Source organism: Nelumbo lutea, chromosome 6, assembly GCF_056320005.1.
Source record: "Nelumbo lutea isolate HS-2025 chromosome 6, American lotus-T2T, whole genome shotgun sequence".
Lineage (NCBI taxonomy): Eukaryota > Viridiplantae > Streptophyta > Magnoliopsida > Proteales > Nelumbonaceae > Nelumbo > Nelumbo lutea.
The window spans coordinates 52,223,020-52,367,198 of NC_142689.1; the positions used below are offsets into that span (position 1 = coordinate 52,223,020).

Sequence of the window (144,179 nt, forward strand, 5' to 3'; positions counted from 1 at the left end):
AGTATAAGAATGGGAATTCACAGACAAAAAAATTTAGGAAAGGAGAAAAATGCGTAAAACCCTAGAGTAAAGAAAGACCCACCTGGGATAGGGCGAGCCCTTGATAGGTTTCTGGCCGTACTTGCGCCAAGCCCACATATCAGAAGATAGGCCCTCGGCGGGCACCTGGCAAACAACCCTCTTCTGCTGGTTCTTTCTGTGTAAACAAAAAAATGGAAACAAATTAAAGGCAAGACATTAGACAACTGGTACATCTTAAGACATGAGTATCTGCGAAATCTTCAATTCTATCTGGCAAAGAGATGGACTAACCTTCTCTTTGATCGAGGGGTCTGGGAATGAGCAGTGGTAGTACTAGAAACAGCAGCAGTAGGAGGCCCAGCAAGAGACACCTGAGGCTGCTTTTGTTGTTGTTGCTGCCGCTGCTGCAGTTGTGGTTGTATCTGCTGCTGCTGTTGTTGATCTTTCAATCCTCCAAGAGGAGCCGAAAACGAAGTGTGGGAGATGGTTTGTGGGGAGAGGGGTTCAAACTTGGGGAAAAAGGGCTTATACAAATCCTCTAGTTCCTCAAAAGCCATAGTTGGGGATTGAAAAGGGTCAGAGAAATAGTGGAGATGATCATCCTGCTGCAGACCCGAAGAAGGAGAAAAGCAGAAGAGAGGATCCTCCATGAAGGTAGCGGTGGTGGTGGGAGTGGTGCCGATGGCGCAGCCTCTCACCACCGCTTGCAGATCCCAGTCGACTTCCATGCCTGCGAAATATCCGGGCCGGTCAGCCTTGAAACGCGCGATTCCAGCGAGAAGCGATTGATTATTGCCGCCACTAGTAGCTATGTTTCTGTCCCTGATTCTGCCGTCGTTCTTGCTGCTGCTCCCGTTTAAGCATAACAAGATGCAAAGGGACAAAGGACGGCGCTGACTTTACAAGGTAAGAGGGAAGAGGGTGGGATATAAAGAAAGAGAGAGAGAAACTTGAGAGGTTAACTGAGTCGGAGCTTCGATATTATATATATATATATATATATATATACATATAAAGAAAGAGAGAGTAGAAGATATTAAGAAAAAGCGGTTTTTCAGAGGCTGAAACCGCTGTTGCTTTTTCATTGACTTGTAAAAATGTCAAAGGGGGGTGGGCCTGATTTTGGAACAAAAGGACAATCACTCTCAAAGGACCTTGATAAAAAGTCCACACGCTCTAATTTGTAATTTCGTCGCCACCGGATGCCCTCGTCGGTCGAGCCGATCTCAAACCGAGTCGAGTTAAGATAACTCGTGAATTATTGGGCAAAAAGTCCAAAAGAAAGAGAGAGAGAATAAAAAAATAATTTAAAATTAAAAGCTGTTGCATACATGCACCAGAGCCAGAGGCTTGGTTCGTCTCCATAGACGTGAAGAGCGTCGTTATCACAATACGTGCGCGTGTGAAAGGCCCTAGCATAGGGTGGGGAATGGGGATGGGGACCATCGGCATCGTACCATGACGAGGCACGACTCCCCTCTCCCTTCATTTTAAAAGGAGTAGAAGACAAGTTATTGGTGGTGGGAGGCTCTCTGGGGCTCACGGTACGACGAGAGATGGACGGTTGATAAATAGGATATTTCCTACGGCTAAAGCGTGTGATTTAAGATGCGTAGAGACACGTGTGCGGTCGACGAGGGGAAATCACAACACGTGTCCTGAATCTGGAGGTGGAATCGGGACAGGTAAAATGAAATTACCATAAGAACAGATCAAAAAGAGGGAAAGAAAAATAAAGAGCTTGCGAGGCGAGCAAGTTCGTGGGGGGGCCCACACTTCCTCCTCTGGTTGGTTGGTGGTTGTGTATCTCTACTCTAGATCGGCTGGCTTACTTTTTTGCATGATCGCGAATTCGCGATTTAATGCAAGCAACGCTTTTGGCGCTGTGATTCTCCGGTACGGTGTCGGAGGATCCTGAACCGTTGAAGACAAAGAGCTGGTCAAACGTCATGGCTTTATCGGGAAATTTTTTTATTTTTTACCTGATATCGACGGTTCTCCTGATTTATGGACGGCAAAGCATCTGTCATCTGTTGGTCCGCTCTTTGAATTTCAGCGGGCTACAGGCGTGGATGGCACGCGGCATTAAATCCCAACCGTGTGGGGTCGGGATGGGTCTCGTGCCTTTGCCTTCCAACCCTAAGTTCCGACCAACCCGGATTCTTTAGCAAAAATAATAATGGTGTTAATGGGGCCCCTTTACAACGTTGGATCCGAATCATCTTGTGAATTACGGCATGCAGATGAATCCCTGCTGCAAATTCCACCGCAGCGTATTCGCATTGCGAAGAATGTTAATGTTTTGCTTTTGCTTTTCCTTTTCCCTTCTACGCTCCAACGAGGCAGCGATTTCCAAAGCACGTTTAATCACCAACCACACCCATCTGATACTATTTAAAGTTGGTATTTGGAATAAGTCCGCAAATGGTGGACCCTATCACTCGCGATATGTTGTGTTACCACAAGTTGTTCCCACATCCTTATTCGAGTAATACCATCATCGATCGTGTATTTGATAGAAACATCTCCCACATCTTTACTCGAGTACTACCATCATCGAGTATTTGATGGAAACATCTCCCATGAATGATAAAAAAGATATTACCAATGCATAGTTGTAATATCTGGTGGATAGAGATATAGTAACAGTTCATGGGTAGCAGATCCGATCTTTGGCCCTATGGCCCTCTCAATTGTGATTAGGGATAGCAATTTTCTTCATAAAACCCGGGCTCCGCTCTGTCTCGAATGGAGTGGGTTTTCCTTGACTTTAAATAAGGATAGGGCAGGGATGGGAAAAATAAATTTTCCCCAAATTGGGTTTGGGATGGGGACGGGTTTTGTATATAATTCTCTGAATACGCCTCAAATCCAAAGGTAAATTAGTAAAATATCTCTAGGTTTAATATTGATATTTAAAATATTTCTAAGTTTTGATTTTGATTTTTTTTTTGAATTACCCCTAAAGTATTATAATTCAATTCTAAAATACCCCAAAATTCCTATATCTTATGTATAAATTGTACACAAAATAGATCATTTTTAAGTAATTGCCTTCCCGCCACCGGGGATGGGGCAGGTACGGGGCAAGGTATCGTGACTTCGGGGCAGGGATGGGTAGGGGGTGCCCCGCCCCATTGCCATTCCTAATTGTGATGTATATCTAATTTTAGAGGATTTTGGGTTGGTTGATCTTACCATGAAGATAGGGGTGGCCACGAGCCAAGCTCTTCACAAGGTACTCAAACTCGGCTCGGCTCGGTTTCAATCGAACTTGGATCCGAGCTCGAACCTAATAAAGCTTAAGCTTGACATGTGAGGCTCACAAGCCGATTCAAATAGCTACATACATATAATAATAATAATAATAATAATAATAATAATAATAATAATCATATAAAATTATAGAAAATAATAAAAATATTATATATATAATATTTTTATTTTTATATATAATATTAACTAATTATTGTAATTCTTAATTTTTTAAATGTCAAATAAAAAATATTTTTATATATAACTTTTATTTTTATTTTTATAAAAAAATTTCTCAAGTCGAGCTCGAGCTCGAGCCTTGTACTACCTTGGCGAGCCAAACTCGAATAGCTAGCTATTCGGCTCGGCTCAAATCCACCCCTACATGAAGATTATATTGGGCAAAAAATCTTCCTGACACAAAGCCAATGTTTTGGAATCAATGTCGTATCTTAGAAAAACGGCATCACATCACTACTATGTCTGAAATCTGTTTTCTTATTCAGACAACTCCCGATGTTTGGTTATGCATTTTTTTTCGAAAAATATTTTCTCAAACCACATTTCAGAAATTGAAAAAAAAATGTGTGGTTTGAGAAAACACCATTTTTGATGTTTTATAATTTTATTGTTGCTAGCAATAATATGCTGACATGGTATTGAAAAACGCTTATATGTGGCAGCAACAACAAAGGTACCAAATAGAAAAAAAAAAGGTATTTTTCAAAAATACCTCTCATGAAATGGCATTGGTTCCAAATCTTTAACAACACAACACCTTAACAATGCTAAAGATTCAATTGTGATGTGTGATGTATCATCTTTATCACTGGTTCAAAATTGTTTGCTTTATTGTGTAGTTCAAACAACATAGATGTTGCCTAAATATAAATATATGTAGTAAAATGTGTTGGCCTGGAATTCTGAAATTGATGTATGGGCTGGCAAAGAGGAGAGATCTACTCCCACCACTGCCAATACTAAAATGTCCCCATGTGGAAAGACAGCAACACTATTGATAAGAGTACATCTCTAATTCGAAACCGGTTCTCTATATAAGCTCAATTAGGTGTTAGTATTGGGCTGGTGGGTGGTGGCCCAAGTCATCTGATCTGACGACTTTTGATATAAACTCAGATAAGTGATTATGAGAAGAGGAAGACCCTTCTAAGGGGGAGTTCATATCCTCTGTAAGGCTGAGTGCAACAATGATGGGTTATGAGGGCCACAATGTCGCAAGCTTTCAGTTACCACTTTCCTAGTTACTTCCTATTCCTTCAGCTTCAAACCCATGAAGCCAAGAAACTCTTAATGCTTCTACTGTGCGTTCAGTTCATTCATCTCTGGTTGTTCTAAGAGAAAGGAGACCAATGGGCCATGGGATCCACCAGCATGACCGTTAGGTAACAAAAAAATCAAAGGTGAAAAACTTAAATCTCCCTTCAGTTTCTATAGATTAGAATAATTGTAATTGCTTGGGCTGATGATGATCATCCAACATTTTGACAGAGATTATATAAAATACAATTTGACTCCTATCTCCTGACACTACCCCCTAAGCATTCTCAATATTTGAGTTTCCTACCAACTCTTGGGTCTCCATCCAAATAATTAAACAAACTTTGGATCTCCATTGAAATTCCATCCCAAATACATCCTCTGTTACAGAGAATGCAATGAATCATTTATAATAGATAAAAATGGCGAGATTAATGTGTAGTAGTAGATCAAGCATTAGCGGCAAAGGGTGGCAGCATCGGTGGTGAAGGAATTCTTCAGAACTAGGGCTGTTCATAAGAAGGTCCAATCTGACTAAACCGACTAACTCGGACTGATCCAATCCGAGTCGGTTGGCTTTTTATCAGCACCGGTCATCAGCACCGAATCGAATCGAACCAATTAGTCTTCTAATTAGTTCTTTTTTGTACAGAAACAAAACCTAAACCGACTCAATTCAACTCAAACCGACCAAATCGGTTTTGTCTATCAGTGGGTCGGTTTCGGTTTCCACCTCAGGTAACCCGACCTCAGGTAACCCGATCAGGTCGAGTCGATTGAGAAAATCCCAGTAAACCGACTCAACCTGACCCGTGAACAGCCGTATTCGGAACTTCTTTTCTTCTTCACTAACATGGACAATTATATACTTGGAGATCGACTTGGAGGCAATCACCCTTTTCGCTTGTATTTTTAAGCTTCTGGATCTTTGGAGAAACTTTGGCGACATGAAGTTGTTCACAACCAAATATATGGGTTTTGCAATTTGGAATCCATTTGGCGAAAGCTTTGATCGGTCTCTTTTTTCTCTCCACCCTCTTTAAATTTCAAACAACAGATTTTTTTTTTTTTTTGAAACCCAAGAAAATATTAAAAATAAGGAAGAAATTATAAATCAATTATAAATTGAACCTGATATTTTTTTCTTTGTTTTCTTTTAATGGCTTAGAGGTAATTGCAGGAATTTTTTTTTGTTTATAATTGGATTAAAAACCCAACAAGTCAACATTTAGTCTAATAGGACAATATTGTCTTTTTCACTCTTCCGTTAAATATAACGGCGATAGGGGAGGTCTTAATCCATTTTAAAAATAGAGGGGAGGTCTTAGTATTTATTGTATAAATGAAGGAAGGTTTCAGATACTCGTATTAGAGACTATACACATTGTAGACATGTTGAGGGACGAAGCCATCCTTGAATCGAGAGTTTTATTGAAGGGTGGGCATTGACATACTGTGGGAGGCTCCGGTCGGAGATCCTTGGGTTGATCATTCATCCTTCACCAACTAATGGGTGGTGACTCAGTTGGTTTGCTGTCTCGTTCTACAGAAACAGGTATTTGAATCCCACTGCCACCAACTTTGGAGGGGGATTACAGGTGCGCTGCTGCGCTATTCAACAACCCTTAGGGAGGATATGGGTACATCATGGTTTTCAAAATCGGACTGGACCGGAAAAAACCGGGAACTGATCAGGTGATTGGTTCCGTTTTTTCCCAAAACTGGATTTTCTCAAAAAACCGTTGATTTTGGTCAACAAACTGCTGATCAGGGCGGTTAACTGTTCGAACGGTTTTGACTGTTTTGTATTTTTTTTATTTTTTTTTATTTTTTTATTTTTTTTGTCAAAATGGGCCGACCATTCGACCCGTTCAACCTAGTAACCGAACCCCTGACCAATTTGGTCTCGGGTTGGTTTTAAAAAGCATGGGGTACATTACCAAACATGAAAAAAAAAATCATTTGTTCCTTGTTAGTTAGACAGACTGAAATCCGAGATGTAATAATTTATATTCTCATTAGCTAGTTGGTCACTGGTTAGCCAAAATTTTGCACTGGATGCTTTTTCTCTTATGAATTACTTCTAGCCTATTTTCTCCTTTGTTAATTAGTTTTCCTCAAAGTCAACGGCTTTGACCGAAGAGCAGGTTTCAACATAACCAAACCCAAAATCAAGGCTAATGATGGTTCGAACAGTCCAACTGGTTGAGTCAATGTTGGATTAAAGACACTGGTATTAGTTTGGATCGGTTGGTTCAAAAGATTTAAGTGTTAAAAACTAAATTTAAAATTAAAAAATTACAATGATATTATTCAAAAATAAATTAAATATTTAAATTTACAATATAAAATATTTTATATTAAGAAATATGGGAACTTTTCAACTTTCTCATATTAAAATAATTTTATGTATGTATGTATGTATGTAAATATGGGAACTTTTCAAATGGCCAAACCAAAACTAACCCAACATGGTTGAATTTTAAAACATAAAAATATAAAACAATTATCTACACTTATATGTTTCTATTATTTAGCTTTCACTTAACAAAATTCGTGCATCACACGAGTTGTTGCTAGTATCTATACTATATTATATAGCGACATAGGCCACATTGACATCCCTCTCCTTCTCCTATTCCTCCTTCCCTCATTTCTCCTTAGTGCTCTCTCCTTTCTCCCTTGCCCTTTCCCAGCCCTTCCATGTAGCCACGTGGCAACCCTCTCATCTTCACTAGAGTTCCACTGCTCTCTCTCTCTCTCTCTCTCGCTCTCTCTCTCCCGCTCAAGTTCCCAATCTCTTAACCAATCCCTCCTAATATTTCCCTTAAACTATCTCTCCCACCTAAAATTCCTCCTAGAAGCATTGTTTTAAAAAACCAAACTAGATGGTCAAACCATTTGACCTGGAACCAATCATTTATCCAAGCCCTTTTTTCTAGATTGGACCACAGTTTGGAAAAAAAACCATTGAATTGGTCGAAAAACCGCTGACCCAAACAGTCGAACCACTAAATTGTTTTGACCCGGGCAATGGTTTGTGGTTTAATAAAATTTATTTAATTTTTTTCTGAGACTAGAGAGATTATAATTTGATGGATTAATAATTTTAGTAACTAAACAATATTTTAAAGATCCAAATAAAAAAACTATTTCATATCTCAATAACTAAATATTTTAAATAAAAAATATTAAATATAGCTAAAAGTAGATAAATTTTAATCATTATAATTTTTCATAACTTTGGTAAATTGGAAAATTTAATTAATAAAACTTTCTTGCTAAAAATGACTGATTTTGGTAATTTAATTTCAGATATTTTTGAAAATTAAAATGTAATAAATACAAATTTAATAATTAAAAATTATCAGTAACTTTTCATTGAAAAAATTTATTTCTTTATATTTTTGGTAATTTTGATATTATCAATAATGTTTTAGCAATAAGTAGTTATTAATATTTTCAATAATTCTAGTCAATTATTAATATATACTGATATTCTCATATAATAATTAAATCTTTTCAATGGAAAATTGATTTCAAAAAATATAAATTTATTTTTTATTTTTTCAGTAATTTTGATATTTACTATAATTTTTAAGAAATAGTTAGTGATTTTGGTAATTTAATTACTAAAAATTACTGATTTTAGTATTTTAATTTAGTGAAAATTAACTACATTTATAATTACTATAATTATTGAGATTATATTTATTGGTTTGGGAGATAATCCCCTAGGTAGGAATGCAATGGGTGGGTTCTGGGTAGGAATCATACTCCCTGTCCGGACCCCAAGTTTTAAATTAATCCCCGTTTCTAACTCTGACTCCCATCGGGAAAAAATTAGCATGCATCCCCAGTCCTCGACGAAGACAAGTTTTACATCGGGGACCTAAGTCCCTAAATTTTTTTAATTAAAAGTTTGTTTTCAAAAATGCATTTATTTAAAATAAAGGAAAAACTAAAATGCAAATAATATTTTAAATACAATTTGATATGTATATATATAATATAAATAATATTATATACTTAATATAATATATATACACATATAGTTAATATTAAGGTTCAAAATATCGATACACCCAATACGCCAGTAGGGGCGTATCGGGCGTTTTGATACTTGCTTTTTTACATTTTTTTATTTTTTTTTCCAAAACTGGTTTAGGGGAGCCAATCTAGGACCCCTCCCCATCCCTTGAATCGACCAGACCCCCGATACACCCACTATAGGGGCATATCGGAAGGGTCCCAAAACGATACGTATCGACTGATATGGGCCAATACGTAACGATACTTTGAACCTTGGTTAATATATATAATAAGGTTGGGGCAAGGTGTGGACTTCACTCGCCATCCTTGCTTGGTCAAGGAGGCTAGGTACTCAGTGAGGATGGGCGAAATTGCCATCCTTATCCCTGGATTATGTAGCCCCATAGAGAAATAAATTTTAAGCCCAATAAGCCCCAACATCTTTTTTTCCATGCATTGCACAGGCCCTTTAGCAGATATATAGATAAAGAAACCTACTTTTTAGACTCTTCAACACATGGATAAGCTCAGAAATAAGCCTATAGGTTGATAGGATGCAGAGATATGCATAATGTGTAATAGCAGTCCTCATCAATCAAATGTTTGTTCTCTCTCTCTCAATTCTTTCTTTTCACATATTCACACACACACACTGGTATATATATATATATATATATATATGTTTTGGCAGCATCTCTTAAGAGTAAAGCCTGAAAGGTTTTTCCTCCAAAATGACAAACAAGTGATGGTATGCAACATCTTAAGAGGATTGTGAGCTCGTCTCGTCCCGAAGGACTTGTACTTGATAGATGATACCGTTGCTATCATAGAAAACATTGCCATCTATAAGAAACGTTACCCCACCCCAACTTCCCCCTCTCCCATTTTATCCGAAAAATGTATAGATATCTTTATTTGAGAGAGAGAGAAAGAGAAAGAAAGAGAGAGAGAGAGAGGGAGAGAGAGAGAGTTGGTTCACCACTTCATTTCAAAGTGGGGGCTGAGGTGCCAGTGCCAGTGCCACACTAAGCACTATCACCATCAGGTCCATCACTACTACCACAATCAGGTGTCTCAATCACTTGCTACCTTTTTGCTTAGTCATTTATGGTTTACGATTCAGGAACCCAACCCATCTAACATTTCTATCTTCATTTGTGCCCTCCATCATTACGGTGCTTACCCGAAGCTTTTATAAGATAAAATGAAGAATGGAAAGCAAACTATAATCCATCCATCTATAGTAAGTTGACAACGTTGTTACATAAAACTTTCCACGTAGCAAAGCAATAAATGAAGGGATCAGATACCCCACCATTTTAATGAACCAATCATGGCTACGGATCTACAGAAGGGAGAAATGTCGACCTGATCAGACGGCAGACTATTGAGCGCTCAACAGTTTTTACTTTTTATCAACCGTCAAATGACAAAGCAATAGATGAGATAGTTAGGAAACAGGAAACCTTGACCCATAACTCTGAAATCCTACATTCTGGTTTTGCTTGGTGGTTGGCCCATAACTCTCCCTCTTTCTTGCTTTTATCGGCAATCATTCTCCTCCATGATGTTCTGACTTTGGCTTTACAACAACTGGGGAAGTGCTCCGCCGACGTGCCCACAGCAGAGCCACAAGGCGTGTCTAATCTATTACTACAGCTTCCTTGTATTTATTTATTCTAAGATAATGATAATAATAATATTATTATTATATAGAAACACAGAGCTAGAGAGAGACATACTTTTCTTCTTCTGACATTGATTGGGTGGCCTAACTTGTAAAGTCACATAACAGATCGATATCCACACCTCTTTGCTGCTCTTCTGAGAGAGACTTGGGAGAGTTGAATCCAGCGAAGACTTCTTCCGCCCCTCATTGAAGGTATAGACTATTCCCAGAGCTAGCATGTAATGAATGGCACATCAACTATTCCCAGAGCGAACCCATCTGGCAGAGCCTGTTTTAGCCATGCTGGAGTAGTAATCACCAACAATTGCTACGAAAAGGGGATCCCTATCTTCATTACAAGGTTCGGTGCTACCACTTCTCTGACCTGTCTGTTCCAACTCCCGTGTCAGATCTTCCATCATCTTCTTTAAACTGGCTCTGTTCATCTGGCCTCCCTCTCCAGTTGAGATTCCAACCATTGTAATCTTTGGAAGAAGTGGATTCAGAGGCTTTGGCTCTTGCTTCATGCATCCTTTACTTGAGCCCTCCTTTCTGTGATGAAAGAAAAACAATTTGATTGGAAACAAAATTATCCTTTCACAAAACTGAGGGAGACCAATGATTAGATGGTACCTCGTCTTGGGCTTGTTTTCCTTATTTGGGTTTTGCTCATTTCTTGACCATGGATTTGCAAACCAATCACTAAATGGAAACCAAAAATCTGTGTGTGTTCTCTGTCCTTGAACCGCTTGGTCTCTCTCCTTCAATTCGAGGCCATTCCTAGGTTGCCATTCATGTCTATCATTAACACATTCTCCTTTTGAATTGGAAATAGAGCAAGCAGACTCTGCAGCCCTCTGAACAGAAGCTGCACTCCTGCAACCATCCCTCTTCCAGATGAACATCACATAGCAAGAATAAAAAATGAAACAGATACAATCCACAATTAAAAATAATAATAACTATCATGCAGTGAAAAGAATAAACACAGGAAGGGGATTAAGGAATAGAAATGAAGAGAATTCCTTCAGTAGGCATTCATCCATGATCCACCACACCAGCCCATGGCTCTGATATAAATCCTAGTGTTTTGTAAATAGATGTAATTTCCAGTGCTAAAGAAGTAAGCTTTCAATGCAATAATGGCCTTCACCTCATTTCTGTAGTATTTACTGAGCATATCTATTCAAGAAAAAAAGAAATGTGTTACAGGAAACATCTCTTCAGTACCTATGATACCCAGATACCAATACAATGGTGCCCAGTCGTGCTAGACATTCCCACTTTTAGTGTAAATTCTGTATCCAACACCTCATCCAGCTGTGTCCTTGCTGTATCAGTTACCATGGTTCAATACTGGTAATAGTTCCTAAAAGACAAATTTCCAGAATATCCTATAATACAAAGCACCAAATGCATGGTTTTAAAAAACGACCTGGAAACAGAACCGTTCTGGCCACCGGTTTCCGGGTCGACGGTTCGACTGTCCAGTTCGAACAGACGGCCCATTCTGACACCAAAAATTAAAAATATATAAAAATATTAAAAATAAAAAAACGGCCAAAATTGTTGAATGGGTTGATGGGTTGACAGTTCGACCACCTCGGTCAACAGGTCGTTGACCGATTCAACGGTTTTTGGCCAAGGACCGGGTTTGGGGTAAAACGGAACTGGTTGCCTGGACAGTTCCAGGGCCGAACAGTCCGACCATCCGGGTCAACGGCAGTTCGAAAACCATGACCAAATGGGTTTTTTTCTAGCAACAAAATTGTTGTGATTTAGTCGAGTAGATCTCCAATGTCAAAGGTATAGTTCATGGTCCATTAACAATGCATGCTATAAAGAGTGGAGACAAAGGTAAAAGATATAATAACTAATAACCACTGCTATCCACTTAAAGATTATTCTAAGAGACCAAATCATTGCTATAGAAGTTACAACTGAGAAAACGGGAGATAAAGTGGATGGCATGGAAAAGGAAGTACAGTTGTTATGACACCATACACCAAAAGAGAATTTGAAGACTTAAGGTGATTCTGCTAGTGATGCAAATATGTGGTGGATAAACTAAAGTTTACATAATCACTCCCTGCTAAAACTCATTAACTTGTTTGAACTCTAATAAAAATTGATCTTGTCAACCAGATGACCTTGACATTTTACAACTGCCTGTTCAAACACATCCAAAAGAAATCTAATTATCAGCACCATGCAGAAACATATTTTTCATTTTTTCTTTTGCATAACTTGCACCATCAGATCTCTAAGAATTTACCATGGCTACAGGCTACCTGGCTTATGTCATTGGATGCACAAGTTTCATCTGTCTGCCTGTGCTAAAATATTTACATGTGCAAACGGGTGGGATCCACTGTCTTTGGAACAGAAGGAATAATTAACATACAACAATGCTGGAGGCAATTTTACAGTATTTCCAACCATCACAAAATTGCAAGAAGCCATGTATGATCAGGATCACCTGATCTATCAGGCAGGGACTGAATGGGGGTCCCATACCCTCAGCATGTGTACCAGCAAGATTTTGCCACGTGAGTTCTTAAATTTCCTCTTTAGGCCTCGCTCGTTTACAACTTTGTGACTTACCTAGGTAAGTGTACTTAGCCAGGTAAATGTTTACTGGGTAAATTCACTTACCCATATTCTATTGATTCGCAGGATTCCCAGATAAGTAACAGAATGACATTTTTACCCATAAAAAGCTAATATTAAAATGGGTAAAGTTGTCCCATTACGTTTTGTAAAATCCCCCCCCCCCAAACAGGTGGGAAAGTTACTTACCCACCTGGGAGATGGGTAAGTTTTATCCAGGGAAGTAGAGCTGATTTTACCATGGGGCCCATTTACTAAATGCAAAAAGAGCATTGTAAAGTTGGTCAATGGGAAAAAGATACCCATTGACCAACTTCCCCCCCCCCCCTCCTCCTAATTTACAGGTAAATGAAAAGGGCCTTAGAAGGAAATCTTCCTCTGGAAATGGGGCCATAGATAAATGAATCTATGAGTAACCCCCTAGCCAGTTCTGCAAATAATATGTAAAACCCCAATTATTATAAAGCTGAAACAAGCACTGACAATACCTTTCCTCAAAAGAATCAACCATATAAGGAAACTGTGGCTGAATCCCAGTAGCTTTCCGTAACCATCTATTCCCCAGGAGTACCTTGTCAACGGTATGAAGGAGCTGCATTTCAGCAGCTTTTGATATAACATTCAGAGGAATTCCAGGATGGCCCATCTCATCCAGTACTTCTTGAACCTATCAGAAAATGATTATGCACCTGTGACCAACATATCAACCTAGGTTTCCACATCCCATGACATGGAGTTCAAATGAAGCCATAGCATGGTAAAGCACTCATATTCAATATTTTCCAATGGATGAAGTTTGAAAATTCAGCTATGTGTATCTGTACCTCTGGAGGCTCCCATGGGCTCTCTGCATTCTCTTCAGCTATTTCTGAAGCCAGATTGTCATCAATCACATCCTGTCGTCGCTGAACATGCCGATTCTGAATCAATGTATGGAAATGCTGGTCAACAGATTCTTGAAGAATGTTGTCTAGGATGTTTTTATCAAAGAAATATGGTGTATACCTACAGAAGAAACAGTTAAGACACTAAGATTAAATGTTCTCAAATCATTTGCCCAATTTAAAGTGGACACCTTTTGACTAAGCACTTAACTTGAATAAATTATACAAATGTATGAATGAAAGAGAGAAGAAGCAAAAAATTAAAGATAGAAAAATTAGGGCAAGATATCAAAAAGCATATAAACACAGGCCACCATTTTTCTGTGTTTTGGTAGATAATACAGACTTGAAAAATCAACATTCCACCAAGAGGATGGGTTCTAGTCGGAAGATTATCGAAAATCATCAATCAAAACATGGCAGAAAACGGACTTTTGAACAACTGAGTGTGAAACTAGGGACTGCATTGCTTCATGACACAACACAGCTTTATCTTTAATTCATTTACATAACAAAACTGCAAGTCAGTAATATATCATAAATAGGTTATGTACAGAAAGCATAGAAGCAGAACAATAATAAAGAAATGACAAATAAACTAAGAAGATTCTAAATAGTAGATCTCTAAAACTTACAAGTATGAAAATTGAGAAAAAAATACATAGACTGCAGATGGCATACCACTTAATTCCATCATTTGTGGCTATTGCAATGTCTAAGTTTTGAGCAGTGAAAACAGGAACACCATGTACTTTCCTCCTTCCATTGCTCTGTGGAATTGTTTTAAGGAGCTTATTGGCTGCCTTAACCTGCATGCATAGCAAGTCATTACAAAGAAATGATAACTTGAAAGATAAAACAAAAGGTTTGAAGTCCTTCTACAGTGGCATCTAAGGGCAGATTCTCAAGATTACCACACCAGTCAGTCAGTAACAGGTTAACCTAACCTCAAGTATTCTAGGGCTTGAGTGGAGGACAATGATGAGATCGGTGGAGCTTGGGTAGATTGCACTATTTCTGATGACGGAGATTCTGCTTCAGATACTGAGTCACTCGTTGGCAGCGTGGGGGAAAATGGCAAGGAGAAAGGTGACAGGGAGGAGGTGTTTAGTACAGCATTGCTCTTCAGCGAGGAAGGAAATAATGATATTGCAACTTTTACTTTGGTTCCAACGAAAGAGGTGGAAGGTAATAACATTGTTTTGTGCAAGAAGGTTGATGGGAATGAAATCCGAAGCTTAAACAGAGAAAAATCAGAAGCAAACCAAAACGACCAGCAGGGTGTCTGTAAGGTAATTGTTGATGATTTTCAGAGTTCTGTCAGAGAGACTCCAGATGGGAATAAGCAACAGAACATTAGGAGTGATTAAAGAGTATTAACAGACGGGTGAATCTTTTTTATCAATGGAACTTTGATTATATTAAAAATATGTGAAAAGCATTAGAAGTTTGATTTAATGACCATAACATCGGCCCTAAAACCAACACTACGTTACAAAGATGCCCAAAACAATTGCTGCCTTTCTACCCCTTGTTTAGCAAGGAGGTCAGCTAGCCCATTTGCATTCCTTTTAATCCATTTGAATTCAGCATCCAGCTCTCTTGCAGTCCTTTCTACCTGAAAGCATTCTTGAGAGTCCATGGACTATGTCTGTTCCTTCTTGCCCAAGAGATGATTACTTTTGAATCCCCTTCCACCTCCACTTGTCTGAGGCCCAATTGCTTAGCTAATACCTTGTACTAAATCCAATAAATCAGCTTTTATTGAGTCATCACAGACCGATTGGCCTGGAGTAAAAGGCACAATTTACCCTCCAAATTTCTAATTGCCCCACCAATACCTGCCATACCTGGATTACCCAGAGAGCTTCCATCAAAATTCAGCTTAACTTAACTACCTTGCGGGGGTTTCCATTCCATTTTTATCCTATCTTTGTCTCTAGATGATTGTGCTATCTCCTTCCAAGCCCTTAGAATATCAGTCACTGAAACTTCGAAAACACTCCATGTTTTTAGTCCAAAATGCTACTTTCACTTTTATTGTCTCAATAACTTCCTTCACAGTTCTACTATTGCCATTAAAAATTCTGTCATTCCTTTCCTCCCAAACTACCCAAATAGTTGCAACCTTAGTAGAGAGACATCAACCTTCCTCTTTTCTTTGATTGCCTCAGGGAAGCTAGGCCTGAAAATGTCCACAACCTCTTGAAGAGGGATCCACCTTGTGATAGAACAAGAATTGGAAGAAATTGATATCTTTCAATTGAAAGAATAGTACATATATATATAGCCTTGTAGATACTAAAAATGGAAGAAAATCATACAGCCTTGCAGATTCTAAAAAGGAAGAAAATCATACAGCCTTGTAGATACTAAAATAGGAAGAAAATCAAAGAAAGAATAATTCCTATAATCAAGCTATTCCTAATTGAGCTAATACTACATATTTACAGCCTATAATTACAACCTATAATCTCGTAACACTCCCCCTCAAGATGGAGCATAGATGTCAATCATGCCCAGCTTGTTACAAATATAAGAAACCCGAGCTCCATTAAGAGCTTTTGTAAAGATATCTCCTAATTGTTCTCCAGTCTTCACATATGCTGTAGAGATCAAGTTTTGTTGAATTTTCTCACGAACGAAATGACAGTCTATCTCAATATGTTTAGTTCGTCCATGAAAAACTGGATTCGAAGCAATATGAATCGCAGCTTGATTATCGCACCATAGCTTTGCTGAAACTGAGACTTTAAGACCGACCTCAGTTAAGAGTTGAGAAACCCACATAACCTCACACGAAGCTTGTGCCATTGCTCTATACTCAGATTCTGCACTAGATCGCGACACCACATTTTGCTTCTTACTCTTCCACGAAACCAGATTACCACCAACAAAAAAAACATTCAATATTACTGTGACCATGATTCCGATACAGTATCTCCCGTCCAGGAGCTCCTTTCAAGTAACACAAGATTTGTTCTAAGGCTTCCCAATGATGCACTGTAGGAGAGGACATAAATTGACTTACAATACTAACTGAGTAAGCAATGTTAGGACGAGTCACTGTGAGATAGTTCAACTTTCCAACTAATCTTCTATATCGTTCAGGATCATCAAAAGCATCTCCATCCTTTGTGAATTGCTAGGAAGCATTAGAGTATTGCATGGTTTGACTCTCAGTTTCCTAGTTTCTATTAACAGGTCCAAAACATACTTCCTCTGAGATATAAAAATGCCTCTTTTACTCCTTGCCACCTCAATCCCCAAGAAGTATTTTAGGTGCCCCAAATCTTTAATATTGAACTGGCTCTACAAGAAGGATTTCAAGGATGAGATTCCCTTCGTGTCACTCCCAGTGATAACAATATCATCTACATATACAACAAGTAGAATAATGCCAAATGTGGACTGCTTATAGAAAGCAGTATGGTCAGATTTGCTCTTCCTCATCCCAAACCTCTCTACTGCCTGACTAAATTTTCCAAACCAAGCTCGAGGACTCTGTTTTAGTCTATACAGCGATTTTCAAAGACGACAAACTTTCCCAGACTCCCCCTGAGCAACAAACCCAGGTGGTTGCTCCATATAAACTTCCTCCTGAAGAACTCCATGTAGGAAAGCATTTTTAATACCAAGCTAGTAAAGTGGCCAATCATATGTAGCTACCAGAGAAATAAATAATCAAACTGAAGTCAATTTTGCCACAAGGGAGAAAGTATCAGAATAGTCCACTCCATATGTCTGTGCATAGCCTTTGGCCACCAGGCGAGCCACTGATCCATCAAAATTAAATTTGACTGCAAAGACCCACTTGCATCCAACCGCTTTCTTACCAACAGGTAAATCGACTAGATCCCAAGTACCATTCTCAGTCAAGGCATTCATTTCCTCAAGCATGGCATCACGCCACTTAGGATGGGTTAAGGCCTGGTGAACAGATTTGGGAATCCCTACAGAATCAAGAGAGGCAACAAACGAACAAGAAGTAGAGGACAAACGATCATAGGTAACATAAGAAGAAATTGGATAAGTACACTAGCGTTTACCTTTCCGAAGAGCAATAGGTAGATAAATATCACTGGGCATTGGATCCGATGATGAAGAAGAGACTGAAGCCGAACTTGTCACAAGAGGATTAGGTCGTCGAGAATAGACTTTAGTGATAGGTGGTTTTGGTTGAGAAGGTGGTGGTGGGGGTATTGGAACAACACTAGTGTCTGCACCGGTGACATGATACACTAGTAGATCATCATCCTCTTGTGGACACACAGGTGTAGATGGAGAGGTAAAGAAAGGAAGATGTTCATGGAATGTAACATCAGCTGACACAAGATACCTGTTCAAGAGAGGAGAAAAACACATACCCTGCAGACGAACATCACAAACAAAACAAGAACATTCAAAGATACGAGGTTCAACAGGAAACACAGATTTATTAGGAAACAGAATCTTATAAGGAATTTGATCATTTAGAACAGTGGAGGGCATGCGATTAATCAAAAAACACGTTGTAGAAACAGCATCAGCCCAAAACTGTTTAGGAACATGCGTTTGAAATAAAAGAGCCCTGGCAGTTTCAAGAAGATGTCTATTTTTCTCTCAGCCACTCCATTTTGAGATGGAGTATCAACACAAGATGATTGATGGAGAATTCCATTCTGAGCCATGTAAGTCTAAAAGGAATCAGAGAAATATTCTTTGGCATTATCACTTCGCAATGTTTGTATAGACACATCAAACTGGGCTTTTATTTCAGCACAAAAGGTTTCAAAATGTGAAAGCAACTCAGAACGAGATTTCATTAAATAAAGCCAAGTCATACGAGAAAAATCATCCACAAATGTAACAAAATATCGAAATCCAGTCTTTGACATAATGGGACAAGGTCCCCAAACATCTGAATGTACTAATTCAAAAGCATGACTAGCCCTTTTATTAACTCGAGAAATAAATGATAGACGATGTTTTGCAAACTGACAAGACTCACAATCTAAAGAAGATACATCATGAAACTGAGGACACAACTTCTTTAACAAAGGTAAAGATGGATGCCCCAACTGACAATGAGCTTCAAAAAAAGATAAAGTATTGAAACAGGCAATGGTCCGGGGTTCCTGGGTATCCAAAATGTACAGACCTCCTGATTCTCATCATTTACCAATAATCCTCTTCGTCATAAGAGTACGAGTGAGTTTGCTAACAGATACCAAATTAAAAGAAAATTTTGGTAAACTCAATACGGATGACAAAGAAAGTGTTGGTGTGGGAGATGGTTCCAGAACCAAGGACTGAAGAAATAGAACCATTTGCTAAGGTGACTGAAGAAAGAAAAGTGTGTGATTGGAAAGTGGAAAAGAGACTAGGAATACCTGTCATATGATCTGTTGCACCAGAATCAATGACCTACTGAGAGGAAGAAGAAAGAAGACATGTAATGGTTTTATCTGACTCAGCAAGGGTAGTGATGGACTAGAGGAGTTCTTTAATGCCTCTTGATACTGGGTAAATTTCGCATACTCATCTGCAGAAATTGTAATGGTCTGATCTGACGATGGATGAGGAGCATCATTCGTAGTTACAACATGAGCTTACTGAGACCCAAAAGACTTCTGGTTTTTCTTTAGCAATTTCTGGCAAGTCCTTTTAGTGTGACCTAGTTCATGACAATAGTAGCAAACTACTCCCCCTATGGCCTGAGTTCCAGCATTCAAACCACTATTACTGCCACCTCTACTACTATTCTGAGAACGAGACCGGCCAATTGATCCACTATTCTGACTGACAAGTGCACTAGGTTGTTGTACAGGTGAGGTACGGGAGCTAGTATATGTACGAAGGACCCTAGTAAAAACCTCTTTTAAAGAGGTAATCTCAGGATTAGACAGAATGACTTAGCACCATCAAATTGAGGATTAAGGCCAGCCAGAAAACTCATAATAGCCATTTGTTCACGTTGAGTCTGCTGAACTTTGATATCAGTACTGAAAGGTAACAAGGCGTTCAATTCCTCATAAGTGCATTTGAAATTCATGAAACAGGTTTGAAGAGACTGATCCTATTGTTCAACCCGATAGAATGTCTTGCAAACATAAAAAATACGGGAAATATTTTCTTTACCAGAGAACAGAAAATCCAAATATTCCATTGGTTCTCTTACAAACTCATAGTGAGAGACATGACCGACGTACTCATTCTCAATAGAATTATGGATTTGCAAATACAATTGAGCATCAACCCTTAGCCATTCAGTGCGAGTCTCATCAGTAGGAGGGTCCTTAGTCAGATGGTTGTCCTTAGAGATACTCCGTAAATACAAATGGACAGTCTTACACCAGTCTAAATAATTAGTTCCGTTTAGTTTTTGTTCAATGATTTTAGACAGAATGGAGATAACACTAGGCATAGCCAAGTTCTTTTGTTCAACCGCCATCATAAACACAAGAAAATAAACTTTTAACAACCAGCAAAGACAATAAAACACACTTAAACAGAACCGGCAGCAGATGCAACACCCAAACAGCAAGAAATCACAACTGGCATCACCAAAATATCAACTATATAAGAACAGAGAAGAAAGACTTTCCTGATGGGCAAACAAACACCACAGGAGTAACACTGAGGCTGAGGCGATCGTCAAACAAGAGACCGATGAAGGTGGGTAGGCCGATCTGGGGATTCCTCTTTCACTGGTAGGGGCGGTGAGATGCAGATGTCACTCGGAATGGGTGACCTAGAGATCACAACTGCTGCTCACTTGGGCAACGTACAAAATTCAAAGCTACTCACTTGGGCAGCAAAGGGTAGAAAACTATAAATTAATTTCAGACCGGAATTGGTGTCTCTAGCTCTGATACCATGTGATAGAACAAGAATTGGAAGAAATTGATATCTTTCAATTGAGAAAATAGTACATATATATACAACCTTGTAGATACTAAAAAAGGAAGAAAATCATACAGCCTTGCAAATACTAAAAAGGAAGAAAATCTCCAGCTCTGATACCATGTGATAGAACAAAATCTAACTTTACACATCAGCAACTTAAACACAAGCATAAAGACTAAAATATCCCTACATAGTCGACATTAGCACTCCCCCTCAAGCTGGTGAATATATATCATATAGTCTCAGCTTGTTGCATATGTAGTCCACTCTTCCCCGACTCAACCCTTTGGTTAAGAAATCTGCCCATTGGTTTCCTATGTTAACATATACAGTATCTATCACTCTACTCAATACCTTCTCTCTCACAAAGTGACAATCAACCTCTATATGCTTGGTTCTCTCATGAAACACCGGATTAGAAGAGATATGGATTGTAGCCTGATTGTCACAATAGAGCTTCATTAGAGTGTCAATAGTGTATCTCATCTCCTGTAGAAAGTTCCTCAGCCACACTAATTCACAAGTAGTATGTGCCATAGCTCTGTATTCTGCCTATGCACTGCTTCTTGCCACAACTATCTATTTCTTACTTTTCCATGTCATTAGATTACCTGCAAGAAAAGTACAATAGCCTGCAGTGGATCTCCTATCATATATAGAACCAGCCCAATCAACATCAGTATATCCCTCTATTTCAAATTTTCCTCCACTTCTATATATCAAGCCACGACCAGGAGCCCCCTTTAAATACCTCACAATCCTTAGAACCGCATCCCAATGTGGAACACGGGGTTTCTGCATGAACTGACTTACCACACTAACCGCAAATGAAATATCTGGCCAAGTAATGGTTAGGTAGTTTAGTTTACCTACTAGTCGCAGGTACTTTCCAGGGTCTTCAAACTCTTCACCCATATCACTACTCAACTTAGTATTTGCTTCCATAAGTGTTTCAGCTGGTTTAGCACCTAACTATCTTGTTTCTTCCAACAAATCAAGAGCATATTTCCTTTGACACAAGTTAATACCATGCTTAGACCTTGCTACTTCTATCCCCAAGAAATACTTTAGTTTACCAAGGTCCTTTGTCTGAAAGTGTTCTTGCAGAAAGATCTTAGACCTATCAATTCCCACTTTGTCATTCCCAATAATAACAATATCATCTACATATACCACCAATAGGATCTTTCCAGCCTAAGAGTCATGACTGAAGACTGAGTGGTCAACCTGGCACTGTTTCATACCAAACTTCTTTACAACCTTACTGAACTTGCCAAACCATGCACAAGGAGACTGTTTTAAGTCCATAAATGGCCTTCTTTAGTCGGCACACCTTACCATCCTCCCCCTGAGCAACAAACCCCGATGGTTGCTCCATATAGATCTCCTCAAGTAGATCACCATATAAGAAAGCATTCTTGATATCAAGCTGAAAGAGAGGCCAATCATATATAGCAGCTACGGATATCATAACACGAACTGAACCAATCTTAACAACTGGGGAGAAGGTCTCCGTATAGTTAATACCATATGTTTGGGAGTACCCTTTCGCAACCAATCTAGCTTGCAACCGCTCTACACTACCATCAGGTAAGTACTTAACAATGTATACCCACTTACAACTGACAACCTGCTTACCAGAAGTAAGTGTGGTGAGGTCCCATGTATGATTATGAGTTAAAGCTGAGAATTCTTCCATTGCACGGCGCCACCCTAGAGAGGCAAGAGCTTCCTGGACATCCGTAGGGACAACAACAGAAGATAACAAGGAGATAAACTGGCGATGGGAAGCAGAAAGGTGAGTGAGAGAAACATAATTAGAAATAGGATGAAGGGTACAACTACATTTACCTTTCCGCAAGGCAATGGGAAGATCAAGTTAAAACAGTAGGGTTGGGGCTAGTGTGGGAACAATAGCCAGATCTGTCGACGATGATGGAGCTGGAGGAGATGGGAAATGTTAGCGATGTGTATACACTTGATGAATAGGTTGCCATTCAATAGGTGGTGGCACCGGAGGCAAAGACTTGGTCACAGCTAGAACAAGTGGAACGGGATCAACAGCTGGAAGTGGAAGAGGTGGTGAGGAGGAAGAAACATCACCTAACCCCTAGAAAAAACGGAGTAGACTCAAAGAAAGTAGCATCAACACACACAAAAGAACGTCGAGAACAAGGATTATGACACATACCCTTTTTGGGTCCGGGAATAGCCAAGGAATATGCACTTAATGGATCGTGCATCTAACTAATCCCTTCCCAGTCCTAAATTATGAACAAAGCAGACACACTCAAAAACCCGAGGAGAAAGGGGAAACGGAAACAAGGTAGGAAACAAAGTGGTGAAGGGAGAATGACCATCAAAGATAGATGTGGGCATCTGGTTAATCAGGAAGCAAGAAGTAAGCACAACATCACTCCAAAAAGGTTTGGGTACATTCATATGGTGCATGAGGGATCGAGTAGTTTCCAAAAGGTGATGATTCTTTCTCTCAGCCACCCCATTTTGTTGTGGGGTGTAGGTACATGAAGTCTGATGGATAATGCCATATTCCAAACATTTTTGAAATGATGTAGAAAAATATTCACGGCCATTATCGGAACGAAAAATTTTAATGTGGACACCAAATTGGTTGCGAATTTCAGCATAAAATTTTTGGAAAATGGTAAACAATTCACTCATTTCTTTCATTAAATAAAGCCACGTCATCCTTGAATAATCATCAACAAAAATAACAAAGTATTTATACCCATTGTATGACATTACTTTATAAGAAGCCCAAACATCTAAATGAACTAAAGAAAAATGACTTGACATATGTTTATCAACCCTAGGACTAAAGGGAACACGATGATGTTTCCCCAACTAACATAACTCACAATCCAAAACAGAAAGATGACTCAACGAAGGAACAAGAGACTTCAAAACTTTCAGCGACGGATGACCAAATCGACAGTGCCATTGGAGAGGAGAAAGGGATGTCTAGAAAGCTGTTGACATACTTCCACCACCATCAAGGTAATACAATTCACCAGCTTCATGCCCTCCACCAATCTTCATCCCCGTCTTGAGATCCTGAAAAACACATGAAGAGGGGTAAAAAGTGATAGAGCAATTAAAAGACTTAGTCAACTTACTAACAAACATAAGGTTAAAAGGAAATTTGGGAACATACAAAACTGTGGATAAAGGTAAGGGGTTCATGTTAACATTACCAACACCACAAATGGAAGATGTGGAACCATTAGTAAGGGTAACAGATTGTGATGTTGGGCAATGAGAGAGGGAAAAAAACACACCTAGAGTTCCAGTCATGTGATCGGAGGCTCTAGAGTCAATAATCCAGGGATTGGGAGTGGATGCCAGACAAGCCATACTTGAGTGTACAAGAGTGGTTGTGTTTCGTTGAGACGTGGCCTGGACAAACCTTTCATACTCATCACGAGGAACACTCATCATCTCCTTCCCGAGAACCTCTATGGATGTAGGGGGCATCTGATCAGCTAAATGGCTCTCCTGTCTAAAGTTGCTATCACTGGTCATGGCATGATTGGCCCAAGTTGAAGGAGGACCATGCAAATCATAGCACGGTTTTACAATAACTAATTGTATGTCCATCCATACCATAGTGTGTACATTTTCTCGAACCTGAACTATGTCCTCTGCCACGGACTCCCCCTAAATTTCGACCTCCAGTACGACCACCACCACGGTTATACATAGGTCCACCAACACCATGGCCCCTTGATACTACAAAGGCAGATCTATCGAAACCTCTAGAGTTCTTGGTAGATCCAATAGAAATCCTCCTAAGTCAAGCAAACACCTCTTCTAAGGAGGGGAGAGTTGATCCTCCTAGTATTTGTGCCCGCACTGGTTCATATTCAAACTTCAGCCCCACCAAAAATCAGGTCACATCTAGTTGTTCTCTCTATTGTTGTTGAATTTTAACATCAGAGGTGAGGGGGTGATACACATTCAACTCATTACGAATGTTTCTCATACTAGCATAGTATCCCTCAAGACTCTGATTACCCTATTGCAAATTAAAGTATTCCTAATATAGTTGATATACTCTAGTTGTGTTGCCTTGACCCGAAGACAACTTCTTAGCATAGTCCCACACTTCCTTGGCAGTATCAAGAAACATGAAATCCATACTATTCCGTAACCATGTAATAATCTGTGCATCTTCTTGTTCTCAGTCATAATACTCATGAGAGTCAGTAGAGGGTTTTTCCTCCCTTGTGTGTTTCACTTTCTTCCTTGCTTTAAGAATGACTTCTACAAATTTTGTTGAATTTGTAGTTAGTAGGAGCCATCATGCTAGTTTTATCGTCACTGTTGTCTACCATTGTTGAATTTTGCACACTGCACACTAAACCACACTACACACTGAACCACACTGTTCTCAGCACCTGTTATTGCTGAATACTGCACTCTCTACACCACAACCCTACCACACGACTACCTGAAAACTCACCACAATATTCGAAGATCACTCCCCCTTCAAATCACATTGAAATTTGCATAAACCCTAACACAGTACAACCTGAATTTCCACCATACGATCTGGAACATACTCATCATTTGATTCACAATAAAAAACTGCATAAAAACCACTTACCTAATCACCAAAAAATCAGACTATACTCGACACCCACTGCATCACCCGAATCAACCCTCTTCTCTTCATCGATTAGGGGAGGGCTTCCTACAAACCACAGCAGCCACCCACGAACTGCATGACTGGAGGCATAGAAACCTCCATGGGAAGAGGGCGATCACTCCTTTTCAGCCCCTTCCCAACTAATGGCGAAGAGAAAAAAAGAGAAAACCCTAGATTGGGTGCGTGAAGATCAGAATTCTAAGTAGATTCGATTTGCTCAACCTAGCTCTGATACCATATTAGGATCCAATCTGCCTTTGAATTCTGTTAGAGTAGTGACAGTAGAATTAAGAGAGAGAAGAGGAAGAAGAGGAAGAAGAAGAAGAAGAAGAAGAAGAAGAAGAAGAAAAGAGAATAAAGAGGGAGAAAAGTCTGGTTCGAACAAGAGAAAAAATCAATTTGTCTTTGATTGGCCAGATCTATTTGTATATTTCTATAAATAAAAAAATGACACCTTTGCCCCTACTTAAGTGAGGGACACAAGTACTAACATAACTTTACACATCAACAACTTAAACATAAGCGTAAACACTAAAAAACCCCTACACAGTCGACATTAACAGCTTCAAACTATATAAAGATTTTTTTAGTTTGCAGACTTTCACTTCACACATTTGTGCAACAAAACCAAGAGGTTAAATCATGTATACTTCTTGTAGATCCCAACTTCCCAATCAAAGTTAACAACCAAGGATAGCATAATCCAAATAGTGTTCATTTTAGCAACTAGGGCAAATGTTTCAACATAATCAACCCCATACACCTGTCTATACCCTTTTGCAACCAACCTGTCCTTGCACCTCTCAACTGACCATTTGCTTTGTGCTTCACAATGAATACCCAATTGCACCCTATTGGCTCCTTGCCTTCAAGAAGATCCACCAACTCCTAGGTTTTGTTTTAGTGTAGAGCACAAATTTCTTCCTTCATTGCATTTATCCATTTAGGTATAGATAAGGCTTTTGCAACACTTTTGGGAATGGAAACACAATTAATGGCAGTCAGAAAAGCACGAAATGAGGGTGAGATGTTTTCATAGGACAAGAAATGAGTAATAGGGTGCTTAGTAGTACATGATCTAACACCCTTACTATGAGCAATTGGAACATCAAGATCATTGGTAGAATCATTAATAGCAATAGGTTCAGTAATGTCTTCCTCTCTGTAATTATTGTGATAATTAATGAATTGTGTTATTGATAAAAAAAAAGGTTCAATAATGTTAAGGGGAATAAGGGTACCTAGATTTGCCTCCAAGGAGTCAGATGATGCAAGATGTACAGTCTTTGGCTGCTCCACATCCTTTGTGTAGAGAGACTGGGCCGAATGGGCCCTAGCCCATTAGTGTCTTTCTTATTAGTTCCTTCTTGTTATGTTTTCTTATTGGGCCTTTTTTCTTTATGTGCCTTTAGCTCTTGTTTTTGTTTTCTAAGTGCAGTGCTGGTGTGGACAACTACTTAAGGGCAGTCTTGTAAATTATGCAACTTAAGTAAGTGTTCTGCAATGAGGGTTTGAGAAGAGGATTTCAACAATATGCCTGTTTTTCCTCTCAGCAACCCCATTCTGTTCTGGGGTCCTAGCACATGAGCTTTGATGAATAACCCCCATGTTAGAAAGATAGCAGGATAAGTTTTTCTCAAGGTATTCTTTTGCATTGTCCGATCTGAAGATTTTAATCCTGGTATCAAATTGGGTTAGAACAAATTCATGGAATTGTTTTACAAGTCTTGGAACTTCATCACAGGATTTCATCAGCAATATCCAAGTGAACCGTGAAAAGTCATCAATAAACAGGATAAAATATTTGTAGCCACCCATGGAGGGTAAGTGGTAAGGTCCCCACACATCAGAATGCGCAATATTAAAAGGAACAGAAGATCTTTTATTGCTCAAAGGATACTTGTTTCTACAATGCTTTGACAATTCATAAGACTCACAATGAAAACTGGATAGACTAATTCTCTTAAATAGTTCAGGGAATAGATGACTCAAGGCGGAAAAAGACAGATGACCAAAACGACAATGACACAACATAATCCAACTAATAGTCTCTAAAGAAACAGATCCAAGAGCAGCATTCCCAAGATGATCAGTGCATTGTCCCCGAGTATCAAGCAGGTATATTCCGTTCGCCTCATGGCCACTCCCAATCACCTTCTGAGACTCCAGATCATGAAAAACACAGTAGGAAGGAAAAAAGGTTACACAACAGTTTAGTGACTTGGTTAAACTGCTCACAGACAACAAATTTGTATTTAGTTTAGGTACATGAAGGGCAGAAGGTAGGTACAAGGAATCCGTAGCCTTGATGGTTCCCTTACCAGAGATAGGGGCAAGTGAACCATCAGCTAAAGTGATTTTATCACGTCCAGGAAGTAAGTCATATGAAACAAACAAGGTAGACAGATTGGTCATATGGTCAGAAGCACTTGAGTCAATAATCCAAGGGATCTTGAGATTACCTGAAGAGGTAGCATGATTAGCGAAAGCCTTTATACCTGAATGAGCAAATGCTGTAGTAGAATCTCCTGAAGGGTCGGAAGGAGAGGTCACATCACTCAGCTGACTGATCATCTTCCCAAACTTTTCATATTCTGCTCTCATGGCTACCAACTGTGCAGAAGCAGACATCTCTTCACTATCTGGCCCGGCAGCTACATTTGCACTTCCTGATCTTTTACTATCATGTTTTTTCTGAAACCGAATGGGAACAAGATTAGGATGTAACTTCCAGCACTTGTCTTTGGTGTGCTTCGGCTTCTTGCAGTATTCATATATAACTTCTTTCTTTCCTGTGCCACTAGAAGTTCCAATATTCCCTTTAGGTTTAATCCCCATATTGGCAAAGTGATCATTAATATCAGCCCCTTGAACCTGGACAGCCCTTCTGCTCTCTTCACTACTCACCAATGCATAAGCTTGTGACAAAGAGACACACTCCTTGGAAAGAATATTCTGTTTTGTGATATCATATTCTGGGTTTAGTCCAGTTAAGAACTCAAAAACCCTATTCCTTTCAACTAATTTCCTATAGGTCTCTGCATCATTAGTGGTGTCCCAAGTTACAGCTTCTATTAGGTCAATCTCTTGCCATAGGGATTTCAGGGTTGAGAAATATACAGCAAGAGGTTTCTCTCCTTGCCTTAAATTCTTTACATCACTTCTCAACACTGTCCCAAATTTCCTTTGCTGAATTCATCCATAGGTAGTGTTGACTGATTTGTGGCTGCATTGAGTTCACAAGCCACCCAATGACAGTGTAATTTTCTTGCATCCACTTCTCGTAGGATGGATCATCTTCTGGGGAAGACTTCTTACTCCCGGAAATGAACCCCCACTTTCCTCTACTACATACATGAATCTTTACTGATTATGACCATGCCAGATAATTAGTTCCATCTAGTTTAACTGTGGTCATAGTCAATAAGGAATCACTTGGAGTCCCTTGAACCAGTCCATATTCAACACCACTTTTGTTTTCAAACTCTGAGGAGTACATCATGTAAACACTCCAAATATGATTTTAGATGACTTCTACAAGTATACTGAATAAGGACAAGCAATAACTGAGTTCAGCCGACCACAAGGAGGCAACACACTGAGTTCAGCCGACCACAAGAAAACAATACACTGAGTTCAGGCTTCAAGAAGTAATCAGAAACTCCTAGGCATTATGCACTCAACCGAAGTACCTTTTCAAAGTTGTACACTCAGCCAAGAAGAGTAAGTACCAATCGATATTGCTGAATAGGCCTTTTCACAAACACAGTGTGGGCAATAGAGACAACCCCACTGTCAAGGAAGAGAAAAGACCCCAAAAAACAGTTCATACAGCCCCCTAAAACAGCCGAACAAGAGTAACAATACACAGCCTTGTTACAATGATGTTTCGACAGGTTTTAACAGTCCAAGAAGAAGAGAAAAAACAGCCCAGAAATTTCTGGGTTAAAACAGATTTAATGCAGTTGAAGGTAGTAAAGAACAGCTAGGATTTTCGGACACTTCAACAGTCCAAACACAGTCAAAGGTAATACAAAACAGAACCAGAAAACTGAGCACAACTTACAGTTCGAGCTTCAACAGTTCAAGCACATTCGAGCTTCAAAACAAAACCAGAAAACTGAGCACAACTTACTGTTCGAGCTTCAACAATCCAAACACAGTCGAGCTTCAAAAACAGAACCGAGTTGTTCCCCTTCCCCCCCCCCTTTTTTCTTCTTCTCTGATTCTTCCTGGTCACCGAACCCCTTCTCCAAGAGATTCTAGTCTTGTGCTCGTCCAATGACCTCCAAGAATCAGGCAGTACGTGACTAAGCCTCCAGCCCTAGGATATTCAAGTTCAGATACGCTCTGATACCATGTTGAAACTGAAGAGAGGAGAGTTTAGTGTTCTGCAATGAGGGTTTGAGAAGAGGATTTCGAACTCACCCTATCTCAACCCCCTAACACTGTTTTATTAGATATATTTGAATAATTACAAGGAGGCCCTTAGTTGGGCAAGAATTTACAAAGAACTTAATATTGACAGGATGGGCCCAAAATAACAAGAAGAATAAATAACCTATGGGCCATTCGGCCCATCTCTACAACTAGTGTGGGAAAAAGAGAAGATTATTGAACTCCTCCTTTCTTTCTCCTTTCTTTCTCCTTTCTTCTCCATTCTTCCTCCTTATTGTCTTCCTCTTCTTCTCTTTTTTTTTTTAATCTAAATTATTCTGCTAACTTTATTGGTCTGAATCACATCTTGGTATCAGAGCAGGTTTCCCTTTGCTTTTCTCTTTTTTCCTTTTTTTTCCCATACACTTTTTTCTAATCAAAAGGTGTATGGAGAGATAAATTGTTGATCATTCAGAGAGCTTGTTTGCCTAGTTGGTAGAGGGTTTGGAGAGTCAGAATCTGGCCAAAGGTTGCCAAGAAAGTGGGACTACAAATTTTTTTCCCAAAACCCTAGCAGACTAGAGAGTTTCCAGTTATGGGTTGAAGAGACTGTTTAGGTGTGGCGCTCAAGGCTTGGAGGGTTCCATTTTATCTCCAAAAGTAGGCAGTTATAGTTGGAAGTGGTTTGGATAGATTTGGTTTGAGCGGCTACCTCTTCTCTCTTTCTCCCCGGAGGCCAAGTATAGTGAAACCCTAGTTTTGGGACTTTTGAGTGCTTGACTGACCTTCGTTAGGTCTGTAAAGGTTGAAAACATTGTTTTTTTATTTTCGTTTGATTGATGGAGCAATCTGGAAGTGAGATGAAGCAGATCCCGATGTCGGGGGTTGGTCCCATAGATTTCATTCTGACAAGAGTGACTACAATTAAACCTAACGAAACAAAATATCTTGCTTGGGCACAATCTATTAAGATCTATGTCTATAGTAGAGGTAAACTAGGGTTTCTCATGGGTAATAAGGTGATGCCAGAAGAGACTAATCCTGCATATGAGAAATGAATGCAGGATAACTACATAGTTATTGGGTGGTTGGTAAATTCTATGTAGCCCCACATAAGTCAACACTATCTTTGGATGACTTCATCCAAGGAGATTTGGGATAGTGTTATAGAAACATACTCTCAAAAATTAAATGTTGCAAGGGCTTACAAACTGAAGAATGAAGTGAAAATTTTAAAACAGAAGGAGAAGAGTCACTTGCTCAGGCATACTCTATGGTTAGCAGTGAAAAGCAGGCAACAGGTACAGCTACAGACTCCACCACCCCCAGAACATTTTGTGTGGAGACTCTGTAACTTGATGTATCTTATTAGTATAGTCCCTGTTGTATATTAATTTTACATTTTATTCTTTTAATATATAAGAGACTCTTTGAGGTGGGGGTCATTCATTCTTGACACCTCTAAGATTATTCTTGTTCTTTTCTCTATTCGTTTCAGAGTGTTGACATGATATCAGAGCCGGTTGCTCTCTGATCTATTTTCTCACTCTCTTGAACCTCACTAGAAGCAATAATCCTGTGTATTAGGACTGTTTTGATCAACCCTTTTCTGTTCTTTCTTCTTTGTGCAACCAGCAGGAGAGATTTCATTAGATCTCTCTTGGGAGGCATTGGTTCGATGCCAAACTTCGGATCTGGTGTCTCCTAGACCTGATCTATTCTCCCTACAAACAGTATCTGATTTGATGAAGTTTTCAAAGGAGTTCTGATCTTCTTCTTGGGGCGGCAACACTGTACAGTTTCCTTTATTGGACTGTAACAGCTTTGGACTTCAGATCTGGTGTCGCCTAGACCTGATCTATTCCACCTACAAACAGCATCTGATTTGGTGAAGTTTTCGAAGGAGTACTGATCTTCTTGGGCAGCAACACTGTATAGTTTCCTTTTTTGGACTGCAACTTTTTTCTAGACTTCAGGCCTTCTACATCAGCCTGCAATTTGAGTTTTTCTCTCCAAATTGAAGGGTTCTCTCAAGCTCTTCTTAACCCTACACTCATTTTCTGGTTTGGAGTTTTAAGGATTGTTTTGATCAGCACAAGATACCTCCTTGTTTTTGAAGAAGACGCCTGATGTGTTGGTAAATCACAGATTTCTCTCAATCGACAATCTTAAAAACTTGCCTTTTTTGGACTGTCATCTTGAGTTCTTGATTGCTGAATTTGGTTGCCTCTGATATCCTTGTGTCTGGATTGTTGTTTTCTTGTTGAAATGGCCTCCGATAGAGTCAATACTATTCCTATAAAACTGGAAGGATCTACCTATGGAATTGACACTGCTGCTGTAGCACTCTAGAGCTACCAACCACATGATAGGAGCCTACCCTAACCAACCAAGTAATCTTACTGAAACCCATCACAAACATATTGTTACTGCCAATGGTGAAAAGTTAAACATCATTGGTAGTAGTAATCTGTCCCATAAGCTTTCACCCATTGCATCTTTCCCTCTTACCAAGACCCTTCTTGTTCCTAATCTCACTACAAATTTGATTTATATTGGTCAATTAGTTGATGAAGGCAACATTCTCATCTTCTCTCAAGATGGATGTTTGATTCAGGATCAGAACACTGGGAAGGTGAAAGGGAGGGGGCGCAGGTTGGGCCGTCAGTTTGCATTGGAGTTTGAGAAGTCTCAAACAGCAGCATCATCAGCTTACTTCAATTCCTCCACTTCTAGTTCCTTTCCGAGTCATAGAAATAATGTTTGGGACTTATGGCATAAGCGTTTAGGTCATTTACATGCTGAAAATTTAAAATTTTTGTTTGGTTCAGGCCATATTAAGAATAGAGTTCCTTCCTTGCACACCTTTGATACACCTTGTATTTCTTGTTGCTTAAGTAAGAATCGTACCTTACCGTTTCCTCACATATCTGAGCATGCTACATCTTCCTTTGAGCTTATACATAGTGATGTCTGGACTGCATCTGTTACTTCTCGTCTTGGACACAAATATTTTGTGCCGTTCATTGATGATTGTACCAAGTACACATGGATATACTTTCTTCGCCACAAGTTTGAGGCATTCCCAACATTTAAGTTGTTTCATGCTATGGTACAGGTTCGGTTTCAATCACAAGTGTGTATTCTCCATTCGAATTCAGGAGGAAAATACACTAATGGTGATTTTTTATCCTATTTGAAGAATCATGAAATACAAGTGCAACGAAAATGCCCAGATACTCCTCAGCGGAATGGTGTGGCCGAGCGCAAGAATGGACATATCCCTAGTGTTGTGAGGACATTATTGCAGGAGTCCCAACTCCATCTTCCTTTTGGGTAGAGGCAGCCATTACAGTTGTGTTTTTTATCAACCATATTCCTTCCTCTATTCTTGGTAATATGTCTCCCTTTCAGAAGTTGTTTGGTCGTTTTCCAGATTTATCTATGCTTCATGTTTTTGGATGTGTATGCTTTGTTCATCTTCCCTCTCGTGAACGCTCTAAATTGTCTGCACAGTCTGTCATGTGTGCCTTTGTGGGTTACAATCCTGACCACAAAGGATTTCTTTGCTATTGTTAGAGTTCACAGAACAGGGGTATTTTGGTCATTTGGGTGTATCTGTGTGAGAGTGAAAGGTCTGTTTTATCCAGGTCTAAGTTGTGTGTCCCATCACTTATGAAGGGCAATATAGTCTTTTTTGTAACCAAAACTTATTTTGAGATAAATACAAGTGGGTCGACTAGAGAGGACTGATTTCCCTCATCTGGCTGGAGTGGAGGTCGAGACTCAAGAGGAGGTCGTAGTAAAGGAAGAAGTAATGCTCCTGAGAAATGTACATACTGTGGATTAGAGGGGCACACTGTTAATTTCTGCTAAAGATTTACATGGTCCACCCAACACTTGGGCTAACCGTGCTGTGACTAGGGGCAGTGTTACAGTTAGTGAAAATCAGCAAACGAATCAAACTCCTTCCACATCGACTAGTGCTTCTGGGATGGAGATGGTGAGTGTACCTCGTGCAGTTTATAAGCAGTTCCTTTAGACATCTTCTCAACAAAACACAAATACACCCAATGGCCTTACACTTAACCTCTCAGCCAATAATGATCATACACTGCCCGACAAAAGACGACCTCTCCCTCAGCTGCAAGGAACAGTGTTGCACTCTCTCAAGTATGGATCCCGGAAATTAAAACATTTTGCAAACATTTCAAAACCATAATATATATACTTTTTATATCTTATATAAAATATATTTTGCAAAACAAATCTCAACGATTGAAATCGGCTACCGACAGTCTTGGTTTCCATCAGTGAGAGTGCATCCCCGATAATTACCTTTGTCCGACAAAGGGGCTGATCCTGTCACTATGATCACCCACTCAGATGAATTCTCAGACTGTCCCAACATACCCAGGTTTTGACCCCCGCTAAAGATCTCACTGATTGGTATATCAAAGACAGCCCAATCTGACACCTAGTGCAGTATCATAATCGAGTCTAGGGGTCGGGTGTAATTTTCCAGTTTTGCCCATCAATCTCCAAGGTCCAAGGCAATACTGGAAATCTGGTCCAGTTCAAAGATTCAATTAATCCCACACTGTATGTGCCTAGGGTCTCACCCCGGTAGCTGAGACAAGCCACCCCAACCGACTTGGTGGCACCACAGTGTCAGCCTTGTCAGGATAGGTCTCCCCAGACCGACCCACTGGCTATGAACATTCTAAACTAACACGAGTCTCATTAAGTGTCCAGTTTAAGGGTATTACACAGAAACATACCAAGGGAACATGAATCAAATATGCACTTTTATTCATTTACAATAAACTCATAAAGTACATCAATTTGATTGAAGCTAAGGGCATACAAAACTGTCTAACAGCTGCCACTTGCACTTAGGTCCAATCAGGTACTAACCAGAGTCCCATGCTTTCCACGTGTTTCTCAAACACTTTCTGTGAAAATGGCTTCGTTAATGGGTCCGCTACATTTTCCGATGACGCTACCTTCTGAATCAGGACGTCCCCTCTACCAACAATCTCCCTCAGTACATGGTACTTCCTCTCGATGTGTTTCGACTTCGAGTGGGCTCGTGGCTCCTTAGCCTAAGCAATAGCTCCATTATTGTCACACAACAATGGGATGGGTGATGTGCTGGATGGAACTACTCCCAACTCGTGAACGAACTTCTTCATCCACACGGCTTCCTTGGCAGCCTCACTTGCGGCAATGTACTCGGCCTCGGTCGTGGAGTCTGCAGTGGACCCCTGTTTGCTGCTTTTCCAGCAAACAACACACGATCATGTCGTGAAAACATACCCAGATGTAGACTTTCTATCATCTGGATCCGATTGGAAATCGGCATCTGTATACCCTTAGATCTGTAGTGAACTACCATCAAATACTAGACAAAACTCATTTGTCCTTCGAAGGTACTTAAGTATGTTTTTCACAGCAGTCCAATGCCCCTGCCCTGGGTTGGCCTGAAATTTGCTTACTACACTCACTGCCTGAGCAATGTCAGGGCGAGTGCACAGCATGGCATACATGATGCTCCCTACGGCAGAGGCATAGGGAACATCCTTCATGCCATCAATCTCCTCGGAAGTCTTGGGAGACATCTTCTTGGAGAGAGTGACTCCGTGCCTGAAAGAAACATTTCCTTTCTTTGAGTTTTCCATGCTGTATCTTTTGACTATTTTGTCAATGTAGGCAGATTGGGATAATCCTATTATCCGCTTCGATTTATCTCTATAGAGTCGAAGAACCAGTATATAGGAGGCCTCTCCAAGATCCTTCATGGAGAATTGCTGTGAAAGCCATACTTTTACCGTAGTCAACATTCCTACATCATTCCCAATGAGTAGAATGTCATTTACATACAGAATCAAGAAAGTAACCTTATCTCCACTGTACTTCCTGTAAACACAGGGTTCATCCGGATTCTGCTCGAAGTCAAACGATTTGACGGCAGAGTCAAAACAGATGTTCCAACTTCTAGAAGCTTGCTTAAGTCCATAAATGGATCTATTAAGTTTACATACCATGTTTTCCTGACCCGCAGCTATGAAGCCTTGCGGCTGCTGCATATAGATATCTTCAGTAAGATCTCCATTCAGGAATGTAGTTTTGACATCCATTTGCCAAATCTCATAATCATGGTATGCCGCTATAGCTAGCAGGATTCTAATGGATTTAAGCATGGCCACATGCGAAAAGGTTTCCTCAAAATCGATGCCCTCTTTCTGAGTGTACCCTTTCGCCACCAAACGAGCTTTGAAGGTCTCAACCCTACCATCGGGGCCCTTCTTCCTCTTGTAAATCCATTTGCAACCTATTGCTTTTACCCCGGAGGGCGGATCTACTAGAGTCCAGACTCCATTGGTCTCCATTGAGTTCATCTCTGCTCTCATGTCCTCCACCCACTTCTGGAATCTATGTCCAACATAGCTTCCGCGTAAATCACGGGATCCTCCTCACTAGTCAAGGTTTCCACCAGGTAACTATCCTCGTCATAACCATAACGGATTGGTGGCCTGGATACCCGAGTGGATCTTCTAGGTTGGTAACTACCTGGAACTTGTGGGACATCTCCCACTGCTCCTGGGCTCTCCTCATCAAGAACAATTTCCTGACGATGGGTGTCCAGGATATAATCGGTCTCCAAGAACTGGGCATTTCGACTGCAGAACACTTTCTGCTCACTTGGGTCATAGAAAAGGTAACCTACAGAGCCTTTTGGGTAGCCTACAAATAGGCTACGGCTGGTCTTGGATTCCAGCTTGTCCGCACTCGTTCTTTTAACATGTGCTGGACAACCCCAAATCTTCAAGTGTCTGACACTTGGTTTCTTTCCGGTACAAAGTTCATATGGAGTGTTCGGAACCGATTTGGTTGGAACCCGATTCAGCACGTAGATCGCAGTCTCTAATGCGTAACCCCAAAAGGATGTGGGTAACTCTGAGTGTATGAGAAGTGACCAGACCATATCCAATAAGGTCCTATTCCTCCTCTCTGAAACACCATTAAGTTGTGGTGTAGCAGGAGGAGCTAATTGTGATACTATCCCATTGTCTTTTAAGTAGTCCCTGAACTCGTTAGAGAGATACTCGCCACCTCGATCAGATCGAAGGGCTTTAATTTCTCTCCCCAACTGTTTCTCGACCTCTTGTCTAAACTCTTTGAAATTTTCAAATGATTCAGACTTGTGTCTCATTAGGTACACGTAACCATATCGTGAGAAATCATCTGTGAAGGTGATGAAATACACGTGTTGATTCCGTGTCCTAACACTTAGGGGACCACATACATCAGTATGTATTAGGTCAAATGTGCCTGTACATCTTTCAGGCTTACCGTCAAATGGCCGTTTTGTCATCTTGCCTTGTAGGCAAAGCTCACAGGTGGGAAGATCTTCTACAGTTAGAAAATCCAAATGACCATCATTTACCAACCTTGTGATTCGGTCAACACCGATGTGGCCAAGTTGGTAGTGCCACAGACACGTGGGATTAACTGTATCACGGGCTCTCTTCTTGGGGATTTCAGCCGACGTAGTTTCGGTTATGTTAGTTTCTAGAGAAGGATGTAGAACATAGAGACTGTTCTCCAGTTCCCCGTATGTGATGAATTTGTTATTTCTTTTAATAGTAATCGTATTACTAAAGAAGACAGAATAACCATCTGCACACAGTTTTGAAACAGAAATCAAATTTCTTCTTAAGTTTTGTACATAAAGACAATCTTTGAGTACAATTTTTTCTTCTCTAAAAATTAACTCCACGGTTCCTATTGCCGCAGCTGCAACAATTGCAGTAATCCCCAAGTAGAGAGTGACTTCTCCTTCACTCAGCCTTCTGCTTACCTTGAACCCCTACAGTGAGTTACACGCATGAGTTGAAGCCCCGGAGTCAATACACCAGGACGCAGAAGCTACCAATAAATTGGTTTCTATAACACAAGTTTCGAAATTACCTTTCTTGGATTCCAGGTAGGCAGGACAATTCCGTTTCCAGTGGCCGGTCTTCTTGCAGAAGTGACATGCATCTGATGCTTTGTCTTTCTTCTGCCTTTTGCCCTTGGTGGCTTTCTTCTGAGGCTTCTTTGCCTTCCTCTTTCTCTTGCACGTTTTGCTAGCTTCAACAAGCATAGCTACAGGCTCATCCTTTTTAATCAGTTCTTCAGCTCTTTGCAACATATTGTTGAGCTCTTGCAAACTGACATTCAACTTGTTCATGTTATAGTTCATGATGAACGGATTAAAGGAAGGAGGCAAAGAATTAAGGATAGCATCTATCTGGGTTGCGAGGTCTAGCCTGGATCCAAGAGCCTCCAGTTCGTTGATGTAACCCATCATCCGAAGACAATGGTCATGAACTTGTTGGCCCTTGGACATTTGAGTGGTCATGAACTGCTTCAAGACCTTTTGCCGAGTAGAACGATTCTGCTCTTCATACATCACCCTCAGGCTGTCCAATATGTCCTTGGCAAGTTCGATCTGATCGAAATGCCTCTGTATTTAGTTGTCCAAGGAGGCGATGATGTAACACCGGGCTAGGGAGTTTTTCTCCTCCCATTCCAGAAAGTCTCTCCTTCGGGCCTCAGAAGCCCTGTCTCCCGGACGCTCTAGGGCAGGATTCTTTGCCACTTTGTCCAGCTTTTCTGAAGCTAGGACCAACATAAGGTTCCTGTACCAGTCGACGTAGTTTGGGCCCTTAAGCTTGTTGTCATCAAGAAGCTTTGCAAAAGATCCGTTTGCCATTTTCTGATAAAAGAGCAAACATCAGTCCACAACCTAATTTGATTCATGTTCATTTCATAGATATGGCTTTTAATCTACGATCCATTTCCATTTATTCATCTCTGAGATTTCCCTCATTTCTCAGTGACGGAGACTACGGGTTGTCTCTGGAAATGTGGGAAATCACATAGGGTGCATGGAGCCAACTGTTTCAGCTGCATAACCCCACCACCCTTCTGTGAAGGATCATATCCACTCATCATATGAGTTTTCCCTTTGGCCTCTGTCAGACAAGGTTCAGAGCCGTTTTCAGGTAAACCTTTCTGTCCAGTGAGTGCTTACCCATCATATTCGTGAACGCCAAGGTACCGTGAGAGAGTTCCCATTTTCTGGTGAAGCCCCTCCCACATCGGTCTATGATGCCCCTATCATCTTATGAAACACTCAGACAAGCCCAAAGGCAAATGGATAGCCCATTTTCTGGTGCGTCTCGTCATTATTGAAGGACCCATCCTCATGCTAATGATGGAAGGCCTTTAGAGAGTTCATCATATGAATTTCCCTATCACATGCACTCATATTAGCTAGAGGGAACAAATAATTACTCCCTAGTTTGATTTAGGTCAAACCAAAGTGGCTCCCACTGACTTTCATAAAGCCAGATTTTGGTGGGCCTTAAATCGGCTAAGGTTCCGCACGTAACCTCTCGATGATGTGTGGGGCCCACCACTCAGGGAGGTCATCCAATGACCAAAAGAGACACCATGGCAATGATGTGCATTCAGCCATGGTGTGCGCAAGAGCCACTGTCGAATGAGCATGGGCCAAGTACTTATGGCCCATGTACGCAGCACATCACACATCCATAAATCTCATGCAGGGATAAATTGATCCAATCAATTAATTATCTGTAAGGCCCGTTGGAAGCCCGTTAAAATTCCATAATATTAACCATTAATATTATCTAGGTATATGGGCTGAACTAGGGTTACCCAGTTCAGCCCATATAGCTTTATCCTTTAAAATGGGCTTTTGCAGTTTTAACTATTTAAAATTGGGCCTTTACAGGCTGGGCCGAATTAACCATTTAATTAAATATCAATCCTTAGGCCCATTAGTGGGAAAATTAGGGTTGACTTTCAGCATTGATTAAACCCTAGAATTGGTCCAAACAGTTTGAACCAATCTTGGTTCGAATGGGTCTAGGGTTTGATTTTTAATTAAATCCTTAATTCAAGAAAATAATCTGAATTTAAATAACTGATAAAATAAAAGCAAAAACAATTAATCAGGGTTGTTCGCACACTCCATCTTGCAAAACAGAGGTTAGATCACAGATTGCAGTTTCTCAAACTGCAAATCACAGATAGCGAATCTCCCATCTGTGAAATCTCCTTCTCTGCGCTGCCATTTTCGATCCAAAATTAAAAATAAATAGAAATCCTATTTCTATTAATTATTACATCAGATCGAATGCCTATACATTGAGTCTAAAAATAAAAAAAAAAATTATTTACAGACCAAATGTAATAAATTCAATTCAAAAACTGCAAATCTTGCAGTTCTCCCTACGCAAATCAAGATTTCGATCTCCTCTTGTACGAACAGCCCATAAATCCAGAAAATTATAAAGAACTATTCTAAATAATAATCAGATTATTTGCCCATCTGTTTTGGGAACAAATTTCCCAAAACCCATATCTGCGCAAATTGGGTAGAACGCCTTCTCCCTAATTGCGCAGGTTCAAATCTGAAACAGAATGATTCAAGATTTGAACCATGGCTCTGATACCACTGAAGGGATAAGAAACCATCATATGGACGCCCAAGATTGCGGAATAAAGGGAGGGCGAATTTCAAAAATTTTTCTTTCCCTTCAACTGGGAATCGAATTCCCTATTTAGAAAATCATATTTTTAAGGATCATTCTTGAACCATAAACTGAGCCAGATCTGAACCAAAAGGAGGAGAGAGAGATAATACCTGATACAGAGAAATAATATCTCTCGACGGAGGTGTTCACACCCAAAGTAAAAACCAAAATCTGCTCCCACTGAAGATGGCGCAGTGCAGGGTGGAACAGAATCAGCAGTGTCCTTCCTAAGAACTTGATTCTTCCCAAGAATCACCTGGGCGGCTAGTGAATACAACTCCTACCAATCTTTTCTCCAAAAGATTGGAATCAAGATCTGATCTTGATTTCTCCCAAGCAATGGAGATCGAACTGCTATAGGCGGCGGCTGCAGGAAGGAGGCGGCTAGAGAGAATTTGCAGGGTGCAGAATTCTCTCCTCTGTGATCTCAGCTCTAAAGACAAGACTGTTGCTGGTGATTGTGTGTCTAAAGGCTGCCGCCCCCTCTTCCTTTTATAGACTTAAAGGGATCAGCTCCTAATCCCATTAGGAGTTGCTAACCCAAATCATATCTGGATTAGAAGTCCCTTTAAGATAAGTGATAAACCTTATCGTATCTGCAGATTAGATCAGCCAGTTCCTAATCTAATTAGGAAGTTTCCAAATCTAAATCTCATTTAGATCTTGGACTCTCTGAGTGAATAGGGTGTGGGCCCAATCCTATCAACTGATCTTATCTCAGAATTCGCCCCTTAAAAACTAATCAAATTAGCCCAGTTCGAAATGGGCTTAAGGCCCATTTAAGGTTATGTATTCATTAAACCTTCCAAACTGCTGCCCAGTTGGGCTTCCTTGTATGGCATGGGACCCAAACATTGATCTACACATCAGCCACATGGGTTCAGCCCAACCTTTGTTACAAGGCCTGGCCGAATACACTGTTATGGACAGTGCACCCCCTGAAACCCATCAGATGGGCTCTATGGGCCCAACACTTACCCTAAGTGGTCCCTGGACCAAGCCACCTTGTAACACCCAGGGACTGTGGGCAGATGCAAAATTAGCCCATCAGGTATTATCATCAATGGCCTTACACTTAACCTCTCAGCCCATAATGATCATACACTGCCCGACAAGAGAGGACCTCTCCCTCAGCAGCAAGGAACAGTGTTACACTCTCTCAAGTATGGATCCCGGAAATTAAAACATTTTGCAAACATTTCAAAACCATAATATATATATATACTTTTTATATCTCATATAAAATATATTTTGCAAAACAAATCTCAACGATTGAAATCGGCTACCGGTAGTCTTGGTTTCCATCAGTGAAAGTGCATCCCCGATCATTACCTTTGTCTGACAAAGGAGCTGATCCTGTCACTATGATCACCCACTCAGATGAATTCTCAGACTGTCCCAACATACCCAGGTTTTGACCCCCGCTAAGGATCTCACTGATTGGTATATCAAAGACAGCCCAATCCGACACCTAGTGTAGTATCATAATCGAGTCTAGGGGTCGGGTGTAATTTTCCAGTTTTGCCCATCAATCTCCAAGGTCCAGGGCAATACTGGAAATCTGGTCCAGTTCAAAGATTCAATTAATCCCACACTGTATGTGCCTAGGGTCTCACCCCGGTAGTTGAGACAAGCCATCCCAACCGACTTGGTGGCACCAAAGTGTCAGCCTTGTCAGGATGGGTCTACCTAGACTGACCCACTGGCTGTGAACATTCTAAACTAACACGAGTCTCATTAAGTATCCAGTTTAAGAGTATTACACAGAAACATACCAAGGGAACATGAATCAAATATGCACTTTTATTCATTTACAATAAACTCATAAAGTATATCAATTTGATTGAAACTAAGGGCATACAAAACTGTCTAACAAGTTTGGTGTTCATATTAAAATTCTTCTCTGATAATGCAAAAGAGTACATCTCAACACCATTTCAGCAATAATTAGAGCACCATGGGATAATTCATCAAACCTCATGTTTCCTACACCCCACAACTGAACGGTGTAACTGAACGCAAAAATCAACGTCTCCTTGCAACTGCTCGGTCTATGATGCTTAATATGAATGTCCCAAAGCATTGTTGGAGTGATGTTGTCCTCACATCATGTCCTCTCATCAATCGGATGCCCATGTCCATCCTTGGAAGTCAATCCCCCTTCTCCGTATTGTTTCCCACCTTGTCCCTGCTTCCTCTTACCTAGAGAGTCTTTGGGTGTGTTTGCTTTGTTCAAAATTTGGGTTCTGGTTTAGAGAAGTTAGATGCACGAGCTACTAAGTGTATCTTCCTTGGATACTCCAGGACTCAGAAAGGGTATAAGTGCTATAACCCTAACTCCCATAAGTCATTTGTGTGCTCCGATGTCACCTTCTTTGAATCTGTTCATTTTTTCTCGGACACTATGGTTCCTTCTCCTTCCCCTGTAGTTCCTCTTCCTGTCCTTGTTGAGGATCATCTTCCCGTGGTTCCCATTCCAGTTGCAATTCCCCCTGTAATTCCTCCTCTAGTGCTAGTTACTACTGAGAGGCCATCAATCAAACAAGTGTATACTCACAGAAGCGCACAAGCCCCTCCTCCAATCCAACCCTCGTCGATAGATCATGTGGTTGCTTCTTCTCCCTTGGACCTTGAACTTCCTATTGCCCTGTGGAAAGGTAAACGCACTTCTACTTCTCATCCCATTTCCCACTATGTTTCCGTTGCTCACCTTTCTGCTCCTCATCGCAACTTTATATCATTGCTATCATATGTTTCCATTCCCAAGACTGTCCAAGAAGCCCTTACCTCCCTAGAGTGGCGACAAGCAATGGAAGAGGAACTATCTACTCTACAACACCACCACACGTGGGAACTCACTGCTCTTCCTCCTGGTAAGCATGTTGTTGGGTGCAAGGTTTAAAATGTCGGTGTCGATGGAAATGTCGCTTACCAAAATATAGGACATATGTCGGAAATGTCAGAAATGTCAAGGGGAAATATTGTAAAAATTAGAGACATTGTGGAGATATGCAACGATATTTTGTAAAATGATAAAAGAAGCATTAATACATATTTCTAGACTATTATCTTATTCCCATCCATTATATAAAGCTAAGAAACAAAAATCAATAACAAATTAGTAAATGACGATTTACTGATTTATTATGCATTTTGATGTTTTTACAAGGTTATCTGATATTTTCTTTTCTTATTTTTAATTATGATTTATTATAAATTCTAATATATTTATTTCACACTAGTAAATAGAAATACATTTATTCTGATTTTTTAAATATTAAAGTTATAAAACATTATGTTTTATTATAAATTTAATAAACTGATTCTCCTTTTTGTAGTATTAAGATTTTGATAAATTCTGATTTCTTATAAAACTTAATGAATTTATTATGATTTTTAATACTAAACTTATAATAAATTATGATTTAGTATAAAACTTAATAAATTTATTCTGATTTTTTACATTAAATGTAGAATATGATTTATTAAAAAAATTTAATAAACATTTTCTGATTTTAATAAATATTTTAAAAAACACTAACTAGTTAATATTTGATTACTTGAAAAATATTTTATGTTTTATATTATAAAGTAATTAATTTATTCTTTTGTTTTTATATTTTGTTAATTCTTTTTTATAAATATTTTATTTGAAATATTAAATAGAAATTATTAATAGAATAATTTATATTAATATACTTATTATAATTATATAATATATTAATGTACATTACTTGACATTCTGTCGACATTATCGACATCTTGTCGACATAATAGGAAAAACTGCCTTTTTTTTTTGTTATTTGGACCGATTTGGTCGACATTTCCGAAATATAGGAAATGTCGACCGAAATATTGTAATTTTTATATTACTATCCATTTTCATGTCGGTGAGCCTTGACATCAACATATGTCAGGCGACATTTGAAACCATGGTTGGGTGTAAGTGGGTCTACACAGTGAAGTACCTCCCAAATGGTAGTGTGGAACGACTGAAGGCTAGGTTAGTGACCAAGGGCTATTCTCAATTGTATGGTATGGACTATATGGAGATATTTTCTCCTGTGGCTAAAATTGGTTCAGTTCGGGTGCTAATTTCCTTAGCTGCTATGTATGATTGACCTCTTTTGCAAGTAGACATTAAAAATACTTTCCTGCATGGTGATCCCATTGAAGAGGTGTATATGGAGCAACCACCAGGGTTTGTTGCCCAAGGGGAGGATGGTAAGGTTTGTAGACTCAAAAAGGCAATTTATGGACTGAAACAATCTCCACGAGCATGGTTTGGCAGGTTCAATGAAGTAGTGAAAAACTTTGGGATGAAACAATGTCAGGTAGACCACTCTGTGTTTAGCCATGACTCAAAAGATGGGAAAATCTTACTAGTGGTGTATGTGGATGATATTGTCATAACTGGGAGTGATAGTAATGGGATTGACAGGTTGAAGAAATTTCTACAAGACCACTTCAATATGAAAGATTTGGGTAAGTTGAAGTACTTCCTGGGAATAGAAGTTGCAAGGTCAAGACATCAAATTAAGTTATGTCAAAGAAAATATGTTCTTGACCTACTTGAAGAAACAGGATTGTTAGGTGCTAAATTAACAGAGACTCCTATGGAACTGAATGTCAAGTTGAGTGTTGATGCAGGTGAGGAGTTTGATGATCCTGAAAGATACAGGAGGTTGGTGGGAAAGTTGAATTATCTGACCGTTACCCGACCATATATATTATTAGCTATGAGTATGGTGAGTCGGTTTATGCAACATCCTCGATTTCCTCATTGGGAAGCAGTTCTAAGGATTGTTGTGAAGGGTGCTCCGGGCCATGGTTTGCTATATAAAAGTGGAGGGCCCCTTGAGATAGTAGGGTATACAAATGTTAATTGGGTTGGTTCTGTTTCAGACAAGAGATCAACTACAGGGTATTGTACCTTGGTGGCAATCTTGTAACTTGGAAGAGCAAGAAACAAACAGTGGTGGCAAGAAGTAGTGTAGAAGCTGAGTACAAAGCTATGACTCATACCACATGTGAACTGGTATGGTTGAAGAACTTGCTACAAAAGATGGGATTCTTAGTTGACAAACCCATGAGACTATACTGTGATAACCAAGCAGTTGTTGACATCTCTTCCAATCCAGTCTTCCATGAGAGAACCAAGCATATTGAGGTTGATTGTCACTTTGTAAGAGAGAAAGTGATCAGGGGAGTGATAACCACATCTCATGTGAGCTCGGGAAATCAGTGGGCAGATCTCTTTACAAAGGGATTGTCTCGAGGCAGAGTAGATTATATTTGTGACAAGCTGGGACTATATGACATATACTCTCCAGCTTGAGAGGGAGTGTTAGAATTCACAAAACAAGGGTATTTTGGTCATTTGGGTGTATCTGTGTGAGAGTGAAAGGTCTGTTCTATTCAAGTCTAAGTTGTGTGTACCATCACTTATGAGGGGCAATATAGTCCTTATTGTAACCAAAACTTATTTTGAGATAAATACAAGTGGGTCATCTAGAGAGGACTGATTTTCCTCATCTGGCCGAACCCTTCTTTAACCTAGAATCAAATAGGAATTTTACAGTTATGGTCCCTCTATTCGTCGCATTCGTATATCACGTAATGTTGTTTTCCTTGAGCACATTTCCTTTTTTGCTAGAATTGCTAGACCATCTGCACCGTCTGTTTCTATTTTGCCAAACTTTGATTCACAGGATGCTCCACCTCTTTTTGCTAAGAAGGACCTTCTCATCTTCTCTCGCAAGCGGTTACGTGATCCAGCCCCTGCGCCTGCAACTCTCCTTCCTTCCGGTTCAGATCATCATCTTACCACTGCTCCTGTAAGTGATACCTCTACTTCAGACACTCTTTATACTTATGTTCCTCTTTGTCGTTCTACTCATATATCTAGACCTCTTGACCGCTATGGTTTTCCATTAAACCATAGCTCTTTGTCTGTTGTCCTATCCTACACAGATGTTCCTCGCTCTTACCGGGAAGCTAATAGTAGCCCTCATTGGAAGGAAGCCATGGATGCAGAAATTCATGCTTTACATGAGAATCACACTTGGGACCTTGTGCCTACTCCTCCAAATGCATCCATTGTTGGGAGTCGTTGGGTTTACAACATCAAGCTGAAATCCGATGGATCTCTTGATCAATACAAGGCACGTTTAGTTGCCCAGGGATATAGTTAGGAGTATGGTGTCAACTATGAAGAAACATTTACTACTGTTGCAAAGATCACCACAGTCTGTGTTCTTTTAGCAGTGTCTGCCATTCATTCTTGAACTATATGCCAGCTTGATGTAAAGAATGCCTTTCTTCATGGTCAGTTGAAGGAGACGGTCTACATGAAGCCTCCTCTTGGATATTGCAATGATCCTTCTTAATATGTTGCCTCAAAATCTTTATATGGTCTAAGACAAGCTCCCCAGGCATCGTTTGAACGCTTTTGCGATGTTGTAGTTGTTGTTGGATATAGCCAAAGTTCTTCCGATCACTCTCTCTTTGTTAGGCGACGGCCTCAATGTATTACCATTCTCCTACTATATGTTGATGACATGTTGTTGACTAGGAATGATGTTGAGGGCATTCGTGAATTGAAACTATTACTTCATAATTCCTTTCACAAGAAGGACTTAAGCCCTCTCACCTATTTCCTGGGATTGGAAGTACATCGTAGTGATCAAGGGTATTTTGTTTGTCAGCAGAAGTATGCCTCTGACCTTGTTAAACTTGTTGGTCTTAATGATGAAAAGCATGTTGATACACCTATGGAGGTAAATCTAAAGCTATCTAAATCTGAAGGTCCTCTACTTCCTGATGCTGCCTTGTATCGCCAGCTTGTGGGGTCCTTCATTATCTCACTATGACTCGGTCTAATATTTCTCATGTTGTTCAAGTTGTTAGTCAATTCGTTTCTGCTCCTCATCAGCCTCATATGATTGTTGTTCATCGCACCATTCGATATGTTAGAAGCACAACTTTTCAGGGACTGTTCTTCTCCTCTCCTATTCAGTTGAGAGCATACGCTAATGTGGATTGGGCTGGTTGTCCAGACACTCGTAGGTCCACTTCTGGGTGGTGTGTTTTTATGGGTGATTCACTCATCTCATTTAAGTGTAAGAAACAACAAACAGTTTCCAAGTCTTCCACTGAAGCAAAGTATAGGGCCATGTCTTCGGTTTGTAGTGAGATTGTTTGGTTACGACCTCTCTTTATGGATCTTGGAATTCAGCTTCCTACTCCTATTCCTCTCTATGCAGACAATACGAGTGCTATCTAGTTTGCATCTAACCCTGTATTCCATGAAAGGACCAAGCACATCGAGGTGGACTGCCACTTTATCCGAGATCTTTTAACTACTAAGTCCATAAAGCTTCCTCATGTATTCGAACATGCAGATTGCCGATATCTTCACCAAAGATATGACTAGAATTCGACATCTCTTTCTTATAGACAAACTAATGCTTATGTCTAGGCATCAGTTTGAGGGGGAGTGTGGAGACTCTATAACTTGATGTATCTTATTAGTATAGTCCCTGTTGTATATTAATTTTACATTTTATTCTTCTTTTCTATTTCAGTCCTATATGGGCATTCTTGTAATTGTACATATCTTTTAATATATAAGAGACTCTTTGAGGTGGAGGCCATTCATTCTTGACACCTCTAAGATTATTCTTGTTCTTTTCTCTATTCGGTCAAGAGTGTTGACATTTTGCACATGTTGGAATAAAACCAAAGGGGGTAAATGAAAAAAATGAGGCGATATGTGAATATTGCAAGAAGCCAAAACGTACGAAGGATTCTAGTTGGAAACTTCATCCAAGTCTTCTTCCAGAGAGGTTTCGGAACAACAACTTTAAGAAAGGTGGTTAGTTTGGAAATCCCAAGAATGCAAATGTTGCTATAGCATCTAAAAGTGAAGAAAAATCTACTGTAGAACAGCTGCCAATAGTGAAGGCAGAGTTTGAGAGATATGAGAAGTAGATAAATCATTTGGAGTCTACTGTTGCAGCTTCCTCCTCAAGCACCACCTCTACATCCGCTTTTGCCCATTCAGGTATTCATGCTTCTGCAAATCATGCTACAGCTTCAAATAATCGTTGAATTCCTTGGATCATAGATAATGATGCATCAGACCATATGACTAGCATACCTAACCTTTTTTGTTCATACCAGCTCCTCTCTGGTAAAGAGAAGATTTCTCTTGCCGATGGGTCTCTTGCTCCCATCTCTAACAAGGGGGATATTAGAGCCTCTGACTCACTTGTATTATCCTCTATCCTTCATGTTCCCAAACTTAACACTAACATTTTATCGGTTAGTACTTTAACAAAATCAATGAACTGCAGCATAACCTTCTTTCCTACTTATTATGTTTTTCAGGACTTGAAATCTCAAAGGGCGATTGGTAGTGGCCATGAGGCGAATGGGATATATTTGTTGGATGTCTCTAATCAAAGTCCTGGATTACCTAGTGGAATAGCTTTGGAGTCTGTTTCATCAGAGTCAGTTGATAGAGTCATGACATGTCATTTAAGATTTGGCCATTTGTCTTTTTTAGCTTTGAGTTATTTGTTTCCAAAAATGTTTAAGGAAATATTCCTATCGAGTCTTCAATCTTCATTGTGAGTCATGTGAACTAGCAAAACATTGTAGACAATCTTTTTCAGTGAGTAATAAAAGATCCGTTTCTCCTTTCCATATTGTGCACTCTGATGTGTGAGGGCCATATCATTTACCTGCTATGGGGGGTAACAAATATTTCATTCTTTTCATTCATTATTTCTCTTGTTACACCTGGATTTACCTTGTGAAATCCCAGGATGATGTACCAAATATTGTACAAAAATTTCATGAACTTATACTTACCCAGTTTAATACTCTGATCAAAATATTCCGATCTGATAATGCAAAGGAATATTTTGAGAAGAGCCTTTCCATTACTTTGATACCTTTGGAGTTATTCATCAGAGTTCTTGTTCCTACACTCAACAAAATGGAGTGGCAGAAAGGAAGAATAGACATGTGGTTGATGTTGTGAGGAGCCTCCTTTTTGCTTCCCATGTTCTTGTTAAGTTTTGGAGAGATGTTGTCCTTACAGCTACATGCTTGATAAACCTAATGCCTTCCCGAGTTATGGGGTTTAAAACTCCCTTTAGCTTACTTTTCCCAAACGAGGATCTCTTCTATCTTCCTCTTAGAGTGTTTGGGTGCACTTTCTATGTTCATGTTTACAGTCATCAAACACATAAGTTTGAGCCTAAAGCACACAAATGTGTCTTTAACAACTAAAGGAAAATGAGGAAGGTAATTTGATAGAGAGGGAAGTAGAAATTGGGGAAGCTAGAGATAAAGAGAGAGAGGAAACATTGGAGAATAATAACAAAGATGAGGTTGTGGCAGATTTTGTTGGGAAACTTGGCCATAGTATAAAAAACCCAATTGATTTGAAGACTTTCTAAAGGAAAAATAAGGATGAAGGAAAGGTGACAAAGAGGAAGTTGAGTGAAGTTGAAAGACAAGTTGGATGTTGAAGGAGACAAGGAATTTAGTGCAAGAACAGGAAGTAATAAGAGGAGCAAAAAGTAAGTTGAAAATGAAGATTATAAGTTGGAATATCCAAGGTTTGGGTAGTGCTAGGAAAAGATCAATCATTAAATAGGTGTTAAGAAAAGAAAATCCTGACATAATCATTCTTCAGGAACCAAGCTAGCAGAGTTTAATAGTAGATGGGATAGAAGTTTATGGAGGGCTATGGGAGTCAGTTGGGCAATGGCCCCATGTTAGGGGCCCTTGGGGGGTATAGTGATGATGTGGAGAGATGAAAGTTGACTGGAATTGAAGAGCTTGTGGGTAAATTTACAGCTCCCCTAAAATTTCAGCAACTAGATGGTGGATTTGAATGGGTTTTAACAAACCTATATGGACCTAATGGATATAGGGAGTGAAATGAAATATAGGAGTTGGGAGATATTAGAGGACTTTAGGAGGGACCTTGGTGCATAGGTGGAGATTTTAATGTGATCAGATTCACTGAAGAGACAAACAATAGGAAACGAAGTATCATGACAAGTACAAGAAGGTTTAACCAATTCACTAAAAGAATTGCCCCTCTTACATAATTTTACTTGGTCTAACCTCCAAGCCAACGCGGTTTGTTCTAAATTGGATAAATTCCTATTCTCGGTGGATTGGGAGGAGTACTAGGAAAAATGTCTAGAGCTCTACCTAGGGTAAGCTCAGATCATTGGCCAATCTCCATCTATAGAGAGGAGATAGATAGGAGAGGCCCAACTCCCTTTAGGATTGAGAACATGTGGTTATATTACCAGTGCTTTGTAAAAAAGATTAAGGAATGGTCGGGGGAGAGCAACCCAAGAGTCAAATGGAAAGAAAATAGATTCCATAAGAAGTTGCAGTTCTCGACGACCAAGATTAAGGAATGGAATATTCAACAATTCGGGAGGACTGAAGAGAGGAAGCAAACTTGATTAGTTAAATTGAGGAATTGGATAAGGAGGGGAGAGGCATATTTAAGGAAAGAGACAAGAAAGCAAGATGGGATCTAAGGAAATGGTTGGAAGAGATACTCTACAAACAAGAAATTAGCTAGAGACAAAAATCAAGGCATAGATATTCATCTAAAAAAATCATGGCATAAATGGATTAAGGAGGTGATAGAAACACTAAATTCTTCCATGCATTGTCTAATGGTAGAAAAAGGAAAAATCATATCTCAGGATTAGTGGTGGATGGTGTAACAATCACACAACAAAGTGAGATAACTGAGGCTTTTAAAGAACATTTTAGGTCCATCTATAGATGACCCCAGATGTGGCTAGATGGTCTTGATTGGCCAAGGTTATCAAGTGAACTCAAGGATTGGTTGGAGAGGACTTTTGAGCATGAGGAAATTAGGGAGGTCGTATTTTCTATGGACATATTTAAAGCACCTAGGCTAAATGGATTGACAATGGCGTTTTACCAAGATTGTTGGGACATTTTGAAAGATTATTTGCAGCAAGTGTTTAATGAATTCTTTGGGAGAGGAGTGATGGAGGAAGTTTGAATAGCAAAAGAGTTGAACATCAGAAAATTGGTCATTGAAGAGGATTCAAAGTTGGTAATTAGTTGGCAACTAAAGGAGGAGTTGGGTTGGTGAAAGTACGTTAATGAAAAGATGTGCTAACTGCTAATTCCTTTGCTGATGCCTTGGCCAAGCAAGGGGTGGGAAGAGATCTTCTTTTTTGGGTTGTGATGTAACTTGTATTTTCTTTTCTCCTTGGAGAGAGCTAAGAGAGTTTCTCTTTCCATTGTGTTTCACTATAACTATCTTCATGTTTAATGAAACTTTTTCTGTTATTGATCAAAATAAATTTCTAGGCCTGAACTCAATTTTCATAGCTTTGGTGCCTAGGAAATCTGATGCAGACCATCCTTGAGAGTTGAGGCCCATTAGCTTAGTGAATATTTTATATAAAATAATAACTAAGGTTCTTTCTTTGAGGATTAAGGTAGCTCTGCCTTCCATTATTTCACCTAATCAAAGTGCTTATGTAAAGAATAGGATAATTACTGATCAAATTCTAATTGCCAATGAAAGTGTGGAGGAGATGAAAAGAGAAGGAAAGAAAGGTTTAGTTTGCAAATTGGACTTGGAAAAAAAATTATGATATTGTGGGCTGGTCCTTGTTAGAACTAAGGAGGAGCTTTCGATTTGGAGAGAGATGTTGTAAGTGGATATTGGGGTGCATCAAGACTTGTCGTTATTCTCTACTGGTGAATGGAACAATGGTGGATTTCTTTCCAGCTTTAAGGAATTAGGCAAGGGGATCCTCTCTCTCCCCTCCTTTTTACTTTAATTGCTGAGGTCCTTGGGAAAATAATTTCTAGGGCGGATTCACAAGATTTAGTGAGGGGATGGAAAGTTAGTCGTGATGGGATTCCAATTACACATTTGCGATTTGCAAATGAACTTTTGTGAGGGAGGGACTAGAAGGTAGGTCAGAAACCTCATGTTAACAGTGCAACTTTTTGAATAGATCTCAAATCTAAAAGTGAATTTTGATAAAAGTTGTATTTTGGGTGTTAATGTGGAAGAGAGGGCATTGTCAGAGCATAGTTTCAAGGTGCCAAGGCAAAGCTAGGCGATAAGGGAGCGCCTTGTCGCCTAGTCGCCTAGGTGATGAGTATTTTAAAATAAATAAATATAAATCCTAGGGCAGATCCCTAGGTTTTATGGTAATAAGTAGTGATTTTGAACTAATAATCACCATAATTCTCATGAAATAAGTATAAACCCCATAGCAATAGACAGAAAGTGAACATATTTATGAGTAGAAAAATAAGAAAGGAAAGAAACAACAAAACGTAAGGGTTAAGCTCTTGTTTTGGTCCTAGGAAGAAGTCCTATTGATTGTTCTTGTTGTCAATTGGATAAAATCTTCAAGCTACTTTTTACTTATCAATTCAGGTTTTAAAGTGTTAATGGGTTTAAGACGGTGTCACTAACTTGTGTCTCGATTGAACCCAAACAAATAAGAAAATAACAAAAAGAAACTACTATAAGAATAACAATATTAATATTATAAACCCACAATATGAACAATTTACTCTAATAATATCTATTGTACTACTATTAATAACATAAAATAAAAATATGAAATATTGTGTGGTATCTTACATATAAATATGTAGGCGTTTAGGCGAGACAACCCTCCAAGAATGCCTTATCACCTAGGAGTCACCTTGGTGCTCGCCTAGGCATCACCTTGACAACTAGGTTCAGAGTATGCAAACATTTTGGGTTATGAGGTGTCTCAATGGCCATTGAAATACTTAGGCCTACCCTCTGGGGGACAACCCAAAGAAGAGCAGTTTTTGGGATCATATAATAAAAGGATTTGCTAAAAGACTTGCCTCATGGAAGAAAAGCTATTTGTCACTAAGAGGTAGGATTACTTTAATAAGATCCATTTTATCTAACATGACTGTTTATTACATGTCTATTTTTAAGATGCTGGAGAGTGGGGGAAGAAAATTGGAAAAGCTGATGAGGGACTTTCTATGGGAGCCAAGGAGGAGAGAAAGGACCATAGAGGTAGATGGGAAGTGGTTAGTAGAAAGTAAGGAGTTTGGTGGTCTAGGCATAGGTAATTTATAAAAAAAGGAATATGGCATTATTGGTGAAGTGGCTATGGAAACTACTTGTGGATAAACATTCATGGGCTTATTATTAATGGATGGGATGCTGGTATACTGACTAAGGCTGCTAGAGCTTCCCCTTGGAAGGCCATCCATGCTATTTTGCCTTCTTTCCTGCCTTTTGTCAGGTATGATCTGTGCTCTGGAAACCTTATAAATTCCTTTGAAAGACATATTTCCTTCGTTGTTTGCCCTTTCAAGATACAAAGATGAGGTTGTCTATACTTTCCTTGTTCCTTCAAATTCAAGAAATAGTTTTGATTGGGATTTGGGTTTGAGAAGTGATCCGGAATTAAATTGTGTTTTGGATTTGTTTCGCATCTTTGATGGGACATTTTTGGACTAAATCTGATAGCCGTATTTGGACCCTCTCCTCCTTTGGTGCCTTTTCTTATGCTTCGTTCTTCAAAGCCCTAATTTCAACCCTTTAATAGTTTGGGGCATCCTTTTCTTGTAAAGGAGGTTTGGAGTAAACCTATTTCTCCAAGAATTAAAAGTTTCTATTGGAAAGTTTTCTTAGAAAGAATAAATACTTTTGATCTACTTCAAAAAAAAAGACCTAACTGGTGCTTATCCCCACATTGGTGTGTTGTATGCAAGGATGGAGAAGCTTGCATAGGTGGACTTTTCTTGAAATTCAGACGTAGGTGGACTCCCCTGCCTAATGTGCAAAGTTCATTTGCCTCTACTTTCTTTAGGTGGCCAAAGAAAAGGGGAAGAGTTTTGTGGAAGTGCTTAAGGGCTGCATTGAGCTGGACCATATAAGAAGAAAGGAATTCAAGAATTTTTTCAAATAAGGAAAGAAGCAGAGAGGCAATAATAAAGACCATCATGATTAGAGTGGTTCATTGGGTGAAGTCTTTGGAGCTATTTGATAATTTCTCAACAGATGACTTTATGAAAATCTGAAAGGGAGTGGCTTGTTCAGATCATCACAAAATCACTACAAGCCCTCTTTCATTTCCACCAGCTAATGATTACATCAAGCTAAACATTGATGGGAGTAATGTAGGTAACCCAGGTCCTTCTGGTATTGGAGGTATTTTTAGAAACGGTGAAGGCAGAATTATTGACAAGTCCAATTGGTGTAGATGACTCTTTAAGGGCTGAGATTATGGTTGTTATAGAGGGAGTGCAAAAGGAAAAGGATATGAACTTAAATAAGCTGATTATAGAAGGTGATTCAAAGCTAGTATTGGACTGGCTACAAAAGGAAGAAACTGGATTTTAGATTTTCAATAGAGAGGAAGAAATTAAAGTGGCTGACACAAAATATGGATGTGAGACTTAGTTGGGTTAAAAGAACTATTAATGCCTTCGCTGATGTTCTAGCAAAACAAAGGGTGGGAAGAAGTCAAATGTTTTGGGCTCAATTGTAATGTTTTAAGTTTTAATTGAGGAGAGTTAAGAAAGTTTACCTCTTCTCTTGTTTATATCTTTTCCTCCTTTTTAATCATTAATGAAATCTTCTATTATTGATTAGGAAAAAAAAGATAAACCCCGGGCCCTCGGGAGTGGGTGATTTTGATTGAAGTTCCCTTGGTAACCAGGTCCCTCAGGTGTAGGAGTCTTTAGAGATGGTGAAGGCAAAATTCTGACTCTTTTTCGGGGCCTATAGGAGTGGGTGATTCGTTAAGAGTTGAGGTGTTAGCACTGCTGCAAGGTCTGAGACTGGCTAAACAGATGGGACTACACCAGATTGAAGTGGAAGGGGATTCATGATTAGTAACTGGATGAAATCTGGAACCACAGGCAAATGGCCTGGGTGATGCTCTAGACAAACAAGGATCAAACAGGAGTGAACTTTTCTGGGTTGCTTTGTAACAATGGTTATGAATGTGGGTTCAGCATTTCAGCTTAGGAATGCTGGAGTTGTAATATCTTGTTAATTTCTTAATGAAAGTTACCGTTTCCTATAAAGGAAAAAAAAAAGATAAACCAAAAGGTGACTTCTGTATTTACCTGTCTTTCATTTGGAACAAATTGGAACATATGGGGCTTTTCCTGTGTATACAGTGTGAAAAATGTTTAACTTGGACCCAAGAAAAAGGACCATATAATAGACTAATAAAACAAGGTGCAGAAAGAAAATGATGCAAGTACATGAAATATATCAAATAGTTTGCTTCGTTTACAATGTTGATGGAACAATGAAAATACAAAATTAAATATGCAGTGTTCTAAAATCAAGTAACAAGCAAGGTGCAAGGAGGCATATGCCTGAAAGAAATGAGGAGCCACTTATGAAGAAAAGAAAGACTTAATATGCAACAATAGGCAGTAGCAGAAAGATAGGTACCAATATACAAATTTTAAGTTCTGAAAGAAATAAAACCATGTTATTTAAATTGGTTAGAGCATTATGTTATCAATATGAAGGATGTTGTTGTTAGTCATATGCCCTAAAACTAATCTAGTGATAGTGTAAAAGGGAAATCTTGTACTATTCATACTTCAATACAAATTGGGCAGCTTTCATCCATGTCTTTTTGTTTATAATTACATGAATAGTCCATATTATCTTTGTCAAGTTTATCAAGTTGGTATATTCTTAACTGTATTATGAATTTGAGATATGCTTGTCCTTGGTACAAGATCCTAAAATAGTTTTCAGTCATAAGATTATCAAGAGGGTTTTGATAATCTGAACACACAGACACATTTTATGCTTGCCTTAAGGGGTGATGAATCTCAAGTCACTTGTGTGGAGACACTAAAACAAATATGTGGGTGCTTGTTAGAGAACAAGTTCACTAAACTTGACCCATTAGTAGAATAGTTACATGAGTTTATTGTCAACAACTGATTCTATCATCATAGTCATATAGATGACTCTTAGACCTGAGGCATCATGGATATCTTGTGTATGAGGTGCTACAATTTGATGGTGCAAACACTTATGCCCCAACCAAGGAATTTAAGCAAGCACCTGCATGGTTTAAAGTATTGATATGCACGAACAGGCATATTGGATGTTTCACTACTTTATTAGCATGCCTACCCCCTAAAAATAGTCAAAGTCCAAAACACCCCTTATTTGGGGTTTCAGACAGTTCCCGATACACTATACAGGGCATATCGTATCGAAATTTTGAACCTTGTGCACATGTCAGCTATAGTGTCTTATGCATGGAAGTATGTGAATGCACAAAATGGAACGTATCACTCTCCATGAGGGAGTATGTCCTATGCAGATAAGATTGGTGTGACTCAAGAAACCCTTGGTCAAGGCAATATGATTTATGGAAAGGATTCCAAGTGTCACCATATAAGTCATCATCAAGTCAATGAGACATATGGCTGAACCAGTACCATGGCCCTTTGCTCTTTCAGGGCATTGTATGGACCCGACTACATGGTGACTATAGATGGAAAGATTCAATCTGTCAAATTCAAACTATTAGGGTGGTTATGACATACTACTAGGTGTCACTCATGATCTGTGGAACCCCTATGAATAGTGATCATGTTAGACAGTGTATGCCCTTAGCTCCCATCAGCATGATGTACATTATGACATTTATTGTAAATTAATAAAGTGCATATTTGATTCATGTTATTGTGGTGTGTTTCTGTGTAATACCCTTAAACTGGACACATATGAAACTCGTGTTAGATCTGGGGAGATTTATTCTGCTAAGGCTGACACTGATGTGCCGCCAAGTTGGTTGGGGTGGCTTGTCTCAGCTACTAGGGTGAGACCTGAGGTACATGCAGTGTGGGTTTTCTTGAAACCCTGAATCGGACTAAATTCCAATATTGCCCTGGACCTTGGAGACAGATGGGCAAAACTGAAATGTTACACCTGGCCCCTAGACTCGATTATGGTACTGCACTGGGTGTTGGATTGGGCTGTCTTTGATATGCCAATCAGTGAGATCCTTACAGGGGGTCAAAACCTAGGTATCTTGGGACAGTCCGAGAATTCATCTGAGTGGGTGCTCATAGTGACAGGATCAACCCCTTTGTCGGACAAAGTGAATGATCGTGAAAATGCACTATCTTTGATGGAAACTTAAACTACCGGCAGTGGATTTCAAATGTGTTTGAAATTTGGTTTTGCAAAATATATTTATATAGAGATATACTTATATATATTATGGTTTCAAATTGTTTGCAAAAGGTTTTAATTCCTAGGATCCATGTGAGTAGAGAGTGTAGCATTGTACTTTGCAGCCGAGGGAGAGGTCCTCTCTTGTCAAGCAGTGTTTGATCATTAAGGGTTGAGAGGTTAAGTGTAAGCCCATTAAGGGTTATACCTGATGGGCTAATCTTGCATCTGCCCACAGTCCTTGGGCCTTCATAAGATGGTTGGACCCAAGGACTATTTAGTATAAATGTTGGGCCCATTAAGAGCCCATAGTGATGGACTCAGGGGTTCACTGTATTCAGTAGTGAATTCGGCCAGGCCTTGTAACAGAGGATAGGTTGAACCCATGTGGCTGATGTGTAAATCAATGACAGGGTCCCACACCATACAAAGAGAGCCAAGCTAGCCAGCATTAAAAGGAAGTGAGCTTGAAAGCTTAATGGACCTAAAGTCCATTTCGAATTGGGTTAATTAGATTAATTAAATAGGGGCAAATCTAAGTATGGATCAACAGATAAGGATAAGAGGTTAACTCTTATCCACTTAAAGAGTCTAGATCCAAATAAAGATTTGGATCAAGGAACTCCTAATTTGATTAGGAATAGTTGATCTTTATCTGCAAATAAGATAAGGGATTATCCTTATCACTTAAAGAGTCCAGATCCAAATCCTTATCACTTAAAGAGTCTAGATTCAAATAAAGATTTGGATCAGAAAACTCCTAATCAGATTAGGAGGTTGTCTCTTTAAGGCTATAAATAGAGAGCAGGACAGACCTAAAAGACACACAACACAGAGAAGACAACTCAATTTGACTGTTTCTGCCTTCAGTTCTTTTTCTCCCTGCTCTTGCCGCCCTACCCTGTTCGATCTCCATTTCTTGGAAATGATCAAGATTGGATCTTGATATTGTTCTAGAAGAAACAATTCTAAAGTTGTGCTCACTTACCCCATTCGATTCTTGATAAAGAATCAGAGGTTCTTGGTGAAGAACTACCTGCTGATCCTGCCTCATCCTATGTTGTGTCATCTTCAGTGAATGGAGGATTTGATACACTCTTTGAGCGTGAACACCTATGTTGGGAGGAGCTTTTTGCGTGAATTCCGTATCAGGTATATCCCTCCCTAATCTTGGTTTCAGATTTGGTCCGGTTTGGTTACAAGAACGAACCTTGAAAATGCAATTTTCTAAATTGGGAATAGGATTCCCGGATGGGGGCAAAGAAATTTTTGAAATTTTGCCCAACTTTCCTATAGGGTTCGGCCATCCATATGATGGATCTCCCATCCCTTCAGATCAATTATTCACATCCAAGGGAGAACTAAAAGAGATATAGTTCAATTCAAATGGAAGGAGTTCCATTTGGGATGCTAAAGGGGTTTGGCATCATTTGCCACTACCTAATAGTATTGAACCTAAGAGGTCACACACATTAAGGGGCAAAATGTAGAAAAAGTATGAGAAAAGGGTGTAATCACTAAGAGGGGTCTTAGTGGAGGCACCTAATTGCAATTATGGGAAACTTATGAGATAATCTCTCCTAATTGCAATAGGAGCCTACCTCTATAAGGAGTGCATGGGGCGGCCCTAGGGTTTTATGAGAGACTTTCTTTCTACCTAATTGATAGGATCGTTAGCACAATTCCTCAAGTTGCCCAATTCTTTCCCCCTCTTCCTTTCTACTAGGGGAACTAGAGCTTTGATCTGCTACTACTTTGCGTGGACTATCTTGGAGACCAAATATTTGTGAGGCTACAAGAGAGAACCAAAGCAAATTTCTTGACAGTTTAAATAATTTTATAAACTAGGGTTTTGTACACAACCATGAACGTGATCTTGGTTTATCAAGATTCTAAATATTTTTATTTTTCCGCTGCAAAATAACTAAAGAAATCACTAGAATCTTTCAGTTGCCTTGCATGTTCAAGTCCTAAATAGGCTAAACTGTTTAAACTAAAAGTCATAGCTACAACCTACAATAAATAAAGGGTAAATTACAGATTACTACACTATACTTTGGGGATAATGACAATTCTCCCCGGAACTCTCAGATTTAAAAAAGACCCCTCTCCATTAGCATTCTGTCTGTATACTTTGAAAAAGATTCTCCTGTGACTGTTTAAACATTTCTAAATCCCAAAATTACCCTTTTCCAATGAGTTTCTAAAATAGAGCGTCAGGGTTCAGTTTTGATTTTTTTTTCAATTTCCATTTGTTACCAGTTTAGTTGATATTAATTGCATGTTGTGTTTGTTGCAATTCCAGGTTTTTATAGAAGTTTCTTTGGTTTATTAATTGCAATTTCCATTTTATAGAATTTTCTCAAGTGGATATTTTGGTAAATTAACTTCTGTCACCCAACTTAACGGAGAGGGAGGTCATTGTCAGAATCTGAAAGTTCAGGGGGGTAATTTCCACTACTCCCAAAGTAGTGGATAGTAATCTGTAATTTACCCATAAATGAATTATCTATTCAAACATCAAGTTCAAGGTTAATTCATCAAAACCAGATGAATAGATAAATTCCAGCAAACAGGTAAGAATAACTCCAGCAGAGCCATACCTTGAAATGTTCATATGCTAAATCAAGACGACAAGCACCAACCACACCAGTTGGAATGTTCAGCCGTTTAACATATGCAACTAAGGTAAAATAACATATTAGAATACAGAATGGGTCAATGAAAACAATCACATAAATGTAATGCACCAAAAATAGGACAAGGATCAATGTCTTAGTATAATGGAGACGGTGAAAGTTGTGAGACCAAAGTAGTTGTGTACTTATGTTATATCAGTAAAAAAAGTCGATTATATCGATTTTATGGAAAAGGTCATAAATGTCTAGGTATTAGAGGAAGAGAAACCAACCTGCATCACCTAAATCGAGGAAAAAGCGAAATACAGGACCATTCTTCCCACTCTTGGTAAACATGGCAAAGATTTTCTTCATCCATTCTGGTGTTCTACAGATAGAAGAGAAGGAGGTGAAGAGAAACAGAGAGAGAAATTGAACAAAAATCTAATCCATCTGTTTCTAGATTGCTGTAATTGAACAAGAATCCTAGCAAACCAGTATGACCTTTACCCAATTAGTTTGAGTTTAAAATCAGCATACTATGAATCTTAATTGCTTAAGACGAGGTTCCATGGAAATGTCTAATTCATTTGTTCCAAAGCCTAGACTTGATTCTAGATCAAAAGATGTACATGGAAAGCCTGACAATGAATCAAAGGGTTGTTGTACTTGTGACTCTTATAAATAACTTTCTGACAGAGAAAGGACAGTTCCTTTTTTTTTTTTTGATAGAACCAGAAGGGGCTACACAGAACGGGGGGTAGCACGTCCCCAAAAATCAAGAAAGGACAATTCCAGTTTCAGATCAAGTAGGATTTCTAATGCAAAACCAAGCAGCAGTGCCTAAAGTTTGCTGCCAGTGTCCAATCTTCATTCTAGCCCCTCAAGGAGGGGCCATTGATTGTCACAGGGTCATTCTTAGTCTCCAGAAATTGCATTGTAAAGGATAGTTTCAGCTTCAAATCAACTGTGCATTTTAATGAACAAAGCAACAGTACCCACAAATTCCTGCCACAAGGTCCAAACCCATATCTAGCCTAAACAGGCACATTTAGATGTCATAAGGTCTTCCTTACAGTATTGCAGCTGTTAGACCAGTTTGACATGAATTCATATTGAGCTCTTTTAATCATTAGGGGTGCAACTTGGAGGTCTCAAGTTGGGAAATTGTTAAAATTTCATGTGTAAATTCTTCAAGTCAGGTACCCAATTTGCACCCCTTTCTTAGATGGTCAACAGCAGAATTGCATTGCATAGCAAACCTAACCAATGCTCTTCCCAATCAAGAGACACTAGAAATCTATCAAGCTTAGAACAAATGGGATTGGCTTGAAGGTTTGACCAGGTATAGCAAGATTGCCCCAATGGAATATCTTTCAACTCAAAGGCTTCAATAAAGGTATTGATTTTTCTCATGCTTGAAGTAATCCGTTGTCTACCTCCATTTGATTCATCCACATATCTGACAACACTGAAGTCTCCTCCTAAACACCAAGGCCCTTCCCAAAGTCCCCTAACTCCTCCCACATCTTGTTCCTTTCTCTATAGGAGTTTGGCCCATAGACACTCATGAGGACCCATTCAAAACCATCCCGTAGGTTCCTTAATTTAATAGACACTGAAAAGTTGCCCACCAGCTCTTCCAAGCATTGAACTAGCTCTTCTTTCCAAATTGTAATTATGCACCCTGAAGCACCCCAAGATGGACCAGAACTCCAACTGATATTCCTCTCTGCCCAAAGACTTCTAATCCATTTCCTATCTACTTCCTGAATTTTGGATTCTTGGATCAAGACAAAATCCGAACTCTCTTTCCTTAACACCTCTTTAATTGCTCTTCTTTTAGTGGCACTCCCTAACCCCCTTATATTCCAACTAATAATCTCCATGATCACTACAAGACTGCAACCAACCCTCACCTATCCTAAAGGCCTCCTTTCCTTATTCCTCTAGCGCTGAACTCCTTATCTCCTTCCACATCATTAATGAGTCTTTCAACTTCATTTAGCTTTCTTCTCCTCTTACCTCCCTTTGCTTTATTTTCTTTATTTTGAGGTCTCACTTCCTTAGCTTTTCCACCTTCAATCCCATCTTGTCAGCCAGTTCCATCACCGGATCCCTTGTAGTCTGTGTTTCTCCACTTTTTATAATCTTCCCAACCCCTTCTATTACTTCCTTCCCCTTAGCTAGTTCCCTCTCCACCTCCACACTTTCAGGTCTATTCTGGATTTGATTTCCTTCTAAATCCTCTTTTTCCCCAACCATATCTGCCTCTTTTCTGTGAACAGTAACTCCTTTAGTATCTTGCAATTTTCCCCCCCTAAGTCCAGAAGTACCCATCCCTCCTTCGCCATCTCTGACAATTTCTTTTTCTTGTACTCCTTCTAAGTCTTTCACAGGCTCTACTATCTCAATGTCCTTAGCCATTTGAATTTTTTCCTTTCATTGCTATAGTTCCACATTCCAGTCTTGTCATCCTTGAACCATCTTACCACCACCTCCGATCTTACCTTTAATTTCACCACCTTCTCCCATCTTACTAGATGATCTTTCTTTCTTTCCCTCAGCTCCCAAAGAAAATCTCTCATTATTTTTTTTTTCAATTTCCTCACCACCTCTTGGGGCATCCTGCATCCTAAATACTGACATGTAGTACACTAGGAGGTTGGTGAGGGTGGACTTAATAAGAGTTATGGGTAGTTATTAACGAAAGATGGTTATGGAACCTAGGAACTACCCTAGGATATGTGGTTTTTCTCTCCTCTCACAACCTAAAGACTTTGCCATAGCCCTAAAGTCATATTCTTCTATGTTGATTCCATCTGTTAAACTCTTAGACCAACTTGGACAATCTCTCAATAGCTCCACCACCAACTTCAGATTTTCCACCCCACCTCTATAGTCACTATCACAAAAAAAAAAAAAAAAAAAAAAACAAGACATCATCTACAAACTGCAAATTAATTTTTCACAACCATGATACCATCTCTTACCAATTCCACACTCTCCTGGGTTACCCAAGCTACAACCATCAATATTATCCACCTGCAATTGGGGGAGTCCAGATAACAATCCTTGGTGACAAGAAATTTGAGAAACCAGCAATGATGTTCCATCCTCTTATGAGATCAGCCATAGACACACCCCTGAATTCCTGCCATGCTAATACGCAACTGATTTTCATGTGAACAAACGGTCCTGGGTTACCATGCAACTGCAAATGGCAATATAGGTCCAACAAGTGTCATATTAAGGTTCTACCATCTTTAGCTTACTTTCTATTGGGTCCTTCCAATTATAATATTGAAATATCTTTGTATAGGCCCATATCTAGTTCACCCATCCCAATACCAGATAACTGGGACCAACATTGGGTAACGGCCTTGTATTATATCTGTACTGGAAAAGTTCCCTTTTTATATAAAATACATCACAGAAAGAGGGAATATCCAAAGAAATTATAACTCTTGACATGATTAACGAGGAGAGACCATGAGTAACCATTTACATGTGTAATTTTCTACACATCAATAGAAGAGTTAAAGAATATCCTCCTATTGGCAACTGAGATGATTGTATTTCAACCTTCAAAGTCTTTCAAGATTGTGGACCAACAAAAATTTTATTAGGAAAGCTTAGTAACAGCCAAAACAAGCAGGCAACAGAAAAGGAGACCCTATATATGAGGACCCCTACCCAAAGAAGAAAGGGAAAAAAAGAAACAAAATAACACAACCCACTGTAAGGAACAAAAAGCTAATACAGAATAATCCCAGTACAACTTAACTCTCCCACAGTCCAACTTCACTCCTACTCAAACTATTAGCTAGTAAATTGACCAACCCTGAGATCAAATTGAATGAGCTGTTCTATCTGGGCATCAAGGCTGTGGCCTCTCTAATGGGACAATATAAGACTAAGAACAGCAGAATCATCAATAATCCACCCAATTACAACCTAAGAATAACCCTGAACCTCCACTTTCTCAATGCCTAAGAAGAAAATAAGTATGACCCATATTGATCAATAAAGAAAAAAAGTACGGTGCCATAGAGAAGGAAAGGGATTTCTAAATGAATTGAGTCTCAATGATGATTGAGCCATAATACGCCTTGATAAGGTTATCTCCCTGTACCCAAAATTTCCACCAACTAGAGAGGTTCATGGGTTCCACAGTGAGTAACCATTGAAATTAGGCTTAACAGCCATTAGGAAGAATGGAACTGTATAAAATGGTCTCTCTCCAGATCTTAAAAGCAAGTGCCTACCATCAATTTGACAACCTTATCAACTGAGATTCCTCTAATGTCATCTCTAGTCAGAATCTGATGCATGTCAAAAAGAGGCATGAAGTAATTCAAGACATCTAAGGCACACTTACAAGAAATAAAAGGTACTTGACACTTGACAGTCTCATGGCCTTTCTGACAGCTGCATGAGAAATATCTTTTTCTTCCATTAGAACATGCTATACAAATGATGACCTTTCTGCACAGCTGCATGATAAATATCTTTTTTCTTCCATTAGAACAAGCTATACAAATGATTTTCATGTGAACAAACGGTTCAAATGAGAGGACTATTTCTATGTCACACATGTATTGTTTAGAGTCTTTTAGTTTAAAGTTTAGTCAAAGGAATAAGAAATTCTACTATTTTTAGAAGTGGCTAGCAAGTTTGAATTAAGTAATTAGGAATTTAATTACCTTCAACCTTCCTTGGCATTTGAAGACTTCAAATCTGGGCCATTAGTTAATAAATCTAATCTGGTAATGACAGAACTACAGAAGTTATCTTAGAGGAAGGAAGTCTTTTTAAAGCTTTTATGCCATGGTTATTTGTTGATTTTGGGTTGTCTGATGCCATCTAATACTTCCTTGAAAAAAGGTATAATATTTATTCTTTTCCAAAATAGGTTAAATCCAGTACTCTCCTTTTCTTAAATTCTTTTCCGATATAGGTAAACTGCAATAGTTGACTGTAAGTTGTTTTACTCAATATCATTTTATAAGTTTCTACTTCGAGCAGTATCTAAGGAATTCAAAATCCAAAACAGAAAGGCTGAATGCAACGAGCTACACTAGAACAGTGTGTTAATTTTCCTCCCAAGTTGTTCTACTCAAAATGTTATTCATAGGTTTTCTGATTTAATGTAGGGAGGCTGAGGGGAAGCACTTAAGCTCTATAGCTGCTGGCTTACTCAAAGACTTTAATTTAATGGAAAAAGTCACTATGTTGGATAAATTAAAAGCCCATTACAAAATGTTTCCTAGCAATCTGGGGCCTTAGAATAATGGGAGGGGTGGACTGGATATGGACCTAACCTCTGGCATCTTTTTTTTTCACGCAGTACCCATTCTCAGACTCGAACCCATGTTCTCATGCTTGGATAAAATGAGGATGAATATTGACAGAACAAACAATTAGCAGACAAACAGAAATTTAGACAAGAAACAAAAGTGAGAGTCAATTAAAATTTAAAACCGAAGATGAAAGGGGGCAGAAGTTGTCAATGATAAGGGAGGAAAGAGCATTGCTCTGCAACAAGGACAAGGACTATTGTAGGATATGTAGCAAAGACAGTAGATGATAAGATTAAAATAATCTATATTATTTGTTAATATTTTTAATCTATATTTCCCCCTTCTTTTTTGGGTTTCCTCTCATCTTCTTTCATTCATCTCCTCCTTCTGAAGATACAACATGGAATGAAGAAACTACGAACTAATAAATCAGCAATAGAAAAGCATTAATCAATTACTTGTTATACGGTAAAAATTGAGGTGCAAGGCAAAGCAAATTACGATACAGGATATCGGTGGATTGATAAAAGCAGGCCGACCTTTGGGAAAGGAAAGGAATTTCAATTCGAGTAGAGACTGCCATGAGACCGGTGCCAGAAAGGTCACACATGCTGAAGACCTGGCCTACAAAGGCAGGACCACCGCGCTTTGGAGTTGAACTGAGACCGGCAATCCTGACAGTGGAAGGGAACCCCGAAGCACCAGAAGACATGCCCTTCATTGCCGAAGCCGAAGAGAAGGAATTGCTCTCGTTCGAATGCGGTGAGGAGGAGCAGACAGCTGCGATAGAAGGAGAAGGTAATGGTGGCGGTAGAGAATTTGCAAACAGGAATGGCACGCATATGGCAGAGGAAATCGAGAATGGACGTGATGAGTCGTCACAGCGTGAAGCTGAAGCTGTTGTCGTCGTCATCGTCGTAGCACTGTAGCTCTTGTTTTTATTGTTAAGGGTAAATAGAGAAAATAAATTGGAGGCGGCGGATTGCACAAAAAAAGTAAACTTGTTGGTATTGCTGTGTGTTAGGTTTTCTTTCCTGCAGCTGCTATTTTCATGGTGAATCGAGGCCATGGAGATTGACGTTGATTTTGTCTACCACCAACGGAGAAGGAACAATGGATGGATTACGGTTTGAGCCAATGCACGCTCTTTCTATAAATATTCTCCATTTTTTTTTTTGAGAAAATTCACCCCCCCCCTTTTTTTTTTGCTAGAGAAGTAATTGGAAAACCTCAACTTTAGTATTGGAATTTTCAAATGTGTTACTGCAGTATCTAAACTTTTAAAAAGTGTCAAGTTGATCCCTGCATTAACCAATTGTTAGTTATCTACTAAAAATGTCAAAACTACCCTTCAAAGAAGACACTTTTCATTGTTTTCTACCTTGACACTAAATGGGTTATCTTCAAAGAAAAAGAGAGAAAAAAACATGAAATATGATAGAGGGAAACAATAACTAAAAGCAAAAATAATAACTAGACAAAAATGTGTTTCAGATCTAAGGTAGAAGACAATGACTTCATTAGTCTAGAATCTCAAACACCTCAACCGGTTCAGTCTCAAGGTAGAATACAATGAACAATGTCTTCTTTTGAAGGGTAGTTTTGACATTTTCAATAGATAATTAACGGTCGATTAATGACAGGGACCAACTTGATACTTTTTGAAAGTTTAGGTACTATAGTGACATGTTAAAAAGTTCGGATACTAACTTGACACTACCCCCAAAGTTCAAAATACTAAAGTGGAATTTTCCCAAAGTAATTCCATTAAGAAGACCAAAGGCATAACAACAAAAACGCAACAGAAACATAGAAACAAGAAAAAAAAAAACTAAGCAACTAACTACATCTGATAATGTCTTTAACAAAGGCTTCAATAGTGTCCATTGGGATTTCACCCTATTTGCTTCTCTTGAACAGAAATTGAACTTAAAGGATCTCCCTGTTGCCATAGCCTTGATCTCTTTGCAAAAAAAAAAAAAAAACATAATTTCGAGGTGATCATCAAACTAGTTCTTCAATCAAGCGTTTAATTAGCACAACAAGGTCAGATTCAAAAAAAAAAAAAAAAAAACATTGTTCATATTGTAATCTACTACAAAAAGCATTGCTTCTAATAAGGTTTTTGCTTCTACAATTAGTGGAGAGTGAGATGAGGATTGACCAAAGCTAGCTCCCCACACAAAACCTTTAAAATTTCTCAAAATGAAGCCAAAAGTCGCTTTGTTCTACAACCCAAAACCTGCATCAACATTAATCTTCCAAAAACCACCCTCAGGAGGCCTCCGAACAATTTGAGAGCTGACATTCTCATCCTTTGAAGAGTCTACCAATCTCTATTGCAAGAGAAGAGATCTCTCCACTATTGACCTACATATATGATACAAAACAATAAAAGGACTTTGATCAGAATTTTCAGAACATAAAGGATTCCTATCCTTCCAAATTTCCCAAAGAACTATACAAATATTTGCTATCAGGTCCAAAATTTTCCTGCCTAGCACCAGAGTGATGTTTGAAAACCAGTCCTCAAAGGATCGAAAGGTGTTTGGATTTTCAGGGTTAATGCCCAAACCCGAGCCCAACCAAATGCATCTAGGTTTACTACATAAGAGGAGTGCATGAAGTAGAGATTCAGGGGCACCATTACATCTATCGCAATTCACTGAGCTTATAATACCACTTCTAAATAAGGACTTCTTTATGGCTACCCCTCCTTTATAGCATCTCCAAATGAAATGCTTAATCTTGGGTTCTAATCGGAGATTCCAAATTAGTTTCCAGTTTCCTTTCTCCTCTTTAGCACTTTAATAGTTATTTTTTTGTATCTTCGTGAGTTGTTTGGCAAAGAAGTAAGTTGACCAAACAATAAATTTTCCATTTTTTCTTCCTGTCCAAATGATTTTGTCATCCCATTGATTTAGAGGGAGGTCAATCTCAAGGATTTTCGAGCTATAAAAGGGGGAAAATGGAGTTAATCTTTCTATTGTTCTAACAGCTATGCTCATGATCAATTAGATCAGCTCCCATTGGTATGAAACCCTCAATGGTCTGAACCCGTGGATCATCCCACACTTAGCACCATTACTAACCCTCCAAAGAATACCTTCTTTCAGAACCTTTCTCCCTTCTAGCACACTTCTCCAACCCCAAGATGGGTTACCTTTTAATTCAACATGTAAAAAATGGGTGTTTGGGTAATACTTAGATTTAAGAGTCCTAGCCCAAAGGCTAGATGTATTTGATCAGCTAGCTTAGCTAACAAAGCTTAATTGGAAGAATGTTGATCTCTAAAGCCCAACCCCCCATTTAATTTATTTTTGCAAATCTGATTCCATTAGATCCATCTTAATTTTTTCTTTTCCTCACTGCCTCCCCACCAGAAACTTTTCTGAGATTTTGTAATTGACTCACAAGTTTTCTTAGGGAGAAGGAAGCATGACATGCAGTAAGCCGACAAAGTAGTGAGGACTAATTTGATCAATATTCTTTTCCAGTCTGAGATAGTAGAGCTCTTCTACATCCATTCGCTTTGCTCTCCACCCTTTCAGCTAGGTATTTGAAAGTCTAACTTTTCTTTCTTCCAATTAAGGGATGAGTACCTAGATAGAAAGAAGGTCTCTCTACTCTTTTAATGTGCAGACAAGAAGATACCAATTTTTTTAGTTTAGGGTGTAGGTTATGGCTAAAAAAGACTTCAGATTTGCCATAATTCTCCTGTTGACCTGATGTTCTTTCATAGAGAGAGATGGCTTCCCAAAGTGCACCGGCCTCTCTAAAGTCAGCTTTAGTGAAAATAAAGTTGTCATCTGCAAAAATTAGGTGAGATATTATCGGTGCTTGTTTGCAAATTTTAATACCAAAAAACTCATTATGTTCAACTTTATGATTTAGAATAGTAGGGAAAACATCAAAACAAAGGAGGAAAAGGTAGGAGGAGAGAGGACCTCCCTACCATAATCCCCTCTTGGGATAGATCCTCCTAGTTGGGGAGCCATTGACTAGAATTTGATATGTGACAGAAAACACACAAGACATGACCTAATCAATCCATTTTCAACCAAAACCCATATTCTCCATAGTTTTTTAGGAAAACCCATTCCAACCTGTCATAGGCTTTACTGATATTTAGCTTGACTTCCATAAAGCTTGGCTTGGCTTTTGTGTGGCACATGAAGGGAAGAGATAGGATATCCATCATATGGACGCCCAAAGATTGCGGAATAAGGGGGCGAATTTCAAAATTTTTTTCTCTCCCTTCAACTGGGAATCAAATTCCGCATTTAGAAAATCATATTTTCAAGGATCATTCTTGAACTATAAACTGAACTGGATCTGAACCAAAAGGAGTAGTAGAGGATGTACCTGATACAGAGAAACAATATCTCCCAATGGAGGTGTTCGCGCCCAAGGAATGATCCAAAATCTGCTCCCACTGAAGATGGCGCAGTGCAGGGAGGAGCAGAATCAGCAGTGTTCTTCCAAAAGAACTTGACCCTTCACAAGAATCAACTGGATGGCTTGTGAATACAGCTCCAAAAGATTGGTATCAAGATTGAATCTTGATCACTCCTGCAGGGAAGATGACATCGAACTACTGGAGGCGGTGGCTGTAGGAAGGATGGGGCAAGAGAGTATTTGCAGGGTGCAGAATTCTCTCTTCTTGTGATTTCAACTCTGAAGACAGAAGTTGTGTGTTGCATGTCTCAAGGCTGCCGCCCCCTCCTCCTTTTATAATCTCAAAAGGATTAGCTCCTAATCCCATTAGGAGTTGTTAATCTAAATCATATTTTGATAAGAAGTCCCTTTAAGTGATAAGGGATAACCCTTATCTTATCTACAGATTAGATTAACCATCTCCTAATCTAATTAGAAGGCTTCCCGATCTAAATCTTATTTAGATCTTGGACTCTCTAAGTGGATAGGGTCTGGGTCCAATCCTATCAGCTGATTCATCTCAGAATTTGCCCCTTTAACTGACTAATCAAATCAGCCCAGTTCGAAATGGGCTTAAGGCCCATTTAAGGTTATGTATTCACTTGGCCTTCCAAACTGCTGCCCAGTTGGATTTCCTTGTATGACGTGGGACCCTAACATTGATCTACAATCAGCCACATGGGTTTGGCCCAGCCTTTGTTACAAGGCCTGGCCGAATACACTGTTATGGATAGTGCACCCCCTGAAATCCATCTCATGGGCTCTATGGGCCCAACACTTACCCTAAGTGGTCCCTAGGCCAAGCCACCTTGTAACACCCAGGGACTGTGGGCAGATGCAAGATTAGCCCATCAGGCATTATCCTCAATAGTCTTACACTTAACCTCTCAGCCCATAATGATCATACACTGTCTGACAAGAGAGGACCTCTCCCTCGGCTATAAGGAACAGTGCTGCACTCTTTGCTTATATGGATCCCGGGAATTAAAACAATTTGCAAATCATTTTGAAACCATAATATATATACTTTTATATCTTATATAAAATATATTTTGCAAAAATAAATCTCAACGATTGAAATCAGCTGCCAGCAGTCTTGGTTTCCATCAGTGAGTGCATCCCCGATCATTAACTTTCCAGTTTTTCCCATCAATCTCCAAGGTCCAGGGCAATACTAGAAATCTGGTCCAGTTCATAGATTCAATTAATCCTATACTGTATGTGCCTAGGGTCTCACCCCGGCAGCTGAGACAGGCCACCCCAACCGACTTGGTGGCACCACAGTGTCAGCCTTGTCAGGATAGGTCTCCCCAGACCGACCCACTGGCTGTGAACATTCTAAACTAACGTGAGTCTCATTAAGTGTCTAGTTTAAGGGTATTACACAGAAACATACCAAGGGAACATGAATCAAATATGCACTTTTATTCATTTACAATAAACTCATAAAGTACATCATTCTGATTGAAGCTAAGGGCATACAAAGCTATCTAACATGAAGTGCATTATTTCATGTGCAATAAGAATATTATCTAAGATAGATCTTCCTAGAATAAAAACACTTTGATTCTTGGAGATTAACCGATCAAGAAGAGGCTTCAATCTGTTGGCCAGAATTTTTGCTATTAATTTATAAACAATATTACACAGACTAATCAGTCTGAAATGAGCAGGGGTTTCTGGATTCTTAACCTTTGGGGTTAGAGCTATATAAGTGGAATTTTTGTCCCTGTTGAGGGAGCCCTCTCTGAAGAAAGTACTTACTTCCCTCGCCACATCTTCTTTTACAATCTCCCAAATCCTTTGAAAAAATGAGATTTGGGAATCTATCAGGTCTGAGAGCTTTCCTAGGAGCCATTTGAAATAAAGCATCCTTAATTTCTTCCTCAGAGACATCCCTTTAAAGGACTTCATTATTGATGTGTGTGCAAATTACACATAAAATTCTGGTGTTTATGCATGGTTTTTGTGCTGATTTGTGTAAAGTTTTACCCTAATTCAATTTAATTTCAGGAATTTATCCAAGGAGACCAGCTTAGAGAAAAGAAAGCACAAAACCAAGAAAAATGAGCCGAATTGGAGGTAATTCAACCAAGTTGAAACAAAAACCTAGCTGAGAGATCAAAGGAGGGCCATTCGGCCCATGAAGCCCATGCTGCACTCTTTGGAAGAGCCCAAACAGAGAGCCTAGCCGCAGCCTCCATGGGAGCCTATTTGGACCAACAAGGAGGAGACCCATTTGCATCTCAAGAGCAGCCCAAAGAAAATTCAAGAGAGGCTAAGGGCGGCAACTTCTAGAAGATTCAAGAGAGGGCTGAGGGGAAAACTATATAAGGAGAAATCTTGGAGGGAAAAGGGGTTCAACTCCTTGAGATTTAAAAACTCCTTGGGTTTGAATTCTTGGAGGGAGAAGAGATAGAGAGGCGAACAAGAGAGAAGAAACGAGAAGATTCAAGAAGCTTCAAGAGAGGAAGAGAAGCTGAATTCGAATTTGGGAGAAGAAGCCATTGGAGGAGATCAATCTAGGTGTCCTTCTTCCTTGATTTCTAAACATTTGGTAATCAAATTCAGATAGGGATAATGTGTAATTTCTCCATTAATTTTTCTTTCTTGTTGTAATTGAAGCATGATTTCTGTAATTTTAGATATATAATTAGCTTTCTAGGTTCATTCGAATGGATTAGATGCAATCTTGATGTTTCTTAATTAGAAATTTGATTGTTAGAACTATTAGCCAAATTGATCTTGATTTTTGTAATGTCTGAATTGCTTGATAAAGAATTTAGGCAACCTTAATTCTGTTTGGTTGAACTGTTCTTGATTCTTGGAAGTTCTAGAGTGCTTGAGAAAGACTCTAGAAATTTGGATCTGCTAATCAAGAACCGAATTAAGTGCAAGGTTAGGGATAACTTGAACAATTCGATTGGTGTTCATTCCATCTGAAATGATGCCCTAGAATGTCTAGATCTTAATGCATGCATGGGGATTAGATTCTTGATAGAGATATAAGAATCATCACTCATGCATAGAGTGAACATGTGCTTGAGAGAGGTTGTTCATTGCCTTGGGGTTTCACCAAACCAAGGCTAAATCTTAATCTACTTGAGTGACCTAGAGAACTAATTATTGAACCAATTATGTGCATACCTAGCTTGTCTTCTCAACTTGCATGCAAGGTGTTTGATCCAATGTGTTAGAGATAGTTTGCTAGTTTGGAATTCAGTTTTAGGTTAGATATACAATTTGGATTATCAGATAATCGAAGGCTAATATATTACTAGTAGTTGCTGCATAAGTCCTCGTGGGAAACGATACTCTGTTCATCACTCTATTACTTGAGTGGCTAGTGCACTTGCTAGTGTAGCAAATACGCATCAATTATCTTCATTGTTGACCATACAACTAATACCTTCTAGAACTTCATCAATATTATTTGGATTAGATGAGGTGTAAATCCCCTAGAAATAGGAAACTAAAACATTCTTAATATGGTTCTCACTCTCTATCCATTCTCCATCATCACTTTTGATTTTCATAATTCTATTCTTTGCTCTTCTTCTTATAGTTGAATTATGAAAAAATGTTGTGTTTTTATCACCATAATTAATCCAGTTCACTCTAGATTTATGGGCCCATAATATTTCTTCTCTCTTGAGCCAAAGATCCAACTATTTTTCTAAGCCAGAGACTTTGTGATGATTGTAGTCAGATCCATTCTTAGATAATTCAGCTTCCAATTCTTATTTTATTGTATAAATTCTTTCTTGCACTTTCCCAAACTCCTCTTTATTCCATTTCTTCAACACTTTTCTAAGGCCTTTGCATTTTTTTGACACAAACATGTTCCCCTCTCTGCCTTGTTGATTTCTCCACCCATCTCCTATAATCTCCTCACATTTCTTGTGTGTGACTCACATTTCCTCGAAGCAAAAGGTTCTTCTACATTTTAGTTCTATAGGGTTTGTATTTAAATAAATAGGGAGATTGGTCTGTTCCATAAGAAGCTGAAACAAAAAACCTTAGCATCCAAGAACCATTCCTTCTAGTCTAGGTTGCATAGGCTTCTATCCAATTTAACCAAGATGAGATCTAAATTCTCCCTTTTATTTGACCAAGTAAACTTTGGTCCATTACTTAGAATTTCTTCAAGCCCCTTATTCCTCATGATTCCTCTATTTTTCCTAACGAGGGACATTGTTGGAGTTTTCCCTCCTATTTTATCATCCAAGTTAAAAATCATATTAAAATCCCCAATGCAACACCAAGGACCAATTGTTCTCGTTGCTATACTAGATAGCTTCTCACAAAATTCCTTTTGCTTTTTTCAAGTTCCCCATATATGAAGGTGCACCACCAACTTCTATCGAACTCCTGATCCTATATTTTTGTATGAATTACATTTTTGTTTGCACATATTACTTATAAATTTACAAATCATCTCAAAACAAAGCCAACCCCCAGCTAGACCAACTGAATGAACTCCCCAGCAGTTCCATCTTCTCAGATTTTAAAATTGTTTCCTACAATTTATCAAGTTGGTTTATGTTTAACTAAAGAAGATAATTTCCGATCCATTTTTTCTTTGGGTCTCTTTCGCTGCACGAATCGTTAGGGGGGATCCCAACCCATGGCATTTCCAATACATAATTTTCATTGATATAGTGGGAGTTGTTCTGGGACAACTCCCACAAGCCTTGTTTTGAGAAGCTTTGCAGATTTTCAACCTCACACAAATTGAGAAAAAGAACCTATAGGACACCAACCAAAGGAAAAGGGTTGTCGCCAATTGCTTTTGCCAGTAAAAGTTTGACTTCCTTAGATGCTTTAACATCCTTGTCTTTCGACATTGGGTTCACATAATTAAATACCTGTGAAAAACTTGATTCCTAGCACTAGAGCTTATTTTTTTCTTTTTTTTAAGGGTCTGTAGCGATTCAGAACATCATGCATTGTCTTTTGGGAGTTTATTTGACTAGAATCAAGAGCAACACTAGGGCTGACAGGACACCAATGAAAAAACCCACGCTTTCTTCTTTTTGTCCTTTGTCTTCCCAAAACTGCTAAGGGTTTGCTCCAATCAACGCTTTTTAATCTTTCACTTGTTCTTTTTGTCTAAAAGGAAATTCAATTCAAAGCAAGAAATTGGAAGAAAATATCACCAATATTTTGATCAGAGGAAGCTGAAAAATCTTTTATGCCATTAAGAAGTAAAGATTCAAAAATTTCACAAGAAAATTGATTACTTCTAGGTACCTTTGCCACGATGGGGAAAATTTTGGTGAGGATTACCTTGATTTTGCCTAACCCCAGATCAGAATTAAAGAGCTTCATGACTTCTTGTTCAATCTTCAGGCCTTCTTCACTGACTCAAGCCACCTCCCTTTTCTTGAATCGTTTCGGTTGAGTCTTGGTATCCAGATCTCGTCCTCTTTTTTTCCACCGATACCCACCCATTTACCTAGATTAGGATCTTGGGTAAAATTGAGTTGGGTGGGATTCGGATCTTTGGGTTGGTTGTTTATTTCTTCTGGACTCGGGTCATGGGATATAAGAGCTAGCTTCACTTTTGAGTCACTTTCTTTTGTCTTTTCCAACTAAGGATTCTATCCCTTCGTCAGAAAGTTGGTCCGAGGTATGCTTAGCTCTTTCTTCAAAGTTCATAGGCCTTTCAACTTCACTTTCTCTTCAAGCAAGGCTTCAATAACAAGTATTGAGCTACTCCTTTTATGGTGAAAAAAGGAAGATCGAATCATCCTCCTCTAACATTGCATATTGGAAATGTGAAATTTTGCTGCTCTCCATAAATGCTCCCTTGCAACCTCTATTCATCTACCACCGATGCCGCCCGCTATTGAAAAAAGTTACCGGTGACAAGATTACTTTGATGTTTCTAGGAGAGCTTCCATGACCTCTGTTGGGATCTTCTCTATTTGCATCCTCCAGGAATGATTTTCATCTTACTGGATACCTTGTTGCATCATCTTGGAACACCTCATTCCGAGTTTTCAACACTATAGCACCATCCACCAGCACAATTGCTTCACTGGGTTCTTTCTTGGGTTCCGCTTCTGGTTGCTTCACTTGACCTCCTATCATGGTCTCTTTCACGTTTTTTTCACATTAATAAATCTATCCTCTATATCACCAATTTCAGCTCACATCCAGGGTCCATAATCTACTACTCCTTCGTGATTTACCATCGTATGGTTTTGGAATTTGGTTACTAGCTTTTCAACATCTTCATCGTTCTTATGAATCCCTTCCTTGCATGACTATTTAGTGTGACCCAAGAAACCATAGTTATTACAAAATCTTGGTAGATTTTCATACTAAAAAGGGAATTAGCCTTCCCTTCCATCCACAAGAACTCCACTCGAGCCTATAGCTATGGGTTTTCTCACATCCACTCTGGCTCTGACTCTAATTCATTTATCCCATTCCTAATTTTTTCCTCAGTTTTTTTCTTCATTTGGTTTCCTATCAATAACTTCCCCTACTTCCCTGGCTAGCATCTCTCCCATCTCCATTGTTCGATAAGCCATGGGAACATTCAGTATATGAATCCACATGTCGATGGTGTTCAGTTCCCAGTCCTCAACCATCACTGAGTCTGGGCACCTTGTTAATAGCAAGCGATATTCTTTTATCGCCCATGCCTCCCCTCTAAGGATTTTGATTGTCTTTTTCTCTTGAGAAGGAGATCCATAGGATATCTTCATTAGCCCTCAAAATCTACATCTCACCCTTAATCCACCATCACATTCCTTGGATCAGAGCTTTCACCCCCGAGACATTAAGAGGCTTATCAAGTAACACCTTCACATACAACCCCTAGACTGTTTGACTATGTTTAATCAACAACTTCTTTGATGATTCACCCCAATAATTTTTCTCTCCCTCTTCCATTGTTAAGAAGGGAGGAATCTTGTCATGGTTGGATTTTCAGATGTAGAGTTAAGCTAAGAGACATCGAAAAAACAAAAGGACTCCATTCCACTGATTATCTCAGGCATAGTTATTCTAGTTTTTTAGATGGTGTTTGGCACTCATGCATTTATATCATGTGAATTGTTATTTCATTTTGAAAAAAAAAGGAAAATTTCCGACCAATATCTGTACTTTGGGCTTAATGCCACTTTGGTCCCCAAACTTTAAAGTGTAACAATTTAGTACCCAAGTTTTCAAAATGTGCCAATCTAATACTTACAATTAACCAACCCGTTAACCAATCATTAAGTGGCATTTAAAAAGACACAATTGCCCTTCGAGTGCCATCTAATTTTCTATCAACCATTCAAATGTTGACAAAACATGAACAATCCCAAATCCTTGCCTCTTTCTATTCAAGAAAGTTGGGGTCACGTCTCAGTGGGCATTCTGGTGATCCCAACTTTCTTGAATAGAAGAGGCAAAGATTTCATACTATTCATTTTTTATCAATGTTTGGATGGTTGATAAAAAAATTAGATGACACTTGAAGGGCATTTGTGTCTTTTCAAATGCCACTTAACGACAAGTACTGGATTGGCACGTTTTGGAAATTCGGGTACAAAATTGTCGCATTTTAAAGTTCAGGGACCAAAGTGGCACTAGGCCCAAAGTACAAGGTACTAATTGGAATTTTCTAAAAAAAAGTAGTTATTCCGTTTTGCATAAATTACAAGGACCCCATACTATAGGGTTAGTGACAAAACCCTCTTGCACATTTTTTGCAACAAAGACCCTCTCAATAGTGTTCCGTCTTAACTTTAAGAAAGATTCTCATATGACTGTTTAAAGTTTTCTAAATGCCCAAACTATCACTTTCTAATTTATTTTATCAAACTTATCCAACACGGTTGAAAGATACTTTTGGTGAGTAAGCAAATAGGTGCCAATCTACGTGGAGGTAATGGAGCTAGTGTGTTATTTAGCCAAGAGGGCAACAATGAGGAGGCCAGTGATCTCTTTGTCGATAGTTGGCCAATTGTCTTTGTACTTTTGAGTGGATGAAGCACTTCAGCATGTCATTCTCAGTTTTGTAGGCACATTCCGCCAGCTTCTTGCAAGCTTGGTCACAGTGACAGTGAGTTGGGATGGGGAAGTATGAAAAGATGGCACTGACAGGTTGCATTCCATTATAAAGATTGTGAAAGAGATAAGACACATCACTCTATCTCTGTGTGTATTCTCTACATTTTGCAAGCTAGCCATGAACATAAAGAAACCCTCATTGTCAGCAATATTATGATATCAATGTGACACACAACACTGGATTTCTCATTTTGTGTTGATGCGAAAAGCATCTTAGTAGCAGGACCACCCTTTTTGGGTGTTCCTAAGCACAAGATGTTTCGTAATTTGCATCATGTCAGCATTAAGTGGAATTTTAGTTCCTCATTCATCAATCGAGGCTCTACAATTGGTCTCAGGATTTTCAAAACTAGACTGGATTGGACGATCGAACCAGAAAAATTGGGAACCGGTCTTGATCGGTTTTGTTTTACCCCAGAACTGTCATTTTTTTCCAAAAACCGTTGATTTGGTTAGCAAACCACTAACTCAAGCGGTCAAACCATTCAAACCGTCCAACAGTTTTTGGTCATTTTTAATTGTTATTTGTTTTTGTCAGAACATGCCATCCATTCATTTTGAACAGTCAGACCGTTCAACCTAGGAACCAAACCCCTGAATAGTTCATTGTTCGGTTCGGTTTTAAAAACCTTGATTGGTCTTACTATAAGGCTCGAATCATTTTCATACAAACATTTGTGTAATTGTGTTCACACGGTCGATAGTCCTCATCCACGACCACGCTAATTAGATAGAACCAGATGGACCTCTTCAAGCCATTACTCAATTTTCCCTTGGAAGATGGGCTTTTGTGTTAACACGATCTTGAGAATGACAATGCCGTTGAACATGTCAACGCTTGCGTCGATTTTGAGTTCCTCTCCAAACATGTATCCTCCCCACCTCTCCCAACTGATCGAAGATGATATATTTGCCTTCTTGGAATTACCTAAAGTAAACAAAGAATTGATTTAGAAACATTGCAAGTCATTCCCCTGGTGAGATAGTTTGTTTCACCTTCTTTAGATCGCCATAGTGCTTTAGTGCTCTGGATTTAGTCTTGATGAAATGACCACTTTTATTTTTCAAAGGCTTTTATTGTGGAATCCAAATCTCTTCCCTGATGATGACGATGATGAGTTTTATTAAAATCATGCAAATTTATCTCTAGTTCATGATTAGTAGTAGTGTAGAGGTTTCTCCGACCGAACCAACATACAAGTTTGAAATGGTTTAATCCTCTATGCCATGAAACCCGATGACCTTGATCTAATTTCGTAAATGAGCTATCCTTCCAAAGAAGAAAACCCACCTCCAAATTTAGAATCTGAAGAGCATGAAGTGGAATTGAGGAGTATAGAATTTCAATAGTTCTGTAACTTGAGGTTAAACTTCGACATTAGCTTACGACAGAAAACGACCTTCTCGCTTGCCTTTTTCTCCATTAATTTCTCGATCATACAACCTTGTTGAAGACTATCCATCTCCTCTTCCTATAAGAATCTGCTTCCTTTGAGGCTATTGAAGGGATGAGAGATCCACCATATGGATGGCCGAGTTGGGCGAAATTTCAAAAATTTCTCTCTCCCATCTAGGAATAGCATTCCCTATTTTAGAAAAGTGCATTTTCAAGGATCAATCTTGAACCAAAGCCAGACCAGATCTGAAACCAAAAGGGAGGAGAGGGATATACCTGATACGAAGTAGCAACAACTCCCAATGAAGGTATTCACACCCAAGGAGAAAACCAAAACCGCTTCCACTGAAAATGACACAGTGTGTAGTGAAACAGGATCATTAGGATGGCTCTTCAGCAACAATGGAGTGGAGGGATGGTGAGCATGACTTCAGATTGCATCTTCTACCAAGAAGCAATATCAAGAACAATTCTTAATCACTCCCACAAGTGGAGATAGAACTAGGTAGGGGTGGCAAGATCAGGGAAGAATTTTGCAGATTGCTGTATTGTATATGACTGAGGAATTCCCCCCCTTTATTTATAGCCTTCCCAGGATCAGCCTCCTAATCCAATTAGGAGAGAGTTCCTTAATCCAAATCTGATATTTGGATCTAGACTCTTGAATGGATAAGACTTATCTTATCCTTCATCTAATCATAATCAGATTATAAATCCTATCTTGCCTCCTTTTAATTAACAAACTTAAGCCCAATTCGAATTGGGCTTTAGGCCCATTAAGTTTATATGCTCACTTAACCTCTTAACCTGCTACCCAGTTGTCTCTCTTTGTATGGCGTGGGACCCAAACATTGATCTACACATTAGCCACATGGGTTCAGCCCAACCTTTGTTACAAGATTTAGCAGAATTCACTATAGGTGACAATGAACCACGGAGTCCATCACTATGGGCTCTTAATGGGCCCAACATTTATACTAAATGGTCCTTGGGTCCAGCCACCTTATGAAAACCCAAGGACTATGGGTATAGATGCAAAATTAACCCATCAGGTATTACCCTCAATGGTCTTACACTTAACCTCTCAGCCCATAATCATAAAACACTGCCTGACAAGAGAGGACCTCTCCCTCAGCTGCAAGGAACAATGCTGCACTCTCTACTCACATGGATCTCGGGAATTAAAAACTTTTGCAAACATTTTGAAACCATAATATATATATATATATATATATATATGTGTGTGTGTGTGTGTGTGTATCTTTATATAAATATATTTTGCAAAAACAAATTTCAACGGTTGAAATCAATTGCCGGTAGTTTAGGTTTCCTTCAAAGAGAGTGCATCCCCGTTCATTACCTTTGTCCGACAAAGGGGCTGATCCTGTCACTATGATCACCTACTCAGATGAATTCTCGGACTATCCCAACATACCCAGGTTTTGACCCCCTCTAAGGATTTCACTGATTGACATATCAAACACATCCCAATCCGGCACCTAATGCAGTACCATAATCGAGTCTAGGGGTCAGGTGTAACATTCTGGTTTTGCCCATCTATCTCCAAGGTCTAGGTCAATACTGGAATTTTGGTATGTTTCAGGGTTTCAAGAAAACCCACACAACATGTACCTCAGGTCTCACCCTGGCAACTGAGACAAACCATCCCAACCAACTTGGCGATACATCAATGTTAGCCTTCGTGGGATAAATCTCCCCAAATTTATCCAACGACTATGAAGATTCCAAACTAACACGAGTTTCATAAGTGTCCAGTTTAAGGGTATTAAATAAAAACACACCACAATGACATGAATCAATTATGTACTTTATTCATTTACAATAAATGTCAAAAAATACATCAATCTGATTGGAGCTAAGGGCATAATTGTCTAACAACTGCTACTACTATAACTTTGTTTCTTCCTTGTTCAAGTGATGGTTGAGTTGGCCAAGGATGCCACATGGCTATCTCCACGGTCACCCCGTACAAGCCGGAGTCCCATACTTTCCACGTTTTTCTCAAACACTTTCTGTGTTAGTGGCTTAGTCAATGGGTCTGCTACATTTTCCGCTGATGGTACCATCTTAATTAGGACGTCCCCTCTTCCAATTATCTCCAGCAATACATGGTACTTCCTCTCGATGTGTTTTGACTTCGAGTGGGCTCGTGGCTCCTTAGCCTGAGCAATGGCTCCAGTGTTGTCACACAACAATGGAATGGGTGATGTGCTGGATGGAACTACTTCTAATTCCTGAATGAACTTCTTCATTCAAGCAGCTTCCTTGGCAGCTTCACTTGCGGCAATGTACTCGACCTCGGTTGTGGAATCTGCGGTGGACCATTGTTTGCTGCTTTTCCAGCTAACAACACACATCCTATCGTGAAGATATAACCATATGTAAACTTTCTATCATCTGGATCAAACTAGAAATTGACATCAGTGTACCCCTGGATCTGTAGTGAACTACCACCGAATACCAGACAAAACTCTTTTGTCCTTTGAAGGTATTTTAGTATGTTTTCCACAAAGGTCCAATGCTCTTGCCCTAGGTTAGATTGGTATCTTCTTACCACACTCACTACTTGAGAAATGTCAGGACGAGTTCACAGAATAGCATACATGATGTTCTCTATGGCTGAGGCATAAGGAATCTCTTTCATGCCCTCAATCTCTTCGGGAGTCTTGGGAGACATACCCTTGGAGAGAGTGACCCTGCATCTAAAATGAACATTTCCTTTCTTGGAGTTCTCCATACTGCATCTTTTGACAATCTTGTCAATGTAAGCAGACTGGGATAATCCTATTATTCTCTTCGATTTAGCTCTATAGAGTCAAAGACCCAACAAAGTGGTCTCTATGATAAAAGATTCAAAATTACCTTGCTTCTTAGTCTCTAGATATTGAGGACAATTCCTTTTCCAGTGGCCGATCTGCTTGCAGAAGTGATAGGCGTCCGATGCCTTATCTTTCTTCTGCTTTTTAGTTTTGCTACCCTTCTTCTAAGCGTTCAACAAGCATGGCTATTGGCTTTTCCTTCTTAATCAGTTCTTCAGCCCTATGCAACATATTGTAGTATTCCTGAAGGCTAATGTTTAGCTTATTCATGTTATAATTCATGATAAACTGATTGAAGAACGACGGTAAGAAATTCAGGACAACATCAATTTTGGTGTCATGATCTAGCCTTGACTCGAGAGCCTCCAGTTCATTGACATAACCCATAATCTTTAGACAATGGTCATGAACCTATTGGCTCTCGGTCATTTGTGCGGTCATAAACAATTTTAAGACCTTCTGTCGAGTAGAACGACTCTGGTCTTCATACATAGTCTTTAGACTATCCAATATATCATTTGACACTTCGATCTAATCGAATTGTCGCTATATCAGATTGTCTAAAGAGACGATAATATAACACCAGGCAAGAGAGTTTTTCTCTTCCCATTCTTGGTACTCTCTTCTTCGAGCCTCAGAATCCCTATCACCCAAACAATCCAAAGCTGGGTTCTTAGCAATTTTGTCAAATTTCTCAGACGTTAAACTAGCATAAGGTTGCAGAACCAATCAACATAATTAGGGCCCTTGAGTTTGTTATCATCCAACAATTTGGTCAAGTTTCTGTTTGCCATTTCTGGTAAAGGCAAGGCAGATTTATAAGTCTACAACCTAATTGATTCATGTCATCACATAGAAAGGGCTTTTAATCTATGTTCCATTTCCATGTTGGGAATCTTTGAGATTCCTTCCAATCTCATGACGGAGATAGTTGTCTCTAGAAAAGTGGAAAACCACATGGGGTGCATGGAGCCAACTGCTTTAGCTGCAAAACCCCACCACCTTCTGTGAAGGATCCCATCCACACATCTTATGAGCTTTTCCTTTGGCCTCTGTTAGACAAGGTTCATAGCCATTTTAGGTTAAACCTTTATGTCCAATAAGTGCTCATCCATCATGTTCGTGAACGCCAAGGTACCGTGAGAAAGTCTTCCATTTTAGGATAGGCCCTCCCACATCGGCCTATGATGCCCCTATCATCTCATGAAGCAATTCAACCAACTACATTAGCATGTGGATAGCCCAATTTTTTTGTTCATCTCCCCCCACCAATACATCTAACCTTCATACTAATGATGGAAGGCATTTAGAGAATTCACCGTATAAAATTCCCTATCACATGCACTTATATTTAATGGAGGGAACGAATCTCTTAGATTTAATTTAGGTCAAACCAAAGTGGCTCCCACTAGCTTTCATAAAGCCATATTCAAAATGGGCCCAAAACGGCTAGGATTTTGGGGTGTTCCTCTTGGGGAGAAATTGAAGTGGGCCCCATTGAGAAAGGGAGATCATCCAATGATCTTAAGGACACCATGGCAATGATGTGCATTTAGCCATGGTTTTTGAGAAAGCCACTATCGAATCAGCATGGGCCAAGTGCATATGTCTCATGTATGCAACACATCACACATCCATACATCACATGCATGAAATCCATAATTGATCCAATCAATTAAATAATTGTAAAGCCCATAAATAAAGCCCATTTAATTCCAAAATATTACCAGTTAATATTATATAGGTATAAATGCAGTTTAGCCCATATAGCATTTATGCTAAATTGGGCTAAAGCAGTTTTAACAGATTAAAACTGGGATTTACAGATGTAAGCCATATTGCATCTTGCAAATAACCATCAATCCCTCGACCCATGAAGTAAATTCTAGGGTTGAGAACAACCCTCACTGAACCACAGATTCGGTCCAACTTGTTTGGTCCAATATGGTTCAAATGGGCCTAGGGTTTGATGTTTAATTCAAAATCCAATTCAAGAATCATGATCTGAAAGTAAAGAAACTGAAACATGACAATCAAGAATCAGTAAGAGGGTTGTACGTTGTTAGACAGTTTTGTATGCCCTTAGCTTCAATCAAATTGATGTACTTTATGAGTTTATTGCAAATGAATAAAAGTGCATATTTGATTCATGTTCCCTTGGTATGTTTCTGTGTAATACCCTTAAACTGGACACTTAATGAGACTCATGTTAGTTTAGAATGATCACAACCAGTGGGTCGATCTGGGGAGACCTATCCTGACAAGGCTAACACTGTGGTGCCACCAAGTCGGTTGGGGTGGCTTGTCTCAGCTACTAGGGTGAGACCTTAGGCACATACAGTGTGGGATTAATTGAATCTTGGAACTGGACCATATTTCCAGTATTGCCCTGGACCTTGGAGATTGATGGGCAAAACTGGAAAGTTATACCCGACCCATAGACTCAATTATGATACTGCACTAGGTGTCGGATTTGGCTGTTTTTGATATACCAATCAGTGAGATCCTTAAAGGCGGTCAAAACCTGGGTATGTTGGGACAGTCTGAGAATTCATCTGAGTGGGTGATCATAGTGACAGGATCAGCCCCTTTATCGGACAAAGGTAATGATCGGGGATGCACTCTCACTGATGGAAACCAAGACTACCGACAGCCGATTTCAATCGTTGAGATTTGTTTTGCAAAAATATTTTATATGAGATATAAAAGTATATATACATTATGGTTTTGAAATGTTTGCAAAAGGTTTTAATTCCCGAGATCCATACTTGAGAGAGTGCAAAACTGTTCCTTGCAGCCGAGGGAGAGGTCCTCTCTTGTTGGGTAGTGTATGATCATTATGGGCTGAGAGGTTGAGTGTAAGGCCATAGAGGATAATACCTGATGGACTAATCTTGCATCTGCCCATAGTCCCTAGGTGTTACAAGGAGGCTTGGCCCAGGGACCACTTAGGGTAAGTGCTGGGCCCATAGAGTCCATCTGATGGGTTTTCACGGGGTGCACTGTCCATAACAGTATTCGGCCAGGCCTTGTAACAAAGACTGGGCTGAACCCATGTGGCTGATGTGTAGATCAATGTTTGGGTCCCATGCCATACAAGGAAGCCCAACTGGGCAGCAGTTTGGAAGGCTTAATGAATACATAACCCTTAATGGGCCTTAAGCCCATTTCGAACTTGGCTAATTTGATTAGTTTTTAAGGGGCGAATTCTAAGATAAGATCAACTGATAGGATTGGGCCTACACCCTATCCACTCAGAGAGTCCAAGATCTAAATGAGATTTAGATTTGGAAACTTCCTAATTAGATTAGGAGCTGGCTGATCTAATCTGCAGATAAGATAAGGATTATCCCTTATCTTAAAGGGACTTCTAATCCAGATATGATTTAGTCTAGCAACTCCTAATGGGATTAGGAACTGATCCCTTTAAGTCTATAAAAGGAAGAGGGGGCGGCAGCCTTTAGACATCCAAGAGACTCACCAGCAACAGTCTTGTCTTTAGAGTTGAGATCACAGAAGAGAGAATTCTGCACCCTGCAAATACTCTATAGCCACCTCCTTCCTACAGCCGCCGCCTTTTGTAGTTCGATCTCCATTGCTTGGGAGAAATCAAGATCGGACCTTGATTCCAATCTTTTGGAGAAAAGATTGGTAGGAGTTGTATTCACAAGCCGTTCAGGTGATTCTTGGGAAGAATCAAGTTCTTAGGAAGGACACTACTAATTCTGCTCCACCCTACACTACGCCATTTTCAGTGGGAGCAGATTTTGGTTTCTACCTTGGGCGTCAACACCTCCGTTGAGAGATATTATTTCTTTGTATCAGGTATTATCTCTGTCTCCTTCTTTTGGTTCAGATCTGGTTTAGTTTATGGTTCAAGATTGATCTTTGAAAATATGATTTTCTAAACAGGAAATTCGATTCCCAGTTGAAGGGAAAGAAAAAATTTTGAAATTCACCCTCCTTTATTCCGCAATCTTGGGCGTCCATATGATGGATTTCCTATCCCTTCAGTGGTATCAGAGCCAGGTTCAAATCTTTAACCATTCTGTTTCAGATCTCAACCTGCGCAAATAGGGAGAAGGCGTTCTACCCAATTTGTGTAGATATGGATTTCGGAAATTTGTTCCCAAAACAGATGGGCAAATAATCTGAAATTAATTTTAAATAAATCTGTTTATTATTTGGCATAGTTCTTTATAATTTTCTTGATTTATGGGTTGTTCATACAAGAGGAGATCGAAATCTTGGTTTGCTCAGGGAGAACTGCCTGATTTGTAGTTTATTGAATTTAATTATTACATTTTTTCTGTAAATATTTTTTTTTTTAATTTTTAGACTCAATGTATAGACATTCGATCTGATGTAATAATTAAAATAAATGGGATTTCTATTTTTTTTTTAAATTTGGATCGAAAATCGCGGTGCAGAGAAGTAGATTTCGCAGATGGGAGATTCGCTATCTGCGATTTGCAGTTTGAGAAACTGCAATCTGTGATCTAACCTCTGTTTTGCAGGATGGAGTGCGCGAACAGCCCTGATTAACTGATTTCTATTTTTTCTTTTATCAATTATTTAATTTCAGATTATTTTCTTGAATTAAGGATTTAATTAAAAATCAAACCCTAGACCCATTCGAACCAAGATTGGTTCAAACTGTTTGGACCAATTCTAGGGTTTAATCAAGGCTGAAAGTCAGCCCTAATGGGCCTAAGGATTGATATTTTTATTAAATGGTTAATTCGGCCTAGCCTGTAAAGGCCCAGTTTTAAATAGTTAAAACTGCAAAAGCCCATTTTAAAGGATAAAGCTATATGGGCCGAACTAGGTAACCCTAGTTCAGCCCATATACCTAGATAATATTAATGGTTAATATTATGGAATTTTAACGGGCTTCCAATGGGCCTTACAGATAATTAATTGATTGGATCAATTTATCCCTGCATGAGATGTATGGATGTGTGATGTGCTGCGTACATGGGCCATAAGTACTTGGCCCATGCTCATTCGACAGTGGCTCTTGCGCACGCCATGGCTGAATGCACATCATTGCCATGGTGACCCTTTTGGTCATTGGATGACCTCCCTGAGTGGTGGGCCCCACACCTCATCAAGAGGTCATGTGTGGAACCCTAGCCGATTTAAGGCCCACAGAAATCTGGCTTTATGAAAGTCAGTGAGAGCCACTTTGGCTTGACCTAAATCAAACTAGGGCGTAATTTTGTTCCCTCCAACTAATATGAGTGCATGTGATAGGGAGATTCATATGATGAACTCTCTAAAGGCCTTCCATCATTAGCATGAAGATGGGTCCTTCAGTAATGAGGAAACGCACCAGAAAATGGGCTATCCATTTGCTGTTGGGCTTGTCTGAATGTTTCATAAGATGATAGGGACGTCATAGACCGATGTGGGAGGGGCTTCACCAAAAAATGGGAACTCTCTCACGGTACCTTGGCGTTCACGAATATGATGGGTAAGCACTCACTAGACAGAAAGGTTTACCTGAAAACGGCTCTGAACCTTGTCTGACAGATGTCAAAGGGAAAACTCACATGATGAGTGGATATGATCCTTCACAGAAAGGTGGTGGGGTTTTGTAGTTGAAACACTTGGCTCCATGCACCCTATGTGATTTCCCACATTTTGAGAGACAACCCGTAGTCTCCGTCACTGAGAAAGGAGGGAAATCTCAGAGATGAATAAATGGAAATGGATCTTAGATTAAAATCCATATCTATGAAATGAACATGAATCAAATTAGGTTGTGGACTGATGTTTGCTCTTTTATCAGTAATTGGCAAATGGATCTTTTGCAAAGCTTTTTGATGACAACAAGTTTAAGGGCCCAAACTACTTCGACTGGTACAAGAACCTTATGCTGGTCCTAGTTTCAGAAAATCTAGACAAAGTGGCAAAGAATCCTGCCCCGGAGCATTCGGGTGACAGGGCTTCCGAGGCCCGAAGGAGAGACTATCAGGAATGGGAGGAGAAAAACACACTAGCCCGGTGCTACATCATCGCCTCCTTGGACAACCCAATACAGAGGCTGTTCGATCAGATCGAACTTGCCAAGGACATATTGTACAGCCTGAGGACGATGTATGAAGAGCAGAATCGTTCTACTCGGCAAAAGGTCTTGAAGTAGTTCATGACCACTCAAATGTCCAAGGGCCAACAAGTTAACGACCATTGTCTTCGGATAATGGGTTACATCAACGAACTGGAGGCTCTTGGATCCAGGCTAGACCTCGCAACCCAGATAGACGCTATCCTTAATTCTTTGCCTCATTCCTTTAATCCGTTCCTCATGAACTATAACATGAACAAGCAGAATGTCAGTTTGCAAGAGCTCAACAATATGTTGCAAAGATATGAAGAACTGATTAAAAAGGATGAGCCTGTAATTATGCTTGTTGAAGCTAGCAAAACGGGCAAGAGAAAGAGGAAGGCAAAGAAGCCTCAGAAGAAAGCCACCAAGGGAAAAAGGCAGAAGAAGGACAAAGCATTAGATGCATGTCACTTCTGCAAAAAGACCGGCCACTGGAAACGAAATTGTCCTGCCTACCTGGAATCCAAGAAAGGTAATTTCGAAACTTGTGTTATAAAAACCAATTTATTGGTAGCTTATGTATCCTAGTGTATTGACTCTGGGGCTTCAACTCATGCGTGTAACTCACTGCAGGGGTTCAAGGTAAGCAGAAGGCTGAGTGAAGGAGAAGTCACTCTCTACTTGGGGACGATTACAACTGTTGCAGTTGCGGCAATAGGAACCGTGGAGTTAAATTTTAGAGAAGGAAAAATTGTACTCAAAGATTGTCTTTATGTACAAAACTTAAGAAGAAATTTGATTTCTGTTTCAAAACTGTGTGCAGATGGTTATTCTGTCTTCTTTAGTAATACGATTACTATTAAAAGAAATAACAGATTCATCGCATACGGGGAACTGGAGAACGGTCTCTATGTTCTACATCCTTCTCTAAAAACTAACATAATCGAAACTACGTCGGCTGAAATCCCCAAGAAGAGAGCCCGTGATACAGTTAATCCTACGTGTCTATGGCACTACCGATTTGGCCACATCGGTGTTGACCGAATCACAAGGTTGGTAAAGGATGGTCTTTTGGATTTTCTAACTATAGAAGATCTTCCCACCTATTAGCCTTGCCTAAAAGGCAAGATGACAACACGACCATTTAACGGTAAGCCTGAAAGATGTACAGGCACACTTGACCTAATACATACTGATGTATGTGGTCCCCTAAGTGTTAGGACACGGAATCAACACGAGTATTTCATTACCTTCACAAATGATTTCTCACGATATGGTTACGTGTACCTAATGAGACACAAGTCTGAATCCTTTGAAAAGTTTAAAGAGTTTAGACAAGAGGTCGAGAAACAGTTGAGGAGAGAAATTAAAGCCCTTCGATCTGATCGAGGTGGCGAGTATCTCTCTGACAAGTTCAGGGACTACTTAAACGACAATGGGATAGTATCACAATTAGCTCCTCCTGCTACACCACAACTTAATGGTGTTTCAGAGAGGAGGAATAGGACCTTATTGGATATGGTCTGGTCATTTCTCATACACTCAGAGTTACCCATATCCTTTTGGGGTTACGCATTAGAGACTACGATCTACGTGCTGAATCGGGTTCCAACCAAATCAGTTCCGAACACTCCATATGAACTTTGGACCGGAAAGAAACCAAGTGTCAGACACTTGAAGATTTGGGGTTGTCCAACACACGTTAAAAGAAGGAGTGCGGACAAGCTGGAATCCAAGACCAGCCGTTGCCTATTTGTAGGCTACCCAAAAGGCTCTGTAGGTTACCTTTTCTATGACCCAAGTGAACAGAAAGTGTTTTGCAGTCGAAATGCCTAGTTCTTGGAGACCGATTGTAATCTGGACACCCATCGTCAGGAAATTGTTCTTGATGAGGAGAGCCCAGGAGCAGTGGGAGATGTCCCACAAGTTCCAGGAAGTGACCAACTTAGAAGATCCACTCGGATATCCAGGCCACCAGCCCGTTATGGTTATGACGAGGATAGTTACCTGGTGGAAACCTTGACTAGTGAGGAGAATCCCGTGACTTACGCGGAAGCTATGTTGGACATAGATTCCCAGAAGTGGGTGGAGGCCATGAGAGCAAAGATGGACTCAATGGAGACCAATGGAGTCTGGACTCTAGTAGATTTGCCCTCTGGGGTAAAAGCAATAGGATGCAAATGGATTTACAAGAGGAAGAAGGGCCCCGATGGTAGGGTTGAGACCTTCAAAGCTCATCTGGTGGCGAAAGGGTACACTCAGAAAGAGGGCATCGATTTTGAGGAAACCTTTTCGCATGTGGCCATGCTTAAATCCATTAGGATCCTGCTAGCTATAGCGGCATACCATGATTATGAGATTTGGCAAATGGATGTCAAAACTGCATTCCTGAATTGAGATCTTACTGAAGATATCTATATGCAGCAGCCACAAGGCTTGATATCTGCGGGTCAGGAAAGCATGGTATGTAAACTTAATAGATCCATTTATAGACTTAAGCAAGCTTCTAGAAGTTGGAACATCCGTTCTGACATTGCTCAGGCAGTGAGTGTAGTAAGCATATTTCAGGCCAACCCAGGGTAGGAGCATTGGACTGCTGTGAAAAACATACTTAAGTACCTTTGATGGACAAAAGAGTTTTGTATAGTATTCGATGGTATTCACTACAGATCCAAGGGTATACAGATGCCGATTTCCAGTCGGATCCAGATGATAGAAAGTCTACATCTGGGTATGTTTTCACGATAGGATCATGTGTTGTTTGCTGGAAAAGCGGCAAACAGGGGTCCACTATAGACTCCACGATCGAGGCCGAGTACATTGCCGCAAGTGAGGCTGCCAAGGAAGCCGTGTGGATGAAGAAGTTCGTTCACGAGTTGAGAGTAGTTCCATCCAGCACATCACCCATCCCATTGTTGTGTGACAACAATGGAGCTATTGCTCAGGCTAAGGAGCCACGAGCCCACTCGAAGTCGAAATACGTCGAGAGGAAGTACCATGTACTGAGGGAGATTGTTGGTAGAGGGGACATCCTGATTCAGAAGGTAGCGTCAGCGGAAAATGTAGCAGACCCATTGACAAAGCCACTATCACAGAAAGTGTTTGAGAAACACGTGGAAAGCATGGGACTCCGGCTAGTACCTGATTGGACCTAAGTGCAAGTGGCAGTTGTTAGACAGTTTTGTATGCCCATAATGTATATATGTATATCTCCATATAAATATATTTTTCAAAATCAAATTTCAATTGTTGAAATCAACTATTGGCAGTTCAGGTTTCCATCAGAGAGAGTGCATCTCCGATCATTAACTTTGTCCGACAAAGGGACTGATCTTGTCACTATGATCAACCACTTAGATGAATTTTGGACTATCCCAACATACTCAGGTTTTGACCCCCTCTAAGGATCTCACTGATTGGCATATCAAAGACAACATAATCTGACACCTAGTGCAGTACCATAATCGAGTCTAGGGGTCAAGTGTAATATTCCGGTTTTACCCATCTTTCTCTAAGGTCCAAGGCAATACTAGACTTTTGGTCTGGTTCAGGGTTTCAAGAAAACCCACATTGCATGTCCCTCAAGTCTCACCCTGGCAGTTGAGACAAGCCACCCCAACCAACTTGGCGGTATATCAATGTCAGCTTTGGTAGGATAAATCTCCCCAGATCTATCCAACATTAGTGTTACCCTAACCAACGAGTCTCATAAGTGTCCAGTTTAAGGTATTACACAGAAACACACCACAATGACATGAATCAATTATGTACTTTATTCATTTACAATAAATGTCAAAAGATACATCAATCTGATTGGAGCTAAGGACATAACTGTCTAACAGCTGTTGCTAGTATAACTTTGTTTCTTCCTTGTTCAAGTGGTGGTTGAGTTGGCCAAGGGTGCCACATGGCTTTCTCCGCGGTCGCCCCCTCTCAGGCTACATCGATGCCATATGTAACGAAAGAGCACAACTAAGAAGGAGTATCTTGTATGGACATGGAAGCGAACTCTGACAAGGAAGAGGAAACCTCCCGAAAACCATGGTAGATGCCCTCATCTCGATAACCCTAGGAGCCCTATCCTTTTGGGACACAAACACCTAACTATAAATAGGTATTCCCCGCTCGAGGTAAGAGACCTTTTGGAACTACACTCTTTGAGTACTTCTTTGTACTATCTCTTCAGCTCAGACCAACGCTATTTCAACCTGTTCGGCCTTTTCATATCCTTATCGATCCTACTAACTTGAGCATCGGAGTACCTACCCGGGGAACAACTCCTCCGACCTTTGACTTTTCTCCTGGTTGTAGATCTCGATGCGTGGCTTCGTTCTTCCACCTCGGCCTCGTCCGGTTGGCAGGACTATCTAATTGTGTCCTCAATTCGGAACACCTCAGATTGGATAACATTAGATTGGCGCCGTCTATGGGAAACATACAAAAAGTCATTTCCAAACCCCTTTCTATGCACTAAAAGCAACCATGCTTAAGAACACATCCGAACACTTTGGAGCCTGTTCCCCATCTCAGGGATCCCACTCACTTTGCAGCCCCAACATCAGGCAGTAGTCAACCCCTCACCATTCCTCGCCATGTAGCAAAAAGTTGACTGTATCCTCACCATCATGGAGATGTTGGGACAACCGACTCACACCCCCAAAGCCACTCCAAAAGGTGCCACGCAATTCGACATGGGGCCTAGTCCAATCGTGAGTGTCCGTATCCATCTTGATGGTCTGATCCGCCAGCTTGGCCTCGTGCATGCGATACCTATAGTAAATCACATTGCTTCGGCACTAGGATTCCAATGCACAAACAACTTGGCCAGTGCGTACAACAGCCCCCAATCTCGATAGCTGAATCCGGCTCAATCTGAGATTGGCAAACAACTTCGAAAGCAAAGAAGTCCATCAACACGATGCTAGAGGAAAGGGATGCCAAAATTAGGGACTTACGACAACAATTGGCTTAGCTAGAAAATAGCCAAGTAGATCACAGCGTAACCCCTTCGATGACCCGACTAACAGAGCAATGTCATGGTTAGCAACTCACAAAAGAGCCCATCTTCATCCAAGAGATCATCGACGAGCTTCCCCCAGTCAGATGGCAACCTCCTCAGTTCAAGAAGTGCGATGGGGCCTCAAATCAAATGACCATATTGAAGGGTTCAAGGCGATAATGATGTTGTATAGATCATTCGAGGGTCTCATATTCGTTGCCACCCTCCATGGAGTCACCTGAACCTGGTATGCCTCCCTTCTGCCATGGTCCATATCCTCTTGGGAATAGTTGGAGACATAGTTCCTAACGCAGTTCCCGCCAACCAAAGGCACTGGAAGTCATTGATCATCCTCATGCAAGTACGACAAAGGAAAGCAGAAACCTTGAGGGAATACTTGACGAGGTTCAACACTGAGGCCCTTCAAGTCCGTGCTCTAGATCAATCGGTAGCTGTGACAACCAACATGAATGGGCTACGCTCCTCAATGTTTAGCTTCTTACTGCAAAATAACCCTTCACCCAACCTAACCATGCCCATTAATCATGCATAGAAGTACATGAATGCTGAGGAAGCCTAGGCACTATGAAGGAGTGAAGAGGACCAATGTGATCGGAAGCAGAAGAACCATGATAAGCGCTGATCAGACAAAGACAACAAGAAACAGGACCGCCAACCTGACCACAAACCAAGGACCCTGCCACCAATTTAGATGAACTTTACTTCCTGAATGCGTCGCAGGCCAAAATATTGATGTAGATCTGCGACTGCAACTTCGTCAAGTGGCTCAAAAAGATGAAAACCCAAGGCAACAAGAGGAACCAGACAAGTATTGCGATTTCCATCGAGACCACGACCACAACATTGAAAGTTGCCACAACCTTCGCCACCACCTGGAAGACCTCGTCCAACATGAATACCACCGTGGGTTCATCGATATCAAAGAGTATAAACCTAGAGAATAATTGCACCATATCGACAAGCCCCCAGCCTGAGCTCCCTTGGTCGGGGTCATCCTTGTCATCTCGGGCAGGATGACCCTTAAAAGGGGAAACTAAGCACAGAGGACCCACATCGAAGAGCTAGAGTGCCAAGAATTCAAATGTAGTAACGATAATTGGTGCTGAGCACTAACGGCGATCGGGCTTTACAAACTCAAAGAATAAAGCATTTTCCTTCAAGCACAATTTACCAAATGCATGCACACAGTTTGGCCAAACTCCGATGGATGAGCTCCATGTTGACCAATTGTCGCAACACGATGACATCCTTGTGAAGGACCCAACCAACCTATAATGGATGAGGCCTGACAACCATCACAAGACCTGACCGACCATAGACGGTCTAAGGCCAAGACAAACCATCGATGTGTACCGCAAGAATGACGTCCCTGCCACAGAATAGTAAGAAGACGACCATCGATCTCCATGCACCCTGCCAACTTGTAGTCGGAGCAGAACTAACTGAAGACCCTGGCTAGCCCAGTGAAAGAGCATGAAGCTCTCTAAGCCCAAGCGCCACTGAACTCCCTGACAATGTTGAGAGCTTGGAAGCACCTTGGCCCACATAAGACTGAGGCCACTAGACCAAAGACCTCGGCTAGTGCAAGACTAAGGCCATGATGCCGAAGACCTCGGTCGACGAGCATGAAGCCAAGTACCTCGACTAGCCTAAGACCGAGGCCGCTAGGCCAAAGACCTCGACTGGCGAGCATCAAGCTAAGAAACTCGACCAACCTAAGATCAAGTCTGCTAGGCTAAGCACCTTGGCTAGCCTAAGACCGAGGCCACTGAGCCAAAGACCTTGGCCAATGCAAGATTGAGGCCATGCAGCCGAAGACCCCAACCATCTGGCGTCAAGCCTAAGACCTTAGCTAACATGAGACCGAGGCCATAATGTTGAAGACCTCAGCCCCAATGTTAAGTCCGAGACCCCGACTAGCCTAAGACAAAGTATAAGAGTGCGGCCTATGAACCCCACCAACCAACCTAATTCCGAAGCATTACAACTTAGAGAGAAGAGAGAAGCAGCATAGAATGTGCTCAGTGAAAAAGATAATTTCCATTAGTCAAGAAGTTGATACAATGATTATAAGCCTAGCATACCAGGCTGAATACAAAGGCCCTAAAAAAAAAAAAGAGGGGAAGAGACAGCACATCAATTTTTCACTAGGGGGTCCTCGACATGCTCTTGGGCTTTGACGGCAACAACATCTTCGTGATCGGGCTATTCGGTATCGAACAAAACAAACCCCTGAATGACATTGGCCTCCTCTGGAAACTTACACATCACCCGCCGCTGACAGTGAGTGAATCCCTCCTACCAAGAGTCGGAGAAGCCCTCCTCCTTCACCTGACCTATCTTCGCCTCGGCCTCCTTGAGCCCCTTACTTAGCTCCTCCCGCACCTCTTTGAGATCATGGATGTGGCCCTTCATCTTGTGGACAATGCCGTCCCTCTCCTTGATGCCATGCTTCAGCTCGGCCAACTCTGCCTTCAGCTGGGCATTCCCGATTTCTCACGACTCATAAAATCGCTGCAGCCTGCGATGGCGGTTGACAAGGTAGACGACTGAACAAACCGACTGCAGGGCATCGAATTGTTCATATAAAAGAAAAGAAGAGAAACAAGGAAGAACAAGTAAAGCCAAGCTTACCACCATGATATGATAAAGAGCCCCGCTCTCTAGGAAGCTGTTGGTGTGGATACTGGCTTGCTTCCTAATATTGTGAAGCATCACACCCCAGGCAAGCTGCTCGGCCACCCTCTTCGTCTCAAGGGTGTCCTCCGAACGAGCTGACCATTGTGGCACATACACACCAGCCGAGCCCTTAGCCGAAGCATATTCAGAGCTTCCCCCTTTGCAACGAATACTGCCCGAGTTGTGTCATGGCCTCCTCAAAGTCAACTACCACAACTTCCTCCATCGACCTCAGCCCCTTCCCCTATCGAGGCATGCACTCTGCTAAACAACATTGAAGCTCTACGGCCTCAAGCTGCGTGCCTGAGGTCCTAGCCGCCTATGCCTTCCTCGCGGCTGTGGCTTGCATACATCAAGCTTTCTCCTCAGCACCAACAATGTACAAATCTGCACAATTCACCACAAAGTTAGAACCAAGTGAAGACAGACTCACAAAAAAGGGAGACTGCGCAGCCCACAGACTAGGCTAGGATTGTTCGGCTGAAGGGCACATCAGCCCAGCCAAGGTCAACAATTGGGACGATGTGCACCCGCATTATCCTCCTCACAACAGCTATCTCTTCCTTCAACAACTCGGTCTGGGAAGGACCCTTATCCTTGGTCCTCGAAATGGATAGGGTGAGGGAGAACGACTGACCTCCTCGGCACTTCACAAAGAAGAAACCCTCTTTCTATTGCTTAATGGAAGAGGGAGCCCTAACGAGCACTTTGGTGTTTGGCCTAGCCGAAAGGTAGTAGTACCCTTGCTTGTGCTTCTTCAAGTAGAGAAATTATCTAAACATCGGTAAGGTAATCTCAATATCCTTGAGAGTGCAGTAGCAGAGCAGCCCAACTAGGTACTAAAACGAGTTCGGCATCAACTGAACAGGTAGGACCTAATACCACCTTAGGACGACCACTACCCCAGGATCTAAAGGGAACTTAAGGCTGGCAATCAAACTATGGACGTACAAACAAATCTCCCCAAGATGAGCCGAAGTGGCCCTCTCCCTGATCCTAAGACACCTCAGGTCTTATTCCTCGGGAATGCGATACACTTCCTGGATTCGAGCCAGGTCAGCCGGAGAAAGGCTACACGGAGCTGGGAAAAACTACTCCCCAAATATCCTCTCGAGGGCTTGCTCTTTTGACTCCACATCGGCTTCAACCGCCTCATCAGCACCATTCTCCTAGGCACCAATCTCTCGGACCTCAGCATCGCCCCCTTCACCGACTTCGACCACATTGGCATTGGCCTCCAATACCTTAACCTCGACCACCTCGCGCCAAGGACTACCCTCACTCTCATCGCCTGAAGTATACCCAATGAAAAGGGAAGACAGGGAAGGCGTAGTGGAAGACATCTTATCGAAGAAAAAAGAAGTTTGGGACACCTAAGATATTAAGCAAGAGACGTCAACCAAATTCCAAGGTGCAAACTCTTTCCAAATGACAAAGTGAAATGGCTCACCTACCCCCTTTTTATAAAAGTATCCAATAGTCTAACTCAAATCAGATCAATGGTGTCAATTCGACGCCACACTTCACATGCGTGTGACCTCAAGAGGGTGAAATGATGTATCTATTGACCCATAATGAAAATGGCACATGTTGAACCAACTGATCCACCCAGCTAACCGATCTTATTCTGGGCTAGCCAACTCAAAGAAACTAAAGCTCCTCATATGAAGACCATAGATCTCTTCCACATCCAATCATAGTCGAGAATTACACTCCTTGACTTCGGAGTTGGGGGAGTGGTATTTGGGTGATGGTTAAGTTGGCCAAAGATGCCATCGCCCCTCTCAGGCCATGTCGATGCCACGCGTAATGGAAGAACACAACTAAGGAGTATTCTACACGGACAAGGAAGCGAACTCCGTTGGGGAAGAGGAAACCTCCCGAAAACCTCGGTGGATGCCCTCATCACGACAACTCCAGGAGCCCTATCCATCTGGGGACACAGACACCCAACTATAAATAGGTATCCCCCACTCAAGGTAAGAGACCTTTTGAAACTGCACTCTTTGAATACTTTTTTGCACTATCACTTTGGCCTGGACCAGTGCTATTTCAACATGCTCGGCCTGGCCACATCATTTTTGATCCTACTGACTTAGGCGTCGGAGTACCTACTTGGGGAACAACTCCTCAAGCCTCTAACTTTTCTTCTAGTTGCAGATCTCAATGCATGACTTCATCCTTCCACATCAGCCTCGTCCGGTTGGCAAGACTATCTGATTATGTCCTTGGTTCGAAACACTTCAGACTAGACAACATCAAATTGGTGCTTTCTCTATAGAGAACTAGTTCTTCTTCTTGTTCTTCTTCTCCGTCGCTTTCATCTATGGAACGGTAAATTGCATCGAGGAGGGTGGAAGAGAAAGATGGGTTCTTTCTCTCTTGACGAAATCTGTCGTCTCTTAGATAAAGATGGGTTCTTTCTCTCTTGATGAAATCTGAAGATGTTGGTATTATAAAAAGCAGACAAGGAAATACGGGCAAAGAGAGGAGACCGACAAAACAATAGAAGATTTTGATCTCTTGCTTTGTTGTCTTCTGGGAAAGTGTCAAAAGCTGCAAGAGTAAATAATTAAATCAGAGCATGCTAAAAAGTAGAGAAAGAAAGAAGACAGTATTTGTTGCTGTTTTTTCTCTCAATATCTGGTTGTTAACTACGAGAGAATGCCGAGGAGATGGGCACATAGGCCGACGGCGTAATCGATGATGTACTTGAGGACCCATTCTTTTGCTAGTTTCAAGGGAATGCGTTATGAGGGGAAGAGAGCCAAAGAGAAGAGAAGAGAGATGACAGAAAGAATAAAAAAATAGAAAAAAAATATAGTGGGATATTTTGGTAATTTAACATCATTCATCATATAACTTAATGGATTAAAGAATCTTTGTCTAAGGATCAAAGTTCAGGGACCTTTGTTGCAAAAAATGTTTAGGGGGTCTTTGTCACTGGCCCAATAGTATAGGGGGTCCTTGTAATCACTTTCCCTTTAGGAAAAAGTTTAGGAGAAGTGATTATAATTATCAAACTTTAGGGGAAGTGATTGCAATTAAAAGATTCTAATCAAGGGATCTACTTGCAACTATATCAAAAAATTCAAGAGAGGTGATTGCAATTAGTACAATTCAAAGGTGATTTTGACAATGGTAAAAACCTTTAGGGGAGATTTCAACAATTTACCCTTTTTATGTGACAAACAGGTGAAACGAAACACAAATGCGAAACATGCACTTAGTTGTCTCTGGATTTGCTTTTGTCTTTTGCTCGGATGCAGTGTTTCTCTGTTCACTTACCAGTGGAATGGGGATTCTTCTTACCTAACTCTACCAATAGTGAGTTGTGAAATTATGCAATGTGTTGTACATGTCCTCCCAAATAGCATGGCAACTGCCAACTGGCATATTAACATACTTTCATACACCACGAAATTGAAGGCCGACCTCAGGCCCAAGCCCTTCAGTTCGATCCAGATTCCAGCCCACACAATTAACATGGAAATTAAAGGCCCATGAATCATCTTGCCCGGAAAGGTATTTAATCGAGATTAGATTTTGGAATTGTTTATTCATCGAAGTTCCAGCGTACTGGTTTTTTGCCACCTGGTGGTGGAGCACGTCCCATTTGGTTTGCAGGAATAAGGATCTGGAATCGGAATTGGATAGATCATTCCGGTTTCAACTGTTTGGTTGGATGGAAATAAAATCCTATTCATATTCTTAGTGGAATGTCATTCCCCATTTAAAGGAGTGGCCATTTTGTTCCCATGGAATGAAATCCCACTCTAACTAATTCTAATTTTCATTTCAATTTCTGTCTGAACATAAATCATTCCGCTTCTATTTTCAAAGGATTTTGATTTCGATTTCGACTATAAATCAAACAGACGCTGAAAGTGTTTCACCGCCCACTGAAATTTGAAACAAAGATAATAGAAGGATATCAGACTGTAAGTCAAGGTGAGAAGGTTAGTACAAGAATTTTTTTAAGATATATTTTAGCTCCCCTTCCATGTACCACTTTTTTAATCATTTAATGAAATCTCTGTAAAAAAAAAGGATATTGGATTCAGCCTCCACTGGTCCAAACAACGAAAATATCAGACCTACCAACTTTTCATACAAAAATGCATAAACATTATCTGATTCCCATTTTCCATTCACTGAAATATGCAACTAATTTATATTTTAGGTACAATAATTTCTCTCTAAACACTGCTGACAATGTCATATTACAGCTTGTCCCATGATCCTCCAGGACTGCTTAATGCTGAAGACCCAAGCAAGTGGTCTGATCTCTTCTACTTGATTGAGTTCTATTGTTGATTTGCTCTGTAGTTGTCTCTCAAACCAATTCCTAACTAAAGTCTAGAACTTGGATATAAAGAAGAGGCAAGCTTTGCAATCACTAATCTCCGTAAGCTGAATAAGTGGATTCTGTGTGTGTGTGTGTGAGAGAGAAAGGTTCACAATACGATACTGGGTGATACGCCTGTAGGGTGTATCGGGAAGGCTCTGTACGATACATATCGGCTGATACAGGCCGATATGTGACGGAATTTTGATCAGAGATAGAATAGTTGGAGACAAGTATTTTTGTTGTACAAATTCCTCTAAAATTTTCCTAAATAATACAAGGATAAAGGATGTAACATTGTAACCAGCTTAGGCTCATCAAGAAAAAAATGAATCGAGCTGCTTCATCGGGTTTATTTAAACCCTTGTTAGCTTCCTTATCGAATGCATACAAAATCTTGTTTATTCATCTAGTTCATCATGATCCTTGTTCCTTTCCTCATCTAAGTCGTCTTGATCCATTTTCTTTTCCTCGTCTGATTCATCTTGATCCTTGTTAGTCTGATCATTGAATTCATGAATATCTTTCAACCGAATCTTAACACGCTTGCCTCTAACATATCGGTATTCCCAGGTTTGTGGCGGATACTTCTTCATTAACTTCTCATATTTGTCCATCATTTCCAGCTTCTGGAATACATTTCCCATCATAGAAACAATTGAATTGTTTGGACGAATACCAAGCTCCTCCATGTCAGCAAATACCTATATGGAAAACCAAAGTATGAAATCCCTAAAATGGGCTATAAATTGCAATACTAGATGGCCTTAACATAAAATCAATGATCCTGGAATGATCTTTAGAAGCTAAGTAGTTGTTGATATGCTGAAATTATTAACATATAAGAAAAATAACCGTGGTTTAGCAATCCCAGAAACTTGAGGAATCAATATGACGAGTATGCATCTGGAATATGTATCTAAATTGGGTCAAGTAGGGAGCTTCCCTATATGACCACCAATGTCTGCCACGTGGAGAGATGTTGTGGCTGATCTACACTTTTTTCGGTAACCAGTCTGATCCACACTGTCCATCAGATAGGGAAACTAGCCACCGGATTATGTGTTCAGTCCTAAAGTCCACATTAGCCCTATTTTATTAATATGAAGTTGCCCATAGAAGAGGGAATATTTTGAACAGATAGCAAGGTCTTTTAGGCCAAATATTTTTTCCACTAACAAAAGGGCGGGGAGAGGAATGTAGACATTGGAGACTCTTTTTGAGCTCCAAATTAAGTTTTTCGTGGAAGATTCCTAGGTTATTTGGGGAAGCTCAACAATTTTTTTTGGTGATAACTGATAAGAAGCTCAAGAAATGACCACCTACCAAATCTATTCCCTATACATCTGAAGTTTAATGCAATTTTTAACTCCTCTGTACTTTCAATTGAGAATGACAACAAAAAACCATAGTCTTAGTGTCTTCTACAGTTACATGTAACATAAGTGCATATACTCGTGAAAATCCCACCCTTATTTGTCTCAAATGTTAGAAAATGCTTTTAAGTGTTCTAAATTCTAGAATATGAAAATAAAGACATCAAGATTCTCTTTATGATCAACCACATCCTGACTGCTTACGGTTTTACCTGGGAAAAATGTTAAAACCAGAGGCAGCCATCTCATCTATTGAACTGCAAATCCAACGACAGCAGCCAGCTAGGAAATGCTGCTATGTACGTGTATTTCTCCCTCAAGTTTTCTTTGAAAGACACTTGAGAGACTAGGTTCAACATGGAATTCTCTAAGTAGCTGCAACACTGTATAGTATGTGACAATGTTTTTTCTGACCCATTTGCTTGTAAGAGTTTAGTTTCTTGCCCCTGAATCACTTGAATGTTAGCTTATTCGGTAATTTTATCTTGATAAAGTTGCATGTGTGCCATTAATGAAAGGAACAATATGGTAAATGGTCAACCCCTGAAATTTATTTGTGAATCTTACTATTTTTGAACAGGACAAAAGTGAAACATAGCAGCGAATGATATCAGAGTGTAATCTTCATGGTTGATGAACTAGTTTGGTACATGGTTTAAAATGCCCCTAAATTCCCTAGTATTTCCATAACATACTTTTGTTTCCATGGGTAGTGAAACGAAATTTTACCAGAATCAACATATTCCCCAATGAACACTACTAGCACTCTGTGGAGTACAAGAGACAGTCTCCACCATAGTTTTCAAGGCACCAAAGCGGGGCTAGGCAACCATAGGGCGCCCAGACACCTAGGTGGGCACCTAGCCCTTGCCTAGGCGATGGAATTTAAAAATAAAAGGCCGATGGATTTCTGCCCCTTCTGAACTAGTTTTTTTGGTTTTATGTATTAACCTACAAACCTCTGCACTTACTTTTGTGCTTGTGTTTCTTGCAGTCTTGCTTCGAGTAGGCAAGAGGTGTAGCCTCTGTTTTAGAGTTTTAGACCAAGAACAAAATGAACCTGAGAAGAAGGGGACGGAGCCCCTATTTTAGATCAAGAAAACCTAGGGAACAAATACTAAAAGAAAAGAAGAAAATGAAGAAGAAAAGTAGGGGGCGGAACCCCTGTTCTAGACCCAGAAAAGCTGGTGAAAATTTACTAAAAATAAAAAAGGAAATATGAAGAAGAAAAGAAGGGGTGGAGCCCCTGTTTCAGACACCAATGATGAGAAAAAAGAGCTTAAAAAACACAAGAAATTTAAGAACAAAAGGGTAGAGCCCCTGTTTTAGATCAAGAAAACCTAGGGAACAAATACTAAAATAAAAGAAGAAAATGAATAAGAAAAGAAGGGGTGGAGCCCCTGTTCTGCCCTGTTTCAGACACCAAAGATGAGATAAAAAAGCTGAAAAAACCCAAGAATTTTAAGAACAAAAGAAGTGGTGGAGCTCCTGTTTTAGTCCAATAAAAATATAAAATAATTCAAAAAACGTGGGGAAAAGATACAAAAAGGAAGAGGAAAAAATGGGGTGTAACCACTGTTTTAAACCAACAAAATGAAAGGAACCAGAGCACAAAATGAAGAAGAAGACAATTAACTCACCTTGACTTAGAGGACTGTGTGGGAATAATGGAGGGCTCTTGTTCTCTCCTCTTCCTCGGTTTGATTCTTTTATCAAAATGAAACCCTTGAAGATTAAGTTTGTTTTTTACTTTCCTCACAATGAAACATGATAACATGCAACAAGTTCTATTATAAAAACTAAAACCAACTGATGTAGGGATATCTGGCCGACTTGCGGATCTTAACATGTGGTGTCGGCCGGATGCATCCTGGCCATCCATCATAAACCACTGCCAACCGCCGCCACCTGCTCCCAACTGCCCCTCTTCTAAGGCAATTCCGGCTATAAAATGGGCCCCCACATTGAGGTAAAAACTAAAGCCAACTGATGTAGGGATATCTGGCCGACTTGCGGATCTTGACACGTGGTGTCGGCCAGATGCATCCCGGCCATCCATCATAAACCACTACTAACCGCAGCCACCTGCTCCCAACTGCCCCTCTTCTAAGGCAATTCCGGCTATAAAAGGAGCTCCCACATTGAGGTAAAGACACACAGACTTAAGCTCTAAGTCTCCTCTCTTGCTTGGTCCAACCCCTCACAACTCTTAGCTAACTTGACCGTCGGAGTCTATGCCCCTAGGGTAACTCTCGGGGCCTCTGACTTCTTCTTTCTCTCAGCAGGTTGGATCCGTTGGCCTCGGACACCAGAAATTATGTTGTTGCCCTCGGCTCCGTATTTGGCAGCAACAATTGGCGCCATCTGTGGGAAGCGTCTTCAAAACTCTCCCCTAACAAAAACAAATCTAAACTAATCAACTAGTGTCTCCGAAATGGCTAACAAGCAAGACACCATTCCCAACGTTCAGAACTTAGTCATGACAACACGGTGGGCGATCCACCCATACCCCGTTAAGCCAACACTTGGGCATCTTGGAGGAGGCTGACCCCTCGGAGTCCAACAACAGCAACCGACAGGCTACCAAGACCCCTGGGCTCCCCAGCCGAGGGGGCGACCCCGTGGGGTCCCACGAGGGCAAAAGGTCGATGCTGCATCTCTCCTGCCCCAGTTTCCGACCTCCTCAACGATCGTTGTGCTCACAAGGCCTAGGACGTATTAGCATCTGAGCACTCCAGGAATAGTGTCGGTCCGTCCCGTGTGAGAGAGAATCAGGACCAGACCAAAGCGATGATGCCTTACATCGACCAGTGCCTTGAAGATATTCAGGCACAATTTTTTTTATCAGCATATTCGGGCGCAAATTGGAGCCATTCAAGATCAGCTTTGACAAGTAAAGGAGGGCCGAGGTGACGCCTCTGCCCATTGCCATGCCTCATTCACCCGGATGGAGGCCTTCGTGGATTCCATCATCTCCAAGCCCCTTCTGCCAAACTTCAAGGTCCCAACATTGGAGACCTATGATGGGAGTACAAACCCCGAGGACTACTTGGAAAGTTTCCGGGCCCTCATGCTCCTGCACGGATACTCTGTTGCCCTCATGTGCCGAACCTTCCAGGCCACATTCAAGAGAGCAACACGCCGATGGTTCTCAACACTTCCTCCACACTCCATCGGCTCTTGGGAACATTTCGTGGACCTCTTCCTAGGTCACATTGTGAGTAGTCAATGGTGTTAGAAGACTGTCATCTCCTTGATGTCCGTCAAGTAGAAGCGCGAGGAGAGCCTTTGGGCTTATATGAAGAGGTTCAACCAAGAAGAACTCGAGGTCAAGGACCTTGACCCCTCAATCTCCATGCATGCGGCCATCAGTGGCCTCTAGCCTAGACTCCTCAGCTGGCCCATTTCCAAGACTCCACCCAAGACTAAAGTCGAGTTCTTGAAGAAGGTCCAGAAGTACATTGCGACTGAGGAGGCCAAAGCTAACAAAAGCCTCCAGGATCCAAAAGCAAAGCCCAGTGACAAGAAGAGGAAGAAAAGGATGGCTGCGGCGATGACCCCATCAACAAGGGCAGTGAGAAGTTGTCGGCCCCTTCCTTCAACAAGTACATGCCACTAAAGTCTAAAATCCTCCTGAACGCACATACTGATGCAAGTAGGGAAGGAGGAATTCATGAAGTGACCGGCCAAGTTGAAGAGGAACCTGAGAAGGGGGAACCCCAAGAAGTCTACAAGTACCACTACGGCATTGGCCACGACACCGAGGACTGTTGCAGGCTCAAGAATGAGATCAAGTCCCTCATCCGCCGCGAGCACTTGAAAGATTATGTTGAAGGTGACGCCCCAGCGTCATCCTCGTAATAGCCACAAGCCAGGCCCCACACCCATCACCCCCTAGTAGACCTGTTCATGGGTCAGGTTGGGCCGGGCTCGGGCCGGGCTTTGACTCTTTATTAACAGAAAACTGTTAGGCCCGAGCCCGGCCCTGATAAAAAGCCTGAAGCCCGAGCCCGACCTAATAAAAGAAATTCAAAATTTTTCCTATTCAAATGGACATTTTTTATTTTAATTTAGATGTTTTTATCCCCTATTTAAATGAACAATGAGCCTACAAGTGAATCAATGACCTTCTCAAATCAAAAAATTTATTCAAATAGACATCACATGGGGTTTTTACTTAGGCTTAACTATAGGTCGGGCCAGGCCAGGCTCGGGCCAGGCCAAGCCAGGCTTGGGCCGAGCTATTTTGGCAAAGCCCGAGCCCGGCTCGAATTTTATGCGAGCCGGAATTTTTGGCCCAAGGTTAAGCCCGTGGGCCAAAAAGCCTGTTCAAGCCCGTCCGGGGGTCGGGCCGAGCCGGGCCAGCCCGTCGGGCCACCCGGCCCATGAACAGGTCTACCCCCTAGCTAGAGTCACTGGTCATAGCCAGGGGCTCGACCTAGGGGGAGCATCCGCTTCGTCTCGAAAGGCATACGCCTGATAGTATAACATTCAAGGCCAAGCACCAAAGAGGCTGAGGTCGAAGGACCTCATCTTCTTAGATGATGACCTACAGGGGTTTCTATGCCCCACGACGACGCGTTGGTGGTGTCAATGATCATCGCCAACTACATGGTGAAAAGGATCCTCAATAGACAACAGCTCCTCGACCGATATCCTGTTCTATGAGACATTTGAGAAGATACAATTGACACCAGACCAATTGCAGCCCATTGACATGCCACTGGTTAGGTTTTCCGGAGCAGTTGTGTGATCTAAGGGAAAGACAACCCTACTAGTCATTGTAGGGACCGAACCTCGACACATCAATCGGATGACTGAGTTCTTGGTCGTGAAGATAGGCTCACCTTACAAAACCATCATAGGGAAGCCTACCCTTCACGCACTGAGAAGGAACCTATTGGGTGCAAGTGGGTTTTTACTATCGAGTATTGTGCAGATGGGTCAATTGAGAGGTACAAGGCTTGTCTTATTGCTAAGGGATATACCCAAATATATGGGATAAGATTACACTGAGACTTTTTCTCCAGTTGCTAAAATGACTTCAATGAGAGTTCTTTTATTCTTAGCAGTGAGTTATGATTGGCCTCTGTATTAGTTTAATGTTAAGAATGCATTCCTGAATGGTGATCTCACTAAATAGGTATATATGTCCCTTTCTCCTGGTATATATGGCAAAGAGATGCAAAGTAAAAGAAATCACTTTATGGCCTGAAACAATCTCCACTTGCTTGGTTTGACAGGTTTAGGGCTGCTCTTGTTTAGTTCGGCTAGACTTACTCAATTAGATCATACCCTCTTTGTTAAGAGAAAAAGCACCTAGTGACATTCCTTATTATTTATGTAGATGATAAGGTGTTTATTGGCAGTGATACAGAAGAAGTTAGTGCTCTCAAGAAGTTTCTCAATTCTGAATTTGAGATCAAAGACTTAGGGGAGTTGTGGTGTTTTCTTAGCATTGAGGTTGCTAGGTCCAAGGAAGGTATCTTTATTTCTCAACGAAAGTATGTGTTAAATCTTCTTACCGAGACTGGAAAACTTGGTGCTAAACCTGCCCCCTACCCCTTTTGATGTGAATCATAAACTCTCAGCTGGGGAAATTTCTTTATCTATGTATGAGTCGTCCAGACATTTCATATGTTGTGAGTGTCATCAACCAGTTCATGCATGTTCTCAAAGACACATATATGGCTGCTGCAGAAAGGGTGCTATGTTATCTTAAGAGAACCCTAGGGAAGGATATATTGTTTGCTAAACAAGGCCACATGAAGGTAGAAGTATATAAAGATGCTGATTGGGCAAGAAATGTGGATGATAGGAGATCCACATCAGGTTATTGTGCTATGGTAGCCGGAAATACTGTTTCCTGGAGAAGTAAAAAGCAGTCAACGGTTGCTAGATCTTCAACTGAGGCAGAGTATTGGGCTATGGCCCATGGGGTTTCTGAATTGTTATGACTTAGATCTCTCCTTGATGAGATGGTGTTTCATGTGACGAACCACCAATGTTGTATTGTGATAACCAGATTGCTATTAACATTTCTTACAACCCGGTTCAACATGATAGAACTGAGCACATTGAGGTAGACAGACACTTTATATGGGAGAGAGTGGCTTTAGGAGAGGTGTGCCTTCCTTTCATTGCACTAAAAGAGCAGCTAGCAGATTTTCTAACTAAGGGAGTTCCAAGGCAAAGCTTCAATATTATGTAAGCAAGTTGGGCATGATTGACATCTATGCTCAAGTTAAGGGGGAGTGTAGTGAGAATGGACCAAATGGGCCTTAGTGTTTTTTTATTTCTTTTAAGTAGTGTTTAAGGTTATGTTTGTTGGTTATGGGTAGACCTGTTCATGGGGCCGGGTGGCCCGACGGGCTGGCCCAACCCTCGGACGGGCTTGAACACGCAAATGGGCCCGCGGGCTTAACCTCAGGCCAAAAATCCCGGCCCACAATAAATTCGAGTTGGGCTCAAGATTTGCCGAAATAGCCCGGCCCGACCCGACTTATAATTAAAGCTAAAAACCCTAGTCGAATACCCCTCTTTCTTTCACCTCTTTTTCTAGCCGAACCTTTCTTCTCCACATCCTCCACAGTTCTTAGTCCTCACACTCTTAGGCAGCCACACAACCGGCAAAGCGGCGAACGTTCACCGGCGCAACAACTCCAGCAGTGAGTCCTCTCTCTCTCTCTCTCCTTCTCTCTCTTTCTTTTTCTCTCTCGTTCCTCTTCTCAAATCTCACTTCTCTTCCAAATCTCAGACACCAGCGACGGCGAGGCGGCGAATATAGGCACCAACGGCGGTGGTGAGTTCTCTCTCTCTCTTGCTCAGACGCGAACTAATCACTGTTAAAATCGCAGGTCGCAACTCACAGTCACCGCAAACTCAGCTCCGACGAACACAATCACCGGCGGTGAATCCTCAGGCTTCGGGCTTTTTATTAGGGCCGGGCTTGGGCATGGGCCTAACAAATTTCCATTAATGAAGAGTAAAAGCCCAGTCCGGCCCGACCCATGAACAGGTCTAGTTATGGGCCTTAGTTATGGGTTTTTTTTTCTTTAATTATTTCTTTAGTGTTGGCTGCCCCATTAAGGGCATCCAAGTAATGAAATTAATATTAGAATTAAGTTAATAAAAGAGATCAAGGGGCACACAATAGCATCCCAAACCATCGATGTGGGATATCTCACATTAACATCCCATACTACCAATGTGGGACAAAGGGATTATAACATTCCACCACGCTTTGTAGTCCTAGCTCCCACACAGGCTAGCTTTGCATTAGTCCACCTAGTCCCAACCGAACACTGCAATACCGACGTCACCACCTGCACAGCACGATTGCAACATGCTCCTTGAAAAGTGCCTGGTCACCTTGACAACTATGGTTCCCACAACATATTTCCATTTCCACTTCCATAGATAGCAATATGAAATTTTACAAGAATTGACATATTCCCTAGTAAACACTACCAGCATTATACAAAGTACAAGAGATGGTATTATAACATAATTTGGTGACAATATTATAGATATGTGGAATAACAGTGTCATTGCCCACCTGACTTGCATGATTACCACTTTGAGCTACCTCAATAATCATTTCAAACATGAAGTTGAATATTAATTTTTTCTGTCTAATAGATTATTTGGTTGATTTTTTACAACCATTTACATTTTCTACGAGTTTAAATTTTCATTAACTCATTCTATCATGAAGTCTTAAATCTTAAGGTTTACAAGACACCTTTAGAACACATTCTTTTGTTTATAACCTTAGTTTCTTAGCTTTTTTTAATGATTTGGAACAAGATAATAATTTAAAAAGGTTTGTCTATGCTTTTTTTATCATTTCATAATATATCATTCTATATTGTTGCATATTTTACAATATTTCCATCATGTTTATAATTTTTACAATATTTCCTTAACGATATTTCTGACATTTCCGACATGTTTCCTATATTTGAATGACTGGTATTTCCACCAAAGAGAGAAGAATAAGAGGTAGGGCAAGTATAGTATAAAAGAACATAGCCAAGTAATAAATTTATTTCATGGTGTTGTCTCATGACAACATTTGACAGATAAGATCTAGATATAAAAATAGGAAAGGAAAAAGGAATAAGTGAAGTAGCAAAACTGCTCCCTCAGGACTATTGGATTTCACATAAGAATCATTGAAAGGATAATATGAAGTTGTGTTGATCGAGTTATTAACTTCCAGAGGATAAAATTTTCATATGCTTTTGAGGTCTCACTGGAGACATCGACATCAAATCAGTAAAATATTTCAACTAGGGCTGTTCATGGGTCGGGTTGGGTCGTTTATTGTTGTTTTTCCAACCGACCCGACCTGGTCGGGTTGCTTGAAAATGAAACCGAAACCGACCCTATGTTAGGCAAAACCGACCTGGTCAGTTTGAGTTGGTTTGGGTCGGTTTGAGTGGTTGAGTTGAGGGACTAAGGGAGTAAAGGCAGACCAAGTTAGAAGTTACCAAGAAAAGAGAGTCAAATTGTGTTAGAAAAAGAAGACTAAAATTTGGAATTTTTAAGAAGGCTTCTAATCTAAGTAAAAAAGACACAATTACCTATTTGGTGTAAAGGACCTTAGAGAATAGGATCCTTTCTTTAAACCTTCCAAAAAAATGCAAGAAGCTATCAATGGCATTAATGACATTCCTTTTCTTGCAATGCTTGCCATTAATGGCATTCCTAAAGAGAAGACTAGAAAGTAGAAACTATAAGTAACTATAAGTAACTATAAGTAACTAGAAAGTAGAAACTAAGTTAGGTACTAACTACTAAGTACTAACTAGGAACTAAGTTGGTTCGGGTCGGGTCAGTTTCGGTTTTCATGTGTGGAAACCAAAACCGAACCGACCCATCGGTTTATGCTTTTTAGTAACCCGAAACCAAACGACGCTAAAGAAAACCCGGCCGACTCGAGTTGGGTCGGACCGGGTTGGTTGGTCTGGTCGGTTTGGGTCTTCTTATGAACAACCCTAATTTCAACGGTCTTACATCTTTTTCCTTAGGGATACTTTCATGCATATGAATGATATGCATGTAGATGGAATGCATCAGCACACCAACTGATGGAACATAAGGTCATACCTTTTAGAGAAATCTTCACTATACTCCACTTCACATATTTCTAATTTTATTTTCTTTACTTCAGTCTTCAGCTATTAGAGCTGCTAAACCAGTTCGCATATGAGATGCCCTCAATGCACCAACAAAATCTCTAACAGGCGGAGCATTCTCAAGAGATTTCTTTAGAAGAGACAATGGCTTTCTTTCTTTTAACTGGAAATTAAAAACAAAGGTTTAAGGAATATTAGGGGTGAATCCATCATTTCTTACTGCTTCTACCCATGTCCTTTTAGGTCTACCCCTATCTCTTCTATCCCCTTCCACTTGTAAGCAACACCCATCAAAATTGAACTGGAAACTGCCAGCAGCGGTGAAGGTGGAGACTGCCGCTGGAGACCGATGACTGACGGCCACTGCTTCACGTTGAGGTAAGATTAGAGAAGATGGAGTTTCATTTGGTTCAAGTGGAAGATGAAAGAGAGGTTATCAGTGTTGAATGCGAGTCTAGTGGGTAGGTTTGTTGGGGTAGAGTAGGATGATGAGAAGGTTAAAGCCTGGGTGAAGTTGGAGTGAGGAGGGAAAAAGGTAATGGGAATTAGAAGGTTAAACGATGGCCCCTATCTCTTTATGTTCTATAGAAAAGAGTGGGCAAAGAAGGTGCTGAGAGGAATCAGGTGAACGGTGGATTCCTGAAATTTGACAATAGGAATAGGACCTAGAATAAATTAGATTCAGCTAGGTTGTTGGTTGAGGCTTGGGGTTTCTTAGAGATTCCAAACGAGTTAGAGCTAATTTTTGCTGGGGAAAAATATAATTTGAGGTTGATAGTAGAGGGAGAGGATGGAACCTTCTTTGGCTCAATTCGGAGGGACAAAAAGGAGGGGAATGAAGTGGAGGAAGAGGGAGTCCACGACAGATTTCAGGAATGCAGTGTTCACGAGAGGGAGACGAAGAGTCAATCGAAGGAGGAAGACAAGAGTGAGGCAGATGTTGAGGGGGCAATTCTGGAATTTCAAAAGAAGAGTTAGGATCTGATTTTCTCAGTAAGGGACATGGGGCGAGGAAGGAGGGCAAAAGAAAGGAGGAGCTTGAATCACACATGGAAGTAGGGGAGGATGGAGGGGCACAAGTGGCAAGAGGATTTAATTTTGATTTTTCAGCAGGTAGGGCCTACAGGACGAGAGGCAATGGAAGGAGTGTTGAGCTGGCGAAGTTAAGGGTGAAGAAAGGAAGGGGTGTTATTGGTAGAAGAAAACTTGGGAGGGGTCGTTTGAAAAAACTCTCAAGTAGGGATCTAAGAGAAGAATGGGTATGGGTGATTGCTAAATACGCAAAAGGCAAAAAGACTTTGAAGCTTCAGTGAATAAGAGGTAGCAATGACATTGTAAGAACCTCAAGTGCTCCTCGAGGAGCTTTGTCACCCAGAAAGGAGGGAGATCAGCAAGAGTCTAGCATGTAGATGTTGAAGGTTGGGGAGAAAGAGAGGCTAGGGGTGCAAAAATCGGCTGGAGTCAGCGAAGCTCAATTGTTCCTAGAAGGTGATCAAAGATTCCTCGGCTCCGATAGTCTATCCGCTGGGGGAAGAAAATCGGGACACTGCAACCAATATTTGCATAGCAGAGGTCAATGAGGAGGATATAGATGGTGCCCCAGATCTCAGCAATAAGCAGTTTGAACAAAAGGTAAGTACCCCTATCTCGAATGCTGATCAAAGCTTGGAGAAGGGGAATGAACCCCAATCGAAGGTGGGAGAGGGGTGGGGTCAAAGTAGAGTTATCCGGGGGACGAAAAAGAGGAAGAAAAGGTATTTTGGTGAGTTAGAAGGGGGCAAGAGGAAGGTAAACGTTTAAAATAGGAATAAGAGAGTTATAGAATCTGTTCAGGGTGTGGAAGGAGGGGAAGTTGAGGAGAGACAAAAAGGGTGTTTGGAGGGGAGAGGGGAAGGACAGGAGGAGGGGGAGGAAAGAGGAGTGGCAGCTCAGGCTTTGGCTCTGACTCGAAATGGAGAGGTGGAAATCGACAGCTTGGTAGAGAAGGAGATTTCTGTTGGAAAATCCTTGGGTTTGTTTTTCTGGGGAGGGGAAGAATTTGCAAGAAAGGCTTTTGAGCACTTTGACAAATTCAAGAGGGAGGAGAAAAATCGAAAAGAAAAAAAGAAAAATTTGGGAAGGATAAGGAGTGGGACGAAGAAGGGGGAGAGGAGGAAGTGGGGGAGGACTGAGGGAAGTTTCTTTTTTCGTTATAATAGGTAGGAAAAGGATGAGTGATTATCTGGAATGTAAGGAGCTTGAGAGAGATGGAGAGAAGGGTGATGGTGATATCTTAATTAGGAGTCGTAATCTCCCAGTTGGAATGCTTCAGGAGTAGAAGCTGGAATCATTTAATTTGGGATTGAAGGAGGAGATTTGGGGATAGAGCAGTAGGGAGTGGCTGGAGTTGAGTGCAGTGGTTTGTCAAGGGTGCATCCAGAATTTCATCAGATTAGTGGAGCGGAGTTGGGAGAAGAGCTTTTGGAATTTTCCTGAGTTTCAGACTTGCATTCTTGTTCAGTTCACTGTTCTTAATTTGTCTCTTGTAGTGTTGGTCAGTTGAGTTGAGGATGTGGCTGGGTGTTATATTGACACCCCTGGATTGTATGAATCTTTTTTCTTTAATAATTTTTTTCTGATTCTTCAAAAAAAAGATATAGTACCATCTCCCTCATATTATGTCAAATTCTCCCACCTGTCACTCTTCCCAAACTGTACAAACAGATAAAAATTTGGGAAATCTGAAAATTCCCCTAAAGGCTTTTACCAAACTGGGTTTTATAAGTGAAGCTTTTCTACTCGCGAGTAAAAACTAGTCTAGGTTTGGCAAGACTACAAGAAAGTTTTGCCACCACAAAAGGGAATTGACCATTTTTAGGCCATGATGTATTAACATACTAGCCACCAGACTGAGCGTAACTTCCTTTTGATAAATCACAATTCAACTTAATGATAGGTTTAGGTTATGAATAGTAATTTATCCTAATTTTTCATCAATTATGAATGTCACATATTCTCTGTAGTCCATCAGAACCATTGTTGTGCATCAGCCGTTGGGGGATTATGAGTTTGAGCCTTAAAAATTGATACACAAGCAGTCAGGCATGGCAACAATGCAAAGGCAAGCTATATTTGTCAGTGCATCATGTATAGAAAGGAAAAAAATTAGAGAACAAGTTATACCACTTGACAAAATTGACACTAAGATGATAGAGTAATACCTCAAACATCTTCTCATGCATGCCCCTGCTATAGTAAATTGAGATCATTTTGTTAAAGAAAATACGAGGCAAACTTTCCAGATTTTCGGAGAATACTTTCGTCCAAAGTTCCTCAGCTTCCTCAAGTCTTCCATCCTGTGCTAAAGCATTTAACAGTGTATAATAGCTTCCCATTGTCCTTCCTTGACCTTTGTTTAACATCCACTTGGTCACCTATAATCAAATGTACAATGTAATTGAATACATACAAAAGAGAAGTAATACTAAGAAGATACAAATCAAGCTCTCCATGTACCTGTCCAGGTACTTACTAGATTGTAAGATCCATTATCTAATAGGATTTAAAAAAAAAAAAACATAATTTTTTGGCAGATCCTTATCTGAACAGAAAAACTCATGGAGTCTGTCGCAATGAGGTTTCTTGCCCCTTTGGTGAAGTGAGGTTTTGGGAATTCAATCTCTCAGGGATTGGAATGTGGCAAGGATGACATTATTCGTTTGGAACATGACTGCTTAGAAAAATATGCTTTGGGTTAAAAGGATGAATAGCAAGTACCTGAAACAAGGTAACGTTTTCACTAATCAACTAAGAGTTATCTATTTTAGTTTGGAATAATGTGATTATGAGATAAAGGTGTGAAATGATGAACTGAATTTAATAAAGCACTTTATTGATGATGGTAAATCGCTATTCTATACATGGCCCTTTGGCATTCTCCACATTAAGTAATTATAGTGATATAATTAGATAGTATTATGGCTAAATATGCTATAGTAGCTGATTTTATTAATGAAAGTCCATGGTGTTTACTATCAGCTACTTTGCTTCACACTATTTATATTTGGAAAAGCAATTAGATCAAGATATCTAATTCTCATAATAGGGTTGTTTGGACATCAACTGTTAGTGGCCAATTTAGTGCAAAATCTGCTTGTGACAAAGTAACAAGTAAAGGTCCCAAAGTTTCATAGCATAAAATAGTTATATTTTTCAGGCAGAATTCTATGGCATTCATTCATCCCTTAGGTAATAAGGTAAAAATTCAAGCATATATTGCGGTGGCAGTGCAATGTCAATGCTGACCATCTTTTCTTGAGAACTCTTTTTCAAAATGTTTGGTGGAGAGTCTTAGGGTCCATTTGGTTCACAGTTGGAATCAGGATCAAAATCCCTTGGAACCGGAATCAGAATGATCTATTCCCATAGTCTGTTTGGTTCAGACAGGAAGCGGAATCGGAATCGGAATCGGAATTGGAATAAGATGGAATGGGGATTTCATTCCAAGGGAGAGGGAGGGAATGGCCATTCCCTCAAATAGGGGAATGCTACTCCACCAGGAATGGGTTGGGATTCTGATTCTGCCCATCCAAACAGTTGGAATCGGAATGGGCCATTCCAATTCCGGTTCCAGACCCCTATTCCCGTGAACCAAATGGGCCCTTAGTTTTGTTCAATATGGATAATCATATATGGGATGCAGAGGTACTGTTGGCAGCCCCCAAAGCCAGCAATAAGACATTACCAAATCAACAAATAAAAGATTGCATTCAGTGCAACGACATATACGCCATGAGACGAGACAATTCAAAAGAAACTTCAGCAGAAATCAAGGTAAATTGAGAAAATTTTGAATCTCGCTTTTTAATACTTTCAGAAAGGGGTCTTCCATTAAAGGGGAGTATGTTAATAATAATCACAATAGAGTTTGCTTTGACAATTAGGACATCCCATCTAGGTTCCTCCTGTTACTGGACAGTGGTGCGGCTGGTGCCAATGGTGGATTTTTAACCCAGATGGTTCAACAATGGGTGGTCATACTGGTTTCAGTGTCGATGCAAAGGTTTCGATTGCATTCAATGCAAAGAGGAAGATCAATATATTGGTTTTAGAATAGATGTTTTATGGTTTTCAGATAATAGTTGCTTTGTTCATCAAGATGAATATCTTCTCATGGATACTAATTTCTAAGCGTCCATCTCAACTGTGCTAAATCTTAGCACTGGCTTGTAGGGAGGAAGAAAGATTGGCAATAGAAAAAACCACTGATCTCATCATCTCAAAGAGTTTTCAAGATAAGAGACTCAACCTGGGTGACGTGAAGGAATCAGTGCCGCTAATCTCAATCTTTTCTTTTCAATAATTTATTTTGAGTTGTATTGTAATTTTTCTGTTGAGGAGGGCTAAGAGTGTTTCTCCCACCTCTTTCTTATTGTACTCAATTTCCTTTTTTAATGAAATTGATTCTGTTACTGATAAAAAATCTCAATCTTTTCAAGATAGGAAACTCAACCTAGTCATCTACCTCATGCTGCTGAGGAAGATGCAAAAAGCTTTAGATACTGTAAAAATCTAACTCTTTACAATATAGCCAGTTTATGGACTGCCTAATCCTATTTTGCCAAGAGAAAAAGATACCAAATGATGGATAATGGACAGCACCTGAATTATCCTTTTCCACTCGTTTTCATTCTCAAGGGTCTTCAATGCTTTCTTCACTGTAATTAAAGGGAACTCTAACTCCCAAGCAACAAAAGAATCAAGAGCACCATAAACTTCCTCTTTGACATTTGACAACCCCTTTATCTGCATGAACACATCCATATCACAGATTCACAAATGACAACTGCAAAATTTCTAATGTATAACTTCCTATTCTTTGCACTAAATAGGTGAAACGTTCGTAGCAACAAAAAAGAAATACCAGAACTCTGAAATTCAAATTCATCCCCTTACAGAACCTGGAAAGATCACAATATAATATAGTTTCAAATTAAGGAGAAAAAACCAGAAAAAAGGAGCTTACACACTCAATGAGGTTCTGAGACTTGGATATGGTGCCTATTCTCTTTCTGGATTTCCATATTCTGGGATACCTCGGTCTCGGGCCTTTTGCTGCGCATACCTGAAGAACATCATTATCATCATAAACAAACAACAATCAGAATTTAAATGAAAACTGAAAATCTTCTGAGTGGCTAAAGTCCATGAGGCAAAATAACAATACTCGAAGAGATAATTTAGATAGAAATTCACAGAGGGAGCTTACCACAACACTACTCAGTTTTCTGGAAGTGTTTACCGTTACTAGTTTTCCCGAGATAATTGCCGGAGAATATCTCAAACAAAGCATCCTGGTAGAAGATTAATTTCAAAAATAAATAACGTTTGCAACAGAATGACTTGGGTTCTTATTTTTTTTTCATTGCACATATCCACAAATGCGGACTGAGTGAAGAAACAATGATATTAGATAAGAATCTTATCAAAAATTGTTCTCTGGCCACCAGATGTGAAGAAAGCACGATGGATCGAGGGACATGTGAGAGAAAAACGCAGGAAACCACAGGAAGTGAGTGAAGCTACAGGGCAGGATGAATAGTGTCTACTAGTTTGAGATTTTTCTTTTTGTTTTTTTGCTGGTTGAAAAATAAATATCTAAAGAGTTCAACTATAATACCAGAAAATCTTGTAACCAATAAACCGGTATCATATCGACATCATAGATTTTCACATGATTACAAATGTCATAGGGTTCCTCCTGCTTCTACTTAACTAACAGGGACCCTCGCATGGGAAAACACAATCCAATTTGATGACAAAAAGTACCAAAAGGATATACTGGTTGTAAGTCATGTCAAATTTATGTAAATGATAAACTAAGTAGAGAGGGCTAATCATGTTTAATGAAATGAACAATGTAAAAATGCTGATTTACTGTTTCTTTCATTAATGAACATATACTTAATGAACTGATCTTCTTTACTGTGTTTGATTTCTGGTTGATTTCTTTTATTTATGGTTTTGTGTATTAGTTAGAGTGTTTTACATTTTGTTTTTGTCAGGCGGCTGCCTGTCTCTCCTCTAGGTAGGGGCTTAATTCCCTGTAGTGTAGGGGTCCTTTTCCCCATTTGGGTGCTTTCCTTGTGTGTGTGAGCTAGTCTTTTATCTGTTGGTTGTTTCTTTGTGCTTCTTTTGGGGACTGCTGTTAGTCTGTTGGTTCTTTGTTAGATTTGGTATGTCTAGTATTTATTGTTATGGGTATTTGTTCTGTTTGTCCTTTTTTTTTTTTTTTTGATAATTCACTTCTTGTTTGTCTTCTGTAATCCTTTTCTTTGTTCTCCTGTGCTTCTTTGTTTTGTTGTGGTGCCAACATGGAGAATTTTCAGAATTTGCATGAAGCCTTTCTCAGAGCAGTTAACGAAGGACAGAATCTTGGAGTGTAGGTTATTGACGTTAGAGATAGGCCTGGACTTGCCCAGCTTGAAGGATGGCATTTTTGTGTTATTGGTAGAGTTTTCCCTAGATTGGTCATTCCATTTGAGGAACTGTTGAGGGCTCTCCATGCTATATTGAAAATTCCAGCCGCTGAGGTAAGACTGGAAGCTTTACAACGTGGTCATTTTAAAGCCCTTTTTCGTGATAACTATTATTTTGACAAGGTTACCATGGATGGTCCTTGGGTGGTCTTCAATCAGTGGGTTCTTTTGAAAGTATAGCATGAGGGAAGGTCCCTTCTATTTTTTGAATGAAGCTGAGGTTGGGTTCAAGTCCATGATTTGCCTTTTAATATGCTTGATAATGAAATTGGGCTTTTAGCAGGTGAAAAGCTTGGTACTGTGTGCGGTATTCAAAATAAAAGGTCATTATATCCATGTTAAAGTCTGGATTGATATTAGTCAACCTATCAAGTGTGTTTTGTTTCTCCTATTGCATGGGTTATCTTTCGATCTGAACGACTTCCAGGAGTTTGCCTGTGGGCATGTTGAGCATGTATATAAGAAGTGTGGTTTTGCAGTTTTGCCCAAGGTTGAAGATTTGGAGTTATTCTATGCTCAGTGTACTATGAACCATTTTGGTCCATGGCTGAAGGCTGAGACTCCCTTGCGACCGAAGAGGGATCATCCTGCATTTGGTCAGTTTCTGGGAGACTCCATGAGGAGGGAGGAGCCAGAATCTTCCTGTTCAGCATCTGAGTCTATGTCACTGAGAGGTTAAAGTGGGAGTGGGCTCAATCTAGTTCCTTCCTGAGAAAGGAAGAATGGAGGTTTCTTGAGATGGCAAGGGGAGGGGACTGCTCATGATGTCATGAGGGCAGTGTAAAATCTGGATGACGAGTTGGATCATCTGAAGAGAGAGAATCTATTAGGATGGTTGTATGGCTTATAAGTCTGGAGTCTAGAGTCAACTCCGCCTTACTGAAACTAGCTCCTACTAATCATTATGTGGGTCAGTTGGATTTTTCGGGACCAGGTAAGCGTCCAAGGGTGGACTCTGGAATACACATTATGGAGCTAGGTTCAGGTTCGAGGGAGGCTGTCATGGGTTTGGTATTTTTTTGTTTTGTTATGCAATAGTGGTTTGGATTATGGTGGTCTTCGTCTCTTTTGTCTGTTTTTTCAGTATTGTTATTTACGTAGTTTTCCATACTGTTCTTTTTCTTTTGCTTGTTATTTTTTGTTTGCTTTGTTTAACTTTGTTTTAACTACTCTCAGGGGAACTGACAATGTGCAGATGTTTGAGGGGGATAAGGTTTATTTGGCAGAGCACCAGGTGAGTTTTCTTTGGTTTTTGTTAAAGTGGGAAGTGGTAGCTGGCCCTAAACAGCCACGAGTCAGTTGGAACTGCCAAGGGTGTGGCCAACCCTTGGCAGTAAGGGGTCTGAGGAATTTCATTTCACAGCAGCAACCAGGTTTTGTTTTTCTTTGTGAAATGAAAATTCCAGAATCTAAGGCTACTCACCTGGCAAGAATGTTACATTTCCCCCATTATTTTGTTGTTCCCCTTGTTGGTCTTGCTAGTGGTTTAGTTGTTTAATGGAAGTGGTTTTCAAGTTAATGTTTTTTTATTCTAATAAGAATATTATTGTGCTATGTGTTCTTATTGTCTTTGCCTATGATGAACCCACTCATAGTAGTAGAAATGTTTTTTGGAGTAGTGTTCATGCCTGGTTGAATAAGTTTTCAAATCCTACTATTATTTTAGGCGATTTTAATGAGCATACAGTTAAAATAATGTTAAATTAATTTAGTTGCTGATGTTAGGGCCTATTTGGCTAATTAAAGTGTTTTTTTAATTTCGTTTTTTCTTTCAGTTATGTCTATTATTGTACTCAGGGGCACAAGGGTCTTTTCTCTTGTTATTTCTGCCACCCTATATATATTAAAATAAAGGCTGGCGCCGCCAGCACTGTTACATTGCAAAACCCTTTTTTCTTCACTCCTCTCTTCTCTTCTCTTCTTCTCCTCTTCTCTTCTCTTCTCTTCCTCTTATTTCTGGCCGGCCATACTGTCAAGATGGTATCAGAGCGGGAATACTGATTAAAAAGAGCAGATCGAACAACCCTACTGAGAGAACAGATCGAATAGACTAGCAAAACCTGGGCGGAACAGAAATCTGATTCTGGACTGAAAAAACAGCTACAACTGGTACAGTTCTCCCTACTTTTCTCTTCTTTACCCTCCTTGGTCATGTGCCGAGTGAAAACCCTATGAGTCTGGGTGGCTGAATGCTATTGAACCTATGTACCCCCTGTTTTTTTGGATCGTGTGATCTTGTTCATGTGTTAAGACAACTGTAGGTCAAGGATGACCTGTCTTCTCAATGGTTTGATTTGACTATAAGCAAGAAGGATCTCTTCTGTTGATTAGTGGCTGTTAGACATTCTGGAATTTTGGTAGGTTGGGACTGTTAAAACTATACAGGTCTGAAATCTGCCGAATATTACCTTTGTTTTGTCTGGAATTTGGTACTGTTTGTGCTCAACCTGGTTGTTAAACCCATGTGTGTGGGTGTAAACTGAGTGGAGCATTGTTTTGTGGAGTAAGGAGGGGTCCTAAGTCCGGTGTTTGGGACTGATTAACTGCTTGACCATGTCGACTGAGAATTCTGCTACTTCAGAGATTTCAGGGAGCTACAATGGAGTGAGTGGGGGATTGGATATGAGCTTTCCCATGGCTGTTATTCCCTTTGATGGTCTGAATTACCTTGAGTGGTCTAGGGGAATAAAACTCTACATCACTGCTAGGGGGAAAATAGGATACATCAATGGGAGAGTGAACCGAAGTATGGAAGTGCTGAGCATGATAGGTGGAACCAAGAGAACAGTATGGTGATGTCTTGGCTCTTGGTTTCAATGCTGCTACAAGTAAGGAAGACTTTTATGTGGGCTGAAATTGCTTGTGAGATATGGGAACAAGCGAAGTCCACTTATTCAGAGCAGAGACACTATGCCAAGATATATCAACTGCAAGCTGAATCCTCTACTTGCAAGCAGGGGGAGAGGAGTCTCTCGATGTACTATTCTGATTTGACATCAATATGTTAAGAACTTGATCACTATCAGAATGTGAATTGGAAGTGTGATGAAGATGCAAAGGCCTATAAGTCACTTGTATCTCAGCAACGAGTGTTTGCCTTCCTCCTAGGGCTGAATCCGTCGTATGAGTCCATCAGGATGCAAATCTTGGGTAGTAAAGACTTGCCATCAGTTCAGGAGGTGTATGCCTTGGTGCAGTCAGAAGAAAGCAGAAAAAGTGTGATGAATGGTGTAGAAGGGGAGTCAGTTGCCCTAGCTGTCCGGGGAAATTCAGATACAAATGTCGAAGGTGGTTTTAAAAAGGGTGACACTCAGAAAAAATCAGACGATAAGAGCAAGCTTTGGTGTACTCACTGCCAAAAGACACGACACACGAAAGATACATGTTGAGATCTCCACGGAAAACCTAAATGGGCACAGAATTTGGGTAAGAAGTCGGCACCTGGTCAGGGCAAAAAACCAGGCCAGCAGAATCAAAAAAGGTATAACTCAGCTAATATGGCATCGATAGAGACTAGTCCTTCGGTAACTCAGGAGAAACATCCCAGTTCTGACCCTAAGGAAGATATTATCAACTTCTTCCGTGAACATTTGGAATTGTATGGTAGGACTCTCCACCAGATGGATTCTGGGCCTACTCCCTCTACCTCGTTTGCGTCTACATCAGGTATTGCCACAACCTTCCATGTGTCATCTCATACTACTGATTATCCTTGGATTATTGACTCCGGAGCCTCAAATCACATGACCGGTAAGTCTAATTGTTTCAAACATATAACCCTCTCTCTGGGAGAGATAAGGTAAGACTGGCTAATGGTTCTTTTTCTACCATAACTGTCCAAGGCACCATACCTCTCCCACTTGGCCTTACTCTTTCTAATGTATTGCACGTTCCGAAATTACCTATTAATTTGCTGTCTATTAGTAGTCTAACTCACCCCTTGAACTGCTCAGTCACTTTTTTTCCGTCTTCATGTGTGTTTCAAGATTTGACCTCAGGGAAGACGATTGGTAGAGAAAGCATGGTGGATGGTCTCTACGTGTTGGAGAATAATGTTGGTCTAGTGGCAACAGAGTCTACGAGTTCGCCAAGTGAGAGTCAAGCCTATTTATGGCATAGTCGTTTAGGTCATCTTTCTTTTGAGTCGTTAAAAGTTATGTTTCCAAAGTTGTTTGAGTCCTTGTCAGTGAGTCAATTACAGTGTCAAACTTGTCAGTTGAGTAAGCATTGTAGAAGTTCTTTACCTTTACGAAATAAAAGATATGAATTTCCATTTCATATTATTTATTTTGATGTTTGGGGCCCGGTTACTCTACCTACTGCGGCTGGCTATAAGTACTTCATTACCTTGATTGATGATTATTCTAGATACACTTGGGTTTATCCTATGCGATCTCGAGATGAATTGCCACAAATTGTGAAAGATTTTCAACGCATTGTGTTCACTCAGTTCCAAACAGAAATCCATATCTTCCAGTCGGACAATGCAAAGGAATATTTCCATAGTGATCTCACGAAGTTTTTTGCTTCGAGTGGGTCACTTCAGCAAAGCTCTTGTGCCAGGACACCCCAACAAAATGGTGTGGTTGAACGGAAGAACCGTCACCTTCTTGAAGTCGCTTGTGGCTTGTTGATTCATATGAATGTACCGAAACAGTTCTAGATGGATGCAGTCTTGTGTGCGACATATATCATCAATCGCATGCCTTCTCGACTACTACTAGAGTATAAGGCCCCACATCAGCTCTTGTTCCCTATAGCCCCACTGTCCACTATTCCGAAGCGTGTTTTTGGGTGTCGTTGTTTTGTCCATAACCTGTCCCCTACTCGTGGTAAGCTTGATCCTCGGGCTATTCCTTGTGTTTTTCTTGGTTACCCTTTATCTCAAAAAGGGTATCGTTGCTATGATCCCATTGCTCGCAAGTACTATGTTTCCATTGATGTCTCATCTTTGATAATCAACCTTTTTTCTCGGTTTCTCCTCAGGGGGAGAGTAGGGTTGAGGAGAAACAGGCGATGACTCAAATTCAACTACCTCCTTTACCCGATCCTCCTTCATTTCGGGTTTTTCATTCACCCGAGGCAGATCCGTCTCATTAGCCAGGTACACTTGCTCCTATTGATATATCTGCTCCTTTAAATGTTGATTCACCTGTCACCAATGATCTTAATATTCCTATTGCTAAGAGGAAGGGTGTTAGGTCTTGTACCACTAATCATCATATCTCTAATTTTGTGTCCTATGAGCATGTTTCACCTTCATACCGTGCCTTTCTCTCTTCTGTGGATAGTGTCCCCATTCCTAAGACTATGGCAGAAGCTTTGTCAAAACCTGAATGGACAGATGCAATGCAGGAAGAAATTGATGCTTTACACAAAAATGGCACTTGGGAGTTAGTAGACCTTCCTGAAGGGAAAGAACCAGTGGGGTGTGTTGAGCAAGAGCAAGAGAAGAGAGGAGAGGAGAAGAGAGAAGAGATGAGAGTCAAGTGGACTGAAAACCCTCTAGAATACTGGAGGCGAGTGTAAGAGTTATTATTTATACTGGCCCAGTCGTACAATATAAACAAGGGAGAAATTACAACAGTACCCTTGAGGTACTAAACCTAAGTACACAAAACAACTGCCAACACTCCCCCTCAAGTTGGAGCATAGATATCAATCATGATGTCTGGAAATGTTCAAACCCTTTGTAAAGATGTCTGCAAGCTGGTTTTCAAGAGTGACATAGGGAGTACACACTTCGCCTGTGATAACTTTCTCTATGATAAAATGCTTGTCAACTTCGATGTGTTTTGTTCTATCATGTAGCACCGGATTGGCAACAATGCTTATAGCTGCTTTGTTATCACAGAATAGAGTTATAGGTTTGGCCACTAGGAAACCCAACTCACCCAACAAATTCTTTATCTACATGCCTTCAGCAACCCCGTGGGCCATAGCACAATATTCAGCTTCAGCACTGGATCTAGCCACCACATTTTGCTTTTTACTCCTCCATGTAACAAGGTTCCCTCCTATAAAGGTGCAGTAGCCACTGATAGACTTTCTGTCACTTTGGGATCCAGCCCAAACTGCATCTGTATAAACTTCAACTTTCAAATGTCCATGCTTTTGAAATAACAAGCCGGATACTTTTTTAGATATCAGAGCATTCTCTCAACTGCTTCAAGATGAGAGGACCTAGGAGCATGCATGAACTGACTGAGGACACCAACAGCATATGCAATGTCTGGGCGAGTCATAGAAAGGTACAACAATCTCCCTACAAGCCTATTTCACATCCTTGAGAGGTTCACCACGGCTGTCACCTAATTTATGCTTGGGGTCAATGGGAGAGTCAACTAGTTTCACCCCCATCTTCCTAGTATCCTGAAGTAAATCTAGGACATATTTTCTTTGAGAAATGAAGATACCCTTCTTTGATCGGGTGACTTCAATTCCAAGGAAGCACCTGGCAGGTCCTAGATCCTTTACTTCAAACTGAGTGGCAAGAAAAAACTTCAACCTCTGAATTTCATCCTCCCAGTCACCAGTAACAATTATGTCATCCACATATACAATTAGAGCAACAATTTTACCTTCTCCTCTTTTCACAAACAGTGTGTGATTTGATTGACATTGCCTATATCCTTTGTGCTGAACTGCCACATGGAATCTGCTGAACCAAGCTCTTGGTGATTGTTTCAATCCGTATAATGACTTCTTCAACTTGCACACTTTCTGTTCATTGCCTTGAGCCAGAAAACCAGGAGGTTGAATCATGTAAACTTCCTCTTCAAGGTCACCATTCAAGAATGCATTCTTGATGTCAAGCTGGTGTAAATCCCAATCCAGATTAGCCGCAAGAGAGAAAATGACTCTAATGGAGTTCATCTTGGCAACAGGGGCAAAAGTTTCTACATAATCAACTCCATATACTTGAGTAAATCCCTTTGCCACTAAGCGAGCTTTATACCTTTCCACTGTTCCATTAGCCTTATGCTTGACTATGAACACCCATTTACATCCAACTGGAACATTTCCCTTAGGAGATCAACAAGTTCCCATGTGCCATTTTTGTAAAAGGCATTAATTTCTTCCTTCATGGCATTTGTCCATTTAGGAACTAAAAGAGCTTCTGCCACATTCTTAGGGATAGGGACACTGTCAATAGATGTAAAAAAAGCACGGAATGAGGATGAAATGTTCTCATAGGAGACAAAGTTGGAAATAGGATGTTTAGTGGTGCACAATCTAACATCCTGCCTGTGAGTAATAGGACGGTCAAGATCATTAGTAGTAGAGGAATCATTTTCAATAGATTCAAGGACATCATTGGGAGCCAAAATACCTGAGTGAGTATGGTCCTCCCCCGAGGAGTCTGGTGGCACTGGAGGTATAGCTTCCGGATTCTCTACAACTCTTGAATTTAGTTGGCCTTTGCGACGACGAGAAAAAACACGAAAAAGGCGAAGGGTTAGGGAGAGAGGGAAGCTGAACCAGTTTCTCCTCATGCCTACACTCCCCCTGAGGAGAAACAGGAAAGAAAGGCTCATCTTCAAAGAAAGAAACGTCCATGGAGATATAGAATTTCCGAGAAACATGATCAAAACAACGGTATCCCTTTTGAGTGAAGGAGTAACCAAGAAATATGCAAGAGATAGTACGAGAATCCAATTTCCCACGGATGGGAGACAGATTTTGGACAAAACATCGGCAACCAAAGACACGAGGAGGAATAGAAAGAAGAGGAGCCTTAGGAAAGACAAGTTGATGTGGGGCTTTGTACTCTAACCGATGAGAGGGCATACGGTTTATAAGGTAAGCGGAACAAAGAACAGTTTCAAGCCAAAACCGTTTGGGAACATTCATATGAAGTAGTAAACCCCGAGCCACTTCAAGGATATGTCGGATCTTCCGTTCGGTCACACCATTTTGTTGTGATGTGCGAGCACAAAAGCTACGGTGAAGGGAACCACGCAAAGCAAAATACTCCGTGAGGTCACTATGAAAAAATTCTTTTGCATTGTCTGATTGAAAATTTTGGATTTCAGTTTGAAATTGAGTGAAGACCATCCCCTGGAAATCTTGAATGATTTTTGGTACTTCTTCCCTGGTTCGCATCAGGTATACCCAAGTATATCTAGAATAATCATCAATGAGGATAATGAAAAACTTGTAGCCACTCTCAGATGGTAAAGTAACAGGCCCCATACATCAGAATGAACAATGTGAAAAGGAGATTCAGATTTACTATTTCTTTGAAGAAAATGAGTTCTATAATGTTTACTTAACTGACACGTTTGACAAGAAAAATCAGAAACAGACATTGACTTAAACAGTTCTGGGAATACAACTTTCAAAGACTCAAAAGACAAATGACCAAGACGACAATGCCATAAATAAACTTTTTTCTTACAAGACTGACTCATAGACTCTGTAACATGAAGACCAGCCTTATTCTCCAGCATGTAAAGTCCATCAGCCATACGTCCCCTACCAATCGTCCTCCCCGAGGCTAGATCCTGAATCACACAATGAGAAGGGAAAAAAGCCACCGAGCAATTCAAGGAATTAGTAACACTACTAACAGAGAACAAATTAATGGAAAATTTTGGAACATGAAAGACATCGGAAAGGGTAAGACCAAGAGGAAGAGAGAGGGTTCCTTGACTAACTATGGAAGTGTATGATCCATCGGCTAATCTCACCTTGTCTCTTCCAGAAAGAGGGTGATAGGTTTGAAAGTAAGGGAATGTACCAGTCATATGTTTTGACGCTCCAGAATCAATGATCCATGGAGAGTCAGGGGTGTGAGAAGCAACATGGAAAGCAGTGGTAGGGTTACCTGACGTAGATGCAAATGAGGTTGAGGGAGGAGCATCCATCTAACGAATTACTCTACCATAGAGCTATAAATGGCAACGAAAGGAATTCATAATATCCTCCCTCGGGTTAGGTCAAGTGAGATGTGTCTGAGTCACAGTAGAAATGGGGGGCTGATTCTCCCAAGTAGCCATGTTGGCCATGTGATGTTTCTTTGTACTTTGCTGTCCGGACCTCTTATTCACCTCTAAACCTTGCTTCTTAGTCAGATCTTGAGCCCATTTTGGTTTCCCATAAAGATCCCAACAGGTATCTTTGATGTGTCGGGGTTTCTGGCAATGAGTGCACCACAATTTTTCCTTATCTTCTGTTTTTTTCTGGAGATCTCATTTCCTGGAGGAAGATCCCACACCAGTAGAGACACCCCCTTTTGTTACCAACACAACAACATCCCCACCAGGGTTATTCATCAAATTTCTTCTACTTTCTTCAGACTATACAAGAGCATAGACTTCCTGAACAGATGGGAGATCTTTAGAGTTGAGAATCTGAACCCTGATAGATTCATACATAGGATTCAAACCATGTAAGAATGCAAACACCCTTTCCTGGGAGACAAGTTGCTTGTACTTTTTGGCATCCTCATCACACTTCCAATCCACACTCTGGTAGTGATCCAACTCCTTCCAGACAGAGGTCAAGTCAGAGTAATAAACTAATAACCACCTCTCCCCCTATCTACAAGTAGACGATGTTGCCTACAGTTAATAAATTTTGGCATAGTGTCGCAATTTTGAATATGTAGACTTTGCTTGTTCCTAGATTTCATTTGCAGTTTCAGCCCACATGAAATTCTTCCTTATTGAGGTTGCATGGAAACCAAGAGCCAAATCATAACAATACTGTTCTCCTGATTTCATCTATCATATTCAGCACTCCCAGAGGATGGTTCTTTTATCCTCCCATTAATATAGCCTATCTTCCCCCTTGCAGTGATGTATAATTTGATCCCTCTTGACAACTCTAGGTAATTTAAACCATCAAGAGGGACAACAGCCATAGGAAATGATAGGTCACCCCCACCCATTCCATTCAGCATTGAGGAAACTCCAGATGTGGCTGAATCTTCACTGCCCATGATATCAAAATAAAACAAAACAACAACCAAATGAGTACTGTCGTACAAGGCTATTGCAGAAATAGGTCCTTCTGACCTCAGGTTTCACTGGGAGCAAAATCAGAACACTGTTGTTGCAGTACTGGAACAGGTCTTTATGACCTATGGTTTCACTAAGAACAAAGTCTGAACACTGCTATTGCAATACAAGAACAGGTCTGTATGACCTACGGTTTCACTGAGAACAAAGTCTGAACACTGCTGTTGCAGTACAAGAACAGGTCTGTATGACCTACGATTTTGTAGGAATCAAAAAGAAACACTGTAGTTGCAGTACATCACTAGGTCTGAATGACCTAATCAGTAGGCCTGATAGCTAACCAGTCAATGAGAACAACAGGGTAGCCAAACAATCACTCAATAAGATTAATACAATATCAGCTTTAGGGCATCAACAGTCAATTGGGAATCGCATTCCCTATTTAGAAAATCATATTTTCAATGATCAATCTTGAACCATAAATTGAACCATATCTGAACAAAAGCAGTAGGAGAGGATTATACCTGATACGGAGAAATAATATCTCCCAACGAAAGTGTTCACGCCCAAGGAAGGATCCAAAGATTGCTCCCACTGAAGATGGCGCAGTGCAGGATGGAACAAAATCAGTAGTGTTCTTCTCCAAGAACCTAGTCCTTCGCAAGAAATAGCAGGATGTCACATGATCATAGCTTCCTATTAGTCCCTTCACAAGGAACTGATGTCAAGATCGAATCTTGATTTCTCCCACTGAACTGGAGATCGAACTGGCAGAGTAGGCGGCAATAGCAAGGAGGCGGCAAAAAAGAATTTCGCAAGGTTGTTTAATTCTTTCTTCTGTGATTTCAGCTCTCAAGAGGATGTGATTATGTGTGTTCTAAAGGCTGTCGCCCCCTCCTTGTTTTGTAACCTTAAAAGATCAACTCATAATCCCATTAGGAGTTGCTGATCCAAATCATATTTTGATCAGACATCCCTTTAGGTGATAAGGATAAACCCTTATCTTATCTGTAGATTAGATCAACCTTCTCTTAATCTCATTAGGAGGTTTCCAGATCTGAATTCAGATCTGGACTCTCTGAGTGGATAGGGTTAAGACCCTATCCTATCTGCTAATCCATCTCAGAATTCGCCCCATATTTAACTCATTAAATTAGCCCAGTTCGAAATGGGCTTTAGGCCCATTAAGGTTATGTGCTCACTTAGCCTTCCTAACTGTTGCCCAGTTGGGCTTCCTTGTATGGCATGGAACCCAAACATTGATCTACACATCAGCCACATGGGTTTAGCCCAGCTTTTGTTACAAGGCCTGGCCGAATACACTGTTATGAACAATGCACCCCTGAAACCCATCACATGGGCTCTATGGGCCCAACACTTACCCTAAGTGGTCCCTGGGCCAAGCCACCTTGTAACACCCAGGAACTGTGGGCAAATGCAAGATTAGCCCATCAGGTATTATCCTCAATGGTCTTACACTTAACCTCTCAGCCCATAATGATCAAACACTGTCCAACAAGAGAGGACCTCTCCCTCGGCTGCAAGGAACAGTGTTGCACTATCTGCTTATATGGATCCCGAGAATTAAAACATTTGCAAACATTTTAGAAACCATAATATATATACTTTTATATATCATATAAAATATATTTTTTAAAACAAATCTCAACGATTGAAATCGATTGCCGATAGTCTTGGTTTCCATCAATGAGAGTGCATCCCCGATCATTACCTTTGTCCGACAAAGGGGTTGATCTTGTCACTATGATCACCCACTCGGATGAATTCTCAGACTGTCCCAACATACCCAGGTTTTGACCCCCGCTAAGGATCTCACTGATTGATACATCAAAAACAGCCCAATCCGACACCTAGTGCAGTATCATAATCCGGTCTAGGGGTCGGGTGTAACTTTCCAGTTTTGCCCATTAATCTCCAAGGTCCAGGGCAATACTGGAAATCTGGTCTGGTTCAAAGATTCAATTAATCCTAAACTGTATGTGCCTTGAGTCTCACCCTGGCGGGTCGGGTGTAACTTTCCAGTTTTGCCCATTAATCTCCAAGGTCCAGGGCAATACTGGAAATCTGGTCTGGTTCAAAGATTCAATTAATCCTACACTATATGTGCCTTGGGTCTCACCCTGGCGGCTGAAAGAGGCCACCCCAACCAACTTGGTGGCACATCAATGTCAGCCTTATCAGGATAGGTCTCCCTAGACCGACCCACTGGCTGTGAACATTCTAAACTAACACGAGTCTCATTATGTGTCCAGTTTAAGGGTATTGCATAGAAACACACCAAAGAAACATGAATCAAATATGTACTTTATTCATTTACAATAAACTCATAATGTGCATCATTCTGATTGAAGCTAAGGGCATAAAAAAACTGTCTAACAGGAAGATGAAAAGACTCTGTAACTTCGAACTGAGTACACCAGATTAGGAATTCGATGGAGACAGCTCTGGGAGATGAAAGGTCACTATAACTTCTGGGTCGAACTGGATGCAACAGCTTAGCATTTCGAGGGATGCAACTCTGGTAGATGGAGAGACCATCTGCACGACATTGAACAACAGGTTTGCTTGACACCACCCTTCAGGCCTGGACGACTTGCTCTGATACCATGTTGAGCAAGAGCAAGAAAAGAGAGGAGAGGAGAGGAGAGGAGAGGAGAAGAGAGAAGAGAGGAGAGGAGAGTGGACTGAAAACCCTCCAAAATACTAGGGCAAGTGGAAGAGTTATTATTTATACTAGCCCAGTCGTACAATATAAACAAGGGAGAAATTACAATAGTACCCTTGAGGTACTAAACCTGAGTACACAAAACAACTGCCAACAGGGTGCAAGTGGGTGTTCACAATGAAACACAAGACTGATGGAACTGTTGAAAGGTACAAGGCTAGACTGGTAGCGAGAGGCTTCACATAGGTATATGGAGTAGACTATGCAGAGACTTTTGCTCCAGTAGCCAAGATGAACTCTATCATGATTCTTCTTTCCTTGGCAGCAAATCTTGACTGGGATCTTCACCAATTGGACATCAAAAATGCTTTGTTGAATGGTGACTTTGAAGAGGAAGTGTACATGACCCAACTCCCAGGGTTTTGTGCCAAAGGCAGTGAACAAAAGGTGTGCAGGTTAAAAAAATCTCTATATGGGTTGAAACAATCACCTCGGGCTTGGTTCAGTAAGTTTCATTTAGCAGTTCAACAGATGGGGTTCAAACAATGCCAGTCAGATCATACTCTATTTGTGAACCCTTATTGTGTATATGGATGACATAGTGATCACAGGAGATTGGGAAGCTTAGATCCGGAGACTGAAAAAATTCTTAGCCACTAAATTTGAGGTGAGGGATCTAGGCCCCTTACAATACTTCCTTGAAATTGAAGTTTCCAGCTCTCACAAAGGCATCTTTATTTCCCAACGGAAGTATGTACTAGATCTACTAGAAGATACAGGCAAGTTGGGGGTAAAACCATTTGATTCACCTATTGAACCTAATCACCATCTGGGAGACAGTCAGGGAGAGTTTTTGAAAGATGTAAAGATGTTCCAGAGACTCGTGAGGAGACTTTTGTATGTCTATGACCAGGCCAGATATTGCCTATGCAGTGGGTGTCCTTAGTCAATTCATGCACAGCCCTAGGACAACTCACTTTGAGGCTGTAGAGAGGATCTTGAAATATCTCAAGAAGTTTCCTGGAGCTGGTTTGTTGTTCCAGAAACACAGTCACTTAAAAGTGGAAGTATATACTGATGCAGATTGGGCAAGAGCAGTCAATGACCGAAAGTCTACCAGTGGGTATTGTGCCTTTGTAGGAGGAAACCTTGTCACATGGAGAAGCAAAAAACAAAGTGTGGTGGCTAGATCCAGTGCTGAAGCAGAGTATAGAGCGATGACTCATGAGGTTGCGGAAATCATGTGGATAAGAAATTTGTTAGGTGAACTGGGTTTCGCAAAAAGCAATCCTATGTCACTCTACTGCAATAATAAGGTTGCCATCAATATTGCTGCTAATCCAGTTCCGCATGATAGGACAAAACACATTGAAGTGGACAAGCATTTTATTAGAGAGAAACTTGAAAGTGGAGAAGTGTGTACACCATATGTCAGCTCAAAAGAACAACTTGCAAATATCTTCACCAAAGGTCTCCATCATGTGCGGCACAAAGATTTGTGTGACAAGTTGGGCATGATTGACATCTATGCTCCAACTTGAGGGAGAGTGTTAAAATAATGTTAAATTAATTTAGTTGTGGATGTTAGGGCCTGTTTGGATAATTAAAGTGTTTTTTATTTCGTTTTTTTCTTTCTGTTAGGTCTGTTATTGTACTCAAAGGCACAAGGGTCTTTTCCCTTGTTATTTCTGCCGCCCTATATATATTAAAATAAAGGCGGGCGCCGCCAGCACTGTTACATTGCAAAACCCTTCTTTCTTCCCTCCTCTCTTCTCTTCTCTTCTTCTCCTCTTCTCTTCTCTTCCTCTTATTTCTGGCCGGCCAGACTGTCAAGACATACTTTGGTCAATGAGGATGGTTTAGTTTCTAAAGTCCTTTCGCGATTTTAATGAGCATACTTTAGCAATGATTTTATAGAGATTGCCAATAAGACTTATGGGTCTAAAGTCCTTTAGGATTTTAGCCTCACTCTTTTTGGGCACTAAGGAAGTTAGCATTCATGCCTAGTGATATTTTCTTTTTTTTGATAAATGTACCTAGTGATATTTTCCCTTGATGGTGGAACTCAAAAAACACCTCCATCAAATCATCTTCTAGGATCGGCCAACAATCTTGATAAAAAGCTACTAAGAAGCCATCGGGACCTGGAGCTTTAGCTCTGTCCATTGAGAATACTGCTTCACGGACCTCCTCTACCATGAAGTTCCTTTCAAGAAGGGCAGCATGCGCGTTAGGCACTCTGGTCCAATCCAAATCTTCCAAATTTAGGTGGTTGTCTCCTACAGTGGCAAAAATTGATTTAAAATGATCCACAAGACACTTATAAATTTCCTCCTCCTTATCTATCACCCGACCTTCAGTCTCAATGCTAGCAATTAGATTTTTTCTTCTTCCATTTGCCAAAGAGTGAAAAAAAATTGTATTACCACCTTCTTCCAAGAGCCATTTGCATCTTAATTTTTGTATCCAAAAGATTTCTTCCTTAGGATCCCTTCTAGTTCTACTTTTAGGTTCCACCTCTCTGTTCTATCCTCTTGAGTACATTCTTTTCTGGCCTCCTTTTGATCTAGCTCCTCTATCCTTTTAGAGATTCTTTCTTTCAACTCCTCCAACCTCCTGAACTCTTCTTTATTCCACTCTTTAATCCTTTCTTTCAGCCTTTTCAGATTTTTCATGAAATAGGCCCCTTTTATTCCTCACATTGATAATTGATTCCCCCTTCCTCCCACCACACTTTTATTTGTTCAACAAATTATGTGATTTCTAGCCACATGTTTTCAAATCTGAATGGGGTAGGGCCTCCTAGCCTGGACTCTTGGTCTAGGCATAAGGGATAGTAGTCAAAGGTTACCCTAGGTGATACCTTACGAGCTAAGTTACCCCATAATTCTTCCCAATCAATTGAAAAGAGGAATCTGTCCAGCTTGGAACAAATTTGAGATTCTTGGAGATTTGACCAAGTGAAGGAAGCATTTAATAGGGGAGGTTCCTTCAACTCTAGAGAGTCCACTAGGGAGTTGAACTTTCTCACACATTTAGTTATGGTTTGCCTTGGGTTACTTGTCTAACTTGTGAATCTAATAACATTGGAATCTCCCCCCAAGAACCATGGTCGTTCCCACAAGAATCTTACTGGAGGCAAAATTCTCGGCAACTTTGGCTAGAGGCAGGGGATAGGAATACTCAGTATTTTCATAGAGCTGCTTCTATTAGGCAGAATAAAAATCGAATTAACTGGCTTAAGCTAGATGATGGCAGCTGGATAAATGATCAGGACAAGATTGTGGATCATGTCACTGGGTATTTTAAGGATATCTATCATTCAAATGCTGTGCAGAATTGATCGTATCTGTCTGAACTTTTTACCTGTCATTTCAGAGCAGGAGAATGCTGATCTTATTAGTATCCTGAAGGAGGAAATCAAGCAGGCTTTGTTTAGTATTGGTAATCTTACAGCACCTGGGCCTGATGGGATTCCTGTTTTGGTGTACAAACAATTTTGGGATCAGATGAAGGGAGATATCATTGAACATGTTAGGGTATTTTTTGTTAATAAAAAATTTGTTAAACATTTTAATCATACGTTTATTACTCTCATTCCTAAAAAAGATAGTGCTGCTTCAATAAAGGATTTTAGGCCAACTAGTCCTTGTAATGTCATTTATAAAGTTATTGCAAAAATTCTGGCAGCCAGACTTAAACCTTCATTAGAAAAATGCGTCTCTCCTTATCAGAATGCTTTTGTTCCTAAGAGGTAATTGATGGATAATGTAATTATAGCCCAGGACATCTTCCATTATATGTGGAAGTGTAAATTGGGGTCTGGACTTGGCTGTTAAGTTGGATATGATGAATCGTTTTGAGTGGGAGTTTCTTATTGTTGTTATGAAAGCTCTAGGCTTTTCTGAGACTTGGTGTAAATGATTTATTTTTGTATATCTAATGTTTCTTATTCGGTTTTGATTAATGGTTCAGCTGAGGGGCATTAACTCGTTGTAGGCTTAGGTAGGGGGATCCTTTATCTCTTATTTGTTTATCTAGGCATGGAAGTTCTTTCTAGATTATTGGAAAAGGAGGAGGCTTTGGGTTGGATTCATGGGATCAAGATTGCTAGGATAGCCCCTTCTATTTCCCATTTATTGTTTGCAAATGATGTTTATTTTTTTTTTTCAAGGCCTCTAGGGAGGAGACAGCTATTTTTTTGGACACAATTAATCCATTACAGTCTATGTCTTGTCAAGCTATTAATTGTAGTAAGTTGGGTGTTTATTTCAATCGGAATGTTCATGATAAGAGTAGGAAGTCATTATGTAAGCAGCTTAAAATGGGAAATATAGATCATTGTGTTAAGTATTTAGGTGTTCTCTTAATATGGAAGAAGAATCCCTTTCCTTTTTGTTGGATAAGTTTTAGTCTAAACTAAATGATTGGAAAGTGGCTAATCTTTCCAGGCAGGTATATTGGTTCTTTTTGAAATCCACTCTACAATCCATTCCTAATCATATCATGTCTATGGTTCAGCTGCCAAGGAAGATAAATGATCAAATTGATCAAATTCAGAGAAGTTTTTGGTGGAAATTTTGTAAAGCTAATAGAGGTTCTGTTTGGTCTAACTGGGACCTCCTTTGTTCTCCTAGGTCTTAGGGAGGTCTTGGTCTCCACAAGGCATCTTAAGTTAATCTGGTTTTTTAATTTAAACTGTCCAGTCTGGCCTGGGTTTGTTTGAATCGTGATCATAGATTATGGGTAAAACTGTTCAGAGCCAAATATTTGGCTGCTCATCATTTCTTTCCTGACGGATTGAAATCTGGCAGTTCTAAGGTTTGGAGGTCATTGTCTAATTGTTTAACTTGCTTGGCTCCTTATCTTAGGTGTAAGGTTTTTGTTCATGATAGTGTCAATCTTTGGAGTGTTCCCTGGCTTAAAATTAATAATGAATTTAGGGCTCCAACAAGTCCAGCTTGTAGACAGACCAAAAATTTAGAGATCTCACAGATTTAATGGACAGTCAGGGGTCTTTTGATAGAGATAAGATCCTTCAAGTTCTAGGATCTTGCTGGCTTAGTTATGTATTGGATACTCATATCTTTGTTATTCTTCAGGATCATCACTTTTTCATGGGCTGGGGCAAAATTTGGTGTGTTGACTCTTAAATCTGTTTACCTTTTTATTTGGGAAAGCTGAGCCTATAGACTGGATTCTCAACTTAACAGGCTGCTTAGGAAGGTTTGGAAATTACCTTTTTGCCTTGGTATACTTGTTCCTTTGGCAAGTGTTTAGAAATTTTGTTTCTGTTGGATCTATCCTGAGCTCTAGAGGTTTTTCTAGGTGCTTTTATTGTGTTTTTTGTTAGAATTCTATTGAGACTCTGTCGCATTTGTTCTTTTTGTGTCCAGTAGCCAGAGCTGTCTGGTTTTCTTCTCCTTGGGGTACAGTTCTATGAGGATTGCTATTGTCTAGTTTTAAATATGATGAATAATTTAAGTCTTGAAAGTGATAGGATGAAGTTTCTGCCATGGTTGGCTATATTTGGATGTAATGGAATAATTTAATTTTTCATGATGAACAATTTGATCTAGGGAGTTACTTTTCAAAATTAGATCTGCCTTTATGGAATGTTTAAATCTTCAATCAAAGTCAAGTATAGGTATGGATTCCCTAAAGCAGGGGTGGGTAAGTTCTGACTCTCTTCAGGTATATCCCAAATGTGAGTTCCACTGTGATGGGGGAGTCATTTCTCAAAATCAAGGCTTGTTTGGTTTTGTTTACTTAAAACCTAATGGTTGTTTTATTGCTGCTTCAGGTGAACCCTGCTGGATTCAGGATGGTTCTGTGGATGCTGAGCTTTTTGCTGTCTGGAGAGCTATGGTGTTTGCACGAGAATGAGTCTTTTTGTCTACAATTATCAAGTTGGCTTGCTCTGTGGTAGTGGATGCTCTGAATGCTCGCCAAGTGGATCTTCTTTGGGGTTGTTTTGATATGGTGGGCAAAATTTTATCTCTAAAAAAATCGTTTAAACATATTAGTCTTTTGTATGTGAATAGAACTCTTTCAATGCCTACCCATGTGATGGCAAGGGAGGCTAAGTCTTTTGATCAGGACTTTTATTGGGAGGTGCGCCTCCATCTTTCTTATTGGACTTTTGTACTTCTGATGGTTTTATGTAATATTAAGTCTTTTTAGTGATAAAAAATTATAATAACTACTTAAAAAAAACAAATAATTCAACTATGTATATTCATGTAATAAAAATTAATTTAGTTGTAACTCTCAACAAATTATGATACTTGTGGGTGCCAGAAAACGGCTCACTTGGGCTGAATTTGGAGTCACCACCCATCATTTGAAGGAAATGGGGTGATGGGAACTCCAAGAATGGCTTTCAGAAATACTTTTGTTTGATAGTGACTCCAAACCCAAGACACTGGCTAAACCAGTCCGAGTAAGACTCGGATGAGAGAGGGAAGGTGTTATGCACCCCTCTCCCGGGTCCAATAGGTGAGGCCCACATGGGGGGTGTCAAAGCAAACAACCTAGAATTAACCCAATAGGAAACAAACCAACATTGACAAGAAAAATTAAGCAAGAAAAAGAAAAAAAAAAAAGGAATTACTTGATACCCGAGAACCAATCACATAAAACAATATTATTCGATGACGTAAGTGCAAAACATTTAAAAAGACAAGATTAATTCAGCTAATCCAAATAGAATAACTAATGTTAATTGTTCAAATTAACTAACATAAGAAACATGCATGCCAAGTCGAATAGAGATAACTCTATGATAAGCTGAAGAATAATAAAAGACAACTAAGATAGGAATGATCATAAAGGAAGATTAACAGCCCTGAATGTGAAAAATTAAAATACATGGGAAGGGACAACTATTCACTAACCCCAAACAGGGCATTATTGATGGCATGAGAGGGAAGATATTTCTAAACACTAGATGGAAATCATTCAGGAATCTAAAAAAATAAAAACTAGCCGGGAATTTTTTTAAACACTCTAAAAAAATTAAGCCCATTAGCAAACATGGTGAGAACTATTCAACGACATGAAAAAAGAACAAAAGAAATTACTTATTAATTACTAATTCAAGAAGATAAACATTAATATTACCTAATTCCCACTATATTTTTATTGCAAAAGTCAAACCCGTTTTCACAAATAATCAGAGACTATAATCACAATTTGTCATTAAATATGGACTTGTATGCTCATATGTATCCTCACGTAAGGGCATGGGAGATTCAGGGGAATGGTCTTCCAATCTAGCGAGTCATTCATCATAACAGCATACAGTGAAGGATTTGAGACACAGGACTTATCCATCCATGACCGATATTCAACATAACATGTACTAAGATCATGCTAGAAAGAAAAACAAGGCGAGATTGGTAAGGCAGTGTGTTCGGATACCCCAAAGAGACAGAATATGAGACAAACAGTCAGGACCACCGATGAGGATTGACGTTACCTTGTCTGTAGTATAGCCTGAGAATGGAGAGATCAGCTGCTTCGGATGGAGGAATGGTGCTTCAGAATCTTTCCCTTCTGCTAAGATGGGGGAGATGACCTGTATTTCGGTAGCGGCTTCTAGCTTTGCTGGACAGTTGATGGACCGACGAAGAGTTCACCGAAGTAGATCCAGTTTGCTGCCATTGCCGAGTTTGTGTTGCCGCTGTCGAGAGGAAGACGATGGTGAACAGTAGATTTTTCGGTACTATCTTGTTGGGGGAGAGAGAACCAATGAGAAAGAGACGAAGAGGGAGAGAATGGGAGAAAAACCGACTGGATAAGTGATCGGGGAGAGCCCGGATCTGCTCGTCTGCTCTCCTCATCTCAACCTCACAACGCGTCTCGGCCGCACATCGGGAACATCTCCCGTAATTTGTGATCATATCTCAATACACGGTGGGATGGGCAACAGTATTCGAAAATTCGATTTCGGATAATTCGAATATCTTAATAGATCGAATTCGAATATTTGATAGTTGATCGATTATTTAATTTTTATATATAATATATATAATATTTTAATATTTTATCTAATTTATATATATAATAATTAAATTATATAAATAATTTATATATTTAATATAAATAAAATATTTATTTTATATTTATTAATTATCCAAACTAATGAATTAGTCGAATTCCAATTTGAATTCGAATATTAATTTTTAATATCCATTGGATCGAATCAATTCAGATATTGTCTTATTCCGTTTGAATTCCATCTGTTTATACCCTTAAATGGGGTTGTGAAGTCGATATGAGATGCAATCTATGAGGAGAAAATCCTGGTTTGATAAAGAAAGGGGAGAATGCATAAAAGGTTTAGGTTTATAGCAATGTTTTAAGTTTTGGCATATTTTTTAAAGTACTTTTTATACTTTCAAAAGTATGGAAGTATGAAAAGTACTGGAACATATTTGTTTGGGATGTTTTTTATTTTTAAAAAGTACAAAAAATACAAAAAGTACAAAGTCATCATACTTTGTGTTTTTTCCTTTAACATTCTTTATTTATATATATTTATATCTATAATCTATACTACTTTAAAAAGTACGAATAGCCTCAAGAATATTTATGAAAATTTGTGATGACAAAATTTACCCCTCTATATTTAAATTTATTGAAAAAAAAATGAGGGCAAATAGGGTAATTAATTATTGACATTAAATGAGTTGAAAATACTTAATTTTAAGATATTCAATGCATTCAATTATCTCTCCTTAAATCCAACATTTAAAGTATTAATTTGCATTCACCTTCATTGAATTATATATTTAAGGCTTCTTTGTTTATTCTCATCATTAAATTCTATAATTAAATACATACATATCAAATTAATAATTTCTGGAAAAAATAGTGTTTTCATCTAGGTGGTGGTATGAAATTAAACCATTTGGGTCAAATGGGCCAATCCATGTTACCACAATTAAATAATAAAATTCAAAAATATATAAAATGCAAAAAATATAGAAATTAATAAAAATGGGAGTGTTTTTAACATCATATATTTGGCATATTAAACAATATTAAGTATGATAAACAATGTTTTAAAAACTGACCCAAAAGCCGACCCGCTTTTGCCTTCGGGTCACAGGTCACCATTTCAACTGTCAAGGTCAAACAAGTCAAAGCACTCTACGTCAACACTGTGTGTGTAAAAATACATATTTAATCAATAAATAGTATAATTATGTTTTACATAAATTACATATAATATATGTATTATGTTGCATTTATTTATGTTTTTCTAATTCCGTTTTAAATTTTTTATTTATAAAAAATATTAAAAATTATAATTTGGGGCCAAAAGGGGTTGCTTTGCAAAAGTATTAAGGAAAGGCACATAATGCCCTTGGGACGTGTAGATCTTGAAAAGTTACTCAAACTAATAAAAAAAAGATAACCCCAATTGGACATGAGAGTGCAAATTTATGGCTTCCAAAAGTTTTTTTTTTTTTTTTTGATAAAAAATGGTAACTTTCATTAGACAAATTAAGAGAATACACTGTCACCACCCAACCAAGGGTGTTTACCCCAAGAAAAGTACTTTTTGATTACAGAACAGCCCAGAACAAGTTTTCCCTGAAAGTTCCTTGCTTTGCAAGGGTGTCGTCTAGACCATTTGCTGACCTCCTTGTCCACTTAAACAGTGCCCCAACCTCCATGGATAAGCAATTTATTTCCCTAATGAATTGTCGATGTACCTAGGCCCCCAAGTTATGCCACTACAACCACCCAATTAATAGTTTAGAGTCCCCTTCTACCTCAATTTGGTGTAAGCCCTGTTTTTTAGCCAATCTTAGACCTTGTAGCAAGCCCATAATCTCTGCTCTCAAAGAGTCTCCATCACCTATCGGACCTAAATACAGTGCAACCAGTCTACCCTCCTTGTCTCTGAAAGCTCCTCCCACCCTTGAGGGACCCAGGTTTCCTAAGGAACTCCCATCAAAGTTAAGCTTCACCCATTGATGTGCAGGAGGGATCCATTGCTCCTTTAGCACAGACCTCAATGAAGAAGAGTTTGCCACACTGTACCATCCTCTAAACAAATCATCAGCTGAATGATCTTTAACTAAAAGGGATGCTTTAAGCCAATGAATGACCTTGGTAGATATGCAGTCAATGATTTGCTCCTTAGATCTTTCAGAACCCTTGAAGATCCTATTGTTTCTTTCTTCCTAGATTGACCATAGAATAGCTGCTCTTATTGCTCTACGCATTGCTCTCCCCTTCTTTGGAGGTCTAAAGAAGTCCGGATCAAAGATTTTTACTACATCTGAAGGAGGGGTCCACCTGCATCCAAAGAGAGAGGAAAACCAATTCTAAACATAAGGCTACACACGTGGGGTGAAAGGCAGTAGTTTGGCCTTCTTTTTTGCAACATATCTAAGGTGTTGATTTTCTGGAGTACCACCTCCCAGCAAAAGGCCCTTATTTTTGGGGGTACAAGGTTACACCAAACCTCCTTTGTTGGTGAAGGAAAGGGAGATCCATCATATGGATGGTTGAACCATGTAGGGTGGTTGGACAAAATTTCAAAAATTTCTTTCTCCCTTTCGAGAATCCTATTCCATAATTTAGAAAAACTGCATTTTCAATGTTCATTCTTGAAACAAACCGGACCAAATCAAATAACCAAGATTAAGGGAGGGATATACCTGATACAGAATCAACAGTAGTTCCCAACGCAAGTGTTCATGCACAAAGAGTTCACCAAATCCTTCCTCCACTGAAGATGACACAGCTTAGGGTGAGGTAGGATCAATAAAGAGATTCTTCAGCAAGAACCTCAATTCTTCAGCAAGAATCATGCAGGGATGTGAGTACAACTTCAAGATTGTTTCTTCCAGCAAGAAACAATATCAAGATCTAATCTTGACCACTCCAAGAACTGGAGATCGAGCAGGGTAGGGCAACAAGAACAGAGAGAAGACTTGAGATTTACAAAAAAGAGTTAAACATAAGGATTTTTCCCTCTATTTATAATCCTTCTTGGATCAGCTTCCTAATCATATCAGGAGAGGGTTCTTTGATCCAAATCTTTATTTGGATCAGAACTCCTAAGTGGATAGCTGATCTAGAAGTAGATCTTATCTCAAATTCACCCTCTTTTAATTAATCAAATTAAGTCCAATTTGAATTGGGATTTAAGCCCATTAAACTTTTAGGCTCAGTTTGTTTTAATTGTTGGCTAGCTTGGCTCTCTTTGTATGGCATGGGACCCTATAATTGATCTCCACAAAGGCCATATGGGTTCAGCCTAGCCTTTGTTACAAGGTATGGTCGAATTCATTGCTAAAGATAGTGAACCCCTCAGCCCAACAGTATGGGCTCTTAGCAAGCTCAACATTTACGCTAAATGGTCATTGGGTCCAGCCACCTTATGAAGGCCCAAGGACTATGAACTTATGTGAGGTTAACCCATAAGGTATAAATCCTAAATGGTCTTACACTTAACCTCTCAGCCCATAATGATCAAACATTGTCCGAGAGGAGAGGACCTCTCCCTTGATTGCAAGGTATAGTGTTGCAATCTCCGCTCACATGGATCCCGAGAATTAAAACCTTTTTGAAAACATTTTGTGAAATCATAATATATATGTATATCTCCATATAAATATATTTTGTAAAAACAAATCTTACCAAGTTTGAAATCAATTGCTGGTAGTTTAGTTTTCCATCAGAGAGAATGCATTCCCCGATCATTTACTTTGTCCGACAAAGGGGCTGGTTCTGTCACTATGATCACCCACTCAGGTGAATTCTTAAACTACCCCAACATACCCAAGTTTTGACCCCCGCTAAGGATCTCACTGATTAACATATCAAAGATAGCCCAATCCAATACCTAGTACAGTACCACAATCGAGTCTAGGGGTTAGGTGTAACTTTCTATTTTGCCCATCTATCTCCAAGGTCCAGGGCATAACTAGAAAATGGTCCGGTTTAGAGTTTGTAACAAACCCACACTACATGTGCTTCAGGTCTCCCCCTGGCAGCTAAGACAAATCACCCCAACCGACTTGGCAACACATTAGTGCCAGCCTTGGTAGGATAAACCTCCCCAGGTCTATCCAACGGATGTGAACATTCTAAACTAACACGTATCTCTTAAGTGTCCAATTTAAGGGTATTACACAGAAACATACCATAAATACGCAGTTATGTCTCTAGAAATGTGGGAAACACATAGATGCATGGACCCAACTATTTTAGCTGCAAAGCCCCACCATTTTCTGTAAAGGATCATATCCACTCATTTTATGAGCTTTTCCTTTGGCCTCTGTCAGACAAGATTCATTGCCATTTTAGGTTAAATCTCTCTGTTTAGTAAGTGTGGACCCATCATATTCATGAACACTAAGGTACTGTAGAGAGTCTTCCATTTTAGAATAGACCCCTCCCACATCGGTATATGATGCCCTATCATCTTATGAAGCAATCAAACAGACTCACCAGCAAATGGATAGCCCAATTTTATGGTGGGCCTTTAGAGAGTTCATCATATGAGTCTCCTTATCACATGCACTTATATAAATCTGGAGGGAATAAGTTGTAACGCCCCTAGATCTTATTTAGGTCAAACCAAAGTGGCTTCCACTGACTTTCTTAAAGTCAGATTCAAATGGGCCTAAAACAGCTAGGGTTCCACAGGTTCCTCTTGAGGAAGAAGCTAATCTGAGGCCCATTGAAAAGGGAGATCATTCAATGATCTTTAGGGAACCATGGCAATGATGTGCATTCAACCATAGTGTGCGTAGAGAGCCACTAACGAATGAACATGGGCCAAGTGCTTATGGCCCATGTACGTAACACAACACACATCACATGCATAAACAATTACATAATTGATCTTATCAATTAAATCAATTATAAAACCCTTAATTAATTAAGTTAAATCAATATCAGCCCATTAAAGCCCATAATATTATCATATAAACATTATCTCGGTATATGGGTTGAATTGCAAAAGGCAGTTCGACCCATATAGCATTTATGCTGAAATAGGGCTAATGCAGTTTTAATTAACAAAACTGGGTTTTACAGGGTGGGCCAAATCAGATCTTGTAATGGGCTATTAAACCCTTGGCCCATAACCGAATTTGGGTCAGAAAACTAACCATATCGAACCATGGGTTCGGTCCA

General features: G+C 40.1%; 3 protein-coding genes, 1 long non-coding RNA gene and 1 pseudogene across 12 annotated transcripts in view; 1 reads left to right on the forward strand and 4 right to left on the reverse strand.

The window, feature by feature from the left end:
* Positions 1-1,851, reverse strand: part of LOC148848891 (WRKY transcription factor 22-like) — a 2,823-nt gene extending 972 nt beyond the window's left edge. Inside the window, exons 1-2 of the mRNA XM_088948289.1 lie at positions 313-1,851; positions 83-196 (exon numbers count right to left, since the gene is read on the reverse strand). Of these exons, the coding sequence (XP_088804415.1) occupies positions 83-196; positions 313-749 (551 nt within the window). The 5' untranslated portion in view covers positions 750-1,851. The remainder of the gene's footprint in view (positions 1-82; positions 197-312) is intronic.
* A 7,947-nt stretch (positions 1,852-9,798) lies between these two features.
* LOC148848892 (uncharacterized) lies at positions 9,799-66,733 on the reverse strand. 2 transcript variants are annotated; one of them, XM_088952022.1, is made up of 9 exons: positions 66,020-66,733; positions 60,471-60,565; positions 60,163-60,242; positions 55,471-55,512; positions 14,431-14,558; positions 13,690-13,870; positions 13,354-13,532; positions 10,889-11,131; positions 9,799-10,807 (listed from the first exon to the last, which is right to left on the reverse strand). In XM_088952022.1, the coding sequence occupies exons 1-9, from the start codon at positions 66,547-66,549 to the stop codon at positions 10,510-10,512; spliced, it is 1,776 nt and encodes a 591-aa protein (XP_088808148.1). In that variant the 5' UTR covers positions 66,550-66,733; the 3' UTR covers positions 9,799-10,509. The 2 variants fall into 2 exon arrangements, with proteins under 2 accessions (XP_088808148.1, XP_088808147.1); XM_088952021.1 differs by lacking the exon at positions 55,471-55,512 and having other exon boundaries at positions 66,020-66,640.
* Positions 66,734-78,633: 11,900 nt separating this feature from the next.
* Positions 78,634-82,613, reverse strand: LOC148848893 (uncharacterized; annotated as a pseudogene).
* Positions 82,614-99,816: 17,203 nt separating this feature from the next.
* LOC148848894 (uncharacterized) lies at positions 99,817-137,226 on the forward strand. The gene is made up of 3 exons (XR_016100905.1): positions 99,817-99,928; positions 119,538-119,595; positions 136,816-137,226. It is a non-coding gene; the product is annotated as an uncharacterized LOC148848894 (long non-coding RNA).
* Positions 100,562-138,831, reverse strand: EMB1417 (Pentatricopeptide repeat (PPR) superfamily protein). 8 transcript variants are annotated; one of them, XM_088950516.1, is made up of 8 exons: positions 138,493-138,780; positions 134,379-134,489; positions 128,851-128,982; positions 117,092-117,176; positions 116,849-116,947; positions 116,485-116,628; positions 114,045-114,257; positions 100,562-101,029 (listed from the first exon to the last, which is right to left on the reverse strand). In XM_088950516.1, exons 4-8 carry the CDS (start codon positions 117,173-117,175, stop codon positions 100,727-100,729), a joined length of 843 nt encoding a protein of 280 aa, XP_088806642.1. In that variant the 5' UTR covers position 117,176; positions 128,851-128,982; positions 134,379-134,489; positions 138,493-138,780; the 3' UTR covers positions 100,562-100,726. The 8 variants fall into 8 exon arrangements, with proteins under 8 accessions (XP_088806642.1, XP_088806641.1, XP_088806640.1 ...); XM_088950515.1 differs by lacking the exon at positions 134,379-134,489 and having other exon boundaries at positions 128,851-128,976; positions 138,493-138,831; XM_088950514.1 differs by lacking the exon at positions 134,379-134,489 and having other exon boundaries at positions 138,493-138,831.
* Between the last annotated feature and the right edge of the window lie 5,348 nt (positions 138,832-144,179).

Coding starts and splice junctions, on each gene's coding strand:
- EMB1417 (XM_088950513.1), bottom strand. CDS start 117,175: ATGCTTTGTTTGAGATATTCTCCGGCAATTATCTCGGGAAAACTAGTA. Junction 116,948..117,091: donor GAAAACTGAGTAGTGTTGTG/GTAAGCTCCCTC, acceptor GATGTTCTTCAG/GTATGCGCAGCAAAAGGCCC. Junction 101,030..114,044: donor TGCATGAGAAGATGTTTGAG/GTATTACTCTAT, acceptor TTTTCCATATAG/GTATTTGCTGACATGGAGGA.
- LOC148848892 (XM_088952022.1), bottom strand. CDS start 66,549: ATGGCCTCGATTCACCATGAAAATAGCAGCTGCAGGAAAGAAAACCTA. Junction 60,566..66,019: donor ATTCCTTTCCTTTCCCAAAG/GTCGGCCTGCTT, acceptor TTCTATCTGTAG/AACACCAGAATGGATGAAGA. Junction 11,132..13,353: donor GTTGATTCTTTTGAGGAAAG/GTATTGTCAGTG, acceptor GGATGGTTGCAG/GAGTGCAGCTTCTGTTCAGA.